Source organism: Pleurodeles waltl, chromosome 4_2 (genome assembly GCF_031143425.1).
Source record: "Pleurodeles waltl isolate 20211129_DDA chromosome 4_2, aPleWal1.hap1.20221129, whole genome shotgun sequence".
In the NCBI taxonomy this organism is placed as follows: Eukaryota; Metazoa; Chordata; class Amphibia; order Caudata; family Salamandridae; genus Pleurodeles; species Pleurodeles waltl.
In genome coordinates, this window is record NC_090443.1 from 445,831,560 (window position 1) to 445,975,738 (window position 144,179).

The 144,179-nt window shown below is 45.4% G+C and overlaps 1 protein-coding gene across 1 annotated transcript; it reads left to right on the forward strand.

Annotated features, from left to right (window-relative positions):
• Positions 1-6,582: 6,582 nt before the first annotated feature.
• Positions 6,583-114,214, forward strand: LOC138292885 (hepatic lectin-like). The gene is made up of 11 exons (XM_069231737.1): positions 6,583-6,767; positions 13,858-13,953; positions 16,514-16,555; positions 65,050-65,100; positions 68,601-68,657; positions 70,962-71,087; positions 78,492-78,554; positions 80,392-80,493; positions 94,217-94,368; positions 111,478-111,584; positions 112,400-114,214. Exons 1-11 carry the CDS (start codon positions 6,683-6,685, stop codon positions 112,530-112,532), a joined length of 1,014 nt encoding a protein of 337 aa, XP_069087838.1. The 5' UTR covers positions 6,583-6,682; the 3' UTR covers positions 112,533-114,214.
• The last annotated feature ends 29,965 nt before the right edge of the window (positions 114,215-144,179 follow it).

Here is a 144,179-nt window from a genome sequence, read left to right on the forward strand (position 1 = left end):
ATATAAAACACAAACATATGTATAGGCACACATTCACAAAGCTAAACAAAAAAAAAAGAAAAAGTGACAGGCCAGATATAAAAGTGAGAGTAAAATCTTTAGTCCTTCTTTTATGTCTGACCTGTCCCGGTTTTTGCTCCTCAAAATCTGGTCACCCTAAACTGAGCACTTCCAAACATCATCTCCAGCGGCTTAGGTAGGCTAGAATCAAATACATGTATTTTAGAATATTACATACGTGCGCTAGTTCCCGCACTAATCGCATTTAGTCCATATGAATGTGTCGTTGATCTGCTGGAGGTGAGGTAAACAAAGATATGATATATTGCTTATGTTGTGATCTTGCCCCAACCTAGCACACTGTTGGTTGCAAATAGGGTCTTCTGATTAAGCCTGCTGTGGGTACCACTTCCTTCTACCGACTGTACTGGTCCAGAATTAAATATGACTGCATGTTGTAGGAGGTGGTTCGGAACAGCACTGTCTGGTGCTAAATTACGCATACTCACTCTTTGGCAATCACCGCAGGCTGCAACACACTCAGAATGGTTCAGGGAGAAGATAGTCACGGCTGGTTGATCATGAACGCATCATAGATAAACTTAGTGATCAACTAGGCATTTTTTACATGATTTGGGGTCTGTCTGTGAAGCTGCATCAGACTGGTAAATAATTGGACACTAACTACCAAGGGCGATTTTAAAGCGGTAATGGCGCTCACCTTTGAATTTGTAAAGTTAATACCTTAATTTACTCGGACGGTGCTAAAACTAAGAAAAAAAAAACATTCAAAACTTAGCAAAGATAACAACAAAGGTGTTATCCAAACAGTACAATACAATCAGCACTCGTTGTTATTTCATAATCAATAATAATTAATATGGCACAATTATTCCAGAGTCATCATATACATCACAGTCCAAAATTTCACTTAAGTTGTTTTTTATTCCTCTTGATAAATTCAAATCTCAAATTTGCTCCCCTTCAGTTTTTCAGTCTTCTCAGTCAACACGTGTTTCGTCTGTGGAATACCCCTCGACTTCCTCAGGACTTACTATAACAAACAATATTCAACAAATGCATAATAAATATACATAAATTGTTCTCCATATTTTACATCTCCCGTGTCCATGCAATGTGACCATGTGATCCCAGTGTCAAAAAGTGAAAACCGTACTCTCAACCAGCAAGAATATTCATCACCACTTGTGACTTCTCAAAGTTTGTACGATGTCCGTTATTGAAAACCGAAGTAAATATCTAAAAGTGCTAGAAAAACCTTATCCTTCCTGTGAAAATTGTGTAATTATATAATCTACCTACATCTTGAAAACAAAGGAGAAATATACCTGTTTCGTTCCTAAAGTCAATTTCATATATTTTGCCAGTCGTTCTAATTAATCATGTTATGACGTGTAATAATTTTGATCTTCAGATCTATAAACATGGATTAGATGTTTGTTAATTCCTAAATTTGTCCATTAATACTCTTATTGTATTAGCACCCAATTTTCTACCTCTTATCGCTTACCTGGCATTAGATAGTAAAGTGTACCATCCTCCTGTCTAGGATGCCCCAATAGGTCTGATTTGAAAGCGTATCCTGCAATATTGAATGATAAATGTTATAAGTCTACATTTTCTGGAAAATTCTCTTAACCCGTCTTCGCGATATATCCAATACTGTGACGTACCTGTATTTGACTCCCCTCACTCCGCGAGTATGCTGAGTTTCATCAAACAGAGTCCGTTCTCTCTATCGATATTTAAATATCTTCCCTCATTAGACATAGAGAGCGGACTAGCTCCACTCCTCATTCACGCGTTTTGTATGCAAACTTCGAACCCGTTCTCTTGTTTCCTTATATTTAACCTCATCAAACATAGAGAGCGGACTAGCTCTACTTTCTATTAACACGTGTTGTACGCAAGCCTCGAACCCGTTCTTTCATTTATTTATGTCTTCCCTTGTGAAATATAGAGATCAGACTTGCACCACTCTCTATTAACATATATTATGTGCAAACCTCAAACCTATTCGCTTGATAACTACTTCTTCTGCTATAAGCAGAGAAGTATTTATCGCATCTCATCACTTAGAATATATTATTATTGAAATATATATACTATCATCTTCCAATCATCATTATTATGTTTATCCCTTACCTTAAAATAATCCTCATAAACTACCATAACCTTATTAACATCACTAGATTCCTCATTCCTTAATATGTTTAGAAATCAATGGTCTAGCGGTGTCAGATACAGGTACGTGACAGTATTGGATATATCGCGGAAGACGTGTTAGGAGAAGGTCGAAATTATTACACGTATTAACATGATTAATAAGAACGACGGGCAAAATATATGAAATTGACTTTAAGAATGAAACAGATATATTTCTCCATTGTTTTCAAGATGTAGGTAGATTATCTAGTTACACCATTTTCACAGGAAGGATAAGGTTTTTGTAGCACTTTTAGATATTCATTTTGGTTTTCAATAACGGACATCGTACAAGCTTTGAGAAGTCACAAGTGGGGATGAATATTCTTGACAGTTGAGTGTACGGTTTTCACATTTTGACATTGGGATCACATGGTCACATTGCATGGACACAGGAGATGTAATGTATTGAGAACAATTTATGTATATTTATTATGCATTTGTTGAATATGTTTGGTTATAGTAAGTCCTAAGGAAGTCAAGGGGTATTCCCCAGACGAAACACGTGTTGACTGAGAAAACTGAAAAACTGAAACTGGAGCAAATTTTGGATTGGAATTCATCTAGAGGAATAAAAAAACAACTTAAGTGAAATATTGGACTCTGATGTATATCAGGAAAAGAAAACCTCAGAGGCTCTCTCCCCTGAAAGATGTATCAAGCAAGTGCAGAGGCCATTGGTTGATGCAGAATGTAACCAGAGGCCACGGTCAGAAGGTGAAAGTCTTCAATGCAAGTACAAAAATAGAAGAAACACATGAAAGCACAAATGAATCATAAATCAAATTTAGGGCGTATGATCACATCATTTCTGTTCTCAGATTTCTACATTGTTCCGGATCACAGAGGGATCACAATTAAAGTTGCTTGTATCACTCACAAACACCTCCAGGTAGCTAACTGAAAATTAGTCACCAGCTAACAAAGCATCTAAAAATTGCTGCTGTGAATCTACTGGCATCCGTCTTTCAGAACAGTAATGATTTGTTGGAAACTTTCTCCATGTACAAGGTCACACCATCGAGAACACTTTACAACTGTCCAGAAATTGTACAAACACCTCCTGAAATTCAGGGGATACTTGAAAAGGCATCTCATCTGTTCAGTCTTCAGCTAATTTCTTCAGTCTCATTCCAGAGGTCATGATAGGTTTCCCGGGTACCTTTATCTGGTGACCACCTGCTTCTCCCAACTTGTCCAACGCCTAGGACCGACACCAGTTGTTTGGTGTTAGTAATGGGGTCTCTAGTTACAGTCAGTTTACACCCTGTCCAAATAGGGACCCTCACTCTAGTCAGGGTAAGGGAGATGCACAGCTCAGGTAACACCTGCTCACCCCCTTTGTAGCTTGGCACAAGCAGTCAGGGTTATCTCAGAGGCAATGTGTAAAGTATTTGCACAAAGACATACATTAACACAGTGAAAACACCACAAAATGACTGCACACCAGTTTAGAAAAATAGCCTATATTTATCTAAATTAAACAAGACCAAAGTGACAAAAATTCAACATATACAAATAGAAATATTGATTTTAAAATGTTAAACTTCAATATAGCGCTTAGAAACACAATTGCTCCAACTGGGGCTATCACAACGTCTTGACGGAGTTGTTCCTAACAATCCAACAGCACTCGTGAGGGAGGGCGGCACCGGTCGTAGAGTCGCACGGATCCGACATACAGTACCTTTAGTGATTTATGAGAGAACAAGGCTGTTGCGTAGAGTCGGGGAGAGAGGTGTAGCTGGATCTGGTATAGTTTTGGTTCCATGCTGCGGAGCAGGGAAGATGAAGTTTCGTAAGGGCGAGGTGTTGTTCCTTAGGATACAGCAGAGTGATGAATCCGGCAGGTCAAGACGTGTTAGGTGACCTCTCTGGTTCGCGGTCACACCGCGGGGCCACGGCCGCCACGGCCGAGATAGGCATCACGGACGTCAGTGACGCAGCACTCGGGAATCATGATGTCACAGGACTTCAGTGGTATTGCAGCAGCGTCAGACTGGCAGCGTTCATCACAGTTGTCCACTCCAGCGAGGACCACGGGTTCAGGTGCAGGCTGCGTCGTGGAGTGGTTCAGCAGTGCCAGTTCTGGAGCCGTCCAGAGTCGGTGTGCCAGGTTACACGACAACTCACTTCCAAGGGCCCAGGGACTGGAGTTGTTACCACTTGGCAAGTCAGCGGTCTCAGAAAGAGAGTCCAGGTGCTGGTAGTGAAGTCTTTGATGGCCCTGAGACGTCTTAATAGGAGCCAAACTCAGTCCAAGCCCTTGGTGAAACTTCACAAGCAGGATACACAGCAAAGTCCAGTCTTTATCCTCTTTAAGGCAGAAATAGCAACTGCAGGCCAACCCAGCAAAGCACACACAGCAAAGGGGCAGTACTCTTCCTCACAGCTCTTTAGCTCTTCTCTTTGGCAGAGGTTCCTCTTGATCCAGACGTATTCTAAAAGTCTGGGGTTTTGGGTCCACTACTTATACTAATTTCTGCCTTTGAAGTAGGCAGACTTCAAAGAAAAGTCTTTGTAGTGCACAAGACCCTGTCTTTTCCTTGCCCTGCCCCAGCTACACTCTAGGGGGATGCAGACTGTATTGTGAGGGGACAGACACAGCCCTATCAAGTGCAGATGACAGCTCCTCACTCCCACTCTAGCCCAGGAAGACTCATAAGGAGATGGTGGACTCACCTCAGTGCACTTTGTGTTACTGTCTAGAGTGAATTCACAAACAGCCCAACTGGCAGTCTGACCCAGACGTGGATTCAGCAGCCATGCAGAGGTACAGAATGGTTAAACAAGAAAATGTCCACTTTCTAAAAGTGGCATTTTCAAACAGACAATCTAAAAAACAACTTTACCAAAAGATGTATTTTTAAATGGTGAGTTCAGAGACCCCAAATTCCATATCTCTGCCTGCTCCCAATAGGAAACTCCACTTCAAAGATATTTAAAAGCAATCCCCATGTTAACCTATGAGGGAGATAGGCCATGCAATAGTGAAAAACAAGTTTGGCAGTATTTCACTACTAGGACATGTAAAACATACCAGTACATTTCCTACCTTTTAAATACACTGCATCCTGCCTGCCCAGTGTGCTACCTAGGGCCTACTATAGGGGTGACTTATATGTAACCAAAGGAAATATTTGGGCCTGGCAAGTTGATGCACTTGCCAGGTCGAATTGGCAGTGCAAAACTACACACACAGACACTGCAGTGACAGGTCTAAGTCATGTTTACAGGGCTACTCATGTGGATGGTACAATGAGTGCTGCAAGCCCACTAGTAGCATTTGATTTACAGGCCCTGGGAACCTCCAGTGCGCTTTACTAGGGACTTACCAGTAAATCAAATATGCCAATCAGGATAACCAATCATAATGACAATTTACACAGGGAGCACTCGCACTTTAGCAGAGGAAAGTGCCCAGAGTACCAAAACCAGCAAAAATGAAACCCAGCATGGAGTCAAAAATACAGGAAGCAGAGGCAAAAAAGATGGGAAACCATTCCAAGGATGCCGGTTCTAACATTTGGCATTCTACTTTAAGACTTTATCATCTTTGGGGACATTCGAAGAGTGTAGACACTACTGACCCAGTCCATGAACACCAGCTCCAAGCTTTCTTAGAATTTATAGGTCTTGTCTGTCTCCTGGTTTGGCACGCACCTCACTCTAGGAGGTGACAAATTTTGTGGTTTACCTTGCCTCACAAAAACTCCTAAAAAGTGAACTAAATACGAGGTAGCAGTCAGTAGTTTAAAGGTGACGTACACAGACAGAGCTCAACCAGGAGTGCCAACCTGGGGTCGTTAAGATGCCCACAAGAGTTGTTTCGCAGAATTGGGGGCATGCTAAGTTAATGCCCGAGGAGTTAGTAAAAACCCAGGTACACAATTCATCCAGTCCATGTTTTTATTTATTTTATTTTCAACCTGAGATTTGTAGTCCTGAGTATGTTATGTTATGTTCAGTTGTGGTATGATAAAGAAGTATTTAGAGAGCCAGTTTGCCGAAGGTTTCCTGCTACTTAAGGATATACTTGGTGATAACAGTATTTAATTATAAAATCGGTAGAACAAGCCCCAGAATGCAAAGAAACCCTTTGGCTGGGCGAGCTACTCACACAAAGACCTGGGATACTTGCGAGCTCTGTAAGAAGAAAATAAATCCAATGGTGGCAGCCTATCTTTCTGCGAGGAGACCACTGATGGGAGAGTTTGAGTAATTCCAGATTAGCAGTCTCTTCTGCTTAGATGTGTTGTAGGTTGGCATTTGCATCAGGTTCTTCGTGGCTGCTCGCGTGCATTTCCTGTGTCTCCAGCTCATACGTAACAAGCTAAAAATAACACAAGAAATAGAGCCCATCACTGAGAGAGGCCTCGGATAGAGCAATTTGTGTTTGAGAGGTGCTATCGGAGCCGAACCCGTCTAGTCGTCATTGAGGGGGCCAACTCGCGAGATGGACCAGCAGGGCGTATATGGCAACCTGCACCCACTGCCAGAAGCCAAATGGAGGAGGGGCACGGAGGCAACAAGCAGAGAAGGTAGAGAAACGGCGAATGGAGAAGGGACACTACAAATTTCCCGCCTTTGCGCCTCAACTCGCCTCACAGGTCCCCGCACCCGTTCACTGCGTGGACTCAATGGGGCTAGAGTGGGAGCGGGTGCCTGTCGGCTCAAGTTCACGCCAGTCATCGTCTTTCCAGAAGTACCACTCATATGAATAAGAGGCGAGTTCAGGTTCATTGTCCCCACAGTCACAGGCCTCTCTGTACCACGTAGGGTGGAGATGGAACCTTGCCGTTCTTTGCTTTTCAGTCCTTGACATCTTGGAGAACACCTGCCACTTGGAAGTCAGGAAAGTTATTTCTGCATCCTCCATTTAATTCCTGGCCTCTCTAGGGTATCGCTGTAGTTTTGAGATGGGGCTGGGTGTCCCATCCCTTAAGGCAACAGTCTATCTCTAGATTACCCCCTGTAATGTCGGCGCCTGGATACCCCTCCCATCAATACCCACTTTCTGGTGGAGGGGAACCTTTTCACTCTATGGAACACAGGTGGGTTCTGCATGCCCATACAAGTTTGGGCCTCTCCGGATCCTTTGGGAAATAAATGCTTGAGTGGGTTTCTTCATCGCATGAAACCACGACAAATGAATCTACCCTAACAAGTGGGCCGTATTTGTTTATACCGCTGTTCGAAACGCACATAAAACACACTTCAGCTTGTGAACTCACTGCAGTGTCATGATGCATTCATTCCTTGCGCCTAGAGATCAACAGGTAGCTCCCTCCTCCCGCCAGTCCTTCCAGATTGTGCGCCCACGTTTTACCACTATCGCCTTTAGGCGCGTTCTGGTGCTAATATAACCGGTAAGAACAGGGTGGTGGGTTTTAATTGGGGGAATTTCATGTTGGTTAATTTGGAATGCCACGTTCGGGTCTCCCGTTTAGAGGGACACGTCCTGCTGATTGTCGCCGTGAGCAGTCGCGTGCCGCCGCTTCACGTAATAATTATATGCGTATTATAAAGAAACTCCAAGTTGATTTAGGAGCAATCACATGCCGATTAAGCAAATTTTAACGCTTATTATACTGAATTACCACGGATTATTATGCTGGAAATTTCCTCTTGGTTAGAGGGGCATTTCATCCGTGTTGTCACAATAAACAGAATAACACTGCTTCTAAGCATATGGTGACCAAAGGCACGGTTATTAAGGCGTAATAGCAGGTCGATTTAACAGCAATATCATGCAGACTGAAGGCAGTTTCATGCTGATTTAAAAACAATATCACACAGGTCAAATACGATTTACAAAAGACATTCTTATGCTTTGGGAAAACCTCCTTGACGGAACTCACTATTTTTGCAATTAAATAATGGATTCTTGTTTAGCCCCAACCGGACAAGGACTGCTTACGAAATAACCAATTTTCGCCATGGAGACTAAACATTTTATGGATGCAATATACCTTAACAGTTCCTTTGATTGTAAATATAAAGTTATATTTTTGGGTGCTCGTGACGGCTGGCGTCACAGGAGATTGCTCACCACATTCGAGACCGCTTGACTCATTTGATCTGTGCCCAGTTTAGACCCTCGAAGGATTTTCAGTCAGATTAACCATTTCTTGGGTGCTCTCGGAAGAAGAGGTGGTCCTCCGTGTCACTTCCAGAGGAATGACTCCACAACAAGAAGGCTCTGTCCCCCACCCCCTGGGTCCTGACTCCTCAAACCCTGGTGGTCACTATATTCCCTTGGCACTCTTTCATCCTGGGGTTTCAGCTACCTTTTCACGTGAGGTCATGCAAAACTCAAAGTTAAGACATGAAAACTTGGAGGATCAGGGGAAATTGAAATGGTGCAAGAGACTCACCTACAAGCCCTCAGCCCCACTCCATCTATTGATAGGACCGGTCCTTCATAGAGGCGCGCCAGTTATGAGCCGCATCTAAGAACTGGTTTGAAAGGAAGTACATTTTAGAAAAGCAGTAGAATTTGATGAAACTTAGGTGATAGCTGGAGCACCAGTATTAGGCGTCCATCTTAGAACATGCTCATTAGTGCCCCCAAAATTAAAGAAATCTACCTAGTTCATGAAAATTATCATTGGCTATAGTTTTATACTAGTCAGAGAAGAGATAATATAATATGAGAGATCTTCTAATGTTTGCCATTTTGTCACTCCATAGTGGGCTCATGAGCACATACTATGGCCGCCTGCATAATGCCGATTCCTATTGGCAGTTCCCTGTCTCTCCTGGGTGGCTCTTCGGAGCACGTACCATGGCTGGTTGTTTCATGCTGACTCCAGTGGGTTGCTTCCTGCTACACCAGGGCGGAGAGCATGTACTACGGCTGAGTGGTTAATAGCTGTTCTACTGCCGCTTCATGGTAACCCAACAGAGTATTCACTCTGACTGTATGAATTATACCTATGGGCCGTTCCCTCCTGCCTCGGGTGGACTCAGAGATATAGGGGGTCGCCGCCCGCCAAGCGGGAACCGCCACTTGGCCGCTCTGCGGTCAAAAGACCGCGGAGGCCATTCTGGCTTTCCCGCTGGGCCGGCGGGCGCCCGCCAAAGGAGCACCCGCTGGCCCAGCGGGAAAGGCCCTGCAACAATGAAGCCGGCTCCGAATGGAGCCGGCGGAGTTGCAGGGGTGCGACGGGTGCAGTTGCACCCGTCGCGATTTTCACTGTCTGCAATGCAGACAGTGAATATCTTTCTGGGGCCCTGTTAGGGGGCCCCTGCACTGCCCATGCCAGTGGCATGGGCAGTGCAGGGGCCCCCAGGGGCCCCACGACACCCGTTCCTGCCATCCTGGTTCTGGCGGTGAAAACCGGCAGAAACAGGCTGGCGGGAAGGGGGTCAGAATCCCCATGGCGGCGCTGCAAGCAGCGCCGCCATGGAGGATTCTCCCAGCCGGGGGTAATCCGGCGGGTAACCGCCGGACCCGGCTGGGCGACCGCGGCTTCACAGCCGCGGTCGGAATATATTAGGAAGCACCACCAGCCTGTTGGCGGTGCTTCCGTGGTCGTCGACCCTGGCGGTCGATGACCGCCAGGGTCAGAATGACCCCCATAGTATTGTTGCTAATATATACTGGTTGATTTGCTGTTGTTCCACAGTCGACTCATCTGAGCATATGCTGCAAATGATGCACGATCAGGGCCCGGAGGGTAACCTTCTTTCAGCTCTAGGCACTTCCTATGTCTATACTCAATGTTACATGAACTATGATACAGTACAGTCCAAAACTCATAGGTCTCAGCAGGCATGCACAACTACAGCTTTTCTCACACTTTTGTCCTACACCCATGCGTAAGGGAAGTTATGTGCTTGCTCTGACACATTTTTGAGCAGTCTCTGAGAAACATGCATGGTACCAAGACACTTTCCACAAAGGCAACAATGCATCCTCACACTTTTCATTCATACACTAGTGTGTTACAGCTTAAGTGTCGCATCTCTCACTTCTTTGTGCTTTAAGTGCATGTATTAGTGTGTTGACTAAACACAGGGATACCATAAATCTGCCATGTAGGTACAACATCAAAACATTAAAAATTCAGTCAATACAAATGCACACTCTTCTATCCGTAGAGCACCCATGGAGGAGTACGCTACCTGCCCACAAGTGCCCCTCAGTGCCTCTTCTGTGGTATGAAGCACTAGATTAAAAGAATTACAATACAATATAGAGTTAACAAATTATTAGCACAGGTACTATAGATACAATTTTTAATGCCTTAAAATCAAAACTATCTGAAATTGAAAATCGAAATTAATTCCTTTTTAGTAAGATGAGGGCCTTATGCGTTTTTGCCAGAATATGTGTTAACATTTTTGAAAGTCATTTCAGTCGGCATGAGTCTTAGACTAGATAGGCCTTTGAGGCAGCTCACGTGCAGTTGGAGTTGGATTGCAATGAATTCAAATAAAACAGATCAAACACTTTACACACTTTATATGGGGATCTTTGAGAAATCCATAAGTGATCTTGTGGCTGTAGTTGGATAGCTTCGGTCAAAATTGTATTTTGTCACATACGTAGTTTCTTCAGTGCATTTTGTTAGGACGTTTGTTGGTGTTTCCTTGACAAATACTATAAGGCTGTTTATTTATGTGTGTCCTTCTCCATTATTCTTTGTCTTTGCATTTTTCACCATATTATTAAAACAAAGAAGCATGGGGGTGAAGACAGAATGTATATTTTCAGCATTGTGCACTCATCAGAGGAGGCAGTGAGGAAAGGAAAGTTTGGTGAAGCAATAACAAAACTGAAACTGAGGGGCAACGGGGTGTGTCCAGAGCATGTCAGCAACAGAAGCGGTAGACACATCAAATAATGTTGTCAATAAAAAGTATTTTCTCCCAAGAGATTTTATGCTGTAATTAGGTAATTGTTTTGATCTACGTTTTAAATGTTTATTGGTGTACTTTTATACTTCTGAATGGAGCGTACATCCGGAATAGAAAACCCACAAGATAGACGAGATAGAATATCAAGGAAAAAATATCGAAAAAAATATTGATAGGTAAGTCTAGATTTTCTGTACCTAACTCCACATATATGTACCTATGCAGCACATATACCTTCGAGGTACATAGATGTGGAGTTAAGAATAGTAAATCTATACTTCCCTTTAAGCACTCATATTTTATTATTTTATCTTTCGATATTCTGTCCTTGATATTCCTGTTCCACGATATTTTAAGTGTCGATATTCAGTAGTACAATCCCTGATCTGCATGGAAGCAAATCATTTAAATCATAAATAAGACTAGTCTCTCATCCTCTGAAATGCACACGCTGTTAGAGTTTTTCAATCCATTCTCTCATTATTTAGAGTGGAGCCTTCAATTCACAGTTGTTCTCCATATAAATTTAACACGCTATATTTTAATTTGTAAATATCCTCAATCATGTTCCCGACGCGTTTCAGGATAAAAATCCCATCTTCAGGAGAATGTATAATATGATCTTCTCACGCTGTAATTCGAAAACATATAAAGAATTAGGCATAACCTTTTTTGTTTGAGAACGGTCAATAAATAGAGATTTTTGATAAAAGTATATTCACAAGAGTACACTCAATAGCCAGTACACACAGATTTATGAAAAAAAAATACTCGAGTTCCAAATTGTTTCTTTTTAATTCTGCATATCCACTGAAGCTCCTGTGCACACAGGTCTGACTGTGTTGATTAAAATATCTGCCGTTTGCTACCGACACCACTATTAATCATCTGCCAGGGAATGGTGGACTCACATGACCCAGAGACTTACCTTAGACTGCCCCAACTTCATTGGCTAAGCTCGTGGGGAGATATATCCATGCCTTGCTTCCCCTCATTATTTTCCCTTACCCAAGTTCTCTTCTCCTGACACCACTACCCTCCTGTCCCATCTCACCCCCCCATTCCTGTCTATTCGATCCACACCAGCCAACATTTGTAGGTGAGTGGATGTGTTAGTTTGTTGAAAGTAATAAACAGAGTTGAACCATAAAATGGCTGGAGCAGGTGCTACATGCATTATGAGCGGTATGGTCAGGTGTGGTATATAAACAAAATTGAATGAGATTGGTTAAAAATACAATCTACTTTCTACCAAAAATCTAATTTAATTCCCACATGAATCTATAGCAAAAAAGACACTATAGCATAATGACGGTATCTCGTCATACTGAAGTACATAGAACCTGAGAACTTTTGTGTCTATTCTAGTGTTCACCATAAATCAGTCTTCTTCTAGTGTTCACCATAAATCAGTCTTCTTTACAAGCATGCTTCTGATTATGCGAATCTTTCCTACATAACTATTTTACTTTTAGCATCGGTATCCTTCTGTAATCCAGTGTCCCCCAATTAAAAAACATAAACTTCACTCAAATCAACTTACTCGATTTGAATCATATTGCCACCAGGAATCTAGATCATATATGAAAGGTAATGATATTTCCTTTTTTTCTCCATAATGTACATCGTGAACGTTGCCTTTTCTTTAGTTTTTAATAAAGCTTTCGCCAGAGATCTTTGTTCAAATAAATTCCTTGGGGCAGATAACTCCAAGATGGAGGTGCAGCTGGGCATAGTTAGTCACACGCTAGGCACACCTGTTATGTGGCTGATTCTTCTCCAACAACTCTGAGGCATTTGCCAATAGGCAGGAGCACCCTTGAACAGCACTTGCAAATTGTAAATAGAACAACAACAGGAGCGCAGAAAAAACACATTAGTAGAGCAGTAGGTCTGGGTTTAATGAGCTAATGCATGTAGTGTGAGTAGATTAGAGAGAGCCAGCAACATCAGATAGAGAGGGCTATAGTTGTAAATTAGCCCCTCTTCCAGTGAAAGCATTCTAATGGAGGTGGAAGGATACTCCCAAACGGCCAGTAGAATTAGGTGACAGATGAATTTGCCCCTAGGCTTGGCCGGGATGTGATTGACAAAGCCTAAACCCAGTGGCTGACACAGGCTAGTTAAAGAAAGCCAGTGATAAAAAAAGGGACAGACCCAAAGCCCACTCTGTGCATACTGTTAGTAATAGGTATGTTTAACAGACATTAAATGGAGGTATTATGGATTAATCAAGCTGCATCATAGAAAATGTGCCATCCTTAGCACCCACAGACACACATTTTGACTTCAACCTAAGCAAGAGAGGTTTACCTCTTCTCATTAGACCTTCTGAACCCTGCTGCATGGATCATACAGCGCAACGTCCCTGAAAAATAAGAAATTTACACTAAAATCCAGTGAACATATATCCAAAGGGTCATTAGCGTTGGGTAGTACCCCTGACGCCTAAGCACACATAGGAAGCTATTTTTCATTTCCCGAGCCTGTTGCAAAGCTGAGGTACTGACAGATGTAGAACACATACATATACATACCACTCGTTGGAAGTGGTGCTAACTAAACCTTCGAAGCAAGGCCTCCCTACATGGACAGCTAACAATGTGACATACCTCATCTGACACGTTGAGGCATGGTCCATGAAGTCCTAGAGCAGATAGGTTGATGTAAAGAGTCAGTTTTGTCTCACTGTCCTCTTAGTGTCTTGCGGCTTCCATGACTTTAACAGCTTTCCTGTTATTATTTTCTGACTTCTATCATTCAAAGGTGACAACATCTATAATAACTTCCTGAAGGTCAAGAATCATGGAAGCTTGAAGCAACAGGAAGACCCCAAACGATCCACCCCCATGGAGTCCTTCAGTAAGTGGCGCATCCCCCAGTACCTTCCAGTGTCTCACCGAGTGTGCTGCTGAATGTAGGGGATCTGGGAAGAGAGTAAGAGGGAATATTGATATTTTGCCAGTACAGGGGGTTTGAGGTTATGTGATCAGATGACATTACAGTTGAGCAAATGTCACTATTCACTTTACGGGGAAAGGTGTTGAATTTCTAGAGTGGAAAAGTGGAGGGGAGGGAAATACATTGAAGTGACCGAGAAAGGGATGAAAGGGCAGAAAAACAAGACAAAGAGTGCTGAATGACTGAACGGAGGTAGAGAGATGTCTAAGAGAGATTATATTCCAAGGAAGGCACAGGATCCACATTTCCTTTAGTGGTTCTTCCCAAACTTTATAAAACCACGGGCCCAATTTTTTAAATAACAAAGTTTTGTGGTCCACTTAACTTTAATGGACATGATTCAGGTGATTTTTTAATTTAACTAAACCATTGTATGGTCGTGTATTTCCATTGAAACGGCCACTAAAGTTGCAGAGACATACAGTTTGATAAACCTATAATACGCAGAAATTATAATGTGTAAAAAACGGGTTTCAGTGAATACTTATCATTTGTGCATCACCAAGTAAAATGTCTTGATTTTTTTGGATCCTATTAAAATCTTTGTTTCCATCACGCTTAGGAATTACAAAAAATAACTTAATTTTTGCTTTCCCAACTGCTGGATGTGTACAGTTCATTTACAGGTATTTACATTTCGTTGTGTGTTACAAAAAGGACACCCCATAGCCTTTTGTTTCACATTCCCTAAACCCCAGCAAGATTGCCACATAAGTTATTCACTTTATTTTTTTCTCTGACTGCAAAGTGAGAGGAGGTTGTAAATACAGCTCGACCTTAAAAAAAAGCAATAATTTGTCAGCAGATTTAGCCTGACATTTGACCTCTGTCTCTGCAGCACAGTAAATGTGACAAGATAAATACTGAATTTAAAAGTATCTTTATTTATTGCTTGGAATTTTGTGACCCACCAAAAATTGGCTTGGAACTGACCCACAGTTTGGGAAGCACTGTCCTTAGAAACCAAGGCGCCCACTCTCTCTATGTGTGATAACCAAGTTCTGTGTTATGCTTTCTATGCCAAGTTGCCACAGATTAATTGTTTTCTGCAGGAGAGATAGTGTGAAGACCTTGAGGGTAAGCGATGGAACATCCTGACCAAAATGCTTCCAGTAAGAGACATATTGCACACATCAGTAAGAGGCCTACATTATGAAAGGTTATATGTGATAAATCTCTCAGACTTTCACAAAGGGTCCCCCTTCTCTTACATTTGTCAGTGTTTTTATATCCTGACACATCACACTCATAGCCACCTCACTGCTCAATGACCCTGTCATGTCAGCCTGCTGCATTAATTGCTGTTATATTGTGATGCTCAGAATAGGGAGATTAAAGTCTGTGGAAAAACGTATCCATAATGATGGTATTGAGAATCTGCTGGCATGGGCAGCGGTTCTCTGTAGAAGGAAGACTGGAGCCATTTTCAGAGCTGGTGTGCAGTACTTCATGGGCCTGCCATCCACGGCGTTAAAGCCCGCAGCATTGACATTCATAGTGAGTTTCCAAGATGGACCTTCAAGAATGTATGGGCTCGTATCTCCCCACTCAGGGCCATACTTACGAGATTGTCGTGCAGTGCAGTGCAGCAAGTCACCTTGGTGCGCTGCACTGCGTGACAGGGAAAGGGCAGGAATGTGCCATATTTACGTCACTACAGTGCATTCCTGCCTTTTCCGCTGCACTGGCGCCATTTTGGCAGCCTTGTGTCAATGCAGGCACCCTTTTACCGTGGTGCAAGGATGGCTCCGCTGCATGCAGAATTGTTTTTGTGCAGGAAGGATAATCTTCCTGCACAAAAACAATTCCCTAAGGCTTTTTCCTCTTTCTGTAAGCCCTGCAGAATGTAGCACACATAGAGGTAAAAACGAGGAGAAATAAAGATATTTCTCCTTGTTACACCTCACCTAGGGAGGCGTAGGTTTTTGGTGCATTCCCAGGTCTACCACTTCTGGTAAATTTGGTAATGCGTCAAAATCCATGGATGTTGTGTGGGAACACTCACACAACACCCATGAAAAAGCCTCACTAGCGCAGAGTAATCCAACGCAGTGATTTGCGCTCTGTTCCATTACTTGAGATTTATGAAGGCACTCAGGGCCACGCAAGATGGCTTTGCATGGCTTCATGAATCTCATTTTTCAGTTGCGTAGTTTTTGCACCACTTTGCATGGTGAAAGAGTGACGCAAACTGGCTCATAACTATGCCCCTCAGTCTGTCAAATACAGCAGTCTAGGCATGGTTCTTTTGAGTAATTCACAGGAGGTCGGCGCAATACAGTGGATTCCTTGGTGGAGTGTACCATTGGACTTTTCTGAAGTCTGTTTTTTTAGCTAAGGTTGCCTCATCTTAAGTGGTTATGGATGAATGGACAAAAGCTGACAATATAACTGTCTGGGTCTCAAGGTAGTTGGTGGTGGGACAGGATAATAATCCATCCTGTTTGCTATTTTATTGCAGGAAGGGCGTTGTCAGGAGCCCCGCCGAGGCCACCCAAAGCAGGTAAGACTGCCTTTTCAGTTCCTTTCCCAATGATAGGTGCCCTTTTGATAGCATGTAGCAGTTACATGTTTTTATTTTTCTGTCCACAAGGAGGACCAATCAGTGTGTGTTCTCTAGACTTTCTTTTTTGCAAATAATCAATGGTTTCTAACAATGTGCAGGCAAGGTAGATGTGTTTCAGCAAGATTTACACCAGTCTCGGGCTGCTTGTGTTTCCATCTAGTGGGCACTTTGCCTGGCAGGTTGGGCTGGATTGTTCCTACTGGAGCAGAATATAGTCTGATTTGCTTGTAGACTAGTCTCTGTCTGGGGTAGGATAGTGGGTAAAAAATGTATGGCCTGGAATGCCACTTGAGTAATTGCCAGCATCTGAGATTAATTCTTAGAGATCTCTTAGAGATATTACAGCACGTCTTGTGGCTAAGATAGCATTGTCTGGTCTTTTGAAAGAGGCAAGAACCAAGACATTGAGATGTGTGATTAATAACTTACACCGTTGTATAAATTTGATAGCAGAGAAGTATTCAATCCCTTGCAGCCGCTCTTGCATGCCATCCTATTTTCTCCAGCCGCTTGCTTCACTTGTGTCAGTCTAGTCACGTCTGACATTGCCCATAGGATGTGTCAGATAATTCACTCCTGAGATTACTCATCATGTCTGTCAGGCTCTAATCTCAGGATTCCCAATCCTTTCAATTTATACATTCTAATTCATCCCTGTCTAAGTCGTTCAGCCATGTTGCAGGATCACAAAGTTGTACCACACTTACAGAGGGGAGACTTTAGAACACATCACTTAGAATAGAAAAATCTTTGGGCCAATCCTTTTTTGTATGTGTAATAAATAGACAGTACATGGTGCCTGAGACTACTGTATAGGGAAATGGTACTTAAGAAGTACCATATGCTTCCACCACTCCTGAGTACCTTCACTACAGAGAGTCATGTCTCACTGTTATCCTTTGGCCTGTGTCCTAAAGCATCCTTTGTGGAGCGGTTATGTCCAACCACAAGAAGGTCTGATTGGTGGCATTTAGTGTGAGATCCTACTACCCAAAACACATCCAAAAAGTATTAAACCCCCAAAGGCCATTCCTCTACAACGCCAATACAATTTCAAGTTATGCACATGATATAACTTACACACTGAATAGAATGCATTCACATTCACATGGTCAGCTGTTATCATGAAAAGCTGGCTTAGCTGCAGTTCTCGAGGACCAAATCTGGACACCCATAATTTTTAGTAGAAATAATTAACTTATCTTCAGCTCCTATAAGCTGTGAAAAAAGATCATGACAAGACCAACAAAAGCAACATGAAGCATAAAGGGAGATCCTGGCACGGTCATTGTGAAACAAGGAGCAGGTTTATGATATGAGCAAGAACCTACCACCATATGCAATCAGGGGATAACTCTACTTGGGTGTGAGGGCTGTAAAATCTACAGAAGAAGAGAGGTTGCTGTGCAGTGAAGTGTATGTGATCAGTGTAACTGACGGCTCTGCTGCAGAGGAGTATACAAAGCTGGAAATCTGAGGTATTCATTTCTGAGGCAAGTTCACTTCAGGTTCTTTGGTTATTGGGGGCGAATGGAAAGCAGCTTCTTTGTGCTTGGGCAATACTGCACATTGAAAAATCTGGGGTCTTGAGAAGACACATTTTGCAACAGCATGATGAACTGCCTCATCTGCTCTTTGTTGCTGGAGCGGAGTTGCAGGTAAGCCTGCATTGTAGGTTTGACTCAGCCGCTTTGCATTCCACCATACCAGACCATGGAGGCTCCTGTTGTAAAACGTTTACTTTGGATGATTGAATCTCTTTGGCCATAATGAATGTTGCAGTTTCAGCCAAGGATACTGAATGAGTTCTAGAAGTAAAGAGAGATTCCTCTTATTGATGCCCTAGTTGTCCTTTTGCAGAACCATTCTGAGTGAGTGCTGAGTGGAGTTGGAGTCCACACTCATGGACCTATACTTGCACTACTGGGAGATCCCAGCCCACTTGAGAGATCGCTAGTATAAGACAGGCAGAACACAGCCTGAAAAGTGAGGGAATTACAAGGCACTGAAAAAATCGCATGTTACCACGGTTATTGTGCTACAGGTAACACCGAACTCTGTCAGGGCATCGGCACTGCTTTCCATTTACAGCCAGGTGAAATCTGAAGGATGTACTATGAACACTGCCTTCCAAGCACTAGCTCGGTGGCACACAACTTTAACAGGCCAATCAGAAGCACCTTTGCTCCCTGCCTAGAGAAAGGCATTTCTCCTGTACCTCTGGGTATGAGCGTGCTGCATCCGCCTTTTTCTAAAGTTCTTTGGGAATTAAGATTCCTCTGGTTTGGGAATCATAGTTTCTGGCTGCTTGAGTGCAGGATCAGGAAGTTTAAAGACTGCAGATTCCATCTTGATTGTTGCTAGTAGTTAGTGCTACATGATTTGGGAGCTGCAGTTTCTGGCGGTGTATTCACAGCTTCCAGAACAGGCGTCACCAACAAGCAGTTTGTGAGCTACTGGTAGCTCTCCTATGTGCAACCCAGCCTACTAAATTAGGAGTTTTTGCTTGTTTGAAATAATACATGTATACCAAAATTGAAAAAAAGTGTTTTGAGATGAAAATGTGTGTATTTTCAGAACTCATAATTTCCAAATATATTTTAGTACTGAAACAGGAGGTAATGGGGAGAGCTATTACTGATGTGATTAGCTTGGTGCCAGGAGCATTATCATGGACATCGATTCACCAAAATGTCAGGGGTAGCAGAAGGGACATTACACACCATTTGATTTCTGATCTCATAACAGGAAGCGAGGACATGACCTTTAACCCTGATGACATCACAAGAAGTGATGTCACATCATGTTTGACACGGATAGCTTACAGGTAATTACTTAATTGAAGTTAAAATGAATGCTAATTTATAATGAAAAAAGGATACTATGGAGGATATGCCATGACTGCAATGACAAAAGGACACAAGGACAGCCATTTTATACCAGGAGAACAACTGTTATAAGCAAGACACAGTCATCATATTCCAAAACATAAATTAAAAAGCATGGCACAGCGTCAAATGACCAGATAGTCATACGTTACCCACAACCACCATTTGCCTATGTGCAAATATGTGATGCCTGAACATGAACCGAAATGCCTTACTACAGCCTCAAAAGCCCAGGTTGAATCTCTGCATGCTCAAGCAAAACCAGTGTGTGCCCAGTCATTAATCCTTGTGCCCGGTGTTGTCTCACAAAAGAATAATCATTAATCAGTGGCTGGTCCTACATGGTACACATATGCAGTCTATCTATCGGAGACTATCTGTACACCTAGGGCACTGCACAGACGGGGCCCCAGGCTCAAATGTCTCACCACAAAAAATGCAGACACTCAGCTAACACACTTTTTGTTCTCCCATGACAACTGACTGAGTGCACAGAAAACCTGGTTGCCTATTCTGAAATTAACATTTTTAGTTATTTTAAGTGGTTGGTTTGATGTGCCTACGGATTGTCCACTGTGGGTCTAGGAGGACTGAACCCATGAAAGGTTTTCTTAAAAAATCACTGACTCAGCAAATGAGTTGCATTTAGATGGGCTCGGTGTACATTTACTTTTCCTGGATGTCCTACAATCTGCTTTGGATCAGCCCATTCCTGGATATATGTTGAACATACTTTCCGATACACTAAATATGTTATCCATGTAGATAGCACATACCAACAACTGAAAAGCCTCTTTGCACTTTATTGATAGGTGTTACCCTGAAGAACATTTTTAAAAACTGTAAGCCTGTATGCACCTAACTCCGTTTTGCTTCTGTGCCTTATGTGTACACCTAAACCATGCCTCACATGTATGAACCTGGGCTTCTTTTGCCTGTGTGCACCTAGTTCTCTTGCATCTACATTCTTAAAAGATCTTAACACCTGTGTACATATACTGATCCCATCACATCTTGTGTTTGTGCACCTAACGCCCCTCACCCGTGTACACTTTAGCTTTTTTAACTGTGTGCAGCTAGATTGGATCACCTGCAAATATGTAGCACGCTACCTGTGCCTTCCACGAAATCCTCCACCCGTGAACGCATAAGCCTCACCTGTGAACCTAGCTCACTTTCACTTGTATGTTTCTAGCTCCCCCATCCACATAGCTCCGCATCCCCAGTGTGCACCGAAGGCCATTCTCACCTGTGTGCACTTAGTGCACACTCCGCCCTGGTACTAACAACTCAGTGTCAAATGCAGGACAGGGAAGCGTGTCCTTTGCTTGCTGTGATATAGGACTCGAGCTGCACCCTACGGATGAAGCCTAAATAAGCACAAACTGGCCTGGGGATGCTTGTGTTCCCTTCTGGACTAACAAAGTGCAGGGCAATTGGAGTCCGGCAGTAGCTCATTGTTGGCAGCAGATAATCCCATAAAAAGTGGGACGATTGAGCATCTAAGCAGGCAATGGTACAAAAGTCTCCAGAAGGTCAGGCGGCGGCAAGGGCATTCCTCTATAGACAATGGACAGAGGCAGGCTGGAAGGATTTCCCTTCCCATTTGTCCTATTTCAGCAGCCAGTCACTCTTTATAGCACATAGAAGTCGGTGCACTCTGATGCGGTATCCTTATGAGATCCTTGGCACCTCGGGCAGAGCTTTGCTGTGATCACAATCAACTACCCAGGCGGCATCTCAGGGGGACAGGACTGCCGGGCACCAACAGGTAGGACAATTGGTGTCCTGCAGTGGCTCTTTGGGAAAGGAGGCAGTAGTATGGCACAAAACTGAAAAATGCACGATAGCGGGGATATTTACAGCTTTTTGAAAAATAGGTGGACTGGCAAAACAGACAAAAGTATTAGTTAAGATGATCAAGAGGGATAGTCCTCTCACCATCAGAATGGTGAACACACTTTGTTCTTCAAGACTGCGATCTTCGTTCTATAGGTTGAATTTTCCCAAATCTACAGACAAAAAGTGCTTTCTGCAGTGGTTCTGCACGCTCAGCACTTAGCAAAGAGTGAAGCAGCTCACTTGCTTGCCCTTACAGTTTGAGGTTCGCTTTTTGTATAGGATTTGCTGCTCATTGTCTGGGAGAACTGTACTGTGATTTTTGTGTTGTGGCGTCTGCCACGTGATGTTTTGGGCCTGCTTCGGCATGACATCAAAGGCATTCAAAAAAAGGTGAAAAGGGCCCAGGATTCTTTGGGAGAAGGCACCAACCAGCTCCGACCCATCTGCGAGTTAAATTAATAAGGCATACTGACCCGTAGCAGTCACAGAGGAGAATACGCACAAACCAAAACAAGCTTTTGCAATGCAATAGGTCTCGCATTTTCTTGAGTTGGAGCTATTGTAGATTCATAACTACGCTTTTCTTGCCACATAAATTGGTCAACCCTGCCTCATAATTTTGCCTTTTTCTGCCATATAATTCCAGTGGCCCAGCATTTAACTGAAACACTTCCATTTACCTTCTTCCTCTGTTCTAAAACATATACAATTATCTTATAAACCTTTATCAGAAATAAACTATTGGCATTACAATGTAATACTGAAAACACCATAACAAAAATATAATTTGGGTCAGATTGAAGGGTGAAAGGAAAGAAGAAAGTCCAGAGTAAAGATGGACAGGACAAGTGGTGTAGTAACCATGTCATGGGCTCTGGAGTAAGAAAGAAAAACGGTTGACCTCAATTTTGGTAGAAAAATACAGCAGTAATTAGAGTTGAGTGAGGTCCATAGATCTCTGAGCCTCTGTGCCAATGCATCTGTTGCCACATTGATAACTAGGCCTCACGAGAGAAAGTGGATGGGTCAGAAAAATAGAAGCAAAATGATTACAACAAGCAAAAGGAAGAAAGAGACGGAGTTGCAAATAAAGAAGGGAAAGAAAGAACAAGAAAATGAATACAACTAAGAGAAGAATTAGAGCAAACGTGCGAGACACAAAAAAAAGGGAAGGAAACTAGTAAACGAAAGATAAAGAGGAAAAAAATAATGAAAGGATTGTGAAAAGAGAGAGAAAAATTAACATTACAGAAAAAAAGAGAGATGGTAAGAGAAACAAGCAGCGAAAGAACCTAAGCATGTATGTACTGGCACATTTCCCACAGACTCAGAATGGGGAAACCACTTAGACACTTCGGTCCCAACAAGAAAGTTGTGGCTTAGACATACAGATGAGGAAAAAGAGGGATTTTTAGTAAAATGTAAATGACAGACGTTAGAAGGCCAAAAACGCCATGCCTTATTTACAAAGTGGTGGAATGCATGCATTATGCCACTTTGTAACCCTTTGCATTACATTATGCCTGCGCCAGGCATAATGTATGCAAAGGGGGCATTCCCCTGATGGGGGGGCAAAAAAAAGCTGCAAAGAAAACTAAAAGATTTAGAGCAGGTATTAAAAGGAGCCTTCCATTGGTTACAATGGGCCCTTGCGTGCTTTGCAGGATTAGTGTCAACATTTTTTATGCTAATCTTACAAAGCACCGGACTAGCGTAAAAAATTCTGATACTAGTCCCCAAACTACTGCCATGGTTCGCCGTATTTTAAATACAGCGCACACCTGGTGGCATTAGCAGGCACTAAGGGGCGCAAGAAAGTGTTGCTGCACTGTGTGTGCCACTCTTCTTAAATATACCCCTTAGTACTGAGAAGAAATGTGCTCTGAAAGTTAGAGTTGATGCATCCTGGCAGAGCTGTGGTGGTTCCCAGTACTGTAGCAGCAGTATGTACTGACTGTAAGCACGGAGGTGCTCTGGCAGGCAGCGTGTGTTGGGTTCCTGGCACTAGAAGGTCTGAAGAGATTGGAGTGTGTAAACTGAGGTGCACTGGTGGAGCTGCGCCCAGGTGCCCAGTACTGGATCAGCAGTGTGTACTGACTGTAAGAACTGAGGTGCTCTGGCAGGCAGCGTGCGTGGGGTTCCTGGCACTGGCATGTCTGAGGGGCATGGAGTGTGTGAACTGAGGTGCACTGATGGAGCTGCGACCGAGGTCCCAAAACTGGAGCAGCAGTGTGTACTGCCTGTAAGAACGGAGGTGCTCTAGCAGGAAGCGTGTGTGGGGTTCTTTGGACTGGCCTGGCTGAGGGGCTTGGAGTATGTGAACTGAGGAGCACTGATACAGCTGCACTCGAGGTCCCAGTACTGTAGGTGCAGTGTGAACTGACTGTGAGAATGGAGGTGCACTGGCAGGCAGCGTGTGTGGGGTTGTTTGCATTGGCATGAGTGAGGGGCTTGGAGTGTGTGAACTGAGGTGCACTGATGGAGCTGAGCCCAAGGTGCCAGTTCTGGAGCAGCAGTGTGTACTGACAGTAAGAGCTGAGGTGCTCTGGCAGGCAGCATGTATGGGGGTCCTGGCACTGGCACATCTGAGGGGCTTGGAGTGTGTGAACTGAGGTGCACTGATGGAGCTGCGTCTGAAGTCCCAATACTGGAGCAGCAGTGTTTATTGACTGTAAGAACAGAGCTGCTCCAGCAGGCAGCGTGTATTGGGTTCCTGGCACTGGCACGGCTGAGGGGCTTCAAGTCTGTGAACAGAGGAGCATTGAGGGAGCTGCGTCCGAGGTCCCAGTACTGGAGCAGCAGTGTGCACTGATTAGGAACAGAGGTGCTCTGGCAGGCAGCATGTGTGGGGTTCCTGGCACTGTCACAGCTGAGGGGCTTGGAGTGTGCGAACTGCGGTGCACTAATGGAGCCGTACCCAAGGTCCCAGTAATGGAGCAGCAGAGTGTACTGATTGCAAGAACTAAGGTGCTCTGGCAGGCAGCGTGTGTGGGGTTCTGGCACTGACACAGGATGAAGGGCTTGGAGTGTGTGAACTGAGGTGCAATGATAGAGCTGCACCCAAGGTTCCAGTACTGGAACAGGAGTGTGTACTGACTGTAAGAATGGAGGTGCTCAGGCAGACAGCGTGTGTGGGGTTCCTGGCACTGGCACAGCTGAGGGGCATGGGGTGTGGGAACTGAGGTGGACTGATGGAGCTGTGCCCAAGGTGCCAGTACAAGAGAAGCGGTGTGTACTGACTGTAAGAACGGAGGTGCTCTGGCAGGCAGTGTGTGTGGGGTTCCTGGCTCAGGCAAGTCTGAAGGGCTTGGAGTGTGTGAACTGATGTACATTGATATAGCTGCACTCGAGGTCCCAGTACTGGAGCTGCAGTGTGTACTGACTGTAAGAACGGAGGTGCTCTGTCACGCAGCATGTGTGGGGTTCCTGGCACGGGCACTCTTGAGGGGCTTGCACTGTTTGAACTGAGGTGCACTGATGGAGCAGCGCCCAAAGTCCCAGAACTGGAGCAGCAGTGTGTACGGACTGTAAGAACACAGGTGCTCTGGAAGGCACCGTGTGTGGGGTTCTTGGCACTGGCAAGTCTGAGGGGGCAGGTCTGAGGGGCTTGGAGTGTGTGAAGGGTGGTGCACTGTTGCATCTGCACCCGAGGACCCAGTAGTGGAGCAGCAGTGTATACTGACTCTAAGAAAAGAGGTGCTCTGGTAGGCAGCGTGTGCGGGGTTCTTTGCACTGGCAGGACTGAGGTGCTTGGAATGTGTGAACTGAGGTGCAGTGATGGAGCTGCGCCAGAGGTCCTAATAGTTGAACAGCAGTGTGTGCTGACTGTAAGAATGGAGGTGCTCTGGCAGACAGCATGTGTGGGGTTCCTGGCACTGGGACGTCTGAGGGGCTTGGAGTGTGCGAACAGGGGTACACCGATGGAGCTGCGCCTGAGGTCCCAGTACTGGAAAAGCAGTGTGTACTCTGGCAAGCAGCATATGTGGATACCTGGCACTGGCATAGCTGAGGGGCATGAAGTGTGTGAACTGAGGAGCACTAATAGAGCTGCGCCCGAGGTCCCAGTACTGGAGCAGCAGTGTATACTAAGGGGGTCATTCTGACCTCGGCGGTAAAAGGCGCTTACCGCCGGTCAGAAGACCGCCATAACACCGCCGCGGTCGCGGTAAACCGCCACAGTCATTCTGATCCGCAACTGGCAAACCGCCAAAAACCCGACATCCACACAAGTCCGCCACACCAACGGCCAGCGCAAAACAGGCGATGACCAAACCTCCACCGTCACGCCAACAGAAATACGCCCATGCCATTCCGACCCACAAATCCCCACAGCAGTCTTTCAACCGCGGTATTCCATTGGCGGTACACACCGCCGCGGTCAAAATACACACACCTTTACAAAACACTACCACATTGGACAAATCAAAATACACACACCTGAGACACATACACACACCACTCCCACACCCCCAATTAAATATAAAACACACACCCACATCACCCACAAACCCTTATGACCACAATTGCGACTGAAGGACAGAGAGAGACAGCACAGCATAGAGTAGACCATCACACAGAGGCAAATCACAACATCACCCACACAATTTCCACGCACAAAACACCATACACCACCACACTCACCACACTCTACAACACATACACCACCCCTCACCTCATCCACACCACCCCATGGCACCCCAAAGACACCCCAGGTTCTCTGACGCAGAACTCAGGGTCATGGTGGAGGAAATAGTTTGTGTAGAGCCCCAGCTCTTCGGTGCACAGGTGCAGCACACCACCATTGCCAGGAAGATGGAGCTATGGAGCAGAATAGTGGACAGGGTCAACGCTGTGGGACAGCATCCACGCAATCGGGATGACATCAGGAAGTGGTGGAACGACCTACGGGGGAAGGTGCGTTCCATGGTATCAAGGCACAACATCGTGGTACAGCGGACTGGCGGCGGACCCCCACCTACTCCCGCAGAATTCACAGCATGGGAGGAGGAAGTCTTGCACATCCTGCATCCTGAGGGCCTCGCAGGAGTAGGCGGAGGAATGGACTCTGGTAAGTCAAATCTCCACTACTTCATTCCCCCCACCCCACCTGCATGCCAAATCATACCCCCACCCTCACCCCCACCCCCATCATACCAACTCCTTGCAAATGGCTCACCATCACAACCCACCCATCCCAAAACCTAGCCCTGCATGCGTCCCCAAAGCATGGACACCCATCACCAAAGCATGCCCACTGCACACACCCATCACCCCCACAAGCCACCGTCACAAAAGCCCCCACAAGGGAATGCCAGCACTGGGGTACACGGCCACCCACCCATTACACGAAATGCCACACACAGAAGCAATAACCATACTCTTATACCCCTGCAGGCCCCGAACGCCACCACACCGCCACGGAGGGTCCAGAGATGTCCATCCCACCCCCAGAAGAGGCCCCCAGTGATGACAGCAGCTCTGTCTCCCTGGACCCAGATGACCAGCCCGGCCCATCGGGGACCTCGGAACAGTCGGTTCCCCACAGACAGCCACAGGCTACACCAGACCTAACCCCCTCTGGGAACACCAGCACAGCTCCCACCCAGCGGGCCCATGCCTCTGTCTCCAGGACACATCAATCAGCTGTGTGTCCACCACTTCAGGGCACCCAGGTTGACCCAACACCCCAACAACAACAGGGACCTGGGGGCAGTGGTAGTGGGCACACCGTCCAGGGGACAGAGGCCCAGGGAAACAGGGGAACTGGGAGGGCTGCTGTGCGACAGGGGGGGGACAGGCCCAGGGAACCGACTCTCCAAGAGGCCCTCTCCTCCATCATGGGAGCATACCACCGCTCCCAGGAGACGATGGCTACGGTACTGGCCAGGTTCCGGGAGATCCAGGTACTGCAGGAGGAACAGTACATGGGGTTCAGAGAGGAACTGAGGAACATTAGTTCCGCAATGGGGACCATCGTCGTGGCCCTTAACCAGATAGTCACCACATTGCGGGACCATGTGGCACCACAAAGGGCCCCTGTCACTAGCCTGGACCAGGAACAGCCTACCACCTCTGCCGGCGCTAGTGGACAGGAGGCCCCCACACAACGACAGGCCACCAGAACCCCACCTCCTGCAGAAGAAGAACCACCCGCAAGCGGCACCTGAGATCTCATAAGAAGACAGAGTAGGATGCCAAGACCCCCGCCAGCAAACGATACCCCCTGATGTCATCCCACTGTCCCACATTGTCACCCTGTCCAACCTTGAACTGCCCCTGCTCCATCCTTCCACAGGCATATGGACAATGCACCTGTGAGACTGAAAACTGGACTCTGCCATGGACATTACTCCACCATCACCCATCACCGTTTTACAATCATGTTCCTAAATGTAGCACTTTAATAAAATCACTTATTGCACTTAAAAAATCTGGAGTCTGCTTGTATTTTGAACAAATGTATTAGACATAACGGTGCAATAATGTTCAGTCACATTGTGATGACAACATACCACTGTCACACAGCTGTAGTCCATGGGCAAACAAAGCAGAGGTCACGCAGTGGGGCCCACAGCTCTGAAAACGGAAGGGAAAGTCACAACTCAGTTAACAGGAACTGGGGGGAAACTCAGACAGTAGAGAGGCAGGAGACTTTAAGTAAATGTAAAATGGCGTGGTTGATTCGTACCTGTGTGCTACTGAAAATACTGTTGTATCACTGTGTCCCTGTTGTCTGTGTCGTCCCCGTCGTCTTCCTCCTCTTCACTCTCCACAGGCTCCACAGCTGCTACAACACCACTATCTGGACCATCCTCCTGCAGGAAAGACACCTGGCGTCGCAAAGCCAGGTTGTGAAGCATACAGCAGGCCACGATGATATGGCACACCTTCTTTGGTGAGTACATTAGGGATCCACCTGTCATATGCAGGCACCTAAACCTGGCCTTCAGGAGGCCGAAGGTTCTTTCTATAATCCTCCTAGTTCGCCCATGGGCCTCATTGTAGCGTTCCTCTGCCCTTGTCCTGGGATTCCTCACTGGGGTAAGTAGCCACGACAGGTTGGGGTAACCAGAGTCACCTATTAGCCACACACGGTGTCTCTGTAGCTGTTCCATCACATAAGGGATGCTGCTATTTCGCATGATGTACGCGTCATGCACTGACCCAGGGAACTTGGCATTTACATGGGAGATGTACTGGTCAGCCAAACAGACCACCTGGACATTCATCGAATGATAACTTTTTCTGTTCCTGTACACCTGCTCACTTTCACTGGGGGGAACCAAAGCCACATGAGTCCCATCAATGGCACCAATGATGTTGGGGATATGTCCAAGGGCATAGAAATCACCCTTCACTGTAGCCAAATCGCCCACCTCAGGGAAAACAATGTAGCTCCGCATGTATTTCATCAGGGCAGACAACACTCTGGACAAAACCTTAGAAAACATAGGCTGAGACATCCCTGATGATATGGCCACTGTTGTTTGGAATGATCCACTTGCCAAAAAATGGAGTACTGACAGAACCTGCACCAGAGGGGGAATCCCTGTGGGTTGGCGAATGGGGGACATCAGGTCTGGCTCCAGCTGGGCACACAGTTCCTGTATAGTGGCTCTGTCAAGCCTGTATGTCAGTATGACATGTCTTTCTTCCATTGTTGACAGGTCCACCAGCGGTCTGTACACGGGAGGATTCCTCCATCTCCTCGCAAGTCCCAGCGGACGGTGCCTAGGAAGGACAAAATGGAGCACAGAGTCAAGCAACCCACAGGTACGTAACCACAACTTGCACAGTACACGATTCGCTATGCATTGAATGGCTTGTATGATTGGCAATGCAAGGGCTAGGCCTGTGTGACGCTGTAGAAATTAAGCCATGTGGGCCCTTGAAATGGCGGCTGCCTGACCTGTGAAGTGTGACAATGGGATGTGAGGTCAATGCGCTGGCGTGGCACACCGTGGCGGTCGAAGACCGCGGCGCAAAGCAGCATTGGTTAACATTGAACCCTATGGGTCTCAGGAGCCAATGACGATGTGCGCCGGCGGACGCGGTACGCACCGCCGCGGTACGCACCGCCGCGGGCGTGACCGCCATTTTCTATCTGCTTAATCACTCGAGACCTGATCATCCACAGGAGAGGACCTATACTGCAAGTGCTGCTGTGACCTCGGTCTGGAAGAGACAATGGCTGCTGCGACTGGGGAAAGGGCCCCTGCCTTCACATCTGAGGAATTGGAGAAACTTGTTGATGGGGTCCTCCCCCAGTATGCGCTACTCTACGGTACTCCAGACCAACAGGTAAGTACACAGGGAGCACGTTGTATGGGCTATGCCTGTGTTGAGTGGGGTGGATGTAAGATGGTGGGGAGGGGAACAAATGAGGAATGCAACGCACGACAGATGAGAGCATGTGCCACATGGCAAGGTTGGGGAGGGGGGTCACTCACATCGACCATGCAGAAAAGTGATGATATTTCTTTTCCCACCCTGTCCATGTCACATAGGTCAGCGCCCATCAGAAGATCGACATTTGGCGTGCCATCGCCAAGGACGTCCGGGCCCTGGGGGTCCACAACAGACGGGGCACCCACTGCCGCAAGAGGTGGGAGGACATCCGCCGCGGGAGCAGAAAGACCGCCGAGGCTCTGCTGGGGATGGCCTCCCAACCTAGGAGGGGTGCCACACGGCAATTGACCCCCCTGATATCCCGGATCCTGGCGGTGGCCTACCCCGATTTGGATGGGCGCGTGAGGACATCACAGCAGACACAAGGGGGTGAGTCTCAGCACATTCTGCTATATTAGCACACAGTGGAGGTGTCTGGGTGGTGGAGGAGGGCTGTGGCTATCTCTAGGCCGGGGCGGTTTCTGTAGGCTATGCCCCTCCGTTAGGCATGGCCCTGTGCCCCCGCCCCCCACCTCTGTAGGGTGCTAAGTACAGCTATCCATGGCCCGGGCTCACCTATGTGTGCAGTTGTCCTCCATAGACTTGTAGGCCAAGTCACAATAATTGAGTAGTGTACCCCGAGTGCGCGGCGTAGTGCAGGGGGCTTCTGTGTCTGTCCTCTCCGCCAACGGTGCCGCCAATGCATGCACTCAACATGTCTTTCTTTCTTCTCCCCCCCTTTTTTTTGGTTTTCCTGTTCATGTGTGCATTAGCATCATCAGGCGGAGGAGAAGTGGCATCGGCGCACGAGGGAGCTGCATCTCACATGGCCCCGGAGGGCCCTGCAACCGACTCCGAGTTCACCAGTGAGACTGAGGGCGAGGGGAGCACCACAACGGGGACCCGTGGAGACGTCAGCGACACCGACACGTCCTCGGAAGGGAGCTCCCTTGTGGTGGCGGCAACATCCGTGCCCACCGCAACAACAGGTACAGCCGCCACCCAGCGCACCAGCTCCGCCCTCCCAGCAGCCCCTCAGCGTTCGCCCCGTGCCCGCTCGGCCAGGAAGCCGGGCATCTCCTTCGCCCCAGGCACCTCAGGCCCTGCCCCAGTTACCCCTGCTGCCCTCAGTGCGGAGATCATTGACCTCCTCCAGACGCTCATTGTTGGGCAGTCTACCCTTTTGAATGCCATCCAGGGGGTGGAAAGGGAGGTGCATCGGAGCAATGCATACCTGGAGGGCATTCATTCGTGTCAGGCTGCCCATCAGCGATCGTTCAATGCTCTGGCCTAAGCACTGACGGCAGTCATTGTCCCTGTGTCCAGCCTCCCTCCTCCAACTCCCTCCACCCAGTCCCACTCCCCTGTTCCTCTGCCTATCCCAGACACACCTACAGACCAGCCTGCACACACATCAACACCCAAGGGCAGCTCATCCAGACATAAGCACCACAGATCACACAAGCATTCACACAAGCAACATCCACATGCAGACATGCCAACAGCCACTGCCTCCTCTGTGTCCCCCTCCTCCTCGTCTCCCTCCTCCCTCCCTGTGACGTCCCAACTCACACTTGCATGCACAACATCATCAGCCACTACGTCCATCACCAGCACACCCACCAGAACACTCCGCACACGTGCAGTCACCACCCCCACTGCCATTTACACGTCCCCTGTGTCCTCTCCCAGTGTGTCTGTCACCCCCTCTTCCAAACCACACAAACGCAGGCAGCCACCCACCCAACAGCCATCCACCTCACGACAGCCTCCGTCACAAGCACCTGCACCCAAAGACACCACACTTGACTCTCCTACAACCACATCCTCTTCCTCCACTGCCATACCCACTGCACCTACCCTTCCCATTGCTCCTAAAAAGTTTTTCCTCTCCAAAATTAACCTCTTTGCATCACCTGACCCACCCCCTCCATCTCGTAAGAGTCCAAACAGCACCTCAGCCACCACAAGCCCTGCACCTACTAGGACCATAGTTCAGGGCTATTGGAGTCCACCAGCTCCTAGGACCGGAACATCGGCCAGCAGCAAGGGGACAGCCAGCCCACCCCCTGGGAAAAGAACCAAGAAAGGGAAGGGCCGGCGCGACAGGCCTGAGACGGCTGCCCACAAGGACACTACCCTTCCACCGTCACCTGGCACATCCACAAAGGGAGGCAAGGGCCCAAGAGATTCGGCGAAGGAGGGCAAGGGCAGCAGGGCGGACAAGTCCGGCAGCAGGCGAGCTTCCCAGGAGGGCCCCACCAGCCCCATTTCGGGTGTGATGGAGGACACCCACGGGCCCAGGACTCCAGCACAGGAGGGCCCCGCTAGCAAAAGGTCGGATGGCGACTGAGCGGGAATTATTGGCCAGATCCGGTTCCCCAGGAACACAAGACAAGCACCGCTGAACAGGGCCCCGCCGTGACAAGCACCGCTGAACAAGGCCCCGCCGTGACAAGCACTGCTGAACAGGGCCCGCCGTGACAAGCACCGCTGAACAGGGCCCCGCCGTGACACGCACCGCTGAACAGGGCCCCGCCGTGACAAGTACCGCTGAACAGGGCCCCGCCGTGACAAGCACCGCTGAACAGGGCCCTTCCTGTCAAGCACCGCTCCGCTGGGCCCTTCATCTCAAGCACCGCTCCGCTGGGCACCGCCGTCTCTGAACTGCTCCGCTGGTCCCTTCCTGTCAAGCACCGCTCCGCTGGGCCCTTCATCTCAAGCACCGCTCCGCTGGGCACCGCCGTCTCTGCACCGCTCCGCTGGGCCCTTCATCTCAAGCACCGCTCCGCTGGGCCCTTCCTGTCAAGCACCGCTCCGCTGGGCCCTTCATCTCAAGCACCGCTCCGCTGGGCCCTTCCTGTCAAGCACCGCTCCGCTGGGCCCTTCATCTCAAGCACCGCTCCGCTGGGCCCTTTATCTCAAGCACCGCTCTGCTTGGCCCTTCCTGTCAAGCACCGCTCCGCTGGGCCCTTCATCTCAAGCACCGCTCCGCTGGGCACCGCCGTCTCTGAACTGCTCCACTGGGCCCTTCCTGTCAAGCACCGCTCCGCTGGGCCCTTCATCTCAAGGACCGCTCCGCTGGGCCCTTCTTCTCAAGCACCGCTGCGCTGGGCCCTTCCTGTCAAGCACCGCTCTGCTGGGCCCTTCATCTCAAGCACCGCTCCGCTGGGCCCTTCATCTCAAGCACCGCTCCGCTGGGCCCTTCCTGTCAAGCACCGCTCCGCTGGGCCCTTCATCTCAAGCACCGCTCCGCTGGGCACCGCCGTCTCTGAACTGCTCCGCTGGGCCCTTCCTGTCAAGCACCGCTCCACTGGGCCCTTCCTGTCAAGCACCGCTCCGCTGGGCCCTTCATCTCAAGCACCGCTCCGCTGGGCCCTTCCTGTCAAGCACCGCTCCGCTGGGCCCTTCATCTCAAGCACCGCTCCGCTGGGCCCTTCATCTCAAGCACCGCTCCGCTGGGCATCGCCGTCTCTGAACTGCTCCGCTGGGCCCTTCCTGTCAAGCACCGCTCCGCTGGGCCCTTCATCTCAAGCACCGCTCCGCTGGGCACCGCCGTCTCTGAACTGCTCCGCTGGGCCCTTCCTGTCAAGCACCACTCCGCTGGGCCCTTCATCTCAAGCACCGCTGGCCCATTGGCAGGGCCGGATCTGTGTCGGGCAGGGCTTCACGAAGCACTCTGGCCAACATGCCTCCTCCATAACCAGTGGAGTCTGTAATCCACCTGATGGACTGTGGCTTTGCACTTCCCAGGATGTGACAGTGGTCAACCCACCCACTGTAGAGACTTGAGAGACTGTGGCTTTGCACTCCCCAGGATGGTACAGTGGGCAATCCACCCACTGTAGAGACTTGAGAGACTGTGGCTTTGCACTCCCCAGGATGGTACTGTGGGCATGGAGGCCCCTCGTGGATCTGGCGTCGTGGACTCATGTGGCTGAGGTGCCCCCCCTTCCCTTCCCCCTGAGGTGCCTGTAGTTTTATTATCTCATGCCCCAGCAGTGTTCTCTCCAATGGAATCGGGTCTCGTGTGTGGGCTTTGCCCATGTGTTTATGCACATTGGCCCACAAACAATGGAAGGTAGCCAATATGTGCCGGACTTTGGGGCTATGTATATATTGTTCATGTTGTAATATAGTTTATTTAGATATTTCATATTTCACTTAACTTCAAATATGCTATAATATACTTCAATTTTAAGGATCAATTTATTTTGTCTTTGCATTCTTCCAGGGGGTTTGGGGGTGTCACTCTGACTTGTTGCTCTGCATTGGTGTGTAGGGATTTGTGGGGGGGTGGTGGGGTGGGTGTGTCGCGTATGTGTGTGCCCGTAACCTTTTCTCCTCCCCCCTCCCCTGTGTCGTAGGTGCAGTACTCACCGTTGTCGTCTGCGCCGGCGTTCGTGCTCCTGGTAGAGGAGCAGGTAGACAATAGCTGGTAGGATGTTTAATTCGGGTTCCATGCTGTCCAGATTCCTCGTGGAGTGTATAGAGGTGAGCGTTTTCCCGTTCGTAGTCTGTTTCCGCCGTGTTTTTATCGGCAGGGCTCCCGCACCGGAAAAGGTGGCGGATTGGTGGGTCGTGATAGTGTGGGCGGTACATTGTCTGCCGCCTGTCTGTTGGCGGTGACCGCCGCGCTGTTTGTTTGTCCTGCCGTGGCGGTCGGAGTGTTAAGGTGGCGGGCTGTGTTGGCGGTTCCCGCCAGGGTCAGAATTCCATTTTTTTTACCGTCTGCCTGTTGGCGGGTTGGCCGCCGCTTTAACACCGACCGCCAGGGTTGGAATGACCCCCTAAGTCTAAGAATGAAGGTGCTCTGGTAGACAGCGTGTGTGGGTTCCTGGCACTGGCACGACTGAGGGGCTTGGAGTGTGTGAACTGAGGTGCACTGATGGAGTTGTACTGTAGCAGCACTGTGTACTGACTGTAAGACGGAGGTGCTTTGGCAGGCAGCGTGTGTGGGGTTCCTGGCAATGGCACAGCTGAGGGGCTTGGAGTGTGTGAACTGAGGTGCACCGATGGAGCTGTACCCCATGTCCAAGTACTGGTGCGCAGTGTGTACTGACTGTAAGAACTGAGGTGCTCTTGCAGGCAGTCTGTGTGGGGTTCCTGGCACTTGCAGTTCTGAGGGGCTTGGAGTGTGTGAACTGAGGTGCACTGATGGACCTGCGCTCGAGGTCCAAGTACTGGAGCAGCAGTGTGTACCTACTGTAAGAACGGAGGTGCTCTGGCAAGCAGCATGTGTGAGGTTCTTGGCACTGGCACCTCTGAAGGGGTTGGAGTGTGTGAAGTGAGGAGCACTGATGGAGCTGCGTCTGAAGTCCCAATACTGGAGCAGCAGTGTGTATTGATTGTAAGAATGGAGGTGCTCTAGCAGGCAGTGTGTGTGGGTTTCCTGGCTCTGGCATGGCTTAGGGGCTTGGAGTGTGTGAACTGAGGTGCACTGATGGAGCTGCGCCCGAGGTCCCAATACTGGAGCCGCATTGTGTACTAACTGTAAGAGTGGAGGTGCTCTGGCAGGCAGCGTGTGTGAGGTTACTGGCCTGCAGGTCTGAAGCACTCAGAGTGTGTGAACTGAGGTGCATTGATGGAGCTGCCCCTGAGGTCCCAGTACTGGAGCAGCAGTGTGTATTGACTGTAACAACAGAGGTGCTCTAGCAGGCAGTGTGTGTGGGATTCCTGGCACTGGGAGGTCTGAGAGGCTTGGGGTCTACGAACTGAGGTGCACTGATGGAGCTGAACCCAACCTCCAGTATTGGAGCAGCATTGTGTACTGACTGTGAGAATGGAGGTGCTCTGGCAGGCAGCATATGCAGGGTTCCTGGTACTGGCAGGTCTGATGGGGCAGGTTTGAGGGACTTTTAGTGTGTGAACTGAGGTGGACCGATGGAGCTATGCCCGAGGTCCCAGTACTGGAGCAGTAGTGTTTACTGACTGTAAGAACAGAGGTGCTCTGGCAAGCAACATCCGTGGGGTTCCTTGCACTTGCACGGCTGAGGGGCTTGGAGTGTGTGAACTGATGTGCACTGATAGACCTGTGCCCGAGGTCCCAGTACTGGAGCAGCAGTGTGTACTGAGTGTAAGAACGGAGGTGCTTTGTCAGGCAGCGTGTGTGGGATTCCTGGCACTGGCACAGCTGAGGGTCTTGGAGTGTGTGAACTGAGGTGCACTGATGGAGCTGTGCCCAAGGTCTCAGTACTTGATCAGCAGTGTATATTGACTGCAAGAACATAGGTGCTCTTTCAGGCAGCATGTGTGGTGTTCCTGGCACTGGCACAGGTGAGGGGCTTGGAGTGTGTGAACTGAGGTGCACTGATAGAGCTGTACCTGAGGTCCCAGTACTGGAGCAGCAGTGTGTACTGACTATAAAAACAGAGGGTCTGTGTAGCTCCTGTCCTGTCAGGTAGGGTCTGTGTGGCTCCTGTCACTGGCGCAGCTCAGTGGCTTGGGGTGTGTGAACTGAGGTGCACTGATAGAGCTGCATCTGAGGTCCCAGTACTAGAGTAGCAGTTTTTACTGACTGTAAGAACTGAAGTGCTCTGGCAGGCAGCTTATATGGGGTTCCTGGCACTGCCAGGGCTGCTGGGCTTGGAGTTTGGAACTGTGGTGCACTGATGGAACTGCGTCAGAGGTCACAGTTCCGGAGCAGGAAAGTTTACTGACTGTAAGAACTGAGGTGCTCTGGCTGACAGTGTGTGTGGTGTTAATGGCACAGAAGAGAGTTTGGAGTGTGTGAACTAAGGTGGACTGATGGAGGTGCGAGTGGGATCCCAGTATGGATCAGAAGTGGGCACTGTCTCTAAGGATTGCAGAGCCCTAGTAGAGCTGGGTGCCTCGGCTATAAGCAATTGATCCTCCCCACTTGCTCTCAGCACACCGGCAGGCACACTTCATAAAGAAAAAACGGTAGTCAGGCAGCTGAGAGATGGTGCAGAGAGCCCACAAAGACCAAATGAGACCAAGATAACAGCTTGATTTATAGCCCTGTTTACAGCTAAGCTCAGAGGAAGAATGCTCTGCAAATAAAAATGGAAGCTTCCCAGGACAGGAGCAGAAAACAAAGTAAGAAAAAGTTACCTACAGACCAGATAAACAGGACAAAGCATAATTATACAGTAGTTGGTCTCGGCTCCCACACAGAAGGAGGGATAAAGAGGCATGACTGACCACTAGCAAGCTTGGATTTTTAAATGACACTGAAACTAACAAATTAAATAGCAGGAAGCCCACAGAAGAAGTATGCTTTAAAGTATATAAGAGGTCAGACGCTTAGCTCGACCTAAACGAAATCACCTGATTAAATATCCATGTCTAAAATTAGACTTGGGTGCAGTACAAATACGAGCAAATGCCTTTCAACATGTGTGAACTTACAAAAATAAGTTTGTGCACAGCAGCTAATAGAAGTAATTGCAGTAAAATAAACATTTGCAAGGCCTAGGCAGTAGATCTCCTTGCCTGAGTGTACCTGCTTGTAGCTCAACCCCTGGTGTTTTAAAACATATCTAAAGTAAAACAACTATGTGAATCCTAGCTAATTTCAAACAGAATTAACAAACAAATAGAACACAATCACTGAACTGAGAAATTTGAGTAAATGGGAAGGACCTCTTAACTGAGCGTGATAACAGGCATATTAATTTCAAAGGCCTTTCCTCCATGAACACCTCATATGAAGCAGTGCTTAATTTGTAAATAAATAAGTCATAATCCCAAATGATTTCTCAGTAGACCATCGCCCACTTCCTCCTACTGGCACCACCTATGTCCATTGCTAGCATCACTTACTGCCTGCACAGGGAATGCCAATCCTAGACTGCATAAAGAAAGAAAGAAAGCAAGGCTGTTTCCCACAAAAGCCCGATATCCATCAGAAACAGTATGGTCCCCCATTATAGTGTCAACTATTAGTAGGGTCGCTGACACTTTCCAAAGCGCCTTCTTGAAACCAGCATCCATGTCTTAAAAAAAACCTTCTAAATTGTTATTTCGATGAAATCATAAGCGCCAAGTGTCCCATGTACCTCCAGCGAGTCCTGTCATTTTAGTGGCATATGACCTTATCCATTAGGCAACTCTGTGAAATAATTACAGAAGGGTACTTCAAGGTACAATGTAGTGTGGAAATATTTATGATGTGTGAGCCATTAAACAGGTTCACATAGGGAGGTCGGGCGTTCCTAGGCAGGTAGAGGCAGTTAAACAGGCAGGAGAGTCTCAAGCAGACCAGGAGTCGTGAGGAGCACACGTTTAGCAGGCAAAGGTTTGGGATGGGGATCACATGCAGGCGACAGCCAGGCAGAGAGCATGAGACATGCACTGCAGTGACATCATATATGCAAATGAAGGGACAGAAGCGGGGGGAGTAGTGCGTAATGCGGGTAGTTGGAGGCCTTGGGTGGAGAATGAGTGTTCATTGGTACAAGAGCTCAGTGGCAGACAGAGGGGTCTCAGAAGTGATAGCACGGCCAACGGATGGGGCTATAGACAACCTCAGAGTCAAACAGGCACAGGAGCTTGCACATGTTTAGGGATTTAAGTGTGGTGGGTCCAGTCACTGCTCAGCTCTGCCAGTAAATAAAAAGGCATTGAGTGGGGCTCCACTGGCGCCTATATTTGTATATTTAACTTTACAAGCAGACAGATTTATGTCTCCACTTCATGTGCAAGACCCATTAATGTTATCCAGAAGTGATGCATTCCCTGTTACATTTCATGTTTTATTTCATACTGCTTGGTATATGTGACCTGATGTTTTTCTGTAGTTGTCGCTTTCCATGCAACATATTACTCTTGTTTAGCACATACTGATTTAGCTCTGGGTGTCTGGATAATGCCATAGCAATGTAAGAACTGAAATAATGCTACAAATTCACCGTTAATGACTGGAAATATTTTCAGAAAGTAATGTACTATATACATTGGTGCCGTGTTCTGACCTCTGCACTATCACATGTTGAACTGCCTTCAACCCTCTTCATAAAGTGCAAAACAACGTAGTGCTTCCCTCACTCCATGAAAGCCAAATGTTGCGTGATAAAAAGTTGAGCCGGTGATGCAACTCACAGTATGGGGCGGTTAACACGGTTTGTAATGTTAAACACTGAAAACCGAATTAATGGCAATTCGTTTTTTGAAACGTGTTCCGTTAGATTCTAAAGGAAAGGTCCTCTTTACGAAACGTGAAATACTCCCACCGACGCAACCGAGTAACAGCAAGACATTACTTCGAATCATCAGTGCTTAATTTGTGCTTGTTGTTTCCGGTGCGAGGCACCGGTAAGCCGGCACTTATTTTCCTGCCTAAGGCATTTGCTGCGAACAAAAGGCACATATGGGAAAGACAGAGGAAGAGTAAAACGAAAAAGTGGAAAAATGGGAGAATGCAAAAAGCTGCAAGAGTGAGCTGAAGAGGCAGGGAGTGGATGTAAATGGATTGAAGAGGCCCGAGGTGCCTTCGGGATTACGCTGCCTCAGTATTCCATGTTCCCACATTTAATTGCAGCCGCCGCATGTTTAAGAGGAGAGCTTTGGGCATTGGTACTTTTCTGTTTACAAATTAAGCACTGTGAATCATCAAGGCATGGTGCTGTAAGTGGAGATAGGGTGGAGGGGGGTGGCTATGATGCAGTAGTGCCCAGCACACCACCAAGGCTGTAGGTTCAATCGCTACCGTCACTTGTGTAGACAGCACCAACATCGCAACACCAACCTGGTCCTACTGCAGTGAATCCGAACCCAGCAGCTTGTGTGCTCAAAGGGATTAAGAAAAGCGGTGACCTGGTGGACTGAGATGAAAAGGCCAGAGCAGACCACTGATAGGGTGACTACCTGGTATGGAGGCAAATTCTGGACAGAACTGTAAAAAAATCATGACAAAGGGTCAAAATTCAGGACAAAAATTCAGGACAAAGGATAAAAATTCATGACAAAAGTCAAATTTACCAACACATCCAAGGACAGGCCACACAAGTCTACTTTATCAGTGCATTTATTTACTATTTTCTACATAGCACTATTTATTCACTATTGTCTTTATGTGATTGCCTCTAGGAATGCTACATTCAAGTGGCACATTATGTCATTGTTCAGTGATAAATTAATGCCTTTGAGCACGGTGTCATGGGCATCTGCGCTATCAAAATTTACCCAGTCTTTCTCGGAAAGACAGCAACATTTTGATTATGTTTCGAAACATTTTAAAACCTATGGCATACAGTTTGGGAAACATAACTAACTGAAAGATTGACCTGGTCAAACGTCTGCACGTTGCGGACTGGGCTAAAGTATTGGAATATCCCCATAAAGTATCCTGCGGCTTCCGTTTTAAGTATCTTCAATTTAATATTCTGAACTGAGCCTACCTTCCTACTGCCCAAATTACCAAAATATACCAGAGAGCCGCAGTTGCATTTGTCCTTCCTGTATGCAGTTAGATGGCAATTTGCTTCATATTCTTTGATCTTGCCCCACACTTTTTTATACTGCAAGAGAGTTGCTGAGGTGCTGTCAACCATGACGGGCCATGTATTAACAAATTCCCCAGAAATGGTCCTATTCAGCATATTCCACCGCCCTATGTTCGAGAAACTCTTGACCAAATTCCTTGAACTGGTTCTTCTTCTAGTAAAACACAATGGCCCTCATTCCTACTCTGGCGGGCGGCGGTCGCCGTCCGCCAGGCGGGAACCGCCATATGGCCGCTCCGCGGTCGAAAGACCGCTGGGGCCATTCCGACCTTCCCGCTGGGCCGGCGGGCGCTAACATTGTTAGCGCCCGCCGGCCCAGCGGGTAGGCGGCCTGCAACACTGAAGCCGGCTCCGAATGGAGCCGGCGGTGTTGCAGGTGTGCGACGGGTGCAGTTGCACCCGTCGCGCTTTTAAAGCATGCTGGGGCCCTGTTAGGGGGCCCCTGCACTGCCCATGCCAGTGGCATGGGCAGTGCCAGGGCCCCTAGGGGCCCCAGGACACCCGTTCCCGCCATCCTAATCCTGGCAGTGAAAACCGCCAGAAACAGGCTGGCGGGAAGGGGGTCGGAATCCCCATGGCGGCGCTGCTTGCAGCGCCGCCATGGAGGATTAGCCCAGCCGGGGGAAATCCGGCGGGAAACCGCCGGACCCGGTTTTCCGACCGCGGCTTTACCGCCGCGGTCGGAATGGGCTTTGAAGCACCGCCAGCCTGTTGGCTTTAAGATCCATTTCCCCCGACTAGCTAAGTTCAACCAAGGGCTTGTTCTCTTCGTTTTGGTCTGAGAGCACCCTATTACATAGGGAGAAATGAGTGGTCTTAGAAAATATTTTATTGCACAGAAGTAGTATTTTTTGATGGAGGGCTTTAAAGACTGCGCCAAGGATGATACACTTCCCCTGTAACCCACCCCAGCACACATACTGTTGGTTTCTACAGTATGCACTAGTTGTTCTTGCCAAATTTAGGTAACTACACAAGACAGTGTTCTAAGGGCACCTATCTCCGACCCACTGCTGGATTTCCACACTACAACACTTTCTTTTAAACACCACAGGGGTCATTGCTCTGCTTCCCTACATTAATAGTTGAGGCAGTAGCGACTGGAAAGGGGGATGAGGATGAACAGTTTATTATGGGTCAGGTTGGTACACAGAACATTTTTAAAACTGTGTACTAAGTTTTTATAAATGTATGTAGCCCAGCACTGTTCTTCTGTAAATGCATGATGAAATCTTTTGCTACATACCTGACTACCATCATACGATTTAACATCTTTTTAACATACAGCAAAAAAAATCTTAATATATATATAGTAGTGTTTCAGTTTAGTATGTTAGATCAGGACATTGCAGTAATATTTATTTGAAGCAAACGTTTCCATTCATGATCTTTAAATTATGCCTTAACATTACCTCTTGACAACACCAGGAGTGAACAAAGTGAACCAATTTCTGGTGTCCCTTCATGGCTAATTATTGTTATGGATGGTTGAACGTTACAGGTTAATAAAAGTGAGTTTTTGTACACAGTCCATCTTAAACTGAATTACTTGAAAGTGCTTTCAAATATTATTATCAAGTAAAGATCATGCAATTTATTTATGCAGGGAATATAGGATTTTAACCCAGGTTTCCTGGTTACATATAGTGCACTTAAGCCACTGACTAGATGAATTTCTGTTTCTCAATCCCCTTTAGTACTAGAAGACAATGTTTTGGTACAATTCTGTAAAATTAATAGTACACTGTGTTAAATAAATACAGATTACAGGATAATCTGACACAGTAACTAAAAAAGAATAAGCATTGGCAAAGCCAATAGGTCTCATCTATACAGGAGCTATTGGCTTTGGTAATGTTTTTTGCCATGTGTACACCAGTGTGGTTGCTGTTCAGCATGGCTAAAAGTTAGTGGCATGGAGTGTCAGAGTGGAGTGGTGGAGTAGAGTGTTGTAGAATGGATTTTTTGGAGTATCGTGGAGTGGAGTAGGTGGAGTACAATGTCCTAGAGCTGAGTAGAGGGGAGTAGACTTCAGTGGTTCAGTGGCAGAGAGTGTTGTAGAGTGTGGTTGAATGGGGTGAAATAGGGTTGAGTGAGTGGGAATTGATTGAGGCACTGGGTGGATTGGATTAGAGTAGAATGGTGTGGACTGGATTGGTGTACAGTGGGGTGGATTGAGTGTAGTAGGGTGGATTGGTGTGCAGTGGGTTGGATTGGAGTGAGGTGGTTTGAAATGGGGTGAGGTGGATCGAATTGGGGTGGATTTGGTTAGGTAGATTAGATTGATTGAGGTGGGTGGTTTGGATTGGAGTGATAAGGCTGGGGTGGAGTGGGTGGATTGGATTGGGGTGGGGTGGGGTAGATTACATCGGACTGGAGAGAGGTAGATTGGATTGGAGTGGGGTGGATTGGATTCACTGGATTGGAGTGGGGTGGATTGGACTGGAGTGCGGTGGATTGGAATGCAGTGGGGTGGAGTGGATTGAAGTGTGGTGTGGTGGATTGGAGTGGGGGTACTGAATTGGAGTGGGGTGTATTGGAGTGGAGTGGCGTGAATGGATTGGATTCAATCAATCAATCAATCAATCAATCACATTTATAAAGCGCGCTACTCACCCATAAGGGTCTCAAGGCGCTGGGGGGGAGGGGGTCAGTGCTCGAAGAGCCAGGTCTTGAGCTGCCTTCTGAAGGGGAGGTGTTCGGGTATGGCGCGAAGGTGACTGGGCAGGGAGTTCCAGGTCTTCGCTGCCAGAAAAGAGAAGGATTTTCCTCCGGCGGTGGTTTTGCGGATGCGGGGAACGGCTGCCAAGGCCTGACCGGTGGAGCGCAGAGTGCGCGGAGGGGTGTAGAAGGAGACGCGGGAGTTGATGAGTTTGGGTCCGAGGTTGTAGAGGGCTTTGTGTGCGTGGGTGAGGAGTCTGAAGGTGATCCTCTTGTTGACCGGGAGCCAGTGGAGTTTTCTCAGGTGTCCGGAGATGTGGTGGTGGCGAGGTATGTCCAGGATGAGTCGTGCTGCGGCGTTCTGGATCCGTTGAAGTTTCCTCTGCAGCTTGGTGGTGATGCCGGCGTACAGAGTGTTCCCGTAGTCCAGGCGGCTGGTGACGAGGGCGTGGGTGACGGTCTTCCTGGTGTCGATGGGGATCCAGCGGAAGATCTTGCGGAGCATGCGGAGGGTGTTGAAGCACGCTGAGGTCACCGAGTTGACCTGTCTGGTCATCGAGAGGGAGGAGTCCAGGATGAAGCCGAGGTTGCGTGCGTGGTTGGTCGGTTGGGGAGTGCTGCCTAGGGCGGGGGGCCACCAGGAGTCGTCCCATGCAGAGGGGGTAGGGCCGAGGATGAGGACCTCCGTTTTATCTGTGTTCAGTTTCAGTCGGCTGTCTGTCATCCAGGTCGCTACTTCCTTCATGCCGTCGTGCAGTCTGGTCCTTGCTGATGTGGGGTTGTTGGTGAGGGATAAGATGAGCTGGGTGTCGTCGGCGTAGGATATGATGTCGAGTCCGTGTTTGCGTGCGATGTTTGCCAGGGGGGTCATGTAGACGTTGAATAGGGTGGGGCTGAGGGAGGATCCTTGGGGTACGCCGCAGATGATCTCCGTGGCTGCGGATCTGAAGGGGGGGAGGCGGACTCTCTGGGTCCTTCCGGAGAGGAAGGAGATGACCCATTCCAGGGCCTTGCCTCTGATGCCGGCGCTGCAGAGGCGGTCTATCAGGGTGCGGTGGCAGACCGTGTCGAAGGCTGCAGAGAGATCCAGGAGAATGAGGGCCACGGTTTCACCCTTGTCGGTCAGGGCTCGGATGTCGTCCGTGGCTGCGATGAGGGCGGTTTCGGTGCTGTGGTTGGCCCTGAATCCGAACTGAGTGGAGTCGAGGGAGTCGGAGGTTTTCAGGGCGGCGGTGAGTTGAGCGTTGACGATTTTCTCAATCACTTTGGCGGGGAACGGTAGGAGGGAGATAGGCCGGAAGTTTTTGAGTTCGGTGGGGTCTGCTGTAGGTTTCTTTAAGAGGGCGTTGAGTTCTGCGTGTTTCCAGCTTTCAGGGAAGGTAGCAGTGGTGAGGGAGGCGTTGATGACATCTCGGAGGTGGGGTGCGATGATGTTGTCGGCCTTGTTGTAAATGTGGTGAGGACAGGGGTCGGAGGGTGATCCCGAGTGGATCGAGTTCATGACGCGGGTGGTTTCCTCGGTGGTGGTAGGGTTCCAGGCGAGGATGGTGGAGATGTCGTTTGCGGCTTCCGGGGGCGGGTTCATGTTGGTGGTCGTGAAGCTGTTGTAGATGTCGGCAATCTTACGGTGGAAGAAGGTCGCGAGGGAGTCGCAGAGGTCCTGTGAGGGAGGGATGGGGTTGGTTTCTGCGTCCGGGTTGGAGAGCTCTTTGACGATGCCAAATAGTTCCTTGCTGTTGTGGGCGTTGTTGTCAAGTCTGTTCTGGTAGGCTGTTTTTCGTGCGGTGCGGAGGCGTTGGTGGTGTTGGCGGGTGGTGTCCTTGAGAGCTGTCAGGTTTTCCTCTGTTGGGTTGAGGCGCCATGTCTTCTCGCGGAGGCGGCATTCTTTCTTGGAGTTTTTGAGTTCGGTGGTGAACCAGGAGTTTTTCTTGTGGTTGTTGGTGTTGGTTTGGGTCTTCAGAGGGGCCAGGAGGTTGGCGCAGTCGGAGATCCAGTTGGTGAGGTTGTTGGCGGCCTCGTTGGGGTTGCTGGTGCTGGTGGGTTGGTTCAGGGAGAGCGTTGCTGCGAGTTGTTCTGTGGTGATTCGGTTCCAATATCTTTTTGGTGGTTGCCGGGTGTGGTGATGCACGGTGGTTTTCTTGAAGCTGAAGTGGACGCAGCTGTGGTCCGACCATGTGAGTTCGGTGGTGTGGCTGAAGGTGATGTGTTTGCTTGAGGAGAAGATGGGGTCGAGCGTGTGTCCGGCGTAGTGGGTGGGGGTGTTGACCAGTTGTTTCAGTCCCAGGTTGGCGAGGTTGTCTAGAACGGCGGTGGTGTTGTTGTCGGTGTGGTTCTCCAGGTGAAAGTTGAGGTCTCCTAGGAGGATGTAGTCGGTGGATGAGAGTGCGTGGGGGTTGACGAAGTCTGCGATGTCTTCGCTGAACTTGGTGCGGGGTCCTGGTGGTCTGTACATGAGGGTGCCTCTTAGGGTTGTCTTGGGGTCGATGTGGATCGCGAAGTGGAGGTGTTCGGCGTCGGGAAGTGAGTTGTCGGTGTGGGTCGAGATGCTGATGGAGCTTTTGTGTGCGATGGCGATGCCTCCTCCGGTGCGGTTGAGGCGGTCTCTCCGGATGATTTTGTAGCCGTCGGGGATGGCTATGGCGATGTCGGGTGCCGAGGAGGGGTTCATCCAGGTCTCGGTGAGGAAGGCGATGTCTGGGTTCGTTGAGTTGATGAGGTTCCACAGTTCGATGGCGTGCCTGTGGACGGAGCGGGTGTTGACCAGGATGCATTCGAGGTTGCTTCCGGGGGCGTCGTTCTTGGTGGTGGCGGTGTGGGTCCGTAGGCAGGTGAAGCGGCAGTTGCTGCAGGTGAAGGGTCCGTGGGTACGTTTGGGGGTGGCGCGGTAGCAGCCCGGCGGGCGGCCGGGGTTGAGGTTGGCGAGGGTGGCGGAGTCATAGGTCAAGCGGGGGGCGCGGGGGCCAGGGGTTCGGGCGCTAGGCGCGGTCCAGGAGCGGACGGGCGCAGACGGGCTTGCCTTAGGCGCGCCTTCGGCGCGCCAGCGGCACGCCCGCTGCGCGCGGCCGCCATTTAAGGGGTAGGTGGGGAGGCGGGGTCAGCTGGGAGGCGGGAGGTGGGCGGGCAGGGGAGCTGGAAGCGGCAAAAAAGAGCGGCAAAAAAGAGCGGCAAAAAACGGCGGGAAAAGCGCGGTAGGAGCGGCGGGAAAGCGGCAAGACGGCGAAAAGGGAACAAGAGCCTACTAAAATCTACTAAAAAGGAGGGGCTGAGAGGGGAGGACGGCGCACGGCACTCGGGGGCACACGCACGGGATACAAGGAGAGAAAAGGGGAATTTCAGTCACTCGAGGGCACACGCATGGGATACAAGGAGAGAAAAGGGATTTCAGTCAGCACCAGCACAAGCTCAAGCACTCGGGGTACACGGGCAAGAAGGGGGGAGCACACTCACAGGAGAGGAAGGCAGTCAGGGACTGGAGGCGCTGCGTGAGCAGGGGAGCGACCTACCCGAGGGTCAGTGGTCGCTACCTCTGCCTCGCAGCGGCCGCCATTTAAGGGGTAGGTGGGGAGGCGGGGTCAGCTGGGAGGCGGGAGGTGGGCGGGCAGGGGAGCTGGAAGCGGCAAAAAAGAGCGGCAAAAAAGAGCGGCAAAAGACGGCGGGAAAAGCGCGGTAGGAGCGGCGGGAAAGCGGCAAGACGGCGAAAAGGGAACAAGGCCTACTAAAATCTACTAAAAAGGAGGGGCTGAGAGGGGAGGACGGCGCACGGCACTCGGGGGCACACGCACGGGATACAAGGAGAGAAAAGGGGAATTTCAGTCACTCGAGGGCACACGCATGGGATACAAGGAGAGAAAAGGGATTTCAGTCAGCACCAGCACAAGCTCAAGCACTCGGGGTACACGGGCAAGAAGGGGGGAGCACACTCACAGGAGAGGAAGGCAGTCAGGGACTGGAGGCGCTGCGTGAGCAGGGGAGCGACCTACCCGAGGGTCAGTGGTCGCTACCTCTGCCTCGCAGCGGCCGCCATTTAAGGGGTAGGTGGGGAGGCGGGGTCAGCTGGGAGGCGGGAGGTGGGCGGGCAGGGGAGCTGGAAGCGGCAAAAAAGAGCGGCAAAAAAGAGCGGCAAAAAACGGCGGGAAAAGCGCGGTAGGAGCGGCGGGAAAGCGGCAAGACGGCGAAAAGGGAACAAGAGCCTACTAAAATCTACTAAAAAGGAGGGGCTGAGAGGGGAGGACGGCGCACGGCACTCGGGGGCACACGCACGGGATACAAGGAGAGAAAAGGGGAATTTCAGTCACTCGAGGGCACACGCATGGGATACAAGGAGAGAAAAGGGATTTCAGTCAGCACCAGCACAAGCTCAAGCACTCGGGGTACACGGGCAAGAAGGGGGGAGCACACTCACAGGAGAGGAAGGCAGTCAGGGACTGGAGGCGCTGCGTGAGCAGGGGAGCGACCTACCCGAGGGTCAGTGGTCGCTACCTCTGCCTCGCAGCGGCCGCCATTTAAGGGGTAGGTGGGGAGGCGGGGTCAGCTGGGAGGCGGGAGGTGGGCGGGCAGGGGAGCTGGAAGCGGCAAAAAAGAGCGGCAAAAAAGAGCGGCAAAAAACGGCGGGAAAAGCGCGGTAGGAGCGGCAGGAAAGCGGCAAGACGGCGAAAAGGGAACAAGAGCCTACTAAAATCTACTAAAAAGGAGGGGCTGAGAGGGGAGGACGGCGCACGGCACTCGGGGGCACACGCACGGGATACAAGGAGAGAAAAGGGGAATTTCAGTCACTCGAGGGCACACGCATGGGATACAAGGAGAGAAAAGGGATTTCAGTCAGCACCAGCACAAGCTCAAGCACTCGGGGTACACGGGCAAGAAGGGGGGAGCACACTCACAGGAGAGGAAGGCAGTCAGGGACTGGAGGCGCTGCGTGAGCAGGGGAGCGACCTACCCGAGGGTCAGTGGTCGCTAACTCTGCCTCGCAGCGGCCGCCATTTAAGGGGTAGGTGGGGAGGCGGGGTCAGCTGGGAGGCGGGAGGTGGGCAGGCAGGGGAGCTGGAAGCGGCAAAAAAGAGCGGCAAAAAACGGCGGGAAAAGCGCGGTAGGAGCGGCGGGAAAGCGGCAAGACGGCGAAAAGGGAACAAGAGCCTACTAAAATCTACTAAAAGGAGGGGCTGAGAGGGGAGGACGGCGCACGGCACTCGGGGGCACACGCACGGGATACAAGGAGAGAAAAGGGGAATTTCAGTCACTCGAGGGCACACGCATGGGATACAAGGAGAGAAAAGGGATTTCAGTCAGCACCAGCACAAGCTCAAGCACTCGGGGTACACGGGCAAGAAGGGGGGAGCACACTCACAGGAGAGGAAGGCAGTCAGGGACTGGAGGCGCTGCGTGAGCAGGGGAGCGACCTACCCGAGGGTCAGTGGTCGCTACCTCTGCCTCGCAGCGGCCGCCATTTAAGGGGTAGGTGGGGAGGCGGGGTCAGCTGGGAGGCGGGAGGTGGGCGGGCAGGGGAGCTGGAAGCGGCAAAAAAGAGCGGCAAAAAAGAGCGGCAAAAAACGGCGGGAAAAGCGCGGTAGGAGCGGCGGGAAAGCGGCAAGACGGCGAAAAGGGAACAAGAGCCTACTAAAATCTACTAAAAAGGAGGGGCTGAGAGGGGAGGACGGCGCACGGCACTCGGGGGCACACGCACGGGATACAAGGAGAGAAAAGGGGAATTTCAGTCACTCGAGGGCACACGCATGGGATACAAGGAGAGAAAAGGGATTTCAGTCAGCACCAGCACAAGCTCAAGCACTCGGGGTACACGGGCAAGAAGGGGGGAGCACACTCACAGGAGAGGAAGGCAGTCAGGGACTGGAGGCGCTGCGTGAGCAGGGGAGCGACCTACCCGAGGGATTGGAGTAGGGTGCACTGAACTGAGGTATGGTGGAGTGGATTGGATTGGGATAGAGTGGGGTGGATTGGAGTAGAGTGTGGTGGATTGTAGTGAGTGGGGTGGATTACGTTGGGGTGGATTGAAATGGGGTGTGGTGAATGGGATTGGGGTGGATTGGATTAGGGTGTGGTGGGCTTCAGTGGGATGGATTGGATTGGAGTGGGTGTGTTGGATTGGAGTGGGGTGGATTGCAGTGGGGTGGGGTGGATTGCATTGAGGTGGGGTGTATTGGAGTAGGGTGGGCTGAACTGGGTTGGGTGGGGTGGATTGGAGTGAGGTGGATTGAATTGGATTGGCATAGGGTGGATTGGATTGGGTAGGCTGGATGGGTTGGATTTTGATTGGAGTGTATTGAACTAAACAGGGATGGGCTGGATTGAATTGGGTTAAAGTAGAGTGGATTGGAGTGAAGTGATGTGTGGTGGACTGGAGTGAAATTAGGTGGGGTGGATTGAAATTGGGTGGGGTGGATTGAGATGGGGTGGACTAGAGGGAGTGAATTGGGGTGGGGTAGATAGGGGTGGGGTGGATTGGTGCGGGTGGATTGGGTTGCATTGCATTGGAGTGGTTGGATTGGATTGGAGTGGGGTGGACTGGACTGGAGTGGATTGGGGTGGGTGGGGAAGATTGGATTGAGGTGAGGTGTACTGCATTTGCATTTAACTCATGGGGCAGAATAAATTAAGAAAACTTTTGAGCAGCCTTTCAGGACCATACGAAAGTGCGATGTGTCTAGATAAAAGTCAGTAGTAGTAGTAGTAGAAGTCTTTATTCGGTTTTAAGTAAAAACCATAAAAGTACATAGGCTAAAAGACATAAAGACAATATGTACATTTTTTATATTTAAATAAATAAAATCACAGTTTCGAAAGGTGGAGGAAACCTACTCATATTCGTGAATTTCCTTGCTTAAGGTTTGCTGAAAGCAATCCGTTAAAAAGTCATAATTTTTATCATATATATTACAGTATGCAATGAAACTAAAGTGCAATATGCAATGGATGTCTGCAACTTTATAAAAAGCAAATGAGAGAATTAACAATTAATCACTAGTTTACAAAAGAAGTCTCAGGTATGAGTAGAAATTATCCGCCCGTTACAACTGATTTCTAGAACCTGAGCTGCTTATTCAAGTATATCAGATCTCATTCAGAAGGGCTGCACTTTTACTTATCATGAGATGGCATATACTTGCATCTAAGTTGCCCTGCGTACAACAAATATCAAGATAATCACTGGTTTTGCGTGCAGTGATATCACTTCCGAGGATTCTAATAGTAGGCCTCATTTGCCTTACCGACAGAAAACGGCAAATCGGAGCTAGCCAGGATCTTCTATTCACAGCATATCTAGGGCAGAGGAACAGAAAGTGCTCTTCTGTTTCAGGGCTGTCTTAGCAGAATGGACAAAGTGGCAAAATATTTTGGCTGTTCCATCCGCAACGAAAACCAATACGTGGCAAAATGCCATATCTAAATTGTAGGTATAAGGATTTCGCTTGGGGAGGTTCGATCTGATTCATGAACACCTCACAGTATATATCGACCTTGAACTTCAAAAACCTACCTGTTAAATCTCCCCACTGTGCTATGGTTCAGCCATAGGCCACAAATATGGAGCCGGCAACTCTTCTTAAGGGACACCAAGGTCTTTTTTTAATACTAAGGGAATTAGACCACAGTTCACACATGCCAAGACTAATTAGCCATGTTTTAACATATTTTAACCAAGGGATGCTCCCTTTGCTGTCGAGTGCCATTACTTCGAGAAATGAATCTCGCATGGGAAGTGGAGAGTTGTTGTGCCAGACTCGTATCCAGTGAGCTAGGGGTCTGAATGTTTCCACATGTACGATATTTTGGAGACGAAGATCCAAACATTTTGGGGTTAAGGGTGCATTTCGAGGTAGACCCAAAATAATCTAATAAACATGTTCTCTGTTTTTTCAATCACCCCTAGATTCTGAGAACGCCCAGATCTCTGCACCATATAGTGCAATGCCATGAATTTCGTCTTATTGACGTTAACCTCTAAACCAAGAGTCAGAGCTAAAATGCTGATGGGTAAGCTGGCAGTTAGTAATGTGTGCAGTCCAAACTAGTGTGTTAGTGAACCTTACACCTAAATAAACAAATTCCTTAGCTTGCTCTAGGAAGGTATCACCTAGCTTCACCTTACCTCTGAACGAATTGTGTGGATTAAACACCATGAATTTCGTCTCGTTGACATTAACCACTAAACCAAGTTCATCACATGCAGCTGAAAATCTGTTTAATACATTTCGGAGCCCCATCGGTGTTCTAGAGTAGTGTATCATCCACGAACATTAAAGATGGAACATGGCTACCAGCAATCTTGGGAGGGTCCCCATTATAATCATGCAGGGGCTCTATTAGCCCATTAATGTATAAGGTGAACAGGGTTGGGGCCAAGAAACACCCATGCATCACCCTTTGGCCACCTTAATGGGTTTACTGCGCTCACAATTTTGTCCCCATCTTATCTGGGTGTAATTCCCCCGTGAAGCCTAATTGTCATTTGTTAAAGGTAGTTTGGAACACCTGACTGCTCTAGAACTGCTCACATTTTCTCTCTGGGGATAAGATCAAAGCGGTGCATAAGTCTATGAATACGACGTATACGTGTTCTTTTTTGATCACCACATATTTCCATAAAATTATTAGAAACCTGAATAACTGATCATTAGTACCTACGTTTTCTTTAAAACCAGCCTGAAGGAAAGTGATGATCTCATTTCCTTAATCCAATCCTGTAATCTTGCCAGCAAATGCCTGCAGAACAGTTTTTGCATTATGTCTATTGGGCTAAAAGGCCTGTAGTTCACAGGATCACTTTTGTCCCCCTTTTTATATACTGGCACCACCTTCACACCTGACCAGGAGTCAGGCACTTGTGCTTCTTTTATTTTAAGATGCATTGCATTAAAACAAAAGTTGAGGATGACACTCCATACTTCCGATTCAGAGAGGAAAAGGTCACCTAAAATTTTGTCTAGTCTGGGTGCCTTTCCTCTCTGTAGAGCAGAAAGGCTAGCTTGATTTACTCTAAAGTGAAATCAATAGAGCCATTTGCGCCTGCACTTAGTAAATCATCTACCCCCAGTGCCGTGGTATTGTTTCCAGCATAAAGTGTACTAAAATGGTTTACGCAAGACTGTGGTTGAGTATAATAGTCTTCATCTGTAATCTGTCTCTGGGTTCCCCTAGCCACATTGTGTCAGAACTGCTTACTATCCTTGGTTTTAGCTGCAATAGATTGGTCTCTCCATTCGCATTATTCCCAGTCTCTTTTAGATCCTTTTTGTGCCTTAGTATATTGGTTCTTTTTGAGAACCACTGTATATTTACATCATGAGTTTATGTCTCCCATCAAATCTTTCCTTGCTGCCTGACAAGACTTGGTAAACCACTCAGCTTTATTATTATATTTGGCAGTGTACTTCACTTTTTTATTTAAAAAAGTGTCTAATCATTTCCATTAACTCAGTGTAAGTGTTTAAAATAAATTGTGCCTCACCTTCTTGTTTTCTCAGAGCTACAAGTGCTTGCGTTACTATAGCATATATCTGGGCAATAGTTCTTGGTTTCCCTCTATCTTGGGCCATTTAATCCTTCTTCCATTATTATTAGTAACTATTGGGTATGCCTTGTTCTCTCACTAATTTATCTTTAGAGGCAATACACATGTGGACCAAGTCCAATGCAAGGCATTATGATCACTATCTTGCATTTCAATTATCTTCATATCACTCATGTATCGCCACAACAGTAAATCGAATAAAACATAGTCAATTCTCAGGGACAATTGGCCCTCTTAAACATGTTTTTTAGATTCTTATCTGAGTTTGAGCATCCATTGCAAACTTGTAAACTGTGCTTAAGTGTGAATGAGGCAATCTGAATAGCACCTTCCAACTAAAAGATGGACTAGCATGGCACACACAAGGAATTCCCCACTCCCCGTCCTCTTCCTCTAAAACGTTTGCCAACAGCTCAGAAGGTTCATATGTTGTGTTTAAATCTCCTGCCAGCAGTAGGAGATTGTGACCCTCTTCCCTTTCTAGAAAGTTGTTACAGCTGGGGAATCCTGATGCTGTGTAGGAAATCTATTGTAGATATTAACTACAAAGGCGGATTGTTTTCCCTTAGTGTTTACTACATTAACAACCAATAAGTCTCTGAAATTCCCAGTCATTTTTTAAGGGTGCAAAGTAAATTGATGTTGACCCAGATGATAAGACCCCCTACCAGTTGCTCCATTGGTGAAGGAGATGCTTCAATAGTGAAATTAGTGAACCCCACTCTATGGACTACAGTCGTCGCCAGGGCTTTTGAAAGAGGCATACATCAACACCATCTATAAACTTCCCCAGTCCTCACAATTGAGCTTGATCTTAATACTGGCCAAATTCCAGGAGAGAAACCTTAGCTTCCCAGTGTCCACAGGCGAGGGGGGCTGTATAATTTCTCTGAGTTGACTCCTCATTTTTTTACATAGAAATTACCTCCACACCACACAACCCTTGTTAATGTGAGAAACTATTATTTCAGATGGAGAGGGGCATTCATCTACTCCCATCAAAGTTCCAAAGTATTGTGTTCCCTTGTTCGCTGACTCTGACCTTGCAACAAAAGGGGAGTCGCAATGGTATCAGTCCAAGTGTTCCAAGGTAGCTAAAGGTTCAAAGGGGTTGTGTGTTGGAACAGCATATGTTAAATTATTCCAATTACGCTGGATTTTAATTGTTTGCACCTGATAACATGGAGGGCCTATAAAAATACCCACGCGGAACCGTCTGAATACAGCTCATGGGTTGAAGGGAACAGTGTGAATTAAGGGAACTAAGGAGGAATTTCACTAGTGGAGGAGTTTTTAAAACTTATGATCACAATCACGTTTCCTCCTTTGACCCGGGCCAATCCAAGGGGTTCTCCTGACCATTTTTTATTTCTGTCTGTAGGCCCAGACCCCCCCACCGCTACTTGGGATCTTAACCAGTTCATTGTTTTGTTCTCTAGGCCGTAAAAGTCCTCTTTTATACAAGTATCAGGACATTCGTCAATACCAAAACATAAGAAGGAGGGAGTTGTGAAAATGAAGAACATTTTGCCTCCTCTTTAGTGACTGTTTCTCCCATCAGCCTACCCTTTCCTTTGCCATTAGACATTCCGCTTTCTTTGCAGCTCGATCAGGCTCCACAATAATGGTAACTGGCCCACAGACGTTTGATGGAATAACTTGCTCAGGAGCACGAGGGAGAGACCCTCTATGGCTGTGGTTCTTCTGCGTAAGCTATTGTTTGATGTATTGAGAGAGATTGTATTAGGTGGAGAACTTGCGCAGAAAACAGCTTGTGAAGATATGGTTGAATTATAGCCAGGATGGCGCGTACCCAAACAATTTAATTTGTCTTCTATTGCCTCTAAGCAAGTAAATATAGAGGCATATTTATACTTGTTTTGCGCCAAATTTGCGTAGTTTTGTTTTACGCAAATTTGGTGCAAAACTAACTTCATATATATACTTTGGTGCTACATCCGTCTAGCGCCAAAGTTATGGAGTTAAAGTCATTTTTGGGACGTGGAAACCTACCTCGCGTCAATGAGATGCAAGTTAGGCGTTCCTGTGCAAAAAATGACTCTATGGCCTTAGCGTCATATTTATCCCTATGTGCTAAAACTTGCTTTGCACCATTATTTAACGCCTGGGTCAGGGCAGGCGTTAGGGGACCTGTGGGACTATTTCCATGGTGGAACACCATGGAATAAGCCCACAGGTGCCCTTCCCAGGCACCCAGGGATACCCCCACCCACACAAGAGGGACAGAAGAGGATGGGGGGCCCCATCCCAGGTAGGTATAGGTAAGTACAGGTAAGTATTATTATTTTCATTTTAAGTGCCATTGAGGGCCATGAAATGGGCCCCCCTACATGGGACTGGGTGATATGGCCATGCCGAGGGGACCCTGGCCCCCTTTGCTCGCCATTGGGGTGGTGGGCATGACTCCCTTCTTTTCTAAGACAGGAGTCATGTGGTATGGATGGTTTTGCATCAGAAAATGACGCTAGACTGGTTAGAGTCATTTTTTTTTTACTCTAACCTGCCAAACGTCATTTTTTGGTGCAAAACCCCCTTCTCCCATACTGCCACCTCCACCCGGCTAACGTCTTTTTTTTTAACGATAGCTTACCCTTTGCGCCGGTTGCATCATTCCAAAAATATGGTGCCCGGCTGGTGCTCAAGAATGGTGCAAGCTGGTGCAAAACGTTTTGATGCAAAACTCCAATAGTGCAGTTTTGCACCAAAAAGTATAAATATGCCCCATAGAGTCAAGTATTCTCCAAGAAAGTCTTGAAATCACTTCAGATATTTTTTAGTTGGGTCGAAAGGGAATTCCCTGCAGTTATGTCCTTGCCAGACTGTGGGGAGGACTGTGTTTCAAGATTTGAATTTATGGTCTCTTAGACTTAGACTCATGGACGGCCTTCTTCCTTTTTGCCACCTGGCTTCTAGTTTTGGGGCCATTGTGTTGAGATGTAATTAATGCCGCTGGTGATACGGGCAGTGGAGCATTGGTGGTTGCTGGGCCTAGAGGTAGAAAAGGGCTCAGACCCCGCTCAACAGCGGGAGGTATAGTTCGAGCGTTGAGGCTTGGATTTAAATCCTCCAGCAGAACTTAAGAGAAGTAGTGGAGGGGAGTGATAGATGTCACTTGTTGCGCTGAATTTCTTTGTCAATAGACCCAACCGCCCTCTTTTAAAAAACATCAAGTGTATACCCTTGACCCTCTGTAGGTACTGCTGTGATTTTGCATTTGACCATCTCAGAAAAATGTCACTGGAAGGTGAAGAAAGTTTAAAAGTACCTTATGTTTGTAGTGTTGCACCAGTGATGTAACTGGTCACTGGCACTACCAATGTCTAGCATCAGTTTAGAGGAGCGGTCAGCCTGCCTACCCGTATAGTACAACTGTAAACTGACCCTGTTGGTCACGTGGGAAAAGGATTAAATAAAGACAAGCCAGTGGGCGGAGGGAGAGTGACAAGAGGTTACAGAGTGGAATGGAACTCCACCGCTGACCGGTGGTTCACATACAATCCAGTGTGTTGTAATTATTTTTCCACGCGCAGCACGCCGTGCACTAAAGATTAATACCTCTCGACACCACATTTAGCGACAAGGGTCCAAAGTCACCCACCTGCCACCACACCTTCGGTGGTTGCACCTACCTCCCCATGCAGTGCTTGTGCCACATGGTCTCAGCCTCCACTGCCCTCCGCCGCCGTGCAACACCCAAGGCGGGGAGGGTTTAGAGCCAGTTTTCCGACCGACGGCATCAGCGCCTTCGCTGCTTCAAGAGGCCCCGCCCCCCCGGGCCCGTGTCCAGCACAGTGCACCTGTAGGCCCGTCGATGCGGGGCGCGACTGCAGGACTCCAGGCGAGTTGCGCTGTTCCAGCAGCTGATTGCTCACGCTGCTTGGGCGAATAAGAAGCGACTACATGGCATTGATAAACCTGTAACAGACAAAAGCACATTCATCACGCTGTTCGAACACTCTGACAGTTAGAAACAGTAGATTCCACACTCTGCAAAAGTGTGTATAAAATTGTGTGTCTCCCTGCCCAAGGCACCCAGGACTTCTGCGTTCGCTGCACAAGTAAGGTGTTTCATACCTCTGCACTGGGGCACTCAAACAAAATATATTACATTTACATTCATAAGACACCAAGGAAGTGGTTACACAGCTCAGTAAGGATCCCCTGTAGCCCCCTCCACAGCACTGCTACAGCCACACAATTTGCCAACTCACACCTAGAATCTGCCAACATGTCAAACATTCCTCCCAGTTGAACCGTTTGTTGTTGAGGGTGCCCCATATGTGCAAGCGTCCAGATGGAAGGACTCAGTGGAACGGGCCCTACTCTTCTTCTAGGCCACCAAGGTAGAAAATGCCCAGAAGAGAGCCATTTTATTACACCTGGGTGGGAAAGAAATCTACAAAATCTCAAAGAATCTTATGGAGGCCACCCCCAAGATGCACATGAGCTTCATAGGAGCCCTTAAAATGCACTTCGAGCCCATGGCCAACAAGGATTATGAACAAATCATTTCCCAGCAAGCCCACCATCAAGCCGAAGAATCGATTGACTCCTTTCACATGCGTTTAAATGAACTGGACAACACCTGCAACTTTGCAGATGAGACTGAAGAAATAAGAGGTCAAATTATCTAAGAGTGTGCATCAGTGAAGCTGAGAGAAAGAATTCTTGAAGAGTCTGGGAGGTCACTGCCAGACATCCTCACGATGGGGCACACTAAGGAACTCTCCAAAGCGAGAGTGTCCCACATGGAAGCAGCAGTCCAAAGACCGGTGAAGGAAGAGCCACTCAACGTGGTAATGCCATCCCCCAGCAAGGCGAGACCAAAGAACACCGGAAGAACACTAATGCTCTGCGGATACTGTGGGGGGCACCCTTTGACTGCCCGGCACGAGGAAAAAGATGTGCATGGTGTGGAAAAGTGAACCACTTTGTAAAAGTGTGTAGATCCAGCAAACCACAATTAGAAAGCACTACTGTCAATGCTGCGGTGAGCCAACCACAGGGAAGCAGTGACATTGATGACAACGACACTGAAGAACACATCATCCACTCTCTTTTTCACAGTGGGTGCAGCTAGCCAACCATCAAAACAGCTCCCGCGATGTCAAATACAAGTCGGTGAACATCCCACTCTTGCTGTCGTGGACACAGGAGCTTCAGTCAACATCTTAGTGGCAGACACCTATCGCCAGATGAGCCCTGGCCTGAAAGCTGCCAATGTGAGAGTCTATGCCTAGGGTCAGGACACATCTCTTGCACTCAAAGGCCAATTTGAGACGTCGATCACTTATGGACCATGCTCAATTCGTCCACCTGTGTAAGTGGCAGAAGGGGGACAAGGGATGCTGATAGGATGCCAAACAGCCAAAGCCCTAGGCCTTGTCACATTTGCGTTTGGGATACACCAAGAATGACATCTTATAACAATTCAAAGCAGTGTTCAACGGCATAAGCTGCCCTTGTTACAAAGAAATACAGCTGCATATAGATTGGTCAGTACAGCCAGTGGCGCTCCGACATCAACGCATTGCGTTCCACCCCAGACAGCATATGGAGAAGAAGCTGGAACAACTTGAAACTGCAGGAATCATCAAAAGGGTCTCCGGACCCACAGCGTGGGTATCGCCAATTGTTGTTGCACAGAAACCGAAGCAACCCGGGGCAGTGCCTATTTGTGTAGACATGCTCCTCCCCAATGTCGCCATCAAGCGCGAGCTGCACCTGACCCCGACAATTGACGATTTGATCAGTGAACTAAATTGGGCCTGCTGGTTCTCCAAGTTAGACACCAGCTAGTCCTTGTGGAGGAATTGCGATATATCAGGCCATTTTCGATTCATTTAGGGCTCAGAGGCCACAAGAAACTCAACTTCGGCATATCCAGCATTGCCGAAGTATTTCAGAATATGATTCATGAACTCCTAGCAGACCTTCCCGGAGTCATATATGTCAGTGATGATATTTTAGTTCACTCCAAAACCATTACAGGGCATCATGACCGGCTCCGTGGAGCGATCCAACGGATAAAAGACTCAGGGTTGACTCTCCATCGTCAAAAGTGTGAGTTTATCACACAGAAGATCCAATTTTTGGGGTATGTATTCTCTTTAGAAGGGATAGCGCCAAACCCTAGCAAGGTACAAGACATTATTGCCCATATTTATACTTTTTAAGCACTGCATTTGCGTCATTTTTTGACGCAAAAACGGCGCAAACTTGCAAAATACAATTGTACTTTGTAAGTTTGCGCCGTTTTTGCGTCGAAAAGAGGCGCAATGCGGCGCTAAAAAGTATAAATATGGGCCTAAGGTTGCTCCTCCACCCACCACTGTCACCGAAATACGACGTTTCCTTGGTATGGTCAACTACTGTGGCCGTTTCATCAGTGACCTTTCGTCATTGAATCAACCCCTCTGAGTTTTGACAGAGTCAGCTGAGCCGTGGGTCTGGGGGCCTGCTCAACAAGCAGCCTTCGTAGCAACTAAAAATGCCTTATCAGGAGACACCATTCTTCGATACTTTGACCCTCGGAAGGAAACCAAAATTGCAGTTGATGCTGGTCCAAAGGGGTTAGGAGCAGTGTTGCTCCAGAGACAAGAGAATCAGCAGTGGTTGCCGGTAGCTCTTGCGAGTAGGTCACTAAAGGACACGGAACAGCCATATTCGCAAATTGGAAAAGAGGCAATTGCAGTGCACTGGGGATGCAAACTCTTCCATCTCTATGTGTACGGACAACCATTTGTAGTGACCACGGACCACAAGCCCCTGTTTAATGAGACTGCCTCCAAGCCACCTCCAAGAATCGAAAAATGGTTACTCCAGCTGCAAGACTATAGGTGTTGTCTGGAGTACCGCCCAGGCTCTGACAACCCAGCGGACTACCTATCCCGTCACCCTCGGGAAGCCACCCCAGAGGAACAGCATGACACTCACGAAGTTGAGGAGTATGTGCGGTATGTATCTGATAGGTCATGACCACTACAAGCGACACAAAGCAACCAGTGGCATGTGGTGAGAAAACACATGTCTGTGCTTACGCCTGAATCAAAGCAAATATTAGAGGACTTGTATCATGTTAGGCAAGAGCTGGCGGTTGCCCTGATGGATGTTTATTGAGAGGTCATCGCCTAGTTGTTCCGTCTTCCCTTGCAGATGAAGTGGTTCAAATTACCCATCACAGAAACCAAGGGATGATGAAGACCAAGAATAGATTGCGACCCGAAGTCTGGTTCCCCCTAAAGGACAGAAAGGTCAAGCAGATTGTGCGCATATATGAATGGTGTCAAACATCAGGAGAACCCAGCAGACCTGCTCCGATAGAGACTGAGGTCGAGCCTCAACAACCCTGGGTATCCGTGATAGACTTTGGTAGCATTCCTGACGGAAGGCACACATTAGTGATGATTGACGATTACTCTAAGTTCCCCGAAGTCGAAATAATCTCTGCTCTGACGGCTGAGTCGGTGATTCCCAATATTGAGAAGATTCTTGCTACTCATGGTTTCATCACTGAGCTGAGGGCAGATAATGGCCCTCCATTTCAGAGCCAGGAAATATTGTTGTATCTTAAGTCCCTTGGCATTCGACATGGAAAGATCACACTCCGCTGGCCACAGGCGAACGAAGAAGTTGAAAGCTTTATGAGGACATTGAACAAAGTCATCCGTATCGCCTTTGCTGTTAGACAACCAGTGAAACATGCCATATATTCTTTAGTGAGGAATTATCGGCAGACTCCTCATTCCACCACTGGGCAAGCCCCCGCTCATGTGACACTAAGGAGGGTCGTGGCTGACTCCCTACCTCATCATCGTAACTGGAAACCTGGGACCATAGACGATCTACGGGTACAAAACAAATGAATGAAGGGGAACCGACAGGCTAGTCGCCGTCGTCATGCGAAGACTTCAAATCTAGGGGTAGGAAACACAGTGTTATTGAAGACGCAGTCACCACGGAGCAAGTTTTGTTTGCCATATGGCCAGAACCCATGGGTCATTGTGCATAGACATGGGACTATGGTCATAGCCCGAAGAGGGCAATCACCCGGAATGTCTCCATGTTCAAGAGATTTTACCCCCCCACCAGCACTAGATGGAGTTTCGACGGGGATCGGTAGTGGATGGTGATCAAGATTCTATCCATGGTTTGAGTAGTGACCCATTGGTCTCCCAGGGTACTCCCATGTCAGCCTTCGACACCTCTGAAGCTAACCAATGCACTGAGACATTCCCAGGTGGTCTGGAAGCTGGTGTCAGCACTGACAGGTCCGTTTGCACCAGATACTCTTTAAGGAGTAATCCAGCTCCGTCCCAGAAGCTATGGGATCATCTAGTGTGAACTAGAATGTGAAGTTATGCTGTTGCCCGACAGTCATTTAAATTGCCTGTTTGCTATTTTTCTTTGTTGGGGGGAATGTAGTGTTGCGCCAGTTATGTAACTGGCCGTGGGCACTACCAATGTCTAGCATCAGTTTAGAGGGGCGGTCAGCCTGCCTCCCCTCGTATATTACAATGGTAAACTGACCCTGTTGGTCATGTGGGAAAAGGATTAAATGAAGACAGGTCAGTGGGCGGAAGGAGAGTGACGAGAGGTAATGGAGTGGAATGGAACTCCCCCGCTGACCGGTGCTTCACATATAATCCAGTGTGTGGTAATTATTTCGCCGCGCGCAACACGCCGTGTGCTAAATGTTAACACCTCTCGACACCACAATGTTCAATAAAAGAGGGGTGGCCCAACCCAGCCTCCTCTGGGCGATGACAGATGCAGCGCCATGGGATGAGGTGTAGTGTTATAAGCACTTCAGTGGTGCGGGAGTGCTATGTCAAGCCCCTCCTTCTGGACTGATGGACAGTGATGCAGCCTCGACTCCAAGTCCTGTATAGACCTCCTCGTCCACAACACGAGTTGTCATTATAGGCACCATCCACGCGCTGGTATAAAACATGTTATGACTGCCTAATGCAAGTACTTCATTAGATCAATCTGACCCATCGTGCTAAATATCAAGAGCAAGGTTAGGTCTGAAGCACTGGTATATTAGCAACCACCTTAAATAGCCGTTGCATTTTGCCAAAGGGACAGAAATATGTCAGGAACATTTTGAGCATTTGAGCACCATTTCAGAACTGTACAAAAGTGTAAAGTGCCTTTATAAAGTCATTAGAGGTGATATTCGTGGACGGAAATTGCATGTGGTCAAAAATACAAAAAAAAACAATGCGGGTGCTACCAAGAGGGTTGCCTCCAATGGTTGTCTCATATGTCTTGTGACGTGTGTGCCTATCATATACAAGTAGTTCCTTTCTGGGGTTCCGGCAAGGGATATCCAGCTGAAGGTGGTCAGATATAACATTCATTTAGGCGGTCACCTACTATGGAGTACTATCTAGCCATTCTAGCTAATTCCATTGGAACGTCATACGTGTAGGCATAAGTGACTGCTGTCCTACAAGACCTTAGCCCATGCTTCAGGAATAAAGGCCTTGGTAAAATGCGCCTATCACTTCATCATAGGGCAACAACATAATAGGTGGCTCAGTGATTCTGCAACATAGGTGCACAAACAACACCGCTGCTGACTCCTGCTCTGAATTCCCATAAAAGTAATGCCAACTGTCTATATAGTACATGTTTTAGCGCTGTCCTGCTCTTTATTTACTGCTGATGGACTGCTGCCTTGTATGATTGAAGCAAGCCTGGAGCCCCCATACTGGTCATTCTTGCAAGTCCAGGGCTTTGGACAGTTGCCTTCCTTGTGTTTCTTAAAATGCACTTCAGTTGCTGTTGTGATACAGCTGTATGTTTTATGAGTCCAGGTTTCAAGTTCAGAGTGTGACTTGTAAGTATTTTGAACAGGGGTTTGATTCTTCTTTAAAAATGGCCTGAAACACACATTTCATTGTACCTTCTTTTGCAGATGCAGCCTGATGGTAATGTTTTCCAATAGCCATTATGCACAGAGTGTCCTTTCTCAGCAACTCAAACTCCAGGCACAATAGGGCTCGCAGGTGTTTTTTGGCAAACAAAATTATTTTCTGTATAAGGCTGAACGGCACAGCTCAAGGATATTCAGTAGCATCCTATGAAAGACAAGATGACCATAGATTATAGCTGGTAGAAGTTTAGCCCGGATTGCTATTCAAATTCCTTCCGTGGTATGTTTGTACAAGTTGCGATGGAGTTTTGCCAGTGCAAATGTTTTTTTTACTGCCTTTTCTTCTATTTCCTTGGACTTTACATACTCATGTCAGGCAGATTTATGACCAAATTGTTATATTTGCTAGTTGCTATTATATTGAGCGGTCCCTGGCTCCATCTATATTGATATCTTTGGTGCGCTGTCCAAAGACAAGAACCTTAGTTTTTGTGGCGTTATCGGTTAGGCAGTTCTTGGTGTTGCATTAATAAAATGTGCTCAATGCCCTCTACATCCCAATGCCGGTAATTGGCATTTTGTATAATCAGTAGTTTTTATGACCTGATTTTTGCTAGACACAAGTTCCCTTTTTGCCAGCCCTAAATCAGCAGTATAAAGGTTAAACAGCATGGGTGCTATTACACAAAACTGCTTTAGTCCTTTGTTTGTGTTTATTTTTGTAGAAGCTTGGGTTTAGGACAGTTTGATCTGGGCCCAAGTGTCCGTGTATATAGTAATTATTGCATTTAATAGATTTTTTTGGTATCCTCCACTTGGCGAGCTTTGTCTGTAGAATGTTGTGGTCAATGCCGTCAAACGCAGTGCAGTAGTCTACGAAGCATGCGTATAATGGACTTGACCCTTTTTTCACAGCTTTACTCGCCACACAGGACAGGGCAGTTATGTTTGTTGTCCATGGTGACATCTTTGGGGGGAACCCTGTCTGATAGTATGGGATAATATTGTTGTATATTACCAGTTTCCACAATAGTACTTTTGTAAAGGCTTTTCCCTCCACGACCTGTAGGGCTATTAACCTGTATTTTTCCAATTTTGAACTGTCGCCTTTTTTATTAACTGAATGCAGAAGGGAGCCTCTCCATGATGCAGGAATAATAAATGACAGAATGTAGTCTTGGAATAGATCATGAATTTGTGATGCCCAGAAATCTGCATCTTCTACAAAGATGTTCCTGGGTAGGCCATTTAGCCCAGGTGCGCCATCTTTAGGTGTTGTTCAGAGCATTGTTTTTGTTTCCTCCGCTGTTAAGTGGATCAGTTCCTTTACATGGTCTCCTGTTTCATCTCCTGATTGTGCTTCCCAGTGGGAGAAAGACCGTTCATGCCCAACATACAAAGGGGTACATAATTTGTCCACTGATCCGGGAAACAGCATGAGGAAGAGTTGGGCACACGTCCAAACTAATTTGTCAACTACATGTTATAACTTCCTGAATTTACGTGATAGCAATGCTAATTTATGGACTGCCTCGCCATCCAGTGGAATGTACCTAACATTCATTTCACAGATTACATTTTATCTAGATTTCAGTGTTAATACTCATGCCTTAAACACAGAACGAGCCTTTTAAAGAGTTTTGTTGCTGTTAATGCATTTCATTATGTAATGTTGCAGAAGTTTAGAAAGAGTTATTGACGTCTTTGCATGGTGCTTTAGTGTTAGAAGGAGGCGCGGTCCACCTGCTAATTGTTGACTTTCTAGAACCTAGAGACTATGGGGCATATTTACAAGAAAGTTATGCATCAGCTATGATGCACCACTTTTCTTGCTTACCCTAGTGCCCCCCTAATGTCACCATGGTAGCAACGTATTTACAATAAGGTGCACCATAGTGCATGTTAGCACAATAGCGTCAAAAACGTTGATGCTATTGTGGCACATTGTTCGACTAGCGCTAAAAACTATGGCCCAATCCAGCAATGTGAGGGGAGGCCTAATGGAAACAATGAGAGCATCACTTTAACACCTGCCTTGGGCAGGCATTAAAAATGACTGGAAAAATGGTGCAATGAAATCTTGTAAATTTCACTGCGCTGTTTTCCTGGACCTCCTAACAAGGGAACACCCCCCTGCATACATTATACCTGGCGCAGGCATAATGTGGCACAAGGTGTTACAAAGCAGTGCAATGCTTGTAAATCTGGTGCTGGGAAAAGGCCTCCTTGATGCCGCCTTAGTGTAAGAAAAAATGACACTAGGGGAGCGCAAGGAGGCGCTTGTAAATATGCTCCTTTGTTTTCTAATTGGCGCTGGAACAATTTTCAGGGTGGGGGTGCTGCTATCAGTGTTACATTACATATGGATTGTTGATAATCGAAGCATCACACAAAGAACAAGTGTAGCAAATAAGCTAAGCCCATTAAGTAGGAGAGTGGTAAATTGGTGGTATCTAGCCAGTGGTGCATTTTAGAGCATTCTCATACAAATATATTGCTAAAGATTGGTCGTAGTGCACTTTTATTTAAATACAGCACATTTAATATTGAAAATACAACCAAATTTGCACAGACTTGCAGTTTCAATGATAAAACTATATAGGACACAGATTATAGATGTGCGGGCAGTGGCGTAACGCTAAATTTAAACAGGCTATCCTGCAGAATGTGATGAGAGGGACCCTGTGTCTCCCATACCCACAGATATTCATTGAGCTTGGGCTGATTCAGTTTAACCATTACCCATTCCTTTTCAGGAGAGGGCATTTCCATAATAGAGACAAGGAAATCAGCAAGCCCAAAAATAGGTGAGTGATGTTTACCAGTTTACTTCTTGCGCCTTTTGATAAATATGTATAGCTTTTGTGCAGCACTTCCTGTAGATGGGCTAGGCTAACAAACAAGTGAAAGACAGAAGGGGCAGCAAAAGAAGGTCTCTGCTCCTGATAATATCCTGTCTCACTCCGAGTCCGAGCTCTGCTAGTGGCTCAACTGTACATGCACACAGGACTTGTGACCAGTGTGCTCAGCTCTTGGGACTCAGGGCCAAGTATCAAACCAAATTGCATATGTTTTTCTACAACTAAAAAACTTTGTTTAATCAGACATATTGCTTGATAGTCACCAAATTAAGGGGCAGCTTTAAGAAAAGCGGCGCTGCACCTAATGCAGCACCACTTTCCTTGCGCCCCTTAGCACCCCACTACCGCCACCATGTGTGCACCTTAGGTAAAATACAGCGCACCATGGCGCAGGGTAGGGGGCGATAGCGTCAGAATTTCTGATGCTATTGATGTTCAGTTCAGGGTTAGCGCCAAAAATTTGGCGCTAACCCTGAACAGTACATAGGGGCCCGTTGAAAACAATGGCATGCCCCCTTTTAACGCCTGCTCTGACCAGGTGTTAAAAATACAGAAAAAAATTATACAAATAAATCTATCAGATTTCTGTGCGCCCTTTTTTTCGGCCTCCCAATGGGGGAACACCCCCTTGCATACATTATGCCTAGTGCAGACTTAGGGGGTCATTCTGACCCCCGCGGGCGGCGGGCGCCGCCCGCCTGGAGGGAGCCGCGATATGGCCGCTCCGCGGTCGAAAGACCGCGGAGGCCATTCTGGCTTTCCCGCTGGGCTGGCGGGCGACCGCCAGAAGGCCGCCCGCCAGCCCAGCGGGAAACCCCTCCCCACGAGGAAGCCGGCTCCGAATGGAGCCGGCGGAGTGGGTATGTGCGACGGGTGCAGTGGCACCCGTCGCGTATTTCAGTGTCTGCAAAGCAGACACTGAAATACGAAGTGGGGCCCTCTTACGGGGCCCCTGCAGTACCCATGCCATTGGCATGGGCACTGCAGGGGCCCCCAGGGGCCCCACAACACCCCATACCGCCAAACTGTTCCTGGCGGGCGACCCGCCAGGAACAGGATGGCGGTATGGGGTGTCAGAATCCCCATGGCAGCGAGGATTCTGAAGGACAGCGGAAAACCGGCGGGAGACCGCCGGTTTTCCTGTTCTGACCGCGGCTGAACCGCCGCGGTCAGAATGTCCTGAGGAGCACCGCCAGCCTGTTGGCGGTGCTCCCGCATCCCCGGCCCCGGCGGTCCTTGACCGCCGGCGTCGGAATGACCCCCTTAATGTGGCACAAGGGGTTATAACATGGCACAATGCAGCATGCATTGCGCCACTTTGTAAATCTGGCAAAGCAAATTTGACCTTGTTGGGCCACATTAGCGTAACAAAAATGCCGATAATGTGGCGCAAGGAGGCGCTAGGAGCTCTTAAATATGCCTCTGATTTTTGTCCGGGACTCAGTACTGAATTGCTCTTTGTCACTGCTATTAAATGACCTGAGGATTGGGCTTCTCAGTGCGTTCAACTCCCTAGATTGTGTCATTATGTCTAACAGACTGGCAGATATTGGAATTAAAGCTGGGCCTTACTTGAGTTTGAATCCTTCCTCAACAGACAACAAAGGGTAGCCTATTCTATGTTTCTTTGCCTACAAATGTTGGTTTCGCCATTTCACAGGGCTCCATTCTTTCACCAGTACTTTCTGATATGTATATGCATTCTGTGGCACACCTGTTGCACAATTTAGAAACTACATTTTCTATATATGCCAACAATATCCAGACCATTCTGCCTCCTCCCTATTAGCAGAGCCTGTTGCGGCTCAGTTACACGGTAGTGGATTGCAGAACATTATTTAAAACTGAATCTTGGTAAAACAGAGATTACAATCACCATTCCTAAAATATAAGTACAAGAAATCTGTTGGTCATCCTGTTTGGCTTTCCCCATCTCCACCTCTCCCTGCCACCTCTGTTCATAACCTGGAAATCTATATTGATTCTGAGCTTGACCTTAGTACTCAAGTAGCGAAGATTTCTAAGTCTTGCTACAATCAGCTGAAACTGCTCTTGCAAATATTGCCTGTTCCACAGTTCACTGTAGACTAGATTATGGTAATTTCATCTTTTTGACAGCCTGTAAGAAACAACTGGCAAGACGGCAAGTGGTGCAAAACACTAAAGTGCACCTGATCTACGGCCTCAAGAAAATTGACTGTGTAACTAAAGCAAGAAAGGCACTTCCTTGCCTCCCTGTGCACACTGGAGTCATCCTTAAGGCCATGACTATTGTTCATAAGATGATTTATTTACATTTGCCAGCCTTTATGATTTCACTGCACAAATCCCCGTAGAATCTAAGTTCCAACAATCTTTTTCTACTTTCTGTCCTCAAATCTCGCACTGAATGCTCTGGGGACAGAGCTTTGATGTTGCCACAGCAACAATGTGGAACTCCCTTCCTTTTGGTGTTGGCAGCATACCCTCTATTACTCATTTACCTTTAAAAACGTACCTGTTTGATCAGTAATCCATCAGATGTAATTCCTCCTTTAACGAGAAGACACCCTCTGCCATGAAGGTTGCCTTTACTCAAATATGCTAAACAGAAATAAATATGAGCATGTTGCCAAACCAATACTTCCGACACCAGCTCATTTTTTTTCCGGTGGGGGGGGGGTTAAAAGTTTACGCTGAACTGAGCAATTCAAGCTAAGACCCAACTGCACATTCATGTGGGCTAATTCTATCATTTGTGTACATCATCCACTCTGTCCCACACCATTACTCATCTCCCCCTAATCAAATGATCTTGGCTGCCTGTCACAACTTGTCCAGCGACAGGAAGTATGCTACATATATACTCCCCATGTACTGATGAACAGGGCCTTGGTTTTGTCAGCATGTCATTGGTTAGGGGGTGTAGCGTAGAGCTAGCAGTGACAAAACAAGTTGGTCATTTAGAAATGTGTCTTTAGATTTTTCTTTACAAGGAAAATTTGAAATTCACATCAGCCCGTAGAATAACATGGCTCATAGTAACAGTTCACAGTATTTTCCGGTACCGTATTGTATTGCAAAAACAGACTAGTATGTAGATTAGCTGGGATACTCCTCAAAAAGCCCCCAATGTGTCTGAAGAACCAGTAGGAGTCTGGACGGTTAGCCACTGAGAGGCTTCTGTAGAATGCCAAAGAGTCTGTCCTACACGCCTTTCAGGAACAGTAGCCAGTTGTTACCGGGCCACTTCATGCATAGATCATTATGCTTCTGATTATTTAAGTATCTGCACTCAGTGCCCAGAGGGCAGCTGCATACAGTGTTCGGCCGACAGGAAAGGAGATACTGTGAATAGAGACCTTGGGCGTAGAAATGCCTCCTGTCTAACCCTCAATGCCATTCTCCCGTCTAACCCACCATGCCATTCTCCTCCCGTCTAACCCACCACGCCGTTCTTCTTCCAGGTCTGGACTTCTCCTCTCCGGCTGTGGAAGCAGCTTTTCGGACTCCAGAAGCGCCAGGTAAATAAACCTATTCCTTATAATTGGCAAAGAATGGGGCGGTAGAGGTGGCAGATCCCCATGATACAGTATGTAATTGCTAGGCAAGCCACCTCCAGCATTCTCACAGTTTGCAGAGCAACAAGCAGTAGCAGATCAGTCCCTCTTTTGATTCAACTGAGGCCATAGTAACAGATGACGGATATCCAGTACAGTGATCGTTCACCACGAAGTGTATTGGCAATTTTTACTATACTTCTAGACGCCACACTGGAAATAAAAGAAGGGCTGTTTTTCACACTCCTCGGTGGCGTGCACGCAGCTCCACAGCAGCCACCTATCAGATGTGGTCAGGATATCTGCCAATAGGTATGCTGCAGCTGCTGGTCATAATGTGAGGACATTAAGGAGGAAATGTTAGGTATTTTAGAACATCTACTCACACACCAATCAAAGGCTTAAAACGTTTACTATCAACAAGAAAAAATAGTGGCCTGAGGACCAGAACCAGGCAACAAGAGTTTCACTAGAAAACTGGGCTGTAGCAAGTTCTCTATGCAAAGGCAGGACACACGTTTACAGTATTTCAGAGATAGTTGTGAAAAGGGGAATATGTGATAGACTAAAACAAAGGGAGCATACAAGTGTCTGAAGACGGAGGCCACAAGAAATGAAAAACACAACCTTCAGTTTGTAACAAAAACGTAAATATTTGGCTGAGCAAGCCAATCGACCCTCTTTCACCTCCTGAGCAAAGATGTGAATGAGAGGTTCAGAATGTAGAGATGGCCACTTCTATCAGGCATTTGCTAGTATAACAACAAAAACATAGCTGAAATGAGTTATATTTATGCTAATGAAACATAATTTCACAAGTTCAGCAATGCTTTCCTAATTGTGGGTAGCAGTACTTTTTAAATATAAATTAAGCGGGGTAACACCATCTTTGTAATCTGTGCCTCTCTAAGGCTTGCAGTGGATGCGCAAACCATGAACAACAGCTCCTGAAGAAACACTTGCCTTTCAGAAGTGAACGTCACTTCCACTCTGGCCATTTGATGTCATGAGACAGTTGTGACATGTGCTGCAGAGCACCAGTTTTATTTAGTTTCCTTCTTCAGCAGAGTTGGAAAGGCTAATTCAACATATTCGATCCATAGGGTGACCACCGGACCAGAGGAGCAACTCCTGCAGTCTCTGTATGGGGCTGACTGTTTGTTTCATACAATAAAACTCTGCCCTTCCCTGGAGGAGTTCACAGAAGAACCGTACAACACTTGAAATGGAAGACCACCAAGCCCTTACATGCTGAAGGACATTGCTTCATCTGAAAGATGAGACATGTCCAGTCTTCACCACTACATGCAGGTGGACTTTATATGAAAAATAAGAACACACAAGTCTCCTCACCCCTTTCATGAGAACATCACATTGTAAGGATGAGAGAGGACCCTTACAGGCCTCTCCTTCTGGACTCCACAGTTCCAAACTCCTGCCCTGTGGTTTAAGACCCCTGCCCTGTGGTTGAGAGAGAGGGCCCCGTGAGTGCCCCGCCTTCCGCCTGAGATCTTACATCAGTTGAAAGGCAGCAAGAAACTGATCATTTCCCATGAAAATAATAAATATAACCAAGGAGAAAATACCCCACTGTTCGATTCAACACCCATTTGACCTTGTGCCAACTTGATCCTGCAGAAGATATCACGTCACCCGAACCAGGGGCTGTAGTAGAATTAGTGGGATGTGGGAAGTTACAACTTCTTTACTTAACATAGCTAACTTGATGAGGTCTTCTGCTGACTGAAACTGAAGACAGTAGATTAAATAACAATGACTGATACATTATCCGGCCTACAAAAATATCTTCCAACACAAGTGTTGTCCTGCACCTAAACTCACTATCAAGTACTTGTGCCTAAATGCATAACAACTACAATTTAGACAGTAAATGAATACATGTATTAAGTTATGTGAGAAGTGGGGTTCGCTGCTTTTAGTGACTTGAATTAGGATGAAAATTTTTGAAGGGTGATATTTATGCAATGTCTGTGTTTTGACAAGGGAGTGTTTTCATGCTTGGAACACTCTTTTGCAGTTTACTATAGTATTCGAACTTTCACAGGTATTCAATTGCTCACCAACTGCGGTAACAAGAAGGCTCAGTAAGTTGGACTGGCTAATGTTGGATCAGCGAAATTGCAGTTCCATAGGCAACTTGTTGCAGATTTCTGTGCTTGAAGCACACTCTTCCAACCTAGATTTGTGGAACACTTTTGAATTCTTACTTTTTAGTGCTGCTTTCTCATTGTTGATCTCCTTTTGCAGTTGTGACTTCATCCACCTCCACTAAAAAGGCGGACAGCGGAAGAAGATCTATCCTTGTCCTCAGTATCCTACTGGGGATTTTGTTCCTTGGCAGCATCACCTTCACCTCCATTGCGCTGCTGAACAGTAAGTACAAAACTCAGAAAATGCACAGTAATCAAAAAGGACATGCACCGACTTGTACGTAAGGCACATGCCTGCAATGCCTCATTATGGCACTAGCGGATACATTGCTAAGCAAGCCCAGGCCAAGAAGTGGACTTGCTGCATCAGTTCTGGGCTTATTGCAAAGTCTACAAATGACAGTCCTTCTTAGCACCTCGATTCCATTTCTTTCACTGGAACAGGAGAATTGACAAAGTGTGTTGGTGTAAGACATTGGGTTATTGGTTGAGGGGAATGGAAGCTCCATTCAGGCAACAACCAAAGTCCTTGTCAGGGTGAATCACAAAAGTTACTAAATCATACTGTGATTAACCCTCTGGTAGCTTTGCGCAAAAGCAGTCAGGCTTAATTTAGAGATCATCTGTAATGGGGAATGACACTACAGGCTTCAACTTCTTATCTGCTGAGGAACGTTTAGTAACCTGCCTTCCTTAGCAGGTGTATCCTCTTTTAGGGATTTATCCAGGTAATAGGTGATAGTCTTGGGTGATTTTCAATCAGAAGGTTCTTGTTCCGAGAGGCGGTGGGAGCTGGCCAATGATTTTCCTTCTTGAGTTGGAATGTTGCAGGTAGAAACTATACGTTTTCCAACCCTGCATGGATTGCTTTTGTTGCTAGTCATGGTTTTGTAGCTCTGCAGGAAATCTGGGCAACTACTCCCATCTCATATCCTCGGTTCACCAATTATTCCTGCCCAGTTACTCCCTCTTCCCGTGGTACAGCCAGTGGTGGACTTTCCATCTGGGTGTAAGTAAACCTTAAAGTGGAAGTTACGGCATTTAATAACAAGGGCTCTGCCTTTCAAGCACTGCTCATCAAGGATCTTTTTAGTTCTTATGATTTTTACCTGGTTAATTTTCATAATAATGCTTTTGTAGACTCTGACTGCATTCACCTTTCAGTTATTTACTTTTCTTTCAGGCTAGAGGCCTAATGGGGAAGGTGTTCATGCTAAGCCATTTTACTTTTTATGTGGTGATTTTAATGCCAAGTTAACTGCCTTTCATGAGGATTTGGGATTTGACAATCAAATTGCCCCTTTAGGACAGATGGATGGCAGATGGAAGGAGCTTGGCCATTTCATTTTGGATCATGACCTTGTTAATTTGATTTATTTGTTCAATGGAGACGGCCCTCGTACGGGCACTTTCAGAGGATGGGGATGAGCCTCGATCATTGATTATATTTTCTCTACCATTGCTTTTTCTTCATGGTTTTATTGGGGCTACATTAAGGAAGTAGAATGGGGGGACCATAATTCCCTGATTGTTGACATTTTCCTGTGAGCAAGGCTAATGCACCAGCCATTTCTGTGGTGATTATCCAGCACTCTAATGATGGCTGTAGGTTAATCTGGCAGTTGAAGGACCCTGTATCTACCCTCGGCTAACCTCTAAAGAACCATCAGGAGTTATTCTAAAGATATTTGGGAGACGGGTGCAGTAGTGTCTTGTCCCATTAAGAAGCCCTTTGCTCTTATATTACAAACCATCTGCTGAAGCCCAGTAGGAGTAAACAAGAGTGCCCACCCTGTTTTGTCAGTAATTGCTCTGAAGCTAACCGCTGCTTGAGGATGGCACTCTTGGTTATCCCCAAAGATTGTGAGGAGATTAGGACAGCAAGGTTAAACTATAAAAAACATATTGCAGAGGACATCGGATTGGAGGGATGCCTACAGTATAAAATAAGAAATGCTACCCCCCCGCCTGATTTTCACTTTGCTGGAAGTTGTAGCTGCTGTACAGCAAAGCCCTAGTAGACAGGTCCCCAGGCCGTATGGGGTGCCCATGGGCCTCATAAAATGTAACATCGATCTCTGGGCCCCTCTCTATCCAGTACCTTTAACAACTCCTTTTGTCACAAGCTTCCAAGCTCTTAGAGGACGTTAACTATTGTTCCTGTCTTCCAAAACGGTGGACTGGGTACCATGGAACAGTGCTTGAATCTACATTTGATTCTTACAAATACACCGTTGTCAGGCACTGTCCACTGTACCTTGCATTTATGTATCTTTCCACAGCATTCAACTGTGTAAACAGAGCTAAACTTTTATTAATGCTGTTGGATTTGGGGTTGGACATTGCTTTGGTGAATTTTGTATTCACCATGCATGAGGATCTTATAGCCAAGATATAATTTGGCCCTACACGTGAATTGCCGGAATGCTTTCCACTGGCCAGAGGGGTGCAAGGATGTATTTTGGCTCCGCTATTGTGTATTCTTTTCATAAACTTACTAAGCTCACATTTCCCCATGTAACCACAGATTTTCCAAAAATACAGAACTTGCTGGTAGTTGTGCTGCTTTATGCAGCTGATGTGGTCCTCTACGCCCAGATCTTTGTATTCTGGTTGATGCTTTTGTGGCTTTCATGAGTAACCTCGACCTAACCATCAACTATGGGAAGTTGCACATAGCATGAAGCCTGGGCAAAAAAGGGTCCTTGATACTCCACATCAACAGGCAAATTCTGACCAGTTTTGATAGTTTTTCTACTCTCTGTGTTATTTTTGATGCATTGGGCTCCTGGCATTTTCAGGTTACCTTAGCACAACTGAAACTAAGTAGGTTGGCAGGGTCCCTTTTGAATATTCCCGAAGCAACTTGGAATGGCTAACCCACACTATTTAAAACAAATTATAATGCACAATGTGTTTCTGCCGATTTGTATCGGGCAGTAATCTAGGGATATTCAAATCTTTCAGCTGTGGAACTCAAGGGAAACCATATTTGTAGGTGTTGTCTTCATCTCCCTCTTAATGGCTCGCATTTTATCATCCATTCGGACCCTAATTTGGATTTTATCACAAAAAAACGTAGTCGGCCCCATTAATGCTCTGGACCAATTTATAGACCAACGTGGAGGCCAGTCTATGTAGGGAAATCATGCAGTATTCTCTCAGCCTTAACTGGGGTTGTTCTGTCACGTGGATGAGCTCAGTTGTCAGAACATTCAACAATCTAGGACTATCCTCCATGTTTCATGCACCTTGCACTATATAAGAATCTGATAAGATGAAGGTTAAGTTGAGATTTGACAGTTTCAACCTTTCGGGTAGACTACGTTCTGAACCTACCAAAAGGTCAGTTAGGTCGTTTTTAGCACTTAGCATGTCTGAGATACCAACAGTTTATTAATCCCTACCTCTTTCTAGATAGGAGAGGTTGCTCTAGTTTCACTTCAGGGTAGGCTTGGCTTGGCGCCTTCTTTGTTTCTGGGAAGGTCCCTGTGAGTTGGGGATGCACACTCTGGCCAGTCCTTGTGGCAGGTCCTCAACCTAAATTTTGATGCACTTAATGTTTTCCTGTCAGTGTTACAGAGCTCCTTTTATTAACTACCTGAAGCCGGTTTTAATGTCCCTGGGTTTTAGAAAATGGCATGATGCATTATTTCATCTACAGCGTTTAGATGCCCAGATGTGTGTTTTAGAGTTTCTTCTTTCTTTAAGGTGGCTGTCAGGTACAGGAAATCCACGGAAGCCTGAGCTAGGACCTTATCATTAGCTTGTTTAGCTTGGATGCATTAAGCAGGATCTTTTGAGTTCCACCCGTTTAGCATGTATATCTTGCATGATTGCAATGAATATGACAAGGTTTTTTTTCTTTAAATGTGTTGTTGTGATTCTGATTTTATTGTATTATCCTTTATGGTTATGCGAAGCAGAATAAATATTACTTTGACTTTACTTTATTTGCTTTATCAGTTTCTGGGCTTATTGCAAAGTCTGCAAAAGACAGTCCTTCTTAGCACCTCGATTACATTTCTTGCACTGGAACGGGACGATCAGCAAAGTATGTTGGTGTGAGAAATTGGGTTATTGGCTGAGGGAGATAGAAACTCCACTCAGGCAACAACCACAGTCCTTGTCATGGAGAACCACAAAAGTTAATAAATTACCATGTGATTAACCATCTGCTAGTTCACACAAAAGCAGTCAGGCTTAACTTAGAAACAATCTGTAAAGTATTTATGCAGCACACAAATGGCAATAAAGTGACAACACAACACAAGAAAAATCCCAAACCAATTCAAGAAACTAGATCCAACTTCAATAAATATAATAATACCAGAGTGACAAAAATCCAATCAATAGAACCAGAGAAATTTAATTTTACAGGATTAATTAAACAGAGCACAAAAAAGGTGCAAAGTGTCAACTTGGGTTCTCTGGTCATACTGGACCAGGACAAAGTTGGACGTTCAGGCCAGCTGCAATGAAGTGTAGGCTGGGCACAGGACCTAGTTCGGCTAGCTGGGTGATTTACCTTATTGCCTTACGGCAAGGTTTTGTGCGTTGAGACTTTGCAGGGCTTTTTGTCACTCGGCATTGGTTCAGATTAAGTTTTCAACTGTGTAGCCAGGCTTTATGTCGCTCAGTGTCAGCTCCAATGAAGCTGTCAGCTGGGTGGAGAGGCTTTGTGGGGCTTTGTGTCGCTGCCCTCCAGGTTTGATGGAGCCTTCCGTGAGGCAAGGTTGAGTACTGTCTGATGGCAGTGAAGGGTCCATGAAATGCGGAGGCATCTCTTGGGGAACCTGAATCACTCCAGCAGAGGCCAGCAGGGCTTAGGCAGGTCCACCGGTCTAATCTTCCCTCCCAGACAGCAAGGCAGACCTTCAAGCAGCAAGACAGTCCTCTGACAGCAAGGTAGTCCTTCTTCTGTACCTTCCACAGGTCCAGGAGTGTTCAAATAAGTGGCTCTGGAGTTCCAATATTTATATCTGGTGCCAGACCTTATGTGGGGGGACTCACTGTCCTATTCCACATCTAGGTCTGGACAGTTCTTCTCCTTCGCCTATTTAGGCTCCAACCCGTCAGAAAGTGGCAAAAGGCAGGGCAGACCTGGTGTCAGATTTCTTGTATGTGTGTATGTGCATGAGACAAGGTCCTTTAAAGTGCAAGTGGGGCTGGGTGCAAATCCTCCCTAGTCTTCCTGCAAAGATGGCCCATCTTGTCCCAGAGCTAAGCCCCCTTTGTGTTGCTGTCTGGCAAGAATATAGAGACCCCGGCAGCAGAGCCATTTGTATTCATGTGCCCAAGGCACTGGCAGAAGGCACGGATGGTTAGGACAAGAAAATGCCAACTTTCTAAAAGTAGTATTTTCAAAATTGTGACTTAAAAAACAACTTTACAATGAAAAATTTCAAATTACAATTCATCTGAGTCTAAACAGCATATCTCTATCTGGTCCAAATCTAAAGCTATCACTTATTGAATGCAATACGGCAACCCAGTTCTATTCAATGGGAGTGATAAGCCTTACAAGAGTGAAAAATGACTTTAGGAGCTTTTCGGTGGTAGGACATGTAAAATGTAAACACACATGTTGTACGTTTTAAATACAGTGCACCATGCCCTATGACCATTTAGGGCCTAACTTAGGGGTGACTTACACATATTAAAAAGGAAGGTCTAGGCCTGGCAAAATGTTTATTTTGCCAGGTTGGAATTCCAGTTTAAAACTGCACTATAGGCCACAATGGGATACCTGGGGAATGTTTCAAAAGGCTACTTTAGCGGTTGTCGAAATGAGTGGTGCTGCCTACTAGTACTATTTAAATTATAGGCCCTGGGTACATGTACTATCACATAGTAGGGACTTATAAGTAAACTAACTGTACTTACCAGGTGTAGGCCAATTATAATATATTTTAGGCAGAGAGCACAAGCACTTTAACACTGGTCAGCAGTTATAAAGGGCACATAGTCCTTAAAGCCACCAAAAACGGGTTCAGCAAAGAAAGGGAGGGAAGGCAAAAAGTTTGTGGTGACTCTTCTGATAAGGCCCAAGTCCAGCAGATGGCCACTAAAGTTTTAAGCCATTAGGTGAAATTGGAGTAACCATAAAAAAACAGAAATACACTTACCACAAAGCCCAAACTAAGAAAGGTAATAATGAGGAAAAAATACCACAGCACAACAAAAATGTAAAATTTCAAATTTTAGTAAAAGCGATGTGGTTTTAGTAAAAGTGAAGTGTAAAAGTTAGAGCTAGGGTTAGGGCAAGGCTAAAGCTAGAGATAGGGTTAGCATAAGGTGGACAATAAAGGTTAGGGCTCACATTATGATTACCGATAGTACTAAAGTAATGAAAGGTTTCAGGGGTCAGTGTTAAGATTAGGGCTACATTTATATGGTAACGGGTTGGCTATAAGCTGGTGCCATATTTTCAGCTTCACTGCATTTTTGATTATAGGTTCTTTACTATGGTTGACATAATGCAATAAAAAAAACACATTTGGTTGTAGTTTCTTGAGAGAGACGTCACAGTTGTAGCGTTCTTCATTTTCACATATAGCAAGTGTCATCCTTTTTCTTATCCACCAAAAGCGGGTATCCTACCCCTAAGCATGCGTTATCCCCCACTGAACAGGGTAGGGACGGCAGGTTGACCCGAAGAATACCCTTCTGATTCCAGCAAGGATTTCTTTATGATCTTTCCAATTTATTCTGATTGTGAAGTTTCATTTTAGTTTCTCTCCCATGCAGTTCCTCTTCAGACCCAGCAGCCTATTGGAGCTATTTAAAGATGAGTTTGAAAAATCTGAGTACTAGCAGCTTGGATGTGACTCTTAGTTTATCCCACTCTTTTAGATTTCATATTTTGGGGTCAAACTTAGGATATAATTAAAGTTTATTTTCTTTTGAATTCTGTTTTTTCCTTTCTGGGTTTGAGAATTGCTTTGAGATAAGAACCTTCAAGTGCATGTAATTCTGCGTCAGTTGTATAATTTACTCCCACTTCTTTGGGCACATTCCTCTGAGGGTTTTGCATTTCTCGCCCAGTAATGTCATTTTGAATATGTTGGATTTTTCCAACAAGAATGTGGTGAGTTTGCTTTAAAAGCCTTGAAACGTGGTTAAAGAAGGAGGCTAATGCTGGTTTAGGAAAACGTTTAGAACCAGCCAAGGAAGGTGGCTGTGGGGCATGGTGTGGTGGAGAGTAGCAGCTTTGTTGTGGAAGGAAAAAATTACAGTCACAACTATAGAAGTGAGTGCAATTGGGACCGAAGTTACCTTACGGCAACTGCAACTAGCTGCCATATAGTGCAACCACAAATGGCTACAAAAGGGTGCTAGATCGGACCACTGACCGTGAAGCCGGTCTTGTTGCTAACAAAAATCGTGCACCCTAACAGTAAAACATAATTTTGGATCAGGTTGTGATATTCGTGCACCTGAGCTGAACACATTTACATAAAACCTGGAGGGAAACACACAAGCGAAGGCACTTCAGTAGTGGTCTGCTTCAGTTAACAGGTCGTAGAAGAAACACTCAAGCAGAGGGGAAATGCTGACTACCTGATTTTTTTATTTTTCTAATTTCAAATACCGAATCCTAAACCTTCCTCTTATATTTTTTTAGATGCAAAGTTGTCCGAAGAACTGAGGATGATGACTTCAGCCCTCTCTGAGAACAGAAGTCATGGTAAGTGTATCTGTACAATGACGTTTGCTAGAGTTAGCTGAATAATCTATCCCCGTTATACTGTGTAGGGATTAAATGCACTGAAAAAATATGACAAACCTCAGTCCATATAGGACCAATTTTGATTTTAAGATTCCATCTCAATAATCAGTCTGCTCTAGAACACATTGTGCTTTGGACTGAATTAAGATTATAAATTTGCTGCAGGAGGCATCAGCACCCTTTGATAACATCCAATACCACAGCCAATTGTGGATCACACCAGTTCTTTAGATTAAAGGGAATAACCATTTAGATTGAATCTGATGATAGGAAGAACATCTTAAATTCAGATTAAATCCTACTCACTCACCAGTTCAACAGACAAGACATACTCAATCTTAGATAAAATGGAACACCAAAGCCGTCTGTGTAGACACCCTGAGATTTAGATTAAATATTCATATTAAACCACCTGCCTAATGAAGACATCACACTGGGTTTTATATTAAACTACAATTACCAGCCCAATATAAAACGAACACTGACCTTTAAATTAAATAAGAATCACCAGCCTACCAAGTATAAACAATAACCTTTAGATCATAAACAGTTACCTTAGAGAGCTAAGAAAGCTTTAATAATCTTTTTTTCTGGATTTACTGTTTACTTTTAACTCACAATCACCAGCCAACTGCAGGACGCACGCTGATCTTTCGATTAAATGACAGTCACCGGGCCCCGGGGAAGATGCGCAGAGATTCAGATTAAATTACCAGATTAAATACAGCAAATGGGTAACACACATTGAGTTTTTCATTGAACCTGGCACACCAGTCCATTGGGAAGGCAGACATTAATTTTTAATCACCAATCAATTGGAATATCCACCATAGATTTAGATGTGATCCCTGTTACCACTTTTATCACAAAGTCAATGAAGAACACACTTCGACCTTCAGAATAAATTGGAATCAACAGATCTGTACAGAACACACCCTAAAATTTAGATTGAATCTCAGTTACTAGGGCATTAGAAAATACACACCATCTGAAGAATAGCCAGAGTGTGGGTTTGATGTTCCTTAGGTTCACATGGTCCAGTATAGAGGTCATTTTAGCACCCAATGTGATGTTTTCCACTTCCTATGCGTGTGTAGGCAGATGGGATGAGGGCCCAAGCAGGATCTTTTTCTTGCTTTTGTGGGTATCCATTTCTGCTGTGGGTCCCTGTAGCCAGAGTTTCCCAAAGAGTGAATGTGTTGCTTTATTTGGTACTGTGCTTACTTATTCACTGCATGATGCAAGCTGTATGTGTTAAATGGATTCACCGTCTAACAGCTCTTACTTTTCCTGTCCTCATTGGAGTACACAAAAAGAGTGTTGGATGGTGAGGACAGTTATATATCAAGTAGGTATTAGACCTGGGAGCGATGAGATATAGGGCCAGTCGCATAGCAAGGATGTCATGGGCCCTAGTGCAAGCAAGTAAAATGCCCCCAGCCATATTTGAGGTAGCAAAACACCACTAGCTGGAGTTCAGATGGCTAACAGAACTGGGCCCTGGTGTTACTGCACCTGCTGCTTCATTGATAGCGGCACCATTATGCAAGACCTGATCCTCTGAAACCTCTCCTCCTCATTTCACAGCAACATTGTGAATAAATCCAATATCACCACACTATCTTATACTGTCAGAAATGTGGGTATCATGGGGTTTACTAACAATGTCCTGGAACCCCGCTGGCACCAAAGAGGAACCTGACTCCAGGATGCAATGTGTTGTAGTGCATTTAACACTTACACCCACTGGCCATGGACCAGCCTACGCTCCTCACCAGAGATTCTGTCTTCATAGTGTTGAAGGATCTGCAAGATTTCAAGGAGGCGCAGGAGAAGGACTTGCTGGATTACAAGGTGAATATGGACCAGTACATGGAGAAACTAAAGAATAGAACTGGTAAGAAAGCGTGAAGATCTTTTTTTGTATCAGAGTAGCAGTGGGAGGATTTTGATTGTTTGTATTTTATTTGTAAATGCACTTCACAAGAGGAAAATCCCACTAATCCTGCTTCTATAAATCTAGAGGTGGATTTCCAATTATCCAAATAATTTTTAGGAGAATCTAAGTATTAGTAAAGAAACAGAGGCTACCATTATGCATTAGACTCTTTAATGCTAAACCTCAGCAGCTACAATTCAATGAAAACCTTGAAGTCTAACCACAAAACGTTTAACTGAAACCAATTTCTGTTAGCTGCACACTAGATCCTTCCTCTTTGGAGCTTCCAAGACAGAGAACACACTTCTGCCCATCCCAATCTGAAGAAACCATTCTACCCACCTTTCAACCTAGGAACACCATCTTGAGCGCAATCTTTTCCAGAACACTGTGCCTCTGAAAGAAAATATACGTCCTTCATTAACTGTCCTCTTGACCAAAATGTTAACATCCTTACAGAAACGTTGCATGAACAAAACGTCACAGGGCCTACCCATTGACAGTGCAACTGCCTCCTTTACTGATGCTCTGATCTCGTCATCAGCCTGATATCAGTCTGTCCTACCACAGCAGAAGAAGGCAATAGTTAACCTGATTCTTCACGGTCTATTGTGCCACTTCGTAGCGCACAATAACATATCCATCTGCTATTAACCTATAATATTCCTGTGCTAGTATACTCAGTGTATGCCTGCCCAAAATCTCCTCACTTTATGAGTGCCTTGATAGTGTAGATGGGCTCTTTTTTATATGATTTTTAATATGGCACCCTATTTACATGAAATCTTGCAAACATATAAAATCTCGTTGAGTGATGGTTTTCCTTTCACTGTGACAGCTGCTTAAGCCTGTCCTAGTCAACTCAAGAATAGCAAGTGACCTTCCTGTTAGCCGGTGCTCATGTCACTGTTCCATGCAACTTTCTGCTCTTCCACACAGAAGCTGGGGGCATCATCTACAGATGGCATGCAACTCCAAGAAATCATCTTGTAGGTTGGAGAAAACTTAGAAAGAAAAAAAACTGCTTCTAGTACTTAACAAAGGAAACCACTACCAAAGAAGGTGACCAAACCTTTTAGCAATTCATTAAACCAATCATTGTAAAACTAACACAGGCACAATCCAGATTCATTGTCATAAACACTCTAACTGTTTGAAGTTATATCCCCAAGAGCCATAAAAATCATAAACACATTGCCTAAAAAGTCTATTGACTTAGAGTATAATTGAAGTAAAGGGGGGTAAAGGAGTGCCTATCTGAAGACCTGGATTAAAAAAGAGGGATGAACTAGAGTGCAACTGGCAGATTTGTAGATTGGACTGGCCTACAAGGCAATGTTGTAGTGCCCAAAGGAATGGTCTGACAGGCCATTGTGTGAGCTGTTGTTTTTTTCTGTGGCCATTTGTGGACCTCATGGACTTTATTTACTATTAGTTTCACTGATTTTGCCACAAACATTGCTACAGCGAACACAAATGCATACAGTCGCCTATACCTTGCAAATACTTACACATCGTGAGTTTACAAGTCCAAAACTGCCCTGATTTGCAAATGTGGGCCACTTTTTTATCTATCTGTTTCACTAAGCGGGTGTCACTTTTATTTTGGTACCCGGGTCTTTTTTCTGTTCCAGTCTAACCCTGCACATATGATGTTATGTCTGTACTTAGACTGTATGGTTTTCTATGAAACAGAGTTCTGAGGGTTAGTTAGTATTACAGTATCAAAGGAATAATTCTAGTCTCTGGTCTTCTCATAACATTTACCATCAGAAAGAGTTGAAGATGACCTTATAGCAGTGCTGGAAAGGCAAAGGGAAGATGAAGATAGATACATGAAAATATCGTGGCAAATCCTCTTGAGAGTATGGCAGGGCAGGCTGGGGTTACTGGTCCACAACTGTGTGGATGGGATTGTTTGCCTCTGGTGTTTTGGGGTTTTCCCTTCTGTGACTCGGCAAACTGGGCAAAATACACCCTTTCTGACACTTCACCATCACAGTAGTGAGGGTGAGCAGACAAAGGGGGTCATTCCGACCCCGGCGAGCGCCGCCCGCCGGGCGGAGACCGCCAAAAGACCGTACCGTGGTCAAATGACCGCGGCAGTCATTCAGACTTTCCCGCTGGGCGGGCGGGCGACCGCCAAAAGGCCGCCCGCCCGCCCAGCGGGAAAGCCCCAGCAACGATGAAGCCGGCTCCGAATGGAGCCGGCGGAGTTGCTGGTGTGCGACGGGTGCAGTGGCACCCGTCGCGATTTTCAGTGTCTGCTTTGCAGACACTGAAAATCTTAATGGGGCCCTGTTAGGGGGCCCCTGCACTGCCCATGCCAGTAGCATGGGCACTGCAGGGGCCCCCAGGGGCCCCACGACACCCGTTCCCGCCAGGCTGGAGGGAAGGGGGTCGGAATCCCCATGGCGGCGCTGCTTGCAGCGCCGCTGTGGAGGATTCCCTGGGGCAGGGGAAAACCGGCGGGAAACCGCCGGTTTCCCTTTTCTGACCGCGGCTTTACCGCCGCGGTCAGAATTGCCCCTGAAGCACCGCCAGCCTGTTGGCGGTGCTTCCTCCGTCCCCGGCCCTGGCGGTCCATGACCGCCAGGGTCGGATTGAGGCCCAAAGTCTTCTCTTGAAGACAGTGTGGGAGGGGTGGAGACTCAGAAGTCAAACAGTGAAACAAGAGACACAATAACTGACTGTTCAGCCCAGTGCTTGTCTTAATAGAAAGAGAATAAAGATAATATTACAGCAAAATGAAATACCACACACAGTGATGGGGATTCAGCTAAAGGGTTCTATAAACACGTCTGTGAGTCTCTAGTTAAGTACGACAGTCTTCTTACCACCTGCAGCGGTCTAACATAACAGACAATATCTACAGAAATCTAACAATGACAAAAAGTCATAGACGAGAACTAGGAACAGGTGAGAGTCCACTCTAGTCTGTGTAAGCAACTGTCATGTTTGGTAGGTCAGTTTGTTCTGACTTCGAGCAAAACAGTTCACACTATGAATCTTTATTCTCCCTAATGTGCAGATTTATCCTTTTGAGTTCAAGTTGGTGACTATCAGTCTTTGATTTTGAGTCCCTAGTTTCCTGTTTCCTGAACACGGTTCCACGACCAGTGCCTTCGTGCGTCTTAGACCTTACCTCTGGTAACAAGGAACACAGCAGGACCTGGCAGTGGTCTCTTATCTTGGCAGTTGAAACCTCAATGCTGTCAAAGGAATCTGTGGTATCTTGTATTTCCTGTGTTGGTTCATCCCTGGCCCAGGTGTCCCCTCTGACCCTTATCATAATGGGCTCTCCCACCAGGATTCCAGGAGGAGAGCTGAGACTGTTGGACGAGATCTGAGGGTGACAAGGACTGTGATGTGAGGTGGCTGGGGCGTTGTATTATTAAACTTATCATTAGACTGTCATCGCTTTCCTGTGTGATCATTGGCCATCTCTACACTGGCGACGAGAGTGGGATCCTGTGATGCAAAAGAGAACACGCCCCAACACGGCAAGTTGTGAACAGCACATACGAACTGTGAAGAAGGATTAATTGAGCGCTGTTGTCCTGAGACAGATTCCGGTGAGGCAGTGTCTTTTACTTTTCACGAGGGATGGCGAAATTTAAATATAACCCTGCAGTGTAGAGGTAAAGTCATCGGATGTGAAAGCTTGCGTAACGACACAAGTGACCATCTGTCATTTTAGCCAGCACTCTCGCACTGGAACATTAAGGCAGTCTTGCCACATTTAATTAAGGGACATTACTATTTCTGTACAGCTCAGAGTGTGAGGAAAAGTGTAGTGGCTCCGAATGTCAACTGTTTGTTACCTGGAAGTCTCTATATTTAGCAGCTAAATCGTGGAAATAACTCTCCAGCTAAAAATCAAAGGTGTAAAATGGTTTAAGTCCGAATTATATCGATAATTGTGCCTCGGGGAATTCACCACAAAGGCCAACAGCTATAAATCTGCAGCACCTTCTGGGTATCACCTCAGGGAATTCCTCTCAGCTGAGGCAGAGCGCACGCACTTTGCATGTATAACCAAGGAAGAAACAAATAGTTCAAGGAATCTTCAAGCCAATATGACTTAAACAACTGCTGTATTTCAAAAATGTGTAACATTTTATAGAACTGAACCTTAATAAGGGACATCGAGTCGTTTTTCTCAAGATACAGCTCCCGTTTTTCCATAATAGAATTTATGTGCTATTAGCACCATCTAGTGGACAAACCTGAAAGGTGTCAGGCAGCAAGAAAATAACATAGGAGGTTTCAGCAGACCTCTGTGTCTGAATCGAACATATTAGAACAGTGGGCACTAAAGAGATACAGTGATCCACACACTAGAAATATTCAGAGTACAAAGGAAAGAAATGTTTGCATAGTTAACAACAGTTGTATTACTCAAATTACAAATAATAAGATTGAAGGCAACCTTATGTATTACAATACAATTACATATGCTGTGTGTATTGATTACTTCAGAATTTAATAATAGAATATTCATGTGAAATGCAAATAAATGTAATCAATATATATATTTAAAATCAAGTGAAGAGCTACAATTGGATAAAATATGAGGTTGTAGGTGCATATATGTGTCAAATTGTTTAGTACACAGGGATTTGACCAAGCACATAACTCGAATAGCATCTAACCACGTAGTCTCCCACCATGCAAAACATCACGCAACCTCCATTCTTCTTAAACACCCCAGGGGAACCATCAATGACATGGAATAAGTGGAAAAAGGTTTTTAATAACTACCTTATAGTGTGTGGTCCTAATATAAATGTCGAGAGAAAAGTTGCACTACTAGCACACTGCTTGGGAGCGGAAGGACAGGAAATCTTAGAACACCTTCCAGGTTTGTCAGATGAGGAAGGAAACAATTTGAAGGCATATGAAATATGTATGAAGAAGCTAGATAAACACTACCTACCCAGGATTAGTACAATTCTAGAGAGGTATCATTTTGGCAAACGCTCACAGAGGGAGGGGGAGAGCATAGAGGACTTTGTGTCTGAGCTAAGGAGATTGGCTTCATCCTGTAAATTTGGGGCAACCTTGGAAGAACGCATTCGTGACCAGTTCTTATTAACATGCAACATTGAGAGGGTCCGTGAGGAGTTATGGCTCAAAGATGACCCCCCCCTCAATGAGGTATTATTAGTATCAAAACAGGTAGAACATATGCTTTTGTGTGTAAAAGAACTTAGAGTTGAGAGTAAAAGTGCAACATCTGAGAATAAAGCAGAAGTAAACGTGGTGAAAGAGAAGAAGAAGGAAACTCAAAATACACCTGATAAAGAGTTTAGAGGACAGTGTTTCAGATGCGGAATGACAGGTCACATGGCCTACTGGAAAGAGTGCCCAGCATGGAGGGCAGTATGTAAAGGTTGTGGCAAGAAAGGTCATTTTGTTGCATGTTGTAGATATAAGAAAAATGATAAAAGAAATAACACTGTCAAAGTTTCTGAGGTTTATGATGAAATTGTGTTGCAAGTGAACAATTCAGGCGAAGGTAATCCCAAAGACATCATAAAAATAGATAACACTGAGGTTGAAGCAATGTTTGATTCATGTTCACGTCTAACAATCATTTCTGACCAGGTGTTTTGTAGAAATTTTGCAAAAAAAGTAAAATTGTATGAAATGGACATACAACCTGGCGGGTATGGGGGTTAGCCAATAGCCATGAGAGGATACTTTTGGGGAACTATTCAATATGGAGAAACAGAAACACAAACTAAAGTCTATGTAGCAGAAAGAGGTGACAACATTTTAAGCTGGCCTGTTGAAAAAAACTTAGGAGTTATCTTGGACCCTAATGCATCACCTCAAATCAAAGTTCAAGAAGTACAAGAAAATTACTTTCTAAATACATTTCCAGAAGTTTTCACTGAGAAACTGGGATGCCTCAAAACATACATTCACAAAATAAAACTGAAGCAGAATGCAATCCCAGTTGTTTCTAAAGTCCGACGACTACCAATAAGTATCCTAGATGCTGTGAGGGATGAGTTAGAGAAACTTTGTAAGCAAAATGTCATTGAACCTGTTGAAGCAACGGAGTGGCTTGCTCCGATTGTAGTGGCTCGCAAAGCGGATAATAAAGTGAGATTATGTGTGGACTTGCGTGCACTAAACAAGGAAGTGGTAGTAGACAGATTTCCCCTACCTACAATTGCAGAAATGTTCACCGCCCTAAAAGGAGCAAAGGTCTTTTCAACCCTAGATCTGGCCTCAGCATATTACCAAGTCAGATTACACCCAGATTCCCAAGACCTAACCTCTTTTATCACACCTATGGGTGCATATAAATTCAAACGCATGCCTTTTGGATTAATTTCAGCATCCTCGGTCTTCCAAAGAGCTATGACGGAAATCCTAAAAGGTATTCCAGGCGTTTTCTACTACCAAGATGATGTGCTAGTTTGTGGAGCAACCAACATGGAACATCAAGCTAGGGTTGAACAAGTCCTCAAAAGATTTAAGAAATTTGGCCTCACAGTGAGAGCTGACAAATGTCAATTTGCATGTCCAGAGATATCCTACCTAGGACACAAAATTTCAGGCAAAGGGATCGAACCGAAGGGAGATCTTGTGAAATCAATAATAGATTTATCAACTCCATCAAACAAAGATGAACTTCGATCATTTCTTGGGATGGTGGAATTTTACAGTAAGTTCATTTCTAACTTCTCTGAAAGAACATTCCACATGAGATCACTTTTGAAATTCAAAACAGAATTTATGTGGGACTCCTTGTGTGATAAAGAATTCCAGGATGTGAAACAGTGCCTCAGGAATGCACCCAACCTCAGTGCCTTTAGACCAGGGAGGAAAGTGATAGTGACCACAGACGCCAGCACAAAAGGTCTGGGAGCTGTCCTATCCCAAGTTAATAGTAAAGGAGAAGTCACCATAGCGTTTGCCTCAAGATCATTGAGAGGAGCAGAAGCCAACTACTCGGTGATAGAAAGAGAGGCATTGGCTGTATATTGGGCCCTCCAAAAATTTAAAAATTTCTTTTGGGGTAGTGAATTCAAGGTCAGAACTGATCACAAACCGCTAAAGGAGATATTTGAGAAGAAAGGTCTAGATGCTATATCAAGTCGCATTAGGAAGTGGATAATCAATCTGCAGGAGTACACATTCACAGTTGACTACATCCCAGGTGTAAAAAACAAAGCAGCAGACTGTCTATCCAGATTACCTCCCAGCACAGATAGTGTTGTGGATGACAAACAACTTTCAGAGGAGGAAGATGTTGTGCTCTCGAATGTCTGCGTAATATCTGAAGGGGTGATAACAGAAGCAGAATGGAAAACAAACCTCAGAGAAGATGAGGATCTGAATTTGGTCAGGCAGTACTTGAACAGCAAATGGCCGTCTAAAACCCAAATCAAAGACAAACTGAAGGCATTTTGGTGTGTGAGGAATGAATTAGCAGAACATGATGACTGCTTGTTTAGAGGTACAAAACTGATACCCCCAAGTAATCTAAGACTGAAACTTATAAACAGAGCTCACGAGGGTCATTTTGGTGTGTCCAAAACCAAAGAGAGAATACGAATGGACTTTTGGTGGCCTGGTATGGATATCCAAATTGAAAGATGCATAAGGGAGTGTGTACCCTGCAATGAGAGTGACAAAATTCTAATTACAAGAAAACCACCAATGCAGTTGCGTAAACTCCCAAAACACCCCTGGGATGAACTGGCACTGGACATTATAGGGCCCCTACAAGGTGAACAGGCCACACCATATATCATAGTTGTAATCGATTTGTACTCTAGGTGGCCTGAAATAAAAATCACAGCCGACATCAGCTCCAGTAGTGTCATAAACTTTTTAAGTGAACTATTTGCAAGAGAAGGATTACCATCATCAATACAAACGGACAATGGTGTCCAATTCTGCTCAAATGAAATGCAAACATACATGAAAGAGAATGGCATAACACATTGTCGTTCAGCTTTATACCACCCAGAGACCAATGGAGCCGTTGAACGATTTAACAAAACTTTAAAAGAGATCATTCAGCTTGCTAAAGTAAATTCCCTCAACTGGAAGATGGAAATAGCCAAAAGAATTATTGAATATCGCCTGACTCCATTCCAAAGCACTCGGAAAACACCTTTTGAACTACTTAAAGGGAGAAAGCCCCATTCACAACTACTTCCATCATGGATGAAATGGGGAAAAGGATGGGTCACGATAAACACGAAACAGCCATGGAGACAGCAGGAAATCCGAAAACAGGAGAGGAGAAAGGAGAAATATGACAGAGATAATCACACAAAAGACAATAAGGTTTCGGTAGGTAACTGGGTAAAGGTCAAGGCTCCCACGGGAAGCGCTAAGGACTCGAAATTTACAAGAGCAATGAGAGTGGTCAAATTGTTCCGCAATGCTGTTAAAACTGATGATGGCAGAATATGGAACCTAGGGAGGATAGCTATAATCAAGCCTTCCTCAATTGGATCTACAACCCACAATGCCTGTAGAGGAGGATCAAACAAAAACAAACCACATGGAATTGTGGAATCCTCGTCAACACTGCGTGAAAGTGAAGACACCTCATGGAGATATCGCTGTAGAGTACGAACACGACCCGTTCGACCACCAAAATATTTAATGGACTATGTCTGTAACTAAAAAGAACCTCAGATTATTCTCTGATTTGTGCAGGGTGTCTATTGTATGTTTTCCTTCATTCCTCATTATATGTTAACAGCCGTGGTTATTTGATGTATTACACATATGGTTAAAAAGCGTCACATGTTCCTTTTAGATTTAATTAAGTTCTAGTTCTTTCCCCTGTTCACCCCTTTTCCCTACTCTGTGATCATCGGTAACTAACTTGTTTCTGTAATGAAAGGGGGATGTGTGGTATCTTGTATTTCCTGTGTTGGTTCATCCCTGGCCCAGGTGTCCCCTCTGACCCTTATCATAATGGGCTCTCCCACCAGGATTCCAGGAGGAGAGCTGAGACTGTTGGAGGAGATCTGAGGGTGACAAGGACTGTGATGTGAGGTGGCTGGGGCGTTGTATTATTAAACTTATCATTACAATGTCATCGCTTTCCTGTGTGATCATTGGCCATCTCTACAGAATCCTTTGCTTCAGCAGTGTTGTCGGGCTTTGCAGGTCACATAGCATTTTGAGGCAGAATAAGTCCCTCACGTCACACTACAGTGATGCCCGATGGCATCCTGTCTTTCGGGGTTAGCAATGTTTCATGTAGATCTCCACATTTACAACACAGGGAAGCCAGGTGACTGCATACAGCTCAGGTCGGCACCTGTTACCGTCCTGGTACATGGTGACTCTTCTGTATAATACACATTCTGGGAAAATGTTTTGTATTTCCCTCCTGGACAGTCTTTCCTCCCTCACATCTACACACTCTCATTCTATCCTTGAGTAGGTTGGCAGGCTTTTAGGCACTTGTCAGACCAGTAGCATCTCCAGCAAGCTCCTCAGACACTAAGCGACATCCCCTCAGCTCTGGGAGGCTGGCTGTCATGCAGACACCATCCTTGGACCCCAGTAACTCTTTGAATACTCTGCACTACTTTTCTTGGGGAAGAATAACTTGGATTTGTAACAACGTGGGATACTTTGTGTGCCCCGTTATATTAAGTTTCCAGAGATAGAGGTTGAGACCAGAACCCAGTTTTGAATCGTTCCCTTTCAAATGTCATTTTCGAACTGCAGTGCAGATACAGTTTTTTTGCTCTCACATCAGGTAGTTATGATGCCAGTGCCAAGCAGGAGTGTCCAAAGCATGGACACAAAGAAATATGACTCTCCACCTGACTGTCATATGCCTTCCTGAAGTAGCAATAAGGGAAAGACAAAGAGACAGGCACTGGCTGCATGTTTTCTGTCTTGTGAAAACAGTAACCTCCGACTCATTCCACTCTCTTCTATAAACGATATAGCAGTAACCATGGAGGACTAATCCACAACTCCCTGCTAAAAAGTCTGCATATGATTTGTAAGAGTACCCCCTGTCTCCATCATCCCACACTTTATTGTTTGAGGCTCTTGAGCTCAGGAATGTAGACATAACACTACTGTTTGGGGAAGTTGTATTCTGTTCTCCTTAGTGTGCTATGTAAAACTAGGGGCAATCCCAAAATGGATCCTGCTGGTCCCTCTAACAGTACTCTCCCCTCAACATGGAGTCTTGCCACTGCCCGTACCTTATACACATGCACTCAACCCTGACACACAGAATGTAAATGCAGTGGTCTAGCTGTCACATATAAGTGGAACTTTACACGAGTGAGCTGGTAAGCATCACACTTCTCCTGAGCCAGGAAAAAGGTCTGATCTGTATTATTAATTCACATTGTTCGATATGTTGCCACTATCTCCTCATGTCAGCAGCTCAGACACAGAGACGACATGGAGAGAAGTCCTGTGGCAGTGTAGAAGGCACACTTGGTGAACCTCCCAGGCCACAGAACAGATTCTGCACGTTAGAATCACCCCGGGTAGCCTAACCCATCAGTGCACACGCTAGATTAGTATTTCAGCTGGGCCAACAAAATATCAGAATTCCAGGTTTGCATGCAGTCAGGTCACTCAGGGCAGGGTTAGGGCCCAGTTTACCATACAGTGGACCTTCTGTCCCCCAAAAATAATGAAGTTACAAAAATAGCAAATGTATGCAAAAAAAGAGGAGAGAAAGTGAGAGAGAGATGGGGAATGGGGGCAAGTTGAAGATTGGGGGGCAGATAGGGAGAAATGCATTGCAGGGAATGGCAGTAGGAAATAGTTGTCATACCATGCTGTATCTAGAGTGAGAAAGAAAGAACTAAGTTGGGAGGGAAGACAAAGTAGTCTGATATTAGAAACATTTTCTGACAGAGGAGGTGACCACTGTACCTCCATGTTAAATGTGCTTTGTATACAATAAACACTCTCTGCAATGCAGTGCATTGTGTTTTTTACCAATGACTGAATGGGTATGAGGCAGTAACAAACTAGCTAGCAATGTCAGATGTCCACGCCCACACCCTTGATGATGGACCAGGAAAAAGTTAAAGTAGCTGTAATGGGTAAGTGGCATCCAATTTCAGAGGTTACAAACGCAAGTCATTTTGTTGGCATTTATATTGTGCCCAATCTGCACTGGCATCACAGTGTGCCAAGAGGTCTTTTTTAGGTCTCGGCTGTAGACAGATTGCATGCGCTATCTCAAAAAGAGACCTGTTGTACGTATTTTGTGGGCCTCAGCCCGCACATCGCCTTGCCATTTGCTGGCTTCCACCTCACTCTAATATTCCTTCTACCCATTTGTCCATGGAATGCAAGCATCAAGCCTTTTCCCATCTTTAGCCCTTCCTGAGAGCAGGGACTAAGTACTACTTTTCATATGCAGTGGCCATTTTAGGAAATGTTTTCGGGACTACTTTATCTTTCTTCCACAGCGCTTTTCATGAGCTACTGTGTTTTCACTCCTGCTTCCTTCTCCATTTGCTATTCTTGTATGTTTGCATGCACTGCTAATGCACGTGAAGCCATAGTTGTCTTAGAGCTAAAACGTCGGCTCCTGGCAGGCTGGTGACTTTTCATGAGATGCATTTGTTATGTCCAAGCGTGAGAATTCCCAAAAGCTTTCTCTTGCCAGGTGGCCGCGTCTCTTTTTCAGGCTTCGCATGCAATAACCATTCTGTTCGCCTCCTTCCTGGGTTTTAAAAACTTTCAGTTCCTGCCCTCCAGAAAACTAACGATACCACACTGCCCCTTGACAGCTTCTGGAAAAACTATCACAATCAAAGAGCAGCACCCTGTAGAGCCAAAGGCTAAAATAACTCATGCTCTCTGCTACCAGCACCCACAGCTGCACTTCACACACTTCAGTGGCTGCTCGCCCCGTGAATACGTGTCTTCCGGAGAGTCTTCAGGTGAACCATTATTCAAGTAAAAACATGTTATAAAAACAAAATAAGTGCAAGAAAAGACAGGACTGTTACACACATGAAATCATAATAAACTTAAAATGTTTGTTTCCTGTTTTAAAGTTACAACAACACATCCCATTCCAAAATAGATGCCTGCAGTGTACAGACTTCCTGAAGCGTCCCTCATGCCCTACTAAGCCAATTCCCTTTGAAATATGTCTTCTGTTTCCACTTGGGACCAGGCTTTCTTTCTGCGCCACCGCGCAGTATGTTCACCTCACACGCCTAATGCGCAAAACCCTGGCCACCCTTTGCACATTGCAAACATCAGGAAAAATAAAAAAAGTGATACATTCATTCAAAATTACCCAAACAAGGTGAATATATAGTTATTTAACTAGAGGGGTAAGTGCTCTGGGTGGTCGTTTTCCAAAACTTTTTTTTTTAATGCCATCCAACCAGCCTCTTCCAATCAAATCATGCGCTTATGGCTGTGCCAGCACTACATATCAGGGAGGTGCATACTAAGGCAGTGATGGATGGCTGTGCAGAACAGTGATGGCAAATCCATTCAAAATGCTTAAAAAACATTGATATTGACAATGCTAATAGCTCTTGGATTGCCAAAACCTATTGGCTTTGCCAGTGCTTGTTTCTGAGTAGTTTTCACCAACTAAGCTCAAACACCTTTTTCGTATTTCTGTTGTAGTGACAAATTGACCGTTCTGTAGCAAATTAGCCATTGCATTATGACTGCCTTGAAAACACCACCTCGGCCGCTGTCACACTTCATCAGCAGAGACCTCAAAACACACTTATTGAGAGTCAGACTCACACAGTTATAGGTTAGGCTGAGTGCTTACTCACAACAAGCGAAATGTTACACCTGGTAAAAAGGGCTAGAACTTGAACACCAAATGTAACACTTTTGAAAGATCTGTCATGTGCAGAGAAGCTCCTAGGAGCTGAAAACGCTTTAGGAGGCAATTCCACCTCAAAGGAACCCCTCCTAGAGCCTGCTTCAGGTAAGGTAAAAAGCCCCGTTAGCCACATCTGAGTGCTACTCCTCTAATTTTGATAGCCATAAATCTACATTAGTAAAGTTTCAGTTGTTTTCTATAATTTTAATTGTTACTTCTGCTGTTTTCATTTATATCACAGTATATCAAATATCATGTAAAATGATCAGATATGTTAATTAGTTTTCACTCCTGTGAATTCTTGAAACTTGAGAGCTCCTCATCTGCATGACAGGACATGCTAACTGTGAGTCCATGAGCCAGGATCAGGTAAGAGACAGCAATCAGAGATATGCAAAATGCAAAGCATGTGCCAGCATATTCACTGTTAAGGACTAGCACATGTCGCTTTTACAAAGCAATAAATTCTAATGTCCACTTCCATGCTGTATTCTTTTTCTGCTTATCTCAGTCTACTGAATGACAAACATGTGCTAATATATGTGCAACGTCTGCCGTAGCAGCAAGGAAACATGCTACACTGGATTTAAAATCTACCTTTGCTGGATTTCCCCCCAAATTAAACAAAACAACAACTGCGCAACGCATGTGGAAGAAATTTTATGAAACACCGCACACGCCTCAAATAAACTATCGTCAACACACTTTATACTTTAGCCACCAAACCTTTCTTGTATCCCTACACCTGATGCTCAGTTAAAACCAAGACACTTTTGTAGGAGTTCCAATGACTTGCTGAGGCTCCTTATCTGATTACCATGTCATGCTTCCCCAATCCAGAGTCCATCTGCGTGTCCTGCCCCTCTGGCTGGCGGTGGTTCCGGAAAGCCTGCTACTTCTTCTCATCAACTGATCGCACCTGGGAATCAGCTAAACAGTTCTGCCTCAATCATGGTGCTCACCTGGTGATCATCAATGACCAGGAGGAGCAGGTGAGTCACAAATGTTACACATTAGACAATTGGGATGAAAAACGTGAGAACAGAAAGGGGCTTGTGTCTTCTTTGCCGGCTTCACCTTGTCCAAAGCATATGCCCTCATCCACTGCGCTGTCCGCAGCTGACAAATATTCCTTTCATGAAGCCATCTAGTTAATGATGACACACTAGACTTTCAACCAACCAGACATCTTCAAGCAAAAGGACACATATTGGTCTTGACATTTGATGTAAGATTTGGTATGAGGACAAGCTTTGTCCCTCTCTTCTATAATACCTACACTTAAAGCAACTACTATCTCTTCTTATCAATGATGAATGTTTTCTTTATTGCTCCTCTTCTTCCTCTCAGTCTCTTGAAAAACTCCACTCCCTTTAGCCAACCTATGAGACTATTGTCCTTCACTTTTTTGGCACATGGAGGTATTTTCTTTTGCAGTGGGTGTTGGCAAAGATCAGGAAGCCGAAGTGCAAGTGCATCCCTTATTGCAACCAAATTCTGTCCTCTTGTACCTCTCTCTCCACTTTCTCTCTTCTTCTCCTGAAGTGACCAGTGCCACCATGACTTTCTCTTCTCCGAGAGTGACTATTATTTCTTTAAAGTCATTCCGTAGCCAAACATGTTCAGAGATTGTACTCCTGTCTAGTTGAATGTATTTGTTAACAAGAAGCTGAATTTTGCAAAACACTATTTATGAGCTGATTTCAGAGAAAAGTTATTTTCAGAGAGGTCATATTTATACTGACAAAGGAAGGGAATCTCACATTGTTCTTTTACAGGACAATCCCAAGATCCAATCCTGGGCTCATACTTGGTAGTCCAAGGGGCATTCTGAAGTGCCTCATATCTTACATCAAGCAGTTTCCCAAAGCACTGTGGCATCATCCCCAGTAATAACCAATGATCCCTTCCAGAAATACTTGGAGGTCCTGCTGTGATGCCTTCCTGCATCCTACTGTGGAGCAGTCAAACAGTACAGCAGTAGCTTGCTTGTAAAGCTCTCTAAAAGAGACCAGCAGAAATATTTGGGGGGCTTTTTTTTGGCTGCAGATGTCATCATGCGCAGTGAGAAGGTTCTAGATGCTCACACCAGAGCAATCCTGTGTCCTTGACAAAATAATTCCATAATTCAAGATTATGGTCTTCAATGGCCCAGTGGCTCAAGAACTGGATAGCCCAGAACCAACTTTCACCTAGGTCCAGGGATGAGGGCCTTCCTTTTGGATGCAGATCTTTTATGAGGATTGTGCACCTATCGTATGTAGACTGTTCTGACGAACTTGGATAATGATCTAAGACCCAGTGGGTAGAACATCACCCTTTGAGCTCTCTAAATCAAACCGTAGTGGTGCCATACTATACAAAACCTCAGCACCCTTTACCTTTTTTCATAAGAGAAGGAGACTCAAGGGCCCAAGTCCTTGAGGGCCATATTTATACTTTTTGACGCAAAACTGCGCTAACGCAGTTTTGCGTCAAAAAAATTAGCGCCGGCTAACGCCATTCTGAAGCACCATGCGGGCGCCGTATTTAATCAATGACGTTAGCCGGCGTTAGCCGGCGGCGCTGCCTGGTGTGCGTGAAAAAAAATGACGTACACCAGGCAGCGCCGGCGTAGGGGGATATGGAGCTTGGGCGCCAAAAAATGGTGCAAGTCAGGTTGAGGCAAATTTTTCGCCTCAACCCGATTTGCGCCATTTTTTCCGACTCCTAACCGCCGTAGAAATGACTCCTGTCTTAGCAAAGACAGGAGTCATGCCCCCTTGCCCAATTACCATGCCCAGGGGACTTCTGTCCCCTGGGCATGGTCATTGGGCATAGTGGCATGTAGGGGGGCACAAATCAGGCCCCCCTATGCCACAAAAAAAAAAAAAAAAGTACTTACCTGAACTTACCTTAATGTCCCTGGGATGGGTCCCTCCAGCCTTGGGTGTCCTCCTGGGGTGGGCAAGGGTGACAGGGGGTGTCCCTGGGGGCATGGGAGGGCACCTCTGGGCTCCTTCCGAGCCCACAGGTCCCTTAACGCCTGCCTTGTCCAGGCGCTAAAAAATGGCGCAAAAGCGGCCGTATGTCATTTTTTTTTACCCGCCCACTCCCGGGCGTGAATTTTGCCCGGGAGTGTAAATACGGCGCACATGCCTCGGAGTACATTTTTTAGACGGGAACGCCTACCTTGCATATCATTAACGCAAGGTAGGTGTCCACGCTAAAAAATGACGCAAACTCCATGGACTTTGGCGCTCGACGCGTCTAACGCCAAAGTATAAATATGGAGTTAGTTTTGCGTCGGAATTGCGTCAAAAAAAATGAAAAGTCAGTTCATGATCACAGGGTTCCCAGCTTCAGACTAACCAGACTGCTTCCTCTTAGGGACCTTCCCAGGGTCTTCTGCATCCTGCTTCTACCTGAGAACCTAAGCCACCTCAAGAAGCACTACATCTCATCATGCCTTAGATCCACCTCCAATGCCAACAGGACCCAGCTTTCCACTTGTGCTCTCTGTATCTTTGTCTTCCATTCCTGTGACACTACCTGTTCCAGGACTGTGGAAACTCAGACTCCAACAGTCAGAACTCATGGAGCTGCCCCTCTGGTATGCTGTGATCTGCATTCAAATTTCATAGTCAAGCAATAGAGGATTGGAACTTGACTCATCTTTGTTACCGCTGAGATTGAGAGCATGGTTCCAGAGAAAGTAGTTTGTTACATTTCAATATTTTTGAATGTAATATGGCCATCTTAAACACGGATGGAAAATATTACAACAGCAAGCTGATGTAAGAGCATACCGTTGAGATTTTGCTATTGGGCTCTTCAGAAAATCAGGAATATGTCAGTGGACAATGTAGCATAATTTATGTGATTTTTGACATTGATGAGGAAGTTGGTGGATTCTTTTAACCACACAGTGCCTGTTGCTGTAGCCCATCATAGCAATCTGATGGCATTTATTCTTTACAAAACTAGATTCTATTGATCCTTTTTCTGTGGTTCTCACTGGTGACATCTGGTTCTGCCTTCTTCAAGAAACAAATTGTTCTGCATATTGTTTTTGTGTGGTCTATCAGGTGTTCCACTAATATTGAAATCAAACATGTGGTCAAATCTTTCCTCTGTCTTTTTTTCTCTTTGTTATTTCATACCTCTGGGCTTTGTCCTGAAGTTCGTATTCTATAGCCTCATTTCTAATTTTTCTTTCTGTTATTTTGTTTGTCGTAACCCATATGATTTTAAAATCCATATCCCATTTTCTTCTACTTTTCTGCTGTTTGTGATTGCCTGCTATCACTCCCTCCCACCTCAGCCCAACAAAAACAGATTTAGATTTTTTTACTGTACAACACTCACAAGCCCCTCTTCTGCCATAAGTTCCATCAACTCTTGTGACCCTTTTCAACCACATATTTGTGCTCTCACACATGTACCAATTTCAGTTATCAAAAATGTGTTAAATAAATTAACGTACCACTTTTCATGCAGCTGAAGTACTTATTCCTATCCTTGTATTTATATGCTTTGTCTACAACAGGCATAATTCGCAGCCACAACACCTATCCCTGTCCATTTCAGTCTGTCTTCTCCTCTCCTCGCGGTTATTTTTTAAAATATTTTTCTATTTTTATATTTCTAGCCAAGTAGTCTCCTTGATTGGCTCCTAGTCCTTTCTTAACAATGATGTACTTTATTAGGTGTTATGCCTTTTGTTTCAAACTAAAATATATACACTATACATTCTTATTTACAGGGGATTTCAGACATCCCTCTGTTGCAGTGTCATTCACATTTTGCTTCTGCCCACTTCAGCATATAGAATGGGGCACAAGGTTAATGCACTTCAGTTTCAGCTATTGGTCTACCTGACTATGAGTGACAGTATTCTGCTCTTGCACATCCACTCAATAAGTAATATAAGTAGTAGTAAAATAAGTATTCCCCTTCAGTGCTAGGTACACTATACTCCAGAATTTAAGATTAGTAGTTAGTAGGTTAGTACAATTTGTTTTGTTATTCTTGTGAATTGATTGTGTTATGTTTGTGCTCTTGATTTCTTGTGTGGATAGTAGAGTGTGGAATAGGGATAGAATGTCAGGAGTGGATTTGAAAAGGGGAAGTAATACGATTGTTTTTGTAAGTAGTGGTCGTGTGGGCTTGTTAGTTGGGTGTCATGGTTAAAAAGGAGCGGTGAAAGTTTGAGAAGGAAGGGATGTTTGGGAGTTCATGTAGTCAGAAAGATTTGGGATGAGTCAGAAGAGGGAGCGACGGGAAGGACAAAATACCTTTTTTAGAGCAAAATGAAAATGTTATATAATATAATATATATATGTATGTATATATATATATATATATATATGTATATATATATATATATATATATATATATATATATATTTATGTACACACACACACACAATGCTTGGTAAAGTTTTGTTTGCTTAATGAAACGCCTCTATATAAATGCCTATATGTATATTGAAGCAACAATATTTACATGGTCTGCTGTCCACATTTTTCATGCAGTACATTTTTTCTGGTTCCAGATAACCCTAAGTAACTTATATATACATAAATATACTCATGGCACTTATTTTAGTTATTAGGAACAGGCATAACCCTCTATATATATACACCTGTATGTACGTAGAAGCAGCGATTTTGACATGTTCTGATATACACACTTATCTTGTGGTGTAATATATAATTTCTTCCGTATAAAGTAATATAAGGATTTTTGTAGCCGTGTGTTAGGAATTAAATGCTCTATTATGCAAGTTTTATTGGATTGTCTTTAGATCAGAGCGTTGTAGTGTTTTAAAAGCAGTTTCATTGAAATGTGGAGTGATGGAGCGTCAAAAAGCCCTGAAGTTTTTATCCAGGATGGAGTTTTTTGATGTTACCTGCACATTTGGGTCTTTTTTTAAAGCTGAGTAAGGAAAGTTTGATAAATGTTTAGATTGTATAGTTTTAGTATAGGAATAGGCATGTTTTAATGTAGTGAACTGAGGGGTTATGGCATTTGAGATAAGTAAGAAGGCAGTAATTATTTGGCATTCATGACTGTATGATTTTGATGAAAAAATCTTTTTTTGTTGTTTAATGGACTACAGTCTAAATAAACATATATTATGAACTGAACTGAACCTCTCCCTTATATAAATGTATCTTGCTTTATAATAGAAGGCATAGTTCAAAGTACAATGATGTGCACTTGTGTAACAACAACTCTTTTCCATACTGTGAGAAGTATAGTTTGTCATGTCTGAGTGATACTGTTGTGATTTATTCTTGAGTTGTGAGTATAGTCGTAATGTGGTGAATAGACAGCTCTTGACTAATTGTCTGAAATGGAGATGGTTGCCTGTGCATCTTATGTTTAAGGGTAGGGAATTCCATAGTTTGGCGGCCTGAACACAGAACGATGTTCCACTCATGATTATTTCTTGTATTCAGGAATTATGTGGCAGGAAGCCATTCTTGAACATAGGTTCATTTGTTTTATGTATTTGTTGATTTTCTTCCTGATGAAGAGTGGTCCTTTGTCATTAAATGATTTGTGTTGATATAATGCAGCTTGAAGGAGAATGTCCTGGCAACTGGTCATCAGTCAAGTGCCCCTAAGGCAGGGAAGATGTGTGCTTGTGGCTTTACATGTAGGAGAAGTCTAGCAACAGTGTTTTAAATTATTTGCAGTCTTCCTATAGTTGACAAAGTTGAGCTGTGGTACAGACAATTAAAGTAGTCCAGTTTTGATAGGACTAGAGATATGGTAGCTTGAACCTTGTGTATGAATCCAAGGTGCATGAAGATGTGTTGCAGTGTTTTTATTGTGAGAAAGCTTTATTTGTTTTTTAGACAATGCTTGTTTTTCTACAATACATGCATTCATGCAGAACCATTCGCAAGCAAAATGAGCATTGGCAGAGCCAATGCCAGACCTCTTTGCTTTGCCAATGCTGTTTTTTTATTTGGTGCTGAGTCTGACTGTTTCTGCCGGCAATCTCATCCTTAAACTTACAAAAATAAGAGTTAAGAGCCAAATAGTTCCCAAGACTGCAATGTGGCTAAAGTGTCATCTCCTGGTCAGGAAGTGAAGTATCACCAGCTGGTCTGTTAATATTATTGTAATGCCCTTTCATGGGTGAGGGACAATGGTTTTGGTTACTTTTCTGGTTTTGGTTCATTGAATATTTAGTCACTCCACTCCGGCCAGCAATTGTAGGCGGGTGCATGTGGGAATCAAGATGTGTTAAAAAACACAAAAGAAAAGAAAATAATCACTTCCATCTGTGGAGCACCAAAACGAGCTAGCAGGCACTTTTGTATGTAATGCCTCCCTTCTACAGGATGGCTGAACAACATCAGCACTCTCTGCTGATATTTGTTTTGATCTGCAGATCATAACTTTGACTACTTTCAAATGCAACTCAGCTTTTGATGTGACTGAGGCCAATAAATTAAGTACTATTAAAACAAGTCAACCACTGCGGTATTGAGTGCTATATATGAAAATCAACTAAATATTATTACCATTATTATTTATATTATTATTATGGCCCTGCCTCCACTTCTTGTTCCCAGATTAGAAATCTTGCTGAGAGGTAAGCTATTCTGGCTTCTGTACTGATGTAAAATTGAAAAGGCACAGGAGTCATTGTCCACCAGGTACCTCACACAATTTACTATTTGTCCTATAAGCCATTCAGATTTTTTTTTTAAATGGGAGATCTTGCATGATTATAGACATATTTCTTCATCTATTAAGAAGGATTTTTTATCATATATTGCTTTCAGTAAAACACTCTACATACAACAAGCTATATACAGTTTTACTGCGCCCTCAAAACCTCGATGATAGATGGGTGTTTCAGTTTAACTTGGGAGGTAGGGTGCGACCCAGAAGACAAAAATCCTAGACTACATGGGGTTGTTTGCCCAGGCCCCCTCTTTTCAGGGCTCTGCACTGTCCCTGCAAAATATATTTAGATATCAGTGAAGCAGATGCCATAAGCTCAACGGCCTTGAAAGGTGTCCGAGGACATTGTTTTTATTTTTATTTTGAGCAATGTGCTCATGTTATGAGAAAAACGGGGCCCCACAAGGTGTTTGTGACTTAGGCCCCACAAAAGCCTCTAAGGAGCCTGATTGCAGTACTCTGCTTTTTTTGCAGCAACTAAAGACATTACTTTAGACCATATGTTGGGCTTCAACTAGATAGGTAAAACAAACATGCAGGAACTTAGTGCAAATGGCTGGTGAAGCACAAGGAGGGGGAGACGTGAGTCTGGGCATGTAGGGAGAGACCGGTACAAGGTTTCCCTTTTAAGTTCTTTAAAGGGACAGTACTTTTTAGGTCGAACATCCACGCACAAATGCTGCTCTTCTCGACATGTTGTGATCTATTCTGAGGGCTTTAACCACGCCCATCACTTTCATTTGTTCCTGGCCCTGCCTTTCAAAGATCCCTTGATGTAATTGTTAAATGCTTTACGTTTGTCCCGCCTGTTAAATGCTTTACGTTTGTCCCGCCTTGAGGCTGTTTTGTTACCGCCTTGGAGACTGACCCTGTTACATAGATTATTGCATGACCAGGAAGGTACCTTAGTGTGGCACACTATTTTTTCTTTTACCTCGCCGCTTTGCTCATGGCAGTATGTTGTTACTTTGTATTCTTTGGTTTAGGGCATCTTGCTGTTTCTTTGCGATGTCTGCAGGAGCTTTTTTATTGATTTACTTTTTTTGCAGTGGTATGTAGCGCAAACTCTACACGAAGGTATTGGATCACTTTATTTATTTTTCTGAATTTTTATATAGCGCAAACTCGATACAAAGATATCACAGCGCTTTACATGAGCATCAGTTACATTACACAAGAACAGATTTGTTTTTGGTAGCAAGGGGAGATTAAGTGATTTGCCCTGAATCACAGGATTTTGAGTCAACACTGAGACTCAGACCGTGCTCCCCAGCTCTAAAGTCGGTAGCTCTGACCCTTACGCCACATCCTCTCCCCTAGGGTTCTTTGTCTGGTGCGTATTGGGGCAGTCTGGCAATAACTCATTTTTTATATAGAGCTTGGCAGTACAGGTTTTGCCATTTCATGGAGCTGCAAAGCAAGTGCCATTCTTAACAACATCGCTATAATTAATTTGCATCAACGAAAAACCAATGTCGGGATTATGTTTTTTTGCATTTTTATATAGCACAAACTGGATACAAAGGTTTAGGAGTGCTTTATCTATTTATTTTGCAGTTTTATATAGCACAAACTTGATACAAAGGTATTACAGCTCTTTACATGAGCATCAGTTACATTACACAAGAACACACTTCATTTTTGGTTGTAAGGGGAGATTAAGGGGGTCATTCCGACCCTGGCGGTAAAAACCGCCAGGGCCGGGGACCGCGGATGCACCGCCAACAGGCTGGCGGTGCATCCTTGGGCATTCTGACCGCGGCGATACAGCCGCGGTCAGAAATGGGAAACCGGCGGTGTCCCGCCGGTTTCCCGCCGCCCTAGGGAATCCTCCATGGCGGCGCTGCAGGCAGCGCCGCCATGGGGATCCCGACCCCCTTACGCCAGCCTGGCTCTGGCGGTTAGGACCGCCAGAACCTGGCTGGCGGTAACGGGTGTCGTGGGGCCCCCTAACAGGGCCCCACCAAGATTTTCAGTGTCTGCCAAGCAAACTGCACCCGTCGCACCCCTTCCACTCCGCCGGCTCCATTCGGAGCCGGCATCCTCATGGAAGGGGGTTTCCCGCTGGGCTGGCGGGCGGCCTTCTGGCGGTCGCCCGCCAGCCCAGTGGGAAACTCAGAATTACCGCGGCGGTCTTTTGACCGCGCAGCGGTATTCTGACGGCGGGACCTCCGCCGCCCGCCAAAGTCAGAATGACCCCCTAAGTGTTTTGCCCAGAATCAAAGGATGTTGAGCTGTCCCCAAGACTTGATCCATGTTCCCCAGCTCCAAAGTTGGCCAGCTCTGGCCCTTACGCAACACCCTCTCCTCTAGAGTTCTTTGTCTGGTGCACGTTTGGTCAGTCTGTGAATAACTTGTTTTGTTTTATATAGCGCTTGTCAATACAGGCTCCTCCATTTCATAACACTGCAAAGCTGGTGCCATTCTCAACAAAATAGCTATAATTTATTTGCATCAGTCTTGACTTTGGATATAAATTGGGCCTCTTCAAATAGAGTTCAGTTAGCGTGAGCTCAATACAAAGGTATTACAGCACTTTACGTGAGCACCAGTTACATTACACATACATTTTTAGTGGCAAGGAGAGATTAAGTGATTTGCCCAGAATCACAAGATGTTCAGCCTGCGCCGAAACTTGAACCTTGTTCCCCAGCTCCAAAGTCGGCAGCTATGGCACTTACGCCATATCCTCTCCTGCTAGCGTTCTTTGTCTGGTGCATGTTAGGCAGTCTGGGAATAACTTGTTTTTTTAGGGTTGAGCCTGTGAGTGCATGTGCTAGTGCATGTGTCTCACTTGCAAGACTCTGTTGTGTTCAGTAAAGGGCTTGGAGTCTGCCTGTCACTTACCATTTGTTGGTTTGCATGGCACTCTTCTTTACAGCCTTGTAATTCATCAAGGCATGCCTGACATAATTCCCAGTCCTCTGTGCGGAGCAGGTATCAAGCGCTAATAAATTCAACTTAATTAGTACCCGTCTGCTGCTCCCGACATGAGTGAGGTACTGTTTTGTTCTTTTTAACTTTGTGTGCCCCGCAAACAGAAGGCGTGTGACTGGCAAAAACGTGCCCAGCAGGACCAACAAAATTGCAAAGTTTAATCTTTTAAAGCTAGCTTTCTTTTATTTTGCCAAGTCCTCTTTTCTCACTTTCCACTAATGTTTTCTTTTGTTTTTGCTTGTGGGCTCTGTTTTCAAAAGATGACAATTAACTTGTTGGAAATATTGCGAGGAAACAGTGTTTCTTTATTATGTGTAATCTCTGAAATGATGCTTTTACATATAATCATGCAGTACATCCCAAACCTCCCCACTCATATTCGCCCCATTAATATCCACCCAAACCAACCCACTTTAGCTCACATCAACCCACCCTACTCTAGTCCAGTCCACTCCAACCCACCCCACTTCAATCCTTCCAGCCTACCCCAATCTAATATGCCCCAATGCAGTTTGACTCCTCTAATAAAAAAACAATCTGCACCACGCCAAAGCAATGTGCCCCCTCCAATCAAAATACTATGCCCCACTGTAGGAGGCTGGACTGGCTTGTAGTGAGTACCAAGGGGTACTTGCACCTTGCACCAGGCCCAGTTATCCCTTATTAGTGTATAGGGTGTCTAGCAGCTTAGGCTGATAGATAATGGTAGCTTAGCAGAGCAGCTTAGGCTGAACTAGGAGACGTGTGAAGCTACTACAGTACCACTTAGTGTCATATGCACAATATCATAAGAAAACACAATACACAGTTATACTAAAAATAAAGGTACTTTATTTTTATGACAATATGCCAAAGTATCTTAGAGTGTACCCTCAGTGAGAGGATAGGAAATATACACAAGATATATATACACAATAGCAAAAATATGCAGTATAGTCTTAGAAAACAGTGCAAACAATGTATAGTTACAATAGGATGCAATGGGGAAACATAGGGATAGGGGCAACGCAAACCATATACTCCAAAAGTGGAATGCGAACCACGAATGGACCCCAAACCTATGTGACCTTGTAGAGGGTCGCTGGGACTATTAGAAAATAGTGAGAGTTAGAAAAATAACCCTCCCCAAGACCCTGAAAAGTGAGTGCAAAGTGCACTAAAATTCCCCTAAGGACAAAGAAGTCGTGTTAGAGGAATAATGCAGGAAAGACACAAACCAACAATGCAACAACTGTGGATTTCCAATCTAGGGTACCTGTGGAACAAGGGGACCAAGTCCAAAAGTCACAAGCAAGTCGGAGATGGGCAAATGCCCAGGAAATGCCAGCTGCGGGTGCAAAGAAGCTTCTACTGGACAGAAGAAGCTAAGGTTTCTGCAAGAACGAAAAGGGCTAGAGACTTCCCCTTTGGTGGACGGATCCCTCTTGCCGTGGAGAGTCGTGCAGAAGTGTTTTCCCGCCAAAAGAACACCAACAAGCCTTGCTAGCTGCAAATCGTGCGGTTAGCGTTTTTGGACGCTGCTGAGGCCCAGGAGGGACTAGGAGGTCGCAAATTGGACCAACAAAGAGAGGGGACATCGAGCAAGACAAGGAGACCTCTCTGAAGCAGGTAGCACCCGGAGAAGTGCCAGAAACAGGCACTATGAGGATGCGTGAAACGGTGCTCACCCGAAGTCGCACAAAGGAGTCCCACGTCGCCGGAGACCAACTTAGAAAGTCGTGCAATGCAGGTTAGAGTGCCGTGGACCCAGGCTTGGCTGTGCACAAAGGATTTCCGCCGGAAGTGCACAGGGGCCGGAGTAGCTGCAAAAGTCGCGGTTCCCAGCAATGCAGCCCAGCGAGGTGAGGCAAGGACTTACCTCCACCAAACTTGGACTGAAGAGTCACTGGACTGTGGGGGTCACTTGGACAGAGTCGCTGGATTCGAGGGACCTCGCTCGTCGTGCTGAGAGGAGACCCAAGGGACCGGTAATGCAGCTTTTTGGTGCCTGCGGTTGCAGGGGGAAGATTCCGTCGACCCACGGGAGATTTCTTCAGAGCTTCTGGTGCAGAGAGGAGGCAGACTACCCCCACAGCATGCACAAGCAGGAAAACAGTCGAGAAGGAGGCAGGATCAGCGTTACAGAGTTGCAGTAGTCGTCTTTGCTACTATGTTGCAGGTTTGCAGGCTTCCAGCGCGGTCAGCAGTCGATTCCTTGGCAGAAGGTGAAGAGAGAGATGCAGAGGAACTCGGATGAGCTCTTGCATTCGTTATCTAAAGTTTCCCCAGAGACAGAGACCCTAAATAGCCAGAAAAGAGGGTTTGGCTACCTAGGAGAGAGGATAGGCTACTAACACCTGAAGGAGCCTATCAGAAGGAGTCTCTGACGTCACCTGGTGGCACTGGCCACTCAGAGCAGTCCAGTGTGCCAGCAGCACCTCTGTTTCCAAGATGGCAGAGGTCTGGAGCACACTGGAGGAGCTCTGGACACCTCCCAGGGGAGGTGCAGGTCAGGGGAGTGGTCACTCACCTTTCCTTTGTCCAGTTTCGCGCCAGAGCAGGGCTAAGGGGTCCCCTGAACCGGTGTAGACTGGCTTATGCAGAATTGGGCACATCTGTGCCCAACAAAGCATTTCCAGAGGCTGGGGGAGGCTACTCCTCCCCTGCCTTCACACCATTTTCCAAAGGGAGAGGGTGTCACACCCTCTCTCAGAGGAAGTTCTTTGTTCTGCCATCCTGGGCCAGGCCTGGCTGGACCCCAGGAGGGCAGATGCCTGTCTGAGGGGTTGGCAGCAGCAGCAGCTGCAGTGAAACCCCAGGAAGGGCAGTTTGGCAGTCCCAGGGTCTGTGCTACAGACCACTGGGATCATGGGATTGTGCCAACTATGCCAGGATGGCATAGAGGGGGCAATTCCATGATCATAGACATGTTACATGGCCATATTCGGAGTTACCATTGTGAAGCTACATATAGGTAGTGACCTATATGTAGTGCACGCGTGTAATGGTGTCCCCGCACTCACAAAGTTCAGGGACTTGGCTCTGAACAATGTGGGGGCACCTTGGCTAGTGCCAGGGTGCCCTCACACTAAGTAACTTTGCACCTAACCTTTACCAGGTAAAGGTTAGACATATAGGTGACTTATAAGTTACTTAAGTGCAGTGTAAAATGGCTGTGAAATAACGTGGACGTTATTTCACTCAGGCTGCAGTGGCAGGCCTGTGTAAGAATTGTCAGAGCTCCCTATGGGTGGCAAAAGAAATGCTGCAGCCCATAGGGATCTCCTGGAACCCCAATACCCTGGGTACCTCAGTACCATATACTAGGGAATTATAAGGGTGTTCCAGTAAGCCAATGTAAATTGGTAAAATGGTCACTAGCCTGTTAGTGACAATTTGGAAAGAAATGAGAGAGCATAACCACTGAGGTTCTGGTTAGCAGAGCCTCAGTGAGACAGTTAGGCACTACACAGGGAACACACACATATAGGCCACAACCTTATGAGCACTGGGGTCCTGACTAGCAGGGTCCCAGTGACACATAACAAACATACTGAAAACATAGGGTTTTCACTATGAGCACTGGGCCCTGGCTAGCAGGATCCCAGTGAGACAGTGAAAACACCCTGGCATACACTCACAAAACAGGCCAAAAGTGGGGGTAACAAGGCTAGAAAGAGGCTACTTTCTCACACCCACTCAAGTCCAAAACAATCTGCCCCCCTCCTGCCCCAGTGCAATATGCTGCACTTGATTTGAAAACAATCTGTCCCACTTCAATCTGCCCCACTGCAATCCTAAACAATCTGCCCCACTTTAATCCAAAACAATCTGTCCCACTCGAATCCACCCCACTCCAATCTAACCCCACTCCAATCCAAAACAATCTGCCTCACTCCAATGCGCTACATTCCAATCTGCTCCACTTCAATCAAAAACAGTTGGCCCCACTCCAATCTGCCTCACTCTAATCCAAAACAATATGCCCCACTCCAATCCAATCCACCTCACTGATTCAATCCACTCCACTCCATCCTATTTCTCCCCACTCCAATCCACCACACTCCCTTTTCAGCCAACCCCGCACCTGCCCAATCCACCCCTGTACAGTTTGCCCACTCCACTCCACTCCAAAACAATCTGTCCCACTCCAATCCGGCCCACGCCAATCTGTCCCATCCAATCCAAGACAATCTGCCCCACGTCAATCCAAAACAGTCTGCCCACTCCAATATGCCCCACTCCAATCCAGATCAATCTGCCCCACTCCAATCCAAAACAAATTGCCCCACTTCAATCTGTCCCACTTCAATCCAAAACGACCTGCCCCACTCCAATCCATTTCAACCTGCCCACTCAAATGTGCCCCACTCTCATCTGTTCCACTTGAATCCAAAACAACCTGCCCCACTCCAACCTTCCCCACTGCAATATCAACCCACTCCAATACAAAACAATCTGCCCTACTACAATCCAATCCACCTCACCTCACCCCAATCCAACCCACTTCATCCCTATTCACCACACTCCAATCCACCCCAGTACAAACCAGTCCACCCCACACCAATCCAATCCTCCCCAATCAAGCCCAGTCCAGTCTACTTCACTCCAATCCAATACATCTCACCCCAATCCACCACACCCCCATCCAATCCAGACCACCCCATTCCACTCCAATCCAATCCACCCACCACACTGCAGTCTGATCCACCCTACTCCAATCCAACCCACCCAAGCACACTCCAATCCAACCCACCCCGCTCCAATCATCCCACCCAGTTCAATCATCCCACCCCAGTTCAATCCAACCAACCCTGCTCCAGTCCAACCCTCCCCACTCCACTCCACTCCAATCCAATCCACCCCACTCCAATCCAATCCACTTTAATCGGTTCCACTCAGTACAATCTAGTGCACATTAATTCACCCTTCTCCAGTCGAATCCACCCCACTCCAAACCACCTTACTCTACACCACTTCAATCTGGTAGAGCACTCTCCAATCAATGTACCCCACTCCAATCCACCCCACTTCAGTCCAATTCACCACAATCCACTCCAATCCACCCAAATCCAATCAAATCCACCCCACCTCAATCAATTCCCTCCACCCCTATCCAATCCACCCCAGTCCAATCCACCACACTCAATCCAATCCACCCCACCACACCCTAATCCACCTCACTCAGTCCAATCCACCTCACTCCACTTCACTACACTCCGATACACCCCACTCCAGTTTACCCCATCCCAGGACAATCCAACCTATCTCAACTCAATGCAATCAACCCCAATCTAGTCCCTCCCTGCCCACCACACCCCAGTCTAACCCAGACCTATCCACCCCAATCCAGTCCACCTCCTCCAGTCCAGCCCACCCCAATCCACCCCACCCCAATTCACCTAACTCCACTCCAATCCACCACACTCTACCCCAATCCAGCACACCTCATCCCTGTTCAGACCACTGCACTCTAATCCATTCCATCCCGGCTACCCCCTCCAATCTACCCCACACTAACAAAATCCACTCTAATCCACCACAGCCCATTCCACCCCATCCTATCCCAGTTCAGACCACCCCACTCCACTCCAATCCAATCCATCCACTCCACCCCACCTCACTCCAACCCACCCCACCTCCATGCAGACCATCCTAAACCAAACCACTTCAATCCACCCCAATCCAATCCACAGCAATCCAATCCAACACACCCCACCGCAATCCAATCTACCCCACTCCATTCTACCCTACCCCACTCCAATCCACCCCACCCCAGCAGTATCGCTCCAATCCAAACCAACCACCCAATCCAATCCAATCTAATCCACAGCACTCAAATCCATCCCAGTCCCATCCATTTTACTCCATTTCAATCCAACCCACTCCATTCCAATCAACCCACACCAATCTACCCCACTCTGCTCAAGCCACCCCAATCCAATCCACCACATTCTACTCCAATACAAGCCACCCCACTACCTCAATCCACTCTAATGCACTCCACCGTATTCTACCCCACTCCACTCTACAACACTCTTTGCCACTGAATCCTACTCCCCTCTACTCAACGGCACTCTAATCCTAGTCCACTCTACAACATTCAGACAAATCCATTCTACAACATTCTACTCCCATTCCCTACTCTGCCACTCCACGCCACTAACCTTTAGCCATGATGAACAGGAGTCACACAGGTGTACAACATGGCAAAATAAAGCCTATAGGTCTTCTATAGGAGACACCTGTTGGCTTTCCCAATGCTTGTTTAATATAGCGCTTGGTAATACAAGTTCTGCCATTTCATAGCACTGCAGATCAGGTGCCATTCTTAACAAAATCACTATAATTAATTTGCAGTTAAGCTGCCAATTCTGCTTTTCTTTTTGTATACAATCAATGTTTTTAAAAGATAGGCTGGTATTGCGTATGTAGAGGAATAATTCCTTTAAAGTTTAACACACAAAAATATACAGCTGCCCCCTTTTCTGTGCTCCTTACTCTTTTGACCCCCTCATTCTCTGGGTTAAATGCCACAAAGGTACCTCTTTGTGGCTTGTTTGGTGCTATAAATGTTTAGGTAAACACTGGAAAGGGTTGCATCTCTAGGGTACCAGAGCCAATCTGTAGGAATGAGGCAAAACACTCCCAAGATGGAGCCTTGTTGTGTCCTCTTTCCTGCGGCGACAGGCCTGGGAGGGTTGCTGTGGCACCTGGCATACATCTACTACACTCCAAACCAAAACACATAGGTAAAAGACATTGTCATTTACAACGCCAATACCTCTAACTCTCACAAATGCGAGACCTATTGCATTGCAAATGCTTGTTTAATAAAATTGTTTCTGGTCCTGCCCACAGCTACATGCAATTCTTAAAACCAGTTGTGAAGGAGAGAGTGCACAGACTGAAAGTAAATAAATCACTGTGTACATAATTCGGCCCAACTCCAGTCATGACCAGAGGGCAGTGTAACACAAAATAACGTGGGCTCTTGCTGAATGCTCTGAGGTGCGCCTGAAATGTCCATATGTCACAGATATCCATAGGCTTTATGCTATATTGTGTCCCCTTAAAGGTTCCCCTCCCCAGTCCCACAGGACCTTCAGGGCACTGTGTAACGACCCTGGCTGTGACCTTCAGATTGCACACAGGTTTCTAAAGAAGGCAATGCTATTGACCTGTCTTACAAGCTTCAGAAGTATTAGCCTTCCCGGGTCTACGAGACAATGAAAGCACGTGCAATTGGTTTCAATAAGTAAAGGGGCGAATGACACTACTTCTCTGTGCATCGAAACTAAGTACCAGAACCAGCTTAGGTACATGAAATGCTATCATTTCACCCTGAGACCCTCAGCCATTATTGCTGGTACATTTGCACAAAACAGTTGAACCCTGAATGTGGTTTTCAGCTACGTCACTACACTGCAAATGTATTGTTCTACTGGCACGGTGTAAGCAATGACCCTGGTTTGGAAACTCGCTGTCATTTCAGACTTTCCTGGGAAAAAACCTCAACAATAAGGTGCATTGGATCGGATTCAGTGACTCTGGAAAGGAAGGCGAATGGCGTTGGGTTGATGGGAGTGCACCCACCTTCACGTAAGTCAGTCCCCTAGGAGTTGTTCGTACTACTGACACTGGCAGACATGGTGCCATTTGAGTAGAACATGTTTAAGGCTCTTACACTCTCCGGCTTTAGTTGCTTGGAGCTGAGGTCCCTTTGGTGCTCAGGCTTGAGAGACTCACAAAGAGTCACTGGAGCGCATCTGTGACAGCTGATATACCATTGGCCATTTTAGACACTATGGTTCCGCCCCCACCTCCCAATTTGTTTTGGGCATCTGGCTAGTGGCTGGAGGTCTAGGAAGGGATGGGACTTTGGCCGAACTGCACTCCTTGTAGCCAGTGATGCAGAGCCCAGAGCCTGATTATCAGCAGAAATAGTGTGTATAGTCAAAGCGAATAACTTCACCTCTGGCTACAGATATTAGGATAATTTGCCACCGACGTCCCACCATCTGGCACCCAAAAGCCCGGTGCCTGGAAATTTGCTTTAAATTGTTATCCACACTAAAAGGCTCCTCAGGGCCCTCTCAATTTCTCTGGCTCACAAACTATTCACTTCAGCAGCGATGTCTGTTCATACCTTGCCAGGCTTGTAGTTCTTAAGAGAAGAAATGCAATTACATTTGCACCTTGCACTGTACGGACTAACCCGTGTTACAGTTTCCCTTCTGTTCTTAAGTGATGTTGTTGAGTATGTCTACAGTGCTACCTTATAACTTTGCTTAACACTGGCGACCCTAGAGTGGCCACTTCCTATACCCGTGTGAAGAGACAGAGGCATCCATTAACTTGTGGAAACAAGATGGCCGCTGCTCGCCATTTACTAATCACTGATTCTCTCTTTTTAGTTTCTGGAAGATAGGGGAGCCAAATAACCTCGTCGATGAAGACTGTGCCACGCTGTGTACCACTGGGAAATGGAACGACCTGAGATGCAATAGCAATTGCCACTGGATTTGCAAGAAATACTGGGTGTGTTAGATTAGCCCACAAGCATCATTACACCAGCAGCGGGAGCGGAAGTAACTCCACACACCCTTTAAACTCTTGATGACATCACAGGTTGACTGCTTGTCCTTTCCTATGCCTCTTATTTGCTTCTGACAGGGTCACACAAACTATGGAGTAAACCTACCAGCCTCTTAAAAACCCTGTTTACTTTCAGTCCATTACGCGGCCTTCATTGCCCTGGTGACTAAGCATAGCAAGGATAGTGTCAGGGGTACCAGGGGGCAAGCCTTCTGCTACCCTGGGTTACCTCCAGTTGATGCCAAGGTCTGAACCCTATACTGTATGAAGCTCTGCAAGATCTCGGAGGGGCCCACATCAATTTACAGGTGCAAAACAGCATTTTCAAGGATTTATTTCTTATTTTTGTTATCAGCAGTACCTAGACACGGTTCTGTTATACAGAAAAGAAAATCATTCCATATACAACAGTATACTCCTGAAAGTAATCTATGTAATATAAAATACAACAATTAGCTGCATATCAAAAGAATACCCAAATCTTTTGAGCCATCTTTTAGGCAAAAATCACGAAGGCGCACTTGATAGAGAAAGAGGTGAGTCACAGATCCTATTGCGGGATGGACATATGACTCCTGTCATGGTTAACCTAAATTTCCCTCCCAATATGTGTCAGCAAAGTATCTCAATGCCTTCCTATTAGCTGAGCGTGTGACAGGCAGCCTGTGCCAGCCACACCAGATGGCCTTAGGGTGCTATAAAATTCACAGTAGACTTCTCCATCATCACCTGTATTTGGTGACTCTGAGGGTTAGATGGTCCACGATGCATTTGTTTAAACGTGGCAAACGTTATATCTAATTTCACTGCAGATGCTTTGAAAGTTTAAAGTTTGCTTCTCCCGCTTCTCTTCCCATTTACTCTGCCACCCTCTGGGCCCAGAATTCTTATCTTAGCCCGAAGTTAGGTTCTTCTCTCTCTGCAAATCCAGCCCACAGGATCTTCCAATGAAGGATTTACTAGGAAAAGGTGGCCCGATACCTGCGAAGTAAACGCTGTGTGCCGCTATGGGATTTCTGCTTTTGAAGTAGGAAAGATTTGGCACCAGAACATCATGCACCGATACTGTTTTACAAATCTACTGTGACCTAAATATTGTTTACAAAAATATCGTCCCATTGGAGTTAACAATAGAAAATCTACACCCAGTGCAACGATATTTTTGTAAACGATATTTAGGGACCATATTTACGTCAAATTATATTTTTGCTCTCAATATTCTGACACACATCTGGAGTTGGAGGCAATGGGTCCCACTGGCATAATACCCGGACAATGGAGTGTAAGCCATGCTTTCAGAAACTTCTACCTCCAAGGTTCCTGCTAAGGGAGTTTACAGTAACAGGCGTTACCTAAGAACTTCTAGGAGCTTGTGGTATTGTGTTAAGAATACGTAAGGAAAAAATAACTTTCATGTATTTAAAATGTATCATATTACTTGTGTAAATGTATTTCATTGTTTTACTCTTTGTTTATTTGTAACATGTTACTTGGTTTCTTCCGGCCGCCCCTGCTCCATCAATGGGACTGTTTGGAATGTTGGTGTGGACAGTTGGTGAAGGAGCAGAGCAGGAGTGGCTGGAGTTTCCTTTTCTTGGTTTAGAATAATTCTTCAATAAATACAGATGACTATTTCCTGGTTTCCTGCATCCAAATTACTTCAATTTTGGCGACGAAGGTGGGATGAAGACTTTTTTACCAAAAGTGTCAATTATATTACAGAGATTTTACTTTGGAAAATGTAAACAGGGTGAAACTGAGACAGTAGAAGATTTTGTTACAAATCTTCGCAAATTGGCGGCCCAGTGTAAGTTTGGCGACACTGTAGAGGAACGTATTAGAGACCAATTTATGTTGGAGTGCAGAAGCGACAAGATAAGAGAGGCCTTGTGGTCCAAAAGTGATCCAAATTTGGAAGAGGTTTTAATGGTCGCAAAACAAATTGAACATTCAGAACTCTGCGTGGAAGATTTAAGAAAATCCAAGAATACGTTAAAGTCTGTTCAGATTGTTGAGACGAGGTTGCCAACTAAAAAACACTCTGGTCCGTCGAAAACTAAACTGTTATGTTATAGATGTAATTCATCATCACACTTAGCCAATAGCAAAGATTGCCCAGCATTTAAGGTGTTATGTAAAAAATGTGGTAAAAAAGGGCACTTTGCTAGGTGTTGTAAGTCTGGAGACAAAGGGGTGGTGAAGTTGAATGAAGTTGGTGATGGGGGCAGTGATGATAATGATGAAGAAAGATCATTCATTTTACAAGTTGTAAATGATGTAAACTGTATTGCTAAGGTACGATGTGAATATCCTATTGATGTGGTTGATGTTAATGGGGTCAAGGTTTCCATGATGATGGATTCAGGTGCAAAATTGACTCTGATTTCACAGTCAGACTTTTTAAAACATTTTGAGAACAAGGTTACTCTTCAACCCCCAGATGTTTTGCCTTTTAGTTATGGGGGAAAACCTATTGAGTTGAGAGGATATTTTGATGCTAAGATCATGTTCAGAGGGAATACCATTGAAGGGAAGATTTATGTTCCCATAATAGGGAATACCATTTTGGGTTGGCCCCATCAGAAATTACTTAATATTCTATTGAACCCTAATGCGGTTCCACAAGTTCAGGTTCAAAAGGTCTGCTCTGGTAGTGATGATCTTATGAATGAATTTCCTGAAGTTTTTTCTGGTAAGATTGGGTGTGTAAAAGGATACAAGCACCGCATTGTGTTGAAAAAAGAAGCTATTCCTGTAGCATGTAAGGTTAGGAACATACCTTTTAGTTTAAGAGACAAGGTTAAGGTGGAACTTCAGAGATTAGAATTGGAAAATATTATTGAGAAGGTGGAAGCTGCAGAATGGGTGGCCCCAATTGTAGTTGCTTCTAAAGCCAACGGAGATATTAGGCTTTGCATAGACTTGCGAAATTTGAATAAAGAAATAGTTGAGGACAGATTTCCCTTACCTAACATTACAGAAATGATAAGTTCTTTGGGCAATGCTCGTTTCTTCACTACTTTGGATCTCAGCTCAGCTTATCATCAGGTTTCACTGTGCGAAGAATCTAAATTGTTGACTTCATTTATCACTCCTTTTGGTGTTTTTAAATTCAACAGGATGCCGTTTGGCTTATGTTCGGCGGCATCCGTTTTTCAAAGGCTGATGAATGGGTTATTAGGTGATTTGCCTTTTGTGAAATTTTTTCAGGACGATGTTCTTGTTTTTTCAGATACTTTTGAACAGCATAGAACATCTGTCAGGAGTGTGCTTAACATTTTCCGAGACAAGGGGATAACCTTAAAAAAAGAGAAGTGTAAGTTTTTTAGAACAGAAATCTCCTATCTTGGTCACATAATTTCTGCGGAAGGAGTAAAGCCTAAAGAGGAGTTAGTTCATACCATTATAAAGCTAGCAGCACCTGAAAGTAAATCTGATGTACAGTCTTTTTTGGGTATGGTGGAATTTTATGCTAAGTTCATTCCTGATTTGGCTAAAAGAACCTGTGCTATTAGGAGATTACTTAAGAACCGATCTGAATTTAACTGGGACTCTGAGTGTCAGAGAGAATTTGAAGATTTAAAGATGGGTTTGTCTTCAGCTCAATTTCTTAATAGTTTTCAACCAGGTCTACCTTGCTCAATTACCACAGATGCATCTGAGAAAGGATTAGGATGTGTTTTAAGACAGTTTAATGAGGATAAAATTAATACAATTGCATTTGCGTCTCGTAGTTTACGTGGTGCGGAGTGTAAATATTCGACTATCGAAAAAGAGGCATTAGCAATTTTCTGGGCTGTAAGAAAATTTAAACAATTTCTGTGGGGAGTCAAGTTTGAAGTATGCACTGATCACAAACCTCTACGTGAGATCTTTGAGAAAAAGGGGTTGGATAATGTTTCGGGTCGCATTTGTAAGTGGATTGTTGGATTACAGGATTACCATTTTGATGTGAGGTATGTTCCGGGGTGTGAAAACAAAGCAGCGGACTGTTTATCTAGAATGAAGAATGTTGATTGGGATGGTTATGACTCTGATGATTCCTGGTGGGTTGACGAGGATGTTAAGGTGTGTGCTGTCACTGATGGGTGTGTTACAGAGGATGAATGGTTACAAGGAATGAAGGATGATGTAAATCTTTCCTGTGTCAGAGATTTACTTTTGGATGGACGGGTCTTAAATAAAAATGAGAATATGAGTGAGAATTATAGTAAAATTTGGCATGAATTGTCCATTCAGAATGGGATAGTATTGAGAGGAGAAAGGTTAATTCCCCCGTGTAACTTGCGTGAGCGCATCATGGATTTTGCCCATAGTGGTCATCATGGGATTTGTAAAACTAAAGAAAGACTGAGAGGAGTATACTGGTGGCCGGGTATGGACTTAAATATTGAAAGAAAAGTACGTGATTGTGTGGAGTGTAATGTTGCAGATAAGTCGTTGAAAGTTAGAACTCAACCTATGATACTCAAGAAAGCTCCTAATGAAGTGTGGGACTCAGTATCTATTGATATCCTAGGACCATTGAACTATAAATCACATTCAAAATTTGTTGTAGTTCTTATGGATGAGCTTTCTAGGTGGCCAGAGATCATGATCTCTTCAGAAGTGTCCTCTTTGACTGTGGTAGAATTTCTCACAGATGTTTTTAGTAAAGAAGGTAATCCCAGGTCCATTATGACTGATAATGGGGTTCAATTCACATCTAGACTTATGCGTGAGTTTTTAAGTAAAAGAGGGATTTTGCATAGAAAGAGTGCCTTGTACCATCCTGAGACAAATGGGATGGTGGAACGTTTTAACAGGACATTAAAGGAGACTATTCAATTGGCAAATCAGTTAGGGTGTGATTGGGAATTCATGATTAAGAAGAAGGTGGAGGAATATAGGTTCACGCCACACACTAGCACGGGCCAATCCCCTTTTGTCATGTTCAAGAAACGTATACCACATACTATGGTGTATCCTCCATGGGTTAAAGTTTATACTAAGGAACAACTCAATTATGAAATTAGGAGAGATTCAGCAAGGAGCAAACATTTGTCGTGTCAGGAGAAAAGAAAACAAGTGTATGATTTGAGGAAAGCTGTAAAAGAGTTACATATTGAGGTGGGTGATTTTGTAAAGGTCAAGTTACCGGGGAAAATTACAGGAGGGCAATCTCACTTTAGTAGAGTTTTTAAAGTTATTGAAGTTTACAGTGGTGCTGTTAAATTAGAGGATGGTCGTGTGTGGAATCTCAATAGAATTGTCAAAGTCAAGTAATGTAGATGCATATATTTTTATTTTTCTGGAAGAGGAAGGTGGTGTGGTATTGTGTTAAGAATACGTAAGGAAAAAATAACTTTCATGTATTTAAAATGTATCATATTACTTGTGTAAATGTATTTCATTGTTTTACTCTTTGTTTATTTGTAACATGTTACTTGGTTTCTTCCGGCCGCCCCTGCTCCATCAATGGGACTGTTTGGAATGTTGGTGTGGACAGTTGGTGAAGGAGCAGAGCAGGAGTGGCTGGAGTTTCCTTTTCTTGGTTTAGAATAATTCTTCAATAAATACAGATGACTATTTCCTGGTTTCCTGCATCCAAATTACTTCAGAGCTTTTGCGAAATCCCTAGAAATAGAGTGCCCAGGATTACGTGCCGGGCCATCTTCAGAAAACACTCTCAAAGCCCCTGCTTCACTTGCCTATTCCTCCAACCAGCCCACTCCAGCAACGGGAGCAGCTCTGTCGAAAGCATGGGTACTTGCAAACATTTTCCCAGGGGCCACAAAGTTTGGTCGCATTTATGCTAGCAGCATGCCAATCAAAGGGAGGCGGGGCCTCTGGTTGGGGACTGAATTGCACAATGTGAAACCAGAAAACCTGGCATTAATCCCAGCTTCCCCACTTTACCAAACTGTGTGATCCTTGGCAATTGTTTTATTTCACGTTCCCTTCTTTTTCTTCATTATTGTATGTAGGAGGACCTCACATTGCATGACTTTGGCATGTGCGCTGTGCAAACCTTTCTCCTGTGTTTGATTTAATAAACTATAAAGTTGTTCATGTTTATTAGCAAATCAGGCCAATCAAAGAGTGCAGATAACAACTGACTTGCCTCTTAGTTCACTATTGGCATTGTTATCAAGGTGGGGGTAAGAATGAATGTTGGGTGTGGGGGCAAGAATGAAAGTTTCTGAATTTATGTTTGAAATCTCTTGTTTAAAAAAAATACTTATCCATGCACTGATATAATCTTATGTACTTAGATTAAATGGTTCTGTGTGTAAATGAAATACACTTTTTGAATTCTTAAGAACACTTATAGTTGTAGACATTTGGTGCAAGATTTCTTAAAGAATGAAAGTGGTCCTGCAGTTAAAGCAGTGCAGGACAAATTCCTTACTTCCTTTCTATATGTTTAATCATGTTTAAATAAAGTGTCCCCTGTTAAATCGAGTAAACAGCAGCCTAGTGCTACTGCTGCCCTGGGGGCCACATGTAAAAGTCAAAAGGGCTGCATGTGGCCCCCGGGCCGTACTTTGAGTATCAATGGTCTAAAGTTAGCCCTCCTAGCTTTAAGTGAGACTCCGGCACTGCACCGTATTACCAACCAGTTCTATTGCTTGTTTTAATAAAAGGTTTTCCTATTACTTTGGTATTAATCCTAACTTTCTGGATTAGGAGGGACAAGGTAGGTTTATATTTTGATAATTTCAAATGCAATGAAAATAGCAGATTACTAAATGGCCTAGTCAGTGCTTTAGTTGGGATGAAAAATGTGGGTGCTCCTAAAATGGATGTGGCCTATGTAGTGCTTTGAGATCCTTTACATGACGCGCGGCCTATGCAACTAAAAGCAGAGTCTAATATACATCAAATAGAATCTTGAGCTTGACAACATTCATAAACAGAGTCTTTCTGAACTATGCATTAACAAAATAATTAGGATATTTTATTTAGTAGCCATGTGCCACCTTTATCCTGGTCCATAAGCAATACAACACTTGTCAAGGTACATTTAAAAGCAAGTGGCAATAACCTGGTTACTCAGCTGAAAAGAACTAGGACAGGCCTTGAGCACCAACAAAGTAAAAACCAGCATCCACATGTTACTCCACTCTCCTGCCTCAAAGAAGACTTTAGGTGAAACTGCTTTACCGCAGCAGAGCGTACCAGGCAGGCTGATACCATTTTGTTTTATTTTCAGCCTGGAAAGGGTAGAAACAGAGGGCCCTGAAGGTCCCTGGCTCAATGTCTGATTTGTTTTGCTTTGCCAGAGCCATGCCTTGCCAGGCCTTGACACAAGTGTAAAGTGAAGCACTTCTTTAAACCACACTGCAAAAAATGCATTGTTGGTCTTTTTCAGTTGCACTTGGGGCAGGGTTATGTTGATGTTATTTTTGGTAATCTGATAGAGAATAGATAGTGCATCTTCGTAGGAGCTGGGGTGGTGTTATCATCAAGAATAGATGAGATGAACAGAACCATCAGGAAATAGGCAGTAATTAAGTCATAAGACAAAAAAAAAAGCTCAAAATCATGAAAAGTCAGAAACTATGAAGGTTTATTTAAGTGAATTCAAAGTGCAGTACAGAAGGCAAAAATAATAGTTCAAAGGCCTGGTAAATCAATATGGGGAATTAGCATAAGGCTCAGTCAAATGCAGCAAAGATGACATAAAGTCAAGTCTTAAAGCAAATATATTTGAAGTCCTAAGCGGTCTTTTATAGCAAAATACACAGTGTAAATTGCATATAATTTGCATTTGTAAAGTACAATGTTTTCGTTTCAGTTCAAAAATGTACATAACGTCAAGCACATAGTTTTAATAAAACAGAATTATCTCTATCGTACCCCCTCTGATTGATTAATAATTCATAAAAATCCCACTAATCTTTATAACACATTTCCATTATCTTCAGCTTTTGCATCCCTATTCTTATGAAACCTTCACCTCATCATAACCACGGGTATTCACGTTCTCCAGCTCTATGTCGCCATCATATCAATTCAAGTCAATCGATCTTTATTCGGCTATACATAGCCATAAAAGCAAAGCAAAAAGTATAATATTCATTGGAAACATCTCTAGAGGAAAAAATCCATTTAGATCTGAATAAAATGTTCACAGTGAGGACTTGAAAATCAGATCAATATACAATACAAAGATACAAAAATGTCAAAAGGTGATAAAGTGCTGTGTGCTTAACATATAAGATAAGGTCCACTGTCCCCCATAAGTTAAAATAATGAAAATAAAAACAACAGACTTAATTCATCCAACAGAGTAGCCATATCTCTTCCTAATGGCCAGTGACCATCTTAACAAATGAATAACAGCATAGGCAATGTGCCCTGAGCCAGGTTTGTGCAGAAGTAACAAAGCTGGCTTATGTTACCTAATACTAGCTTCCTGCAAAATTGGGAGTAGGAAACACCTCAGAGGATAACTGTATTGATGACGAAAGAGTGTGAAATGTATTGCACTTTGCTTAGAAACATTTACCACAGGGGAATTTCTGAAGTGACGGCAACCAGGATCACTGCTTTGGGAATGCCACTAAAAAATGAAAGGTACTAAATCTATATCTAGTCAAATAAAATCTGAACCCAGAGTTAGAATGTTATATAAATAAAACTCAGGGCCAGAAGCTGTTTTCAAAAGAAAATTGCTTTCACTAGCCTGCAAAGTCTGGAAATCTCTAAAGCGTAGATGAACTCGCAGGTTAAAATACAGTGCTTTGGTCAGACTTTTCACATCTGGGGCCAGATGTAGGTAGCAAAAAATTAGCGACTCGCAATTTGCGAGTATGTGCGACTTGCAAATTCTGTGTCGCTATTAGAAATGCAGGTACAATGTCAGTGTACAATTTGCGACTCGCACCCGGAGTCGCAACGCATATAGCGAGTCCGCTGTTTGCGAGGTCGCTTTTTGCGACCGCGCAAAAAACGATCTCGCAATTTGCGAGTGTGTGTCGCAAATTGCGAGTACCATGTAAATTGATTGCAGGTGCTGCAGAACATTCCAGAAACCACTCCAGAACACTCTGGAAACACTTCCTGGCACATGATGATGACATCACAGCCATGAAGTTTACAAATACACCTGGGAGGAGGGAGGACCACACCCATTTTAAACTGCTGAACTGCAAACAGCAGGAACAGCAGCTACAATGGAAGAAACTCCTAGAAAAAGAAAACAAAAATTCTCAGAGAAGGAGCTGGAGGTGCTGACAGATGAATGCTGTCAGCACTATGATGAACTATTCGGAAAGGCAGCCCTTAATGTGCCAGAAGCCACCAAAAAACAACTCTGGCAGAGATCCAAGAAAAAATTAACTCCCTGGGGGTGAGCCACAGGAGTGTGGAAGAGATAAAAAAAATGGTGGTATGACCTCCGCTCCCGGACCAAGGAGAGGGTGGCTGAAAGGCTCCGGGAGATGAGAGGCACAGGAGGGGGACCATCATCTGTACCACCACCCACACCCCTGGAAGAAAGGGTGGAGGAGACCCTGGAGCAGGAGGCAGTGTCAGGATTTGGAGATCTGGACACCTCTGAGCCCACTACATCAACCGGTGAGTACCATGTGATATGCCTGTACCCCTCTTAATGCCATACCCCCACCCACCATGTACACAGGGGCATGCTCAACCAAGATAGCTCCATTTCAGGGTAGCAAACACCAGAATGATGCATTATGGGAAATGTAGTTAAGTAGGCAGTTCATAGGCAATTGTTTATTAGGAAGTGTGCAACAGATAGTAGACACTGACAGTCTGTTCCCCATGTCCCACAGGTCTCCCACAAGACACCACCACAACCCACAGCAGCCAGCCCCATGAGGACAGCACAGGAGCTGCCACCACTCCCACCTGCACGACCAACACCATCCCTGTGATGTCCACACCTGCTGCAACTGTGTTTCAGGAGGCTGCACCAGCAACAGGCAGGAGTGGCACAGTAGAGCACACAGGTCAGCCACCGCTGCGCAGGCGACGCAGGTATAGGAGAGCAGGGCTGCAGGCTGCGTCCGGCCGTCCATCTACCACCAACAGCGAGGCACAGCTGCTCCGTGGTCAGCACCTGCAAAACAATTTATTAGGGCGGATTAGTGGTGTGCTGCACCGCTTTGTCAGAAACAACGAGGCCAGCATGCAGCAGCTAAATTCCAGAATAGACGTTATTGCCACAAACACTGTGGACCTAGCCCTGTCCATGAGGGATCTGGTGGCAGGACTACTGGCACAGGGCGAGGGTGGGCGGCGCAGGGACCGTCCTCTGCTACAGAGGCTTGACAGGATGGCCACATCAATTGGCAGACTGGCTGTGAACACCACTGGCCTGTCGAGAAGGACAGTTGGCCTCCAAGTCGAAATGGGCCATTTTGCAGGAGATGTGGCAGGGGACACACCCCAGGACAGCGAGGAGGGCTCTACAGTGAGCAGTGTCTCTGCCAGTGACACTAGGGTGCTCCGGAGTGGGAGTACCAGGCAGAGCACTGCAGAACCACCAGGGACCAGCCAGGCTGGCAGGGGCCGTCGTAGGACATAGACATAACCCTGTCCCTGATGATATGGCACATGACAGCAATGTGCCCCATGCATGGTTTGCATTTAGATGACCATGAACAGTTAGTAATTGTAAATAGTTGTATTTCTGCACATATTAAATAGTTTTTTTGTTCCACTTAACAAATGGAGTTTTTGGTCAGTAGGTGAGTATGGTTGGAGTTGACACGTACCTTCCAAAGTATTGGTTTGCGATGTGTTCCCGTCTCAGTCTACCTTGATTAGCTATACTCCGATCCCCATGATGGCGACGTGGTTGCTCTTGCTCTTCATCATCAGGATCTGGGTCTGCAGGGGTGAGAGGTAGCCCACGTCGGGTGGCAATATTGTGCAGGATGGCGCATGCGACAACAATTTTGAATGCTGTAATGGGGGTATACTGGAGGGCACCTCCACTGCGGTGGAGGCATCTGAAACTTGCTTTTAGTAATCCGAAGGTGCGTTCAATAAGGTTCCTGGTCCTCTTATGTGCACTGTTGTATCGCCTCTCACATTCATTGCTGGGTGTTAAGAACGGAGTCATTATCCATGGCCGTAGAGCATATGCACTGTCACCTGTTGGCCACAAACATTACACTGTTAGAAAGTCCTGGTTGGTGTGCACAGTGACCTGTGTGTATGTCTGCAAGGTGTATGCAGCTCTACCTAGGAGGTATCCGTCTCCAAACTCCCCACGTTCCAGGCGTTGGTGTATCCCACTGTGCCTAAAAATGTAGGAGTCATGGGTACTGCCTGGAAATTTTGCAACAATGTCAGTGATGACATAATGGGCGTCACAAACAACCTGAATATTGAGTGAGTGGGTACACTTTCTGTTGCGGAACAGATGTTCCAGGTTTGCAGGGGGGCATATTTGAATATGTGTCCAATCTACACATCCTATGACATGGGGAAAGTTGGCAATCCGGTAAAAGTCCAACTTGGTGCTGTTAATTTCTGCCTCATTCCTGGGTAGGTATATGAAGTGAGACATGTGTGTGAGTATGGTATCTAGGAAGGCCCTAAGGAACCTTGACACTGCACTTTGAGATACCCCTCCTGCCACAGCAATGACCCCCTGATAGCTCCCTGAGGCCAAGAGGTGCAGTGAGCATAGCACTTGCACATGCGTAGGGATGGCGCAGCCGCGCAGAGTCTGGTGTTCTAGCTGTGGTTTTAGTAATTCAATTAATTCTAGTATGGCTGCGCTGCTAAGGCGGTATTTATCGTATATCTCTTCCTCAGTTTGCTGGAACAGAGTCAGCCTTGTTCTATAAATCTTCTCCTGTCTCTGGCTCCTCCTCCTCCTCTGCTGGGCTGCGTGGACTCTCCTCCTCACTGCTATCAGGTATATCTCCGCCATCTTGAGTAACCCAGATGCCTTCTGGGTCTCCTTTTATACTTTGGTAATGGTTACCACCTGCTCTGAATTAGTGGTAAATGGGACATGCAAAATGGGCTTTTTGCGACTAGTCGCAATTTGCGAGTTGCTATTGCATATGGTTTGCGACTCGCAAATTGCGACTTGCTATTTGCGGGTCGCAAAATGGGGTCGCACATTTTGCGAGTCGGTAACGGCTCGCATCGCTTTTTGCGAGTCGGAAATGGGATTTTTGCATCCCATTTCCGATTTTGCACAGTCGCAAATAGCGATTCGGGCCATTTGCGACACACAAAACTTTGCTACATCTGGCCCCTGATTTCATATTAGAGTTTGAAAATAACTGAGGGATTCCCAACAAACTAAATACATATTTCAGACTGCTAAATTATACAAAGAGAAACAATCTAGTAAAATCTCCCTAGTGAAACTTGCTTCCGGAGTGTTCCACGCCCTTAACCACAAAGGGTTTATTTAAACAATATCCATAAAAAATGCAGCCCTATTTCAGAGTGATTCATAAAGGATGGAATGTCTTTTGGGACCACTAGCAGTCTACATTTTGGAATCCATGTTAATGCCCAAATATACAGAAGTTTGCACCTTAGCTATCTCTGCCCCTCCCAATTGAAATTTCCTTGTGTTGATGTTTTTTGGGCTTAATTTAATCATAATTGATTTCGATAGGCTGATTTTAAGATTCAGACTTTCCCATAAAATCAATAAAAGCATTTTAGAGGGTTTGAAGACCGTTTGCAGTTCTTGATATAAATACTGCTTTGTCCGCACAAAGCAGGACCAGGATATGCCGGATACCCAGTTGTGGCACGTCTTTCCTTAATTGAAAAAGATGCTTGTCCAAACCATTTATATATAACAAGAAAAGAAGTGTGACGGACTCCTGATGTAGATCTTATTTTAGGGGAAAGTTCGCCTGACAGCTACTGAACATGCAAGGTTAAACTAACCGTGCTCCATTGTTCATCTTCCTGGGTTCGTTTTGAGTAGCCTCCAAAAAATAGAAGTGAAAACCTGATTGAAGGATTCTGTGCTATTCTGCAGAGCTTTCCCAGCAGAGTTCATAATCCTAAAGTCAAACTGGTGATCCCTGACAGACCATACAAGAATCGCTCCTTATCAGCTTTACTCCATTTGATTTTTATTCCTTCATTTTCTGAATGTATTAGCTTCTGACCATCAGGATTTTTAAGGTTGTACAACTCTCTACTATTTTATAATCCCGCAGCAGAATCATGAAATCAATTCCACAACAATCCCCATTTCCTTTAAAAGTAGGGGTCAAGGAGCACCCGTGAACCTATAATCCTTAGCAACCATCAGTTTACTTTAGGTTTTGAGCCCATACATGCTTAAAGTGCATCTGATCTTCTCCAGCTATATTACTTAGACCCCTCTGCATAAAATTCCTTGAAGTGCAAAGACATAAGTTATAAATCCCCAACCCATAGAAATAAAAAGCCCTCACTGTTCATCAAGAAGGTTTGCTATATGCCCAGCTAAATCATCAATAACCTTAGTAGAATTAACATAAAAAGTTACAGTAATAATTAACAGAATATCAAAGGGATATAGAAACTTTAAAAGAATAATTTGATAAAACGAGGTAATACAAATTTCTTTCACAAATAGTTTGGTGTGTTTAACTGAAACTAGGATTGCTAGGCCCCCTTTAGCTCTGGCTGCTTCTGGTAGAATAGCTGTGCTGTGTCAGCAACAAAAAACATTAATGATGAATTAATTTTGCAACCAGGTCCCCTGGACGCATATTATATCAGAGTTTTGTATGGCTACTGACCAGTCCTGATTAGAGTGATTTGAACGAATACCAGCACCGCTCTAAGACATCACCTTCAAACATTGATTTTCTATAGGTGTATTTAGAAACTGTTCATCTGTGGTAGGGCTTACTACAGGTTGTGGAATGACCGGCTCCACTACGATTCCCTTTGAGAAATGATCCTCGCAAGATGTATGTGTTTTATTTGGTTTGAGGTAACCTGGGTATCCAAAGAAGATAAAACCTCAAATCTGTTCATTTTTTCTGTAATGAGGATACCCTGAACACTAGGAGAAACTGTGTTTATCACAGTTGGAGTTAGTGGTCTGTAGAAATATCCTAACAGTAGAGATTGAATTGAACCCTATACAAAGTTCAAGCTGTACAAACCTTGTGGAAGGAATATATAGCAATACTTGGATTTTTCAAATTTATGATTACACAGTTCCCCGGGGGTACCTCCTTTCCGTGTATGCCAAACCACGGGGTACCTCTAACTGAAAGGACTTCAAATACTAGATCACGAGGCCACCTTGCACTGTACTTTAACCAGTAAACCATTTTATTTTTTTAAAGCAGAGAAGTCTTCCTTCTGTGATGCACATAGAATTTGGACGTTCTTCAAAATTAGCATTAGGTGTGCATTCCAGATGAGTTGTGAATAGTAATTTTTGAGTTTCATTGGGAGCCTACTGGCTTTGTTCAAATTAGTTCTAACTTTATTCTGTAGAATATCTCTTCCATAAATTGGTAAAATGATCTTTTTTTATGGATCAACATGGTGCGGGATGAACCTGCTGCAAACTAGAGAGAGATTGTGCAGATGAAGCTAGCTTGTTGTATAGAGTGAGCTGTCTGGAAAAGAACCTGTAGAGACATCGTGGGGTCGATTATGACTTTGGCGGGTGGAAATGGCCGTCTGCCAAAGTCCTGAAGATCAGGTTGCTGCCAGTGCGTCTGTCTTCCTGCGGGACTCATTAAGAGTTTCTCAGCCTGCTGGCCCAGCGGGAAATGGCCTACAACATTGATACCGGCTCATAATAGAGCAGGCGGCAATGCTGTAGTGCGTAGGGTGCACTAGCAAAGCAGACAGTAAACATCGCAATGGGTGTGGCCAGGGGGGCTCCTGCAGTGCCCATGCCAAGTGCATGGGCAGTGCAGGGGCCCCCCTGGGAACCCTCTGCACCCTGTCTCCGCCAACAGTTACATGGCGGTGCTACAACCATGTAACCGCTGGTGGAGAAAGGTGTCGTAATCCCGAGGGCGACGCTGCTTGCAGCACTGCCCTGGCGGGTTAGGACCGCCAGCACTGCCAGTCCCTCCTATGCAGGAAAACTGGAGGTGCTAGTGGTCCGACCGTGGAGGAAACACCACGGTTGTAATGTGTTGTTTATATGCCACATTGGCAGCGGTCCGACCACCACCGGGCTCCTTGCGGTCTTAACACTGCCAGGGTCGTAATGAGGTCCTTTGTCTCATGTGAGAAATTAGTCAGTTTACCAATGTAAATATTTATAAGCTACTTTTATCAGGAATGAGGTACAACATTGTTGGAGCCTCAGCACAAGACAAACTCTGTTTCCTTTCACAAGAAAAATATCTAATGCAAGGCGATGTTGCATAACCATCACACGCATAGGTGTTGCATAACCATCACATGGTATTAGCACCTAATTATTTGAGTTAATGCCCCATCAGTGTTAAGTACCGAGTGATCTACCAGAAGGAAAAATTCCTTATTTTACCATCATTCAAAGCTACACCAGTTGGAGAAATCATAACACCAGATACTTCAACACTTGTCTACAACCCCTCTTTGATCTTTTATGATCCATATCAGTCCATCTCATTTATCTGATGTATATGTTGAAAGACTAAAGCAAGATAGCAGTTCCCATCTAAATTCATGGGAGATTAAAATAGGAATTCTGACCACAAATACAATAAACCCCTCTCAGAATCGGTTCTACACCCATCAGAAAATGATCATCAACAACATAACTCAAATTCCAATCACTCTTCCCAACATATTCAACTAACTCAGCACTGAGATTTCTCATGCACAGTACAAACTGAACCTTTCTTTTCCTGTTCCACTCACAATCTAGGATACATTCTCAAATAGATGAATTTCTCAGCCTCCCCTTCTAATTCGGTCTCTCTGGTTTCTTCCCAATTTTTGCAAATTCTCAACTTTTTCTCATTATACTTTTATATAAATTCATACGCCACATAATTCAACTTACACACAAACATGTTAGTCATATCGGTTTCTAATACATAATTCATCTCAAGACATTAGAAATAGATTTTAAACCTTGAGTTTCAGAATGAGTTTTCAAAAAAACTTTGAAGTCTGTACTTTAAGGCACTAGAAATTCCTGACCCACAAAAACATTAACAAAGACATTGCAGGGCAGCGAATACGTCAAAGGAAGTTGCAGACAGCTCACACCATCGGAATCAGAACTGGAAGAAATGTACAAATGGAAATCTTTTTGGCTTTCATAATGTTTGCATGTTCTGATGCTAAAAAGCAATCACTATGTATTTTATTTGTGTGTGTTACATCATTATATGTAGTGGTTACTTATTTATTCTCCGTTGTAGGTGAAGACTGGTGAAACTAAACACAACAGTGAGCCAACTCGAAATATTATTGTCAAAATTAAGACAACTATACATAATTTTGAGAAACAACTTTGCTTGCCAGTTCTCATACTCCTAAAAAATACTAAGCAAAATTCTAAATCTAGCCGCTAATTTTAAAAGGTGCAAAATCAAAAACTTCAAACAATGTCAGTATGTGTTTTTTAATTTAATGCTTTTTCGCAGTGTCTCTCACCATATGTTGAGAAATCATTGAAACTCCATTAATCTTCGACTGGCTACCTACAATACAAAACAAAACAGGACATAACTATGAAGTATTGTGCACATAAATGTTGCTCATAAATCAAAAGACAAATCTATTTCTTTATTCCATACATATTGAACAGTTCATGTGGGTCATTCACCAAACTTAAATTGGCAACTTGTTAGATCATAGACTTCCACATCATAATTTACTGGTTCTGTATTTGAAAAATAGGACCATTCAGGAGAGGCGTGCGTTCTGTTAGGTACTCTCACTCCTGTTGTGCTCTTAACTGCTAGCTGTTCACTTTCACTATAATCAGAATCTTGTTCATCTTGCTCTGGTTCTTCTCCAATTGTCTCTGGTCTTAGACTTTATGCACTCTTTTCCTCCCTGTCACAGGTTCAGGCTACTTATCACCTTGATGCACATTCTCAGATTCAGATTCTCTTTTGGCAGCCGCTGTATCTTCACCTTCACTGGCCACCTACTTCTCTGTTTCGTATGAAATGAACGTATTCTCATCTTTCACAGCTAACTGTTTTCTGTAAACTCACATTTTCTGATTCACGCTTTGATTCTGAGTTTCTCCAATTTCTGGCTGATCTTCTGTCTGGTCTTTGTCAGTCTGATCTTGATTTTGATCTATACGCCCCTTTGGATTTAGGCTTGACACCAGGAATCAGTAGTTGTTGAAGATGTCATTAAACCCCTTTTTGGCCACAATTGTCCAAAATCCCAGACCAGGCCAAACCCTTACTGGCTGTCAGTGCAGATAAGCAGCATGTTCTCCTCAGTGCAATTAATTTTCCAACTTCTGCTGAAGTTACATCACACATGTGTGATGCTTCTACAGTAGCTATGGTATTTGATGCGGTTCAGGCTTACCTTGCTGCTTTTAGTGTACCATAATGGTGTCTCGGACCAGAACAATCCATAAATAGAATTTGCTCCGCATGTTGAAGTGGAACATTTTGTATGCCAGATCTTGGCTTGGTTCACAGTTCTATTACATCAATACAACAACAGTCCTCATCAGCACTATCATTAGCTGAAATTGGCACAATTGTTGTGGGATTCAGGGTACTGCATATTCAGGGTATTGCATCTTCTGCCTGAAAATTGCCTACCGCCAAAATAGTTTGCTCATTTTTAGTTAGAGGATTATTAAATGCTGAGTTTGTGTTCAAGTCAGTAGCATCTCAACTGAATGAGGGACTAACTCAATAAGTGTGCATGAATCCCTTTGCTGAATTGCAAGAGAAATTGCTGTTACCAATTTTAGGCACTCAGGAAGTGTGGCAGCAATTGGATCTAATGTGGTAGAGAAATAAGCTGCTGGCCTCTTGATTTCACGGATAACACACACCCGTCTTTTCACTGACAAATTAGGTTAAAATATTTCTTGTAATTGGCTATTCCTAAAGCAGATGCTGCAGAGTTTGTCTCTAAACTTGCAGAAAGCACTCATGCATTTATCATCGACTGGAATCGAAACAGGAACATCGCTGTGAGTATGCCCCAGTACCAGCTTTGCAAATTGGGAAAGGTTTGGAAGCCACTCCCTACAGTAGCCAACTGTTCCCAAAAATATCTTCACTTCGGTCGAGAGAGCTTGCACAGGCTCCCAGTCTACCTGGAAGCGCCCTGGCTGGGTGCTCCCAGCCAATCCTGATGCTGGTCTGAGCAGCATCAGGATTGGCCGCAGGGTAGGCTGAGAGCCTGTGCCTTCAGCCTGCGATGGAAGAGCGGAGCGGCGTGGCGGCAAGTGAAGGTAAGTGGGTTTTTATTTTTTTAATGAAATTAATGTTTATTGGCCCCCACCAACCCGCCCAGCCCCGCCTCTTCCGTGCCTCCGAGCCGGGATTGTACTTTGATCTCCTGCCTCCATATCTTGAGATGGTCTGGCTGTTTGTAAACCATAAAGAGGAGGTCTTGAGTCTAATAAGTCATCCTTCTCATTTGAATTGTTTTCTATGAATCTTTTCTCGTTTTCATTTGTAACTTCATCTTTTTTATCATCTATTTTCTTTTTGTCTGACTCACTGACAATTGCAGGGAACACATCCACACCTAACATCATATCCTATCTCTCTCCACGCTTTTTTCTGAGCTTCCTAGTTCAAATCCAACCAATGGCTCACAACTCTTCTAACTTGGCTCTTCATTTCCTATTGTTCCTGCTTAATTACAACATGATCCTACTCATTCAGTGCCTCAACCTGAACAGGTCTAGGGTGTGGTTTTCTCCCATACATCATGCACCTCAAATAATCAAGCCTTTTCACATTAAAAGTACCCTCTAAAGAAAATTGCATATTCCCGTCTTCTGATGAGGTGATCTTCCACTCTTTTAACCACATGCACATATGAAGACCTGATTTCAACATCATTTCATATGCAGGAGAATTTTCTGGAGGAATCTTTTCCCCTTCCATAACAGAAACTTTAGCCATTTTTTAGCGCTGGGACACTTCTTCGAAGTAGCCATGTGCTTTATAACTTTTTTATTATTATTAATATTTTTCAAAGCAGCACCCATTTTGGACCAATCTGACTTAACACAAAACCACATGATAAAAACAAAGATATTAAATCAGTCGCAGCGCTGTTACAGCAAGAACCTACCAATCGTAGTACAACACTACAATGCAACATCACTAAAAATCACAGAGCAACAAGCAGTGGCAACCAACCTATTAAAGGTCGGCTTACTGTGACTGTCAAACAATTGTCTTGTAGCTTGCTATGCTGAACTTTTGAAAACACTGCAAAACCGTAAACAAATTAGACAACAAAACAATTTCTTGTCTACTTAATCTAAATACATTTAAGGAAATACAAGTAATTCAATTTCACTCAGGAAAAGAGAAGTAACTTTTGGCACTGACAATCACATAAAGGCAAGTTTCCAACTAGCTGAAACTTGTCCTTTGTTTAGGAAATGAAAAAACACCAATCTAGGTTAGAACACATCCAACTAAATCTCTAGTAATTCAGGAGAAAAGACCCTATCTCAGAGTGAATGTATAATCTCACAAAACACACACTCTATTTTAGTAGACAAGCTCCACAAAACGAACATACTGCGAAACCTTGGATTTCAACAAATCCATTTACCAACCAAGGAAAAAAAAATCAACAAAATTCACAATAACTTAATATTCTTTGGTGTATCTAGCCACTAAAATTCAGCATAATTGAACATTTAATAACAACACCCAAAATGTGCTAAACCAAGGTAACCTCAGGAATATGACAAAACCATCATAATCACAAGAACTAAGACGCATAATAACCCAAAATCAGAACCGTATAGCATAGCTAAAACATTTGCAAACACTATAATTCATGATACCTCAAAGATCCACATGTATTCAAACTACAAGTTTAGGAACAGCTCAGGAACACTGCAAATATTCCAGTTTCGACAAGAGTGTAGACAAATGTCCAGGAAAAGGAGGAAACACTTATCTCTAGAAGTTATCTAATCTCTCATCTGATCTGTTATCCGTTTTGCCTGAATTCTCTACCAAAACTATTGACGCTATCTTTGATAATCTGAGAGATAATAGATAAAGGCCCGATGTATCAAAAAACCAAATTGCATTTCTTAAATAGCGAATTTTAAGAAATCGCTATTTGAGAAATGCAAAATGGTATGTATGATTTTTGCGATTCTGTAATAGTGATTTCTTAAAATTCACAAATGCTATTACCGAATCTCAAATAGAGAATCCAACCCCATTTGCACCTATGGGCCTGTTGCGAATAGTTTTGTGTTTCCTGATTTGCGAATTCCAGTTAGGAATTCGCAATTTAGGAAATGCAAACACAGGGTGCTGGGGGGCCTAAGGCCCCCTCTGCTGCACCTCAAAAATATTTTTACAGACCTGTGAAGCACACACATGCTTTAGGGGCATGTGTGCGCTACATGTCAATTTAAAAAATGCATTTAAAATGCATTTTTAAAATTTGCACATGGTTACCACCAAACTTTTGTTTGTGGTAATTGCATTTCCTAAATGCCCAATTCGCATTTAGGAAATGTCGCATTTAGGAAATGCTTGTTACATGTGCTTAAGAAATCGCAAATAAGGATTCCTTATTTGCGATTTCCTATTTAGAGAATCGCAATTTGCGATTCTCTAAATCGGGTCGGAATTTTAAGGAATCACTATTTTAGCAATTCCTTAAAATTGCACTGCGAATGCCTTTCATACATTCTGAAAGGCATTTTTGCATTCACAAATGGCCGAATTTTGCGATTCGCACCGTTTGCGAATGCAAAACTGCTAGATACATCTGGCCCAAAGTGTCTTTGCAGTATCGGGTGGCCTTATCCTCAAGAACAGATGAAATAATGTGCCCCTAGCAGAAACAAAATCATCAGGAAATAAGCAGTCATGAAATAAGTCATACGACTCAAGACAGCTCAAAATCTGGAAAAATTAGAACCTATGAAAGTTTATTTAGGTAAATTTAAGGTGCAGCCATACTTAAAATACTTGGTAAATCAATATTGAGAATTAGCATAAGGCTCAGTCTAATACAGTAAAAAAGTGTGACATGTAGTCAAGTCTCAAACCTATTCTAAGTCCTAATCAAGAGACAGACTAATGGAACCCCCTTGTCCTAATTTCAGAGGATATATCTGTACAAACCTAGTTACACTCGAAACAATGACAATTTCTTATTATTAATAACCTTACTATAACAGGCAGGTCAAGCCTTGAAACTTACATAGAAAAGGAGTTCTTCCACTTCGAGTTGTTCGAGAACAGCATGTCAGTACAGAATATCTCAGATTTGCACATTTTGCTCCTTGCGGTGAGTAGATAAATCATACCATAGTTTAGGATTCAAGATGGAAGTTAGGCCTTATTTGGGCCAGTTAATCAAGTGCAAGGAAGTACAGTTTTGTAATGTTTTCGTTTTAGTGCAAAAATGTTCATAATGTTAGTTACACTTTTTCAATAAAACAGAATCATCTCTATCATCTGGAGTCAGTAGAAGTGCTCCAGGGGTGTAAACTGCAGTGGTGCCCACATTGTATGCCCCCGCCTGCTGCAGTGCACTTCTGTAATAGAGAAAGATCTCATTGCATCTGCTGTATTATTGCATGGTTGCACATCTTGAGATTGCTTAATGCAAAGTGTGGGTTTACCATTTGCCTTGGTTAAAGGCCCCATGCAAATGAGGGAATGCCTTTGTCTTTAGGGGACATACAATATTCTTGGTGTAGGGGCAAAGAGGGTCTCTGGGGATGCACTGATTGTACACTAGCTAAGAAGTCGAACACTGTTAGTGCACCCGCAGTACCTTTTAGGAACATGTGCTGTGGTCTCAGGGTCCCCTCATCATGTCCAGTAACACGGATCTGTTTTGGTGGGATTCTTGCCCGCCCTTCAAATATTGACTGGTTTCGTGGTAGTGAAAGACAATATAAGAGTTTAAACCCACTGTTACATTTTCACTGCTGTTCTTTCCACAATACATGTGTGTACTAGGAGTTTGCTTTGGAGAGCCCATTTTTTAGTATTCAACCACACAGTCCCATTCTGTGCTGCACAAACCTGATAATTGTGCACGAGGCACAGACTGTGAACATGCAATTACTGTAATCCAATTACTGTAATCCAATTACTGCAATCCAGTGCTTATTACATAGATATCTCTGCGTGTAGGAGTACGTAGAAATGGTTAAATATATATATTTTAAAGTTTGAGTCATCACACCTTGGTCTGTATTACATAAAGTGGAGCATTATCCTTGTGTGCGGGGGCAAATCTTTAAAAGGATGCACTGGGCACATTCAGGGACGGCGTGCCAATTACACATATCTGATATTGCATGTGAGTATACAATGCGGTTTGAGTCTGTCCCCACCTGTGGGGTCCCTGGGACCCCTGGAACCGCTTCACAATGCCCCATGCGAATGAAGGAGTGCCCACTTTGGGTCTGGGAAAGAGCAAAATGCATGTCGTTACAATCAATATTGCAGATAAATCTGCACAAATGTCAGCAAACCCTTATGCCACATCAAAGTGCCATTGGGGTGCAAAAAAAGACACAAAAGTCTGTTGCAGCCCAAGACACTTTCTATAATTGCAATTTGGCTAACCAAGCCACTGGAATTGGAATTTTTGTCAGCAGCAGGTGGATTCCAAGAGATCAGTAATGTAATATCTGTGGACAAAGTTGAAACCTTAACCTTATACATTGATAACCTAAATACATGTTTTAATTTTTCACAAATGTGAATTTACTTGGATTTGCAAGCACATTTAATTGTGCTTTCAGGTGTTGCCATCAAAGTCATCCGTTTTGGAAGGAAGATCGTTAATTGCAAGTCGACACCCAGTCTTCCCCCTACAAGAGAGGTTTGCATTCTTCAGTATTGAAAAGGGCAGTGTAACATGATCAGTAAAATAATCACGAATTTAGATTTTGAAAATGTCTTAATATGGTGTTGGTTTGTGATTTATGATTTCTCTTTGCTTTTCTCTGTGTATGTTTTATGGTGCTATTAAAGCTTTATTCTTGTGAAAACCATAAACCTGGTTGGACATTCTATCTTTATTATGACTGTATTTACTTTGTTATATAGTATCCAGTGCAGAGTACCTCCCATGGACGAGGCTTAGCCTGCTTAACTAAGCTATCCTAGAAAAGCAAATGGGTTTTCATCTATGACCTAGGATCCTGGACAATATGGAACACGTCCCATCTGATCCTTGATACTGTAGGGTGTGCCCTACAATTTCTTAGAAGTGGGAAAAAGTCTGACAGATGGCAGTGGGCCCTGCTCAATGGTATTATCTGTCTTTGCAACCAGAATTGTAAATGTTTACCAGAAGGGACAACATTCCCACAAAAATGTTTACTAATAGGTCATGCTGTAAATTGTCCACTCACAAAATGACCTACCTAAAAAAAATCTATCTATCTATCTAATAAATGTGTTCATACACACATGTATGTATACATATATTTATATATATAAAAATACATATGCGTGAGCGCACACACAGACATATATTACCTACTGACGGTCACCAGTAGGTAGTTATAGTTAGGCCATAGTTTCCACAGAAAAAACATTTTTTGACGTTCTTATGTCTTAGGCACCGTTTGACGAATCTTCATGAAATTTCCCAAAAGAAGTGCCCTCTAGGGTCTTGTTGTGCATGTAAAGTTTTGGGATGATCTGTCAAGTGGGGGCCGAGAAAAAGGGGGGGTCAAAAAAGTGTGTTTCCCATGTTAATTCCTATAGACTCTTTAGACATGCCTGCAGCCAGAACCGCCGGACGGAATTGCACTAAGTTTGGGAAAAAGGTAGCTTTTAGTCCACAGATCATGCTTTGTTTAATTTGGTGTCAAATTGTTCAGTACTTTTTGAGATATTAAAGGTAAAATACATTTGTATATCTAGGGCCACTGATTGAGGGAGATCTCGTGCCGAGATCTGATTGGCTGCCAACATGTCAACCAGGAAGTACTGGTAGCCATTTTGGGACTCAGCTAGAGTTGCTGCCTTTTGCTAGAGTGGCCAGCTTCGTCATGACTCGCATTCCACTGCAGAAGGTTGGTGTGGGTGGCGGTGCCCCAGAAGCCGTTCATAACATCATGTATCAGAGGTCTGTGGCTGTTAATTCGGTTATTTGGAGGTGAGCACGGGTCTGAATCAGGAAGGCTCCTGTTACTCAAAACAGATAGGGTGGTGGTGGAACATTTTATTAGCTGTTTGTTTCCTCCTTGTATGGAGCTTAGTCTACACCTGCACAGGTAATATGCTATTGAACACAAGATTTTCAGTATGAGGCTCCAAAGTTCCCTTCCCTGTTCTGGTGAAACTATCATTTCACTGTTATGTCTTCAATGCAGCTTGAAGTTGCTACCTCGGCTTGGCTGCCCTGTTAGCTAATGGCAGGAAACACAGTTTTGCTTTGAAAGGGAAAATCGAGTTTAAAAAGGCAACTTTATTAGTTTCAGCTCCCCATTTGCCTTGCACAGCGACCAGTCATTGAGGCGATCTTTAATGTGGTAGTAAATACACTGTAAAGGGTTCATTGCAACAGTGCTGCTAATTAAGTTAAACACGACCACACACTCAGGACCATGGAAGCGATGCACGAGCAGTAAGGGTTGAAACCCATTCCTGGCATGTGCCACGTGTCACGCTTGTTTGTGGCGTATGTGTCAACTCATGTGACACACTCTACAGTATGTTACAGATTTCTGACATGCTGCTTCTTGCCTAACTGCAAATAGTGCTTGTGGGTGATTTCCACGGGATCCTCTTTCATTTTGGTAAAATTTAAAAAACAAAACATAGAAAAACATTACAAGTCAAAAACTCTGAAGGTGTGGGTTGAACGCTTGATACTGGAGAACATGCATACAAGGGCATTGCCCACTAGACTAATCATTAAGTAAATGAAAATTGTTTGGGTAAAAGTCTTTTTATCATAGAAGTATTGTGGACTCCCCTCTTCTATTTCCATTCTCATTTATTTGTTACATGCCACAAATTCACAGCTGCTTTTCACACTTAATAAACAAATAACCCTTGCTTTCTTTCACCCTGGCACTGGCCCCATGCATTTATTTTTTATACAAGCTTCCTCTGTCTCTAATCCCACAAATGAAGGGATTTCTTTCACTGCAAACTGTGCTCCCCTTTCCACATGCCACAGCATGTCACAAATTTCTAGCATGCACTACCATGCATAAATAGTCCACAAATCGTCCAGGCAGTGCCGGGGGTGATTTACAATGGGACCTCTTTCATTTGTCTAAAATAAAAAAATAAAAAGTAAAAACAACTTCAAAAACGATTTTTTTCCAGGTCAGGTTTGAACCATGGTCGAAAGCAATATTAACCCAAGCAGCTAACCACTAGACCAAGAAATGTGTAGATGGTATGAGTTGGCAAAATGCCTTGTACTCAAACAGTGATGACGTCCTCTTTTTATATCATGACGATTTTCAGGTTACATGCCACAAATTCACAGTTGCTTTTCACACTTAATAAATGAATAACCCTTATTCTGTTTCACCCTGGGACTGGCCCAATGCATTTATTTTTATCATACAAGCTTCCTCTATCTCTCATTCCACAAATTAAGGGATTTCATTCACTGCAAACCTTGCTCCCCCTTCCACGTGTCACAGCATGTCACACATTTCTAACATGCTTTGTCATGACTAAACAGGCCACAAATCACCCAGAAAGCTCCAGGGGTTGATTTACTAAGGGGCCTCTATCATTTGGCTAAAAAGTTTACAAAAATGGAAAACAACTTAAAAAATTATTTTTCTCCAGGTCATGTTTGATCCCTGTTCAAAAGTAACATTAAACCAAGCAGCTAACCACTAGACCAACCACTGTATAAACAATGTGACCTGGCAAAAAACCTTGTAATCAGAGAGACAGTGATGAAGTCCTTCTTCTATTTCCATGGTGATTTTTAGGTTACATGCCACAAATTCACAGTTGAATTTCACACTTTATAGACAAATAATCCATTACTCTCTTTCACCCTGGCACTTTCCCCATGCATTTATTTTTCATTATACAAGTCTACTTTGTCTTTCATTAGGATAAGAAATTAAGGGTTTTCTTTCATTGTAAACCTTGCTCCTCTTTCCACATGCAACAGCATGTCACAAATTATTAACATGCACTGCCATGACTAAATAGGCCACAAACCGTTCAGACTGTGCTAGGGGGTGATTTACAATGGGACCTCTTTCATTAGCTAAAATTAAAAAGCGACATGCTCCCACTGTGCCCACTGCCAGGAATTGCTTTGTGTCCCTCGTGGTCGAACTGAGGAGTCGAGTGCGGTGCGGTGAGCGGCTGCATCTTACCTCTGTTGGACTGTCTACCTGCTCGACACGTGTCAGACCTCGCCCTTCTCCTGTGTTTGGGCCCGACATGCCCACGCACCATCCCAGGTGCTGTCAACGCCAGCACAGCGCGCTGGTTGTTGCAGGCAGGAGGAGTGCGCCTGACTGATCCAGCACGTGGAGGAAGCACGCTCGTCGACAAATGGAGGGTCCTGCATGTGGGCTCCAGAAGCGATGCCTCTTGACGGAGAAGCCCCGCTCCCACGCCTGCCTGCAGCGTGCACCATGTCGTGCTGGCCCTGAAGGTCCCGGTGCATCTGGAAAATGCTGATTGAGAAAAGAAGAGGGAAGAGCAGAACAAAGAACACATATTCAAAGATACTAAATAGTCAAACAACAAAGTCAGAGACTTAAGTAGCAAGGACAATGAGCGTACCATAGCAGCAAGCACCACCCCTCACACTGGCCACTTTGCAGTAACATCACTACTCCCATTCTGACCGGCTGGTGCCCCTGGCTTGGCCGTTTAGATAATTACTTCTGCGCCACAAGGGAGACAGATGGGGCTGTGCGGAGGTCTCTCATGCTGTACATGGGCAGGGATGAGCTATACGATCTTTTTCAAACACTGCCTAATACAAGGGCCTAGGACTTTGATGCAGCAGTGGTTGCGCTGAAACTGTACTTCGACCATCAGTTGAACCCGGATTATGAGAGGTTGAAGCTCAGACAAGCACAACAAACCGACATGTTGTTGGTCGACAAGTTTTATAGGAGGTTGAGGAAGCTGACAAGCACCTCTGTGGGTCTCAACCAGCATGAAGAGTTTCGGGCACAAATCATCCAAAGGTGCAGGCCCAACATGCAACACAAACTCATCCTAAGACTACATGGAATTACACTCAACGAGATCCAGCTATAAGCCAGCTGGGCCGACGCAATGACTGCTGCCAGAGTGCAAGGTGCGATGGTACCCAGCTCCGTGCACCCCGCAGGTGAAGGAATAACAGGTAGAGGCCCTACAAACGTGCCAACATCCCCAGCATCAGCTGCGCCCACCAAGGCAGAGTGAGAAAGACTGCAATGGCTGCGGTTTGGAACATCGAGCACCTGGAAGCTATCCAGCATAAGGGAATGTCTGCGCGATGTGTGGGAAAATGAACCACTTTGCAATGGTATGCCATGTGCTACGGCCCGAGCAGAAACAAACGTCATTGTGAAGGATGGCCGAGCAACAGCTAGAGCTGGAGGACAGGGCAAGGGCAGGTGGGGGAGAAGTGAACATAGGAAGCTTACCCTACGAAGATGAAGACAATTTCATCCTTTCGTTTGCCAGTTGGCAGAAAAAGAAGCTGCACCCGCCTCCAATGTACACAGTAGACATCAATGGGGACCGAGCGACAGTCTTGATTGACACAGGAGCGTCAGACAATGTCATGAACATTGGTCATTATCGACAGTTGTCGCCCTACCCCAAAATAATGCCATGCCACACTAAGATCTACACATACAATGGGTGCGAACCCTTGCCCCTGCGTGGTGCCATCGAGGTAACAGTCTCCTGCAAAGGGTGAGTGAGCAAGGCCAATTTCCACATGGTCGAAGGGAACAGAGGGACACTGCTTGGGTGCAATACCGCTGAGGAGATTGATCTCATTTTCTTTACTCGGCACGTTCATAATGCTCAGGCTGACTCGCTGCTGAACGAGTTCCCGCAACTCTTCAATGGTTAGGCAAACTAAAGGAGAAGCAATTCACGTTGCATGTCTACCCAACAGTGAAGCCCGCGGCGCTATGGCACAGCCAAGTCCCTTTTCATCTAAGGGTCTCCGTGGAGAAGGAGCTGCACATTCTGGAAGAGCAGTGTGTGATTGAGAAGGTTCCTGGACCAACCCCGTGGGTGTCACCATTGGTGATTGCACCAAAACCCAAGCAGCAAGGTGCCATCTGCCTGTGTGTAGATATGCGACTCCCGAACTGCACCATCAAAGGAGAAAGACATATCACGTCCACCATGGACGAAATTGTTGCTGATTTAAATGGAGGCCAGTGGTTCTCCAAACTGGACCTGAATGCGGGATACCATCAGTTGGAGCTTACCCCTGAGAGTCAGAATATCATGAACTTCTCCACGCACGTGGGGCTGTGCAGGTACAGGAGGCTCAGCTTCGGAATTTCATCTGCAGCCGAAGTTTGTCAGAACGCTATCCGAGAGGGGTTGTCAGGACTCGAAGGTGTACTCAACTTGAGCAACAACATTTTGACCTACTCTGAGACTCTGGAAGACCACCATCATTGGCTGAGAACCACTTTCCAATGACTGGCGGAAGCAGGCCTTACCCTTCACAAGAAAAAAGTGCAAGTTCTACAAGAATTCTATAGAGTTTTTTGGTTACGTCTTTTACCGTGAAGGGCTCCGAGTAGACCCCAAGAAGGCGGCAGCCATCCAGAACGCCTTCATACCCCGCAACGCAACTGAGGTGAGAAGCTTTTTGGGTATGGCGATCTATTGCAGGCGTTTTATTTCTCAGCTGGCCACCATGGCCGAACCGCTGTGACAACTCACAAGGGTTGATAATACCTAGGACTGGAGCAAGGAGGCAGGGCAGGCATTTAAAAAGATCAAGGAGGCCTTTCTGGACCAATCCACGATGGTGTGTTTCCAGCCGAGGAGGAAGACTGAAGTGGTTGTCGATGCCCGTCCAGTGGGGCTTGGCACTATCTTGGTACAAGAAGGAAAGGACCAAGAGTGGATGCCCATGGCATATGCCAGTAGAGCGCTGTTGGCGACAGAATACCGGTATGCTCAGATCGAACGGGAGGCTCTGGCTATCCATTGGGCATGTCAGCACTTTCATTTATATCTGTACAGACATGAATTTCAAGTGGTCACCAACCACAAACCTATTGTCTCTTTGTTTGCTGGGTCGGCCCTTCTAGGTCCGCTGAGGATAGAGAGGTGGGCCTTACTGCTACAGTCATACCGATTCTGTGTCATCTACCAGCCTGGTGTAAACAACCCAGCTGACTACCTCTCGAGGCACCCTCCAGAGTGCCTGCCAGGTGATACACAGGAAGAAGAGACGGAGTGTTTCAGCTGCCATTACAGTGTCTGAAATTGCAGAAGCCTCGGGCCACGATCCTGTCATCATCTGTGCGAAAGAGGCATTGGCACGACGAGAGTGGAAACATTTTCTGGATGGTTCAGGGGCTTTAACCAAGATGAGCGTTTTGCCCTGCAAATGGTTTTGAAAGTCCGAAATGAGCTGTCCGTGGGTAGCGAAGGGCTCCTGCCGTGGGGTCGGAGGATCGTGATGCCAAGAAGCCTTTGGGACAGAGTGGTTGAGTTGGCCCACCAAGGGCACCAAGGGCACCAAGGGGCGGCGAAGACCAAGGTTTGCCTCCGGAGTAAGGTCTAATTTCCTGGCATTGACACCGCTGTGGATGAGTGAGTGCAGGGATGCCATTCCTGAGCGATCACAGTCATCAGTCAGCCATGTGCTCCAGTTATCACGGAAGCCCCTGTCACCAAGTCTTGGACCAAGATCAGCATGTACTTTGGGAGCTTTCCAGATGGGCGGCTGACTCTTGTCATGATTGACTTGTACACCCGTTTTCTCGTTGTAGAACTGGTTGCCTCAATGCATTTGAACAAATGCGTCCCATGATTGAAAAGACCTTCGCCATGCTCTGCCTCCTGGATGAGGTCCGGAGAGATAATGGTCCGCCATTTCATAGACAATAGTTCCGAGACTACCTGCACCAGCTCTCCATCCATCACTGGTGGATCACACCCTATTGGTCTCAGGCTAATGGGGACGTAGAGAGATTTATACGGACACTCAATTGAGCTTTGCAGATTGGGGCCAACCAAGGCGAAGATGTCGAGTGGTGTATGCACAAATTCCTACCGGCCTACCAACAGACGCCTCATAGCAAAACCGGGTGAGCACTGGCAGCCCTCATGTTCCGGCAGCTCCCTCGGGATTGCATACTTGCTGACTCTCAGTGGCAGCCCGAGGAGATGGAGGTGGAAGCTGTGCAAAACAAAAGTAGAATAACCAATGAAAAAGCAAGTGACAAAGCGACCAGGCATCAATATGGGTGACTTGGTGGTGGTGAGGGATCCCGGATGATAGTTCAGGACTCCGTTTGAGTCAGAGGTGTGGACCGTGACACAGGTGCAAGGAACCATGGTGACAGCCCAGAGAGGAGATCAGCGGGTCACCTGCAATGTGTCATGTTTCAAGTGGGTCGAAATGTCCAGTGAGAGAGTGGCCTATGAAGTCGCCGAAGAAGAGGAAGTAGGACCTGTGGAACTGTTTGGCAATGGCACCCTTTGTGAACTTTCAAGGGTGAGCCCCATGGTGCTGCTGAATGCATAAGGCCCCCTACCTGCTGAGAGTGACAGCCGTCATCTACGGTATCATCTGAGACCCAATCTGGCACGCAGCCAGAGACTGAAAGATTTTGGGGCATATTTATACTCTGTTTGCGCCAGATTTGCGTCGGTTTTTTTTACGCAAATCCGAGGCAAAGCTAACTCCATATTTATACTTTGGCGTTAGACCCGTCTAGCGCCAAAGATCTTGGAGTTTGCGTCATTATTTAGCGTGGACACCTACCTTGCGTTAATGATATGCAAGGTAGGCGTTCCCTTCTAAAAAAATGACTCTAAGGCATGTGCGCCCTATTTAAACTCCTGTGCAAAAATGACGCACAGGAGTGGGCGGGCCTTAAAAAATGACGTCCAGCCGCTTTTGCGTAATTTTTTAATGCCTGGTCAGGGCAGGCGTTAAGGGACCTGTGGGCTCGGAAGGAGCCCAGAGGTGCCCTTCCATGCCCCCAGGGACACCCCCTGCCACCCTTGCCCACCCCAGGAGGACGCCCAAGGATGGAGGGACCCATCCCAGGGAACTTAAGGTAAGTTCAGGTAAGTATTTTTTTCGTTATTTTTTTGTGGCATAGGGGGGCCTGATTTGTGCCCCCCTACATGCCACTGTGCCCACTGACCATGCCCAGGGGACAGAAGTCCCCTGGGCATGGCCATTGGGCAAGGGGGCATGTCTCCTGTCTGTGCTAAGACAGGAGTCATTTCAATGGGGGTTGGGCGTCAAAACAAATGGCGCAAATCGGGTTGAGGCCCAAATTTTGCCTCAGACCTGACTTGC

Coding starts and splice junctions, on each gene's coding strand:
- LOC138292885 (XM_069231737.1), top strand. CDS start 6,683: ATGGACCAGCAGGGCGTATATGGCAACCTGCACCCACTGCCAGAAGCC. Junction 16,556..65,049: donor GCCGAGGCCACCCAAAGCAG/GTAAGACTGCCT, acceptor ATTCCTTTTCAG/GAGAGGGCATTTCCATAATA. Junction 65,101..68,600: donor ATCAGCAAGCCCAAAAATAG/GTGAGTGATGTT, acceptor TTCTTCTTCCAG/GTCTGGACTTCTCCTCTCCG.